This window comes from Schistocerca gregaria, unplaced genomic scaffold, assembly GCF_023897955.1.
Source record: "Schistocerca gregaria isolate iqSchGreg1 unplaced genomic scaffold, iqSchGreg1.2 ptg000131l, whole genome shotgun sequence".
Taxonomy (NCBI): Eukaryota; Metazoa; Arthropoda; class Insecta; order Orthoptera; family Acrididae; genus Schistocerca; species Schistocerca gregaria.
The window spans coordinates 1,195,404-1,339,582 of NW_026061717.1; the positions used below are offsets into that span (position 1 = coordinate 1,195,404).

The following is a 144,179-nucleotide window of genomic DNA, read 5'->3' on the forward strand; positions in this document are numbered from 1 at the left end:
CGATCGAGCGCGGGAACAGGAGACGGTAGTTGGGATGCCCTGGCTTGCTATAAACGTGCGCGGCATAGGCGGCCAGAAGGCGGTCACGCCGGAACCGCAATGGAGGGACACCAGCCTCGACAAGTATGCTGTCGACGGGGCTTGTCCGGAACGCTCCCGTGGCGAGGCGGATCCCGCAGTGGTGTATGGGATCCAGCAATCGCAATGCTGAAGGCGAGGCAGAACCGTACGCCACACACCCATAATCAAGGCGGGACTGGATCAGCGCTTGATATAGGTGGAGGAGGGTGGACCGGTCGGCACCCCACCTGGTGTGGCTTAAGCAACGGAGAGCGTTTAAGTGCCGCCAGCATGTTTGCTTCAGCTGCCTAATATGGGGCAGCCAAGTCAACCGGGTATCGAACACCAGTCCCAAGAACCGATGCGTCGCGACCACAGCAAGAGGTTCACCGTCAAGGTAAAGGCGCGGCTCAGGGTGAACCGTGCGACGCCGGCAGAAATGCATAACGCAGGTCTTCGCGGCCGAAAACTGGAAGCCGTGCGCTACAGCCCATGACTGCGCCTTGTGGATGGCACCTTGCAGCTGCCGTTCAGCAGCGGCGATGCCACTGGAGCTGTAATATAGGCAGAAGTCATCCGCATATGAAGAAGCCGCGACGGACGACCCCACCGCCTCAACGAGCCCATTGATGGCAATTAAAAACAGGGACACACTGAGGACAGACGCCTTTGGGACCCCGTTCTCCTGGACCCGGGAGGAACTATGCGACGCAGCTACTTGCACGCGGAAGGAACGATACGAAAGAAAATTCTGAATAAAAATCGGGAGCGGGCCCCTAAGGCCCCACCCATGAAGTGTGGCCAGAATGTGATGGCGCCAAGTCGTATCGTATGCCTTCCGCATGTCGAAGAAGACGGCAACCAGATGTTGGCGGCGCGCAAAGGCTGTACGGATGGCAGACTCCAGGGAGACCAGATTATCGACGGCAGAGCGGCCTTTACGGAACCCACCCTGAGACGGAGCCAGAAGGCCCCGAGACTCGAGGAGCCAACTCAACCTCCGGCTCACCATACGTTCCAGCAACTTGCAAGGAACGTTGGTGAGGCTTATGGGGCGATAGCTGTCCACCTCCAGCGGGTTCTTGCCAGTTTTCAATACGGGGAGGACTATGCTTTCCCGCCATTGAGACGGGAAACACCCTCGACCCAGACGCGATTGAAAAGATCTAGGAGGCGTCGCTGGCAAGGCACTGAGAGGTGTTTCAGCATCTGGCTGTGAATGCGGTCTGGTCCAGGAGCCGTATCAGGGCAAGCAGAAAGTGCGCTCTGGAATTCCCATTCGCTGAAAGGAGCATTGTACGACTCCGCGTGGCGCGTGTGAAAGGAAAGCCTCCGACTTTCCAACCGCTCTTTCCGGGAGCGGAAGGCCAACGGGTAGTTCGTTGACGCGGAACACTGAGCAAAATGCTCTGCTAACCGGTCCGCAATCGTGTCGGAGTCGGTGCACACTGCTCCATTCAGCGAAAGCCCAGGGACAGAGACAGGTGGCCGATAACCTTGGAGTCGCCGAATCTTGGCCCAAACCTGCGATGCAGAGGTACGGACGCCAATGGTGGAAACATAACGTTCCCAGCACTCCTGCTTCCGTTGGCGAATAAGGCGTCGGGCTCGGGCGCGGAACTGTTTAAAAGCAATGAGGGTCTCCAACGACGGGTGCCACTTATGGCGCTGAAGAGCCCGCCGGCGATCTCGAATCGCCTCTGCGATCTCGGGCGACCACCACGGCACAGTCCTCCGCCGAGGTGACCCGGATGTACAGGGAATCGCAGATGCCGCCGCAGAAACGATGCTGGTGGTGACCGACTGAACCACCGCATCAATCGGATCAGTGGAAGGAGGTGCGATCACTGCGACAGATGTAAATAAGTCCCAATCAGCCTTATTCAGAGCCCATCTGGAGGGGCGTTCAGAAGAGTGACGCTGTGGCAGTGACAGAAAGATGGGGAAATGGTCACTACCACATAAGTCGTCATGGACCCTCCAGTGGATGGATGGTGAAAGTCCGGGGCTGCAAATAGAAAGGTCAATGGCCGAAAACGAGCCATGGACCGCACTAAAGTGGGTCGCCTCTCCCGTGTTTAAAAGGCAGAGGTCAAGCTGTGACAGAAGAGTCTCGACATCTCTGCCCCGGCCAGTAATCGCGGCGCTACCCCACAAGGGGTTATGGGCGTTAAAGTCGCCCAGCAACACAAAGGGAGGCGGCAGTTGTCCTATCAATGCAGCCAACACATGACGAGAGACATCACCATCCGGCGGAAGGTACAAACTGCAGACAGTAATAGGCTGAGGCGTCCACATCCTTACAGCGACAGCCTCTAAGGGGTTATGAAGAGGCACACACTCGCTGTAGATAGAGTTAAGGACGTAGACGCAGACTCCACCAGACACCCTCTCATAAGCTGCCCGGTTCTTATAATAACCCCGATACTCTCGTAGGGCAGGGGTCCGCATTGCCGGAAACCACGTTTCCTGGAGGACAATGCAGAAGAAAGGGTGACTGCTGACGAGTTGGCGGAGCTCAGCAAGGTGGTGGAAAAAACCGCTGCAGTTCCACTGGAGAATCACCTTGTCCATGGGCGAAATAGGCGTGAAGGGACCATGGAGGCAGATCACGTCACTGGGTCACCTGCTGTCACCGATCGAGGACCAGTACAATCGGCGTCCTTGGCGTCTGAGGGTATGGCGAGATCCAGGTCCTCAGCGGACGCCAGGATCTCCACCTCATCCTCAGACGCAGAGCCTGTATGGAGCGGTGGGGTGGATGCCACCGCGCGTTCCTTGGCCTTAGAGGCCTTCTTCTTCTTCGTCTTCTCTCTCTGCTCCTTGGGCTTTAGTGGCTGGGAGGGCTCCACCTAGTCAGTCTCCGGGACGGAGGAGGAGCGGGAAGCCCTGCGACCAGCCGCTGGCCTGCTTTTCAGCCATTGGCTGACGTCACCCTTCCCAGAGGTGGAAACCTGGGAAGGGAGGTACCCGAGGGATCCCTTGCGAGAGAGAGTCGCCGAAGAAGTCGGACGCTTCTCCGGCTTAGAATTGGGGACTTGTGTCCCCGATGGTTGGGGGGTCGTTGCTCCTGAGGTAGGTGGTGCAGGAGCAACAGATGGGGAAGTGCCCCCCACCATCAAGGGGGCAGGTGTAGTATTCCGGCTCAGAGTGTTCAGTGGAATCGGTGCAGCAGATGACAAAACTACTGTTTTGGCAGCGGTGGCATAGGAGCTGGTCAGAGCCACAGGATGTAGCCTCTCGTATTTCCGCTTAGCCTCAGTATAGGTCATGCGGTCCAGGGCCTTATATTCCATGATCCTTCGTTCTTTCAGTAGAACCTTGCAGTCTGGCGAGCAAGGGGAATGGTGTTCGCCGCAGTTCACACAGATGGGAGGCGGCGCACATGCAGTATTAGGATGTGAAGGGCGTCCACAATCTCTGCATGTCATGCTGGAAGTACACCGAGATGACATGTGGCCGAACTTCCAGCATTTGAAACACCTCATCGGGGGAGGGATATAGGGCTTCACATCACATCGGTAGACCATCACCTTGACCTTTTCGGGTAGGACGTCACCCTCGAAGGCCAAGATGAAGGCACCGGTGGTTACCTGATTATCCCTCGGACCCCGATGGACGCGCCGGACGAAGTGAACACCCCGCCGTTCTAAATTGGCGCGTAGCTCGTCGTCTGACTGCAAGAGTAGGTCCCTATGGAATATAATGCCCTGGACCATGTTGAGACTCTTATGGGGTGTGATCGTGACGGAAACATCCCCCAACTTGTCACAAGCGAGTAACCGCCGCGACTGTGCAGAGGATGCCGTTTTGATCAATACAGCCCCAGAGCGCATTTTGGACAAGCCCTCCACCTCCCCAAACTTGTCCTCCAAGTGCTCGACAAAAAACTGAGGCTTGGTCGCCATAAACGATTCCCCATCGACTCGTGTACAGACTAAATAGCGAGGTGAATAAGGTTCGCTGCCAACCGTAGCCTTTCGTTCCTCCCATGGTGTGGCCAGGGAGGGGAACGATTGTGGATCATATGCCTGAGCGTTGTATTGAGGCCGAGAACGCTTAGAGACTGCTGGCGGCTGGCCGCCAGCAAGAGATGATGTACCACGCTTCATCGCGGGTCATCTGCCCTGATGCCACCTACTCCGACCAAGGGCCCTCCCCACAGGCGCCACCCAGCCTCAGCAACGACCACCTGGCGGGATGGCCATTGCCGGGAGTCCCGATGCCCCAAGGAGACAGGCATCTACTCCTTGGCATACGTGGGGAGTTAACGGCGCAGGCATCAGTAGAGCGATCCCTGTGTTGGCAGGGGGCTACAACCGACAGGGTACATGGCGGCCCCACCACAACGGACTGGCTACCGTGCTGGATTTCAGGTGAAATGTAGCCCATGATCGTCATTGGCGCATAAAGCGACACAGCAGAGCAGACTGCAAAAACCGCACCCAAGAACAAAGCCACGCCCTAGAGATGGTGAGTGGGCGGGACAGCTATGCGACGACGACCAACCAAGCTAGAGATGGTAATGAGCGATGGACACATTGCACCTTGTAAGGCGCCCTTCCCCAATCAGCTCGCTCTTCGGAAGAATTTAGAAGATGGAGGTCAAACCCGGTAGGGGACCATCACATAAGGCCGAAACGTTTGAGACTCCTTTTAGTCGCCTCTTACGACAGGCAGGAATACCGTGGGCCTATTCTTACCCCCGAACCCACAGGGGGGGAATCCCGATGTAATTTCTGTGTTTCAACAACACTTTGAAGGTCCACAGATTACAGAATGTCTCCAGATGTGCATAGGAAACTACTACTACTCTTCCAGGAAACGATCCAGGCGTAGACTCCTTTAGACATTACTCCCATTCAGGAAATTGCGCATGGTGGCTGTTGTATTCAATCCCGATGCAATTTCTGTGTTTCAACAACACTCAGAGAGTCTACAGATTACAGAATGCCTCCAGATGTGCATCGGAAACTACTACTGGTCTTCCGGAGAACGATCAAAGCGTAAACTGTTTGAGACATTACTCCCAAGGAGGAAAGTGCGCATGGTGACTGTTGTATTCAATCCCAAGGTAATTTCTGTGTTTCATCAACACTTTGAAGGTCCACAGATTACAGAATGCCTCCAGATGTGCATAGGAAACTACTACTGGTCTTCCAGGAAACGATCAAAGCGTAAACTGTTTGAGACATTAATCCCAAGGAGGAAAGTGCGCATGGTGACTCTTGTATTCAATCCCGAGGCAATTTCTGTGTTTCATCAACACTTTGAAGGTCTACAGATTACAGAATGCCTCCAGATGTGCATCGGAAACTACCACTGGCCTTCCAATGAAGGATCAAAGCGAAAACTGTTTGAGACATTACTCCCATGGAGGAAAATGCGCATGGTGACTGTTGTATTCAATCCCGATGCAATTTCTGTGTTTCATCAACAGTCTGATAGTCCACAGATTACAGAATGCCTCCAGATGTGCATTGGAAACTACTACTGGTCCTCCAGGAAACGATCAAAGCGTAGAATGTTTGAGACATTACTCCCATGGAGGAAAGTACGAATGGTGACTGTTGTATTCAATCCCGATGAAATTTCTGTGTTTCATCAACACTCTGATAGTCCACAGATTACAGAATGCCTCCAGATGTGCATCGGAAACTACTACTGGTCTTCCAGGGAAAGATCAAAGTGTAAACTGTTTGAGACATTACTCCCATGGAGGAAAATGCGCATGGTGACTGTTGTATTCAATCCCGATGCAATTTCTGTGTTTCATCAACACTTTGAAGGTCCACAGATTACAGAATGCCTCCAGATGTGCATCGGAAACTACTACTGGTCATCCAGGAAACGATCCAGGCGTAGACTGCTTGTGACATTACTCCCATGGAGGAAAGTGCGCATGGTGACTGTTGCATTCAATCCCGATGCAATTTCTGTGTTTCAACAACACTCTGATAGTCCACAGACTACTGAATGCCTCCAGATGTGCATCGGAAACTACTACTGGTCTTCCAGGGAACGATCAAATCGTAGACTGTTTGAGACATTACTCCCATGGAGGAAAATTGCGCATGGTGACTGTTGTATTCAATCCCGAAGCAATTTCTGTGTTTCATCAACACTTTGAAGGTCCACAGAATACAGAATGCCTCCAGATGTGCAACGGAAACTACTACAGGTCTTCCAGGGAACGATCAAATCGTAGACTGTTTGAGACATTACTACCATGCAGGAAAGTGCGCATGGTGACTGTGGTATTCAATCCCGATGAAATTTCTGTGTTTCATCTACACTCTGATAGTCCACAGATTACAGAATGCCTCCAGATGTGCATTGGAAACTACTACTGGTATTCCAGGAAACGATCAAAGTGAAAACAGTTTGAGACATTACTCCCATGGAGGAAAATGCGCATGGAAACTGTTGTATTCAATCCCGATGCAATTTTTGTGTTTCATCAACACTTTAAAGGTCCACAGATTACAGAAAGCCTCCAGATGTGCATCGGAAACTACTACTGCTCTTCCAGGAAGCGATCCAGGCGTAGACTGTTTGAGACATTACTCCCATGAAGGCAAATTGCGCATGGTGACTGATGTATTAAATCCCGATGCAATTTTTGTGTTTCAACAACACTCTGACAGTCCACACATTACAGAATGCCCCCAGATGTTCATTGGAAACTACTACTGGTCTTCCAGGGAACAATCAAAGTGTAAACTGTTTGAGACATTACTCCCATGGTGGAAAGTGCGAATGGTGACTGTTGAATTCAATCCCGATGCAATTTCTGTGTTTCATCAACACTTTGAAAATCCACAGATTACAGAATCCCTCCAGATCTGCATCGGAGACTATTACTGGTCTGCCAGGGAACGATCAAAACATAGACTGTTTGAGACATTACTCCCATGGAGGAAAATTGCGCATGGTGGCTGTTGTATTCAATCCCGATGCAATTTCTGTGTTTCATCAACACTTTGAAAGTCCACAGATTACAGAATGCATCCAGATGTGCATCGGAAACTACTACTGATCTTCCAGGGAACGATCAAATCGTAAACTGTTTGAGACATTACTCCCATGGAGGAAAATTGCGCATTGTGACTGTTGTATTCAATCCCGATGCAATTTCTGTGTTTTAACAACACTCTGATAGTCAACAGATTAAATAATGATACCAGATGTGCATCGGAACTACTATTGGTCTACCAGGGAAGGATAAAAGCGTAGACTGTTTGAGACATTACTCCCATTAGGGAAAGTGCGCATGGTGACTGTTGTATTCAATCCCGATGCAATTTCTGTGTTTTAACAACACTCTGATAGTCCACAGATTACAGAATGCCTCAAGATGTGCATCGGAAACTACTACTGGTCTTCCAGGGAACGATCAAAGCGTAAACTGTTTGAGACATTACTCCCAAGGAGGAAAGTGCGCATTTTGACTGTTGTATTCAATCCCGAGGCAATTTCTGTGTTTCATCAACGCTTTGAAAGTCCACAGATTACAGAATGCCTCCAGATGTGAATCGGAAACTACTACTGGTCTTCCAGGAAGCGATCCAGGCGTAGACTGCTTGAGACATTACTCCCATGGAGGGAAGTGCGCATGGTGACTGTTGTATTCAATTCCCATGCAATTTCTGTGTTTCAACAACACTCTGATAGTCCACAGGCCTCAGAATGACTCCAGATGTGCATCGGAAACTACTACTGGTCTTCCAGGGAACGATCAAATCGTAGACTGTTTGAGACATTACTCCCATGGAGGAAAATTGAACATGGTACTGTTGTATTCAATCCCGATGCAATTTCTGTGTTTCAACAACACTCTGATAGTCCACAGATTAAATAATGATACCAGATGTGCATCGGAAACTACTAGTGGTCTGCCAGGGAAGGATCAAAGCGTAGACTGTTTGAGACATTACTCCCATGGAGGAAAATTGCGCATGGTGACAGATTTATTAAATCCCGATGCAATTTCTGTGTTTCAACATCACTCTGATAGTCCGCACATTACAGAATGCCCCAGATGTTCATCGGAAACTACTACCGGTCTTCCAGGGAACAATCAATGCGTAAACTGTTTGATACATTACTCCCATGGAGGAAAGTGCCCATGGTGTGTGTTGTATTGCATCCCGATGCAATTTCTGTGTTTCATCAACACTTTGAAGCTCCACAGATTACAGAATGCCACCAGATGTGCATCGGAAACTACTACTGGTCTGCCAGGGAACGATCAAGGCGTAGACTGTTTGAGACATTACTCCCATGGAGCAAAATTGCGCATGGTGACTGTTGTATTCAATCCCGATGCAATTGCTGTGTTTCAACAACACTCTGATAATCCACACATTACAGAATGCCCCCAGATGTTTATCTGAAACTACTACTGGTCTTCCAGGGAACAATCAAAACGTAAATTGTTTGAGACATTACTCCCATGGAGGAAAGTGCGCATGGTGTCTGTTGTATTCAATCCCGATGAAATTTCTGTGTTTCAACAACACTCTGATAGTAAACAGATTACAGAATGATACCTGATGTGCATCGGAAACTACTACTGGTCTGCCAGGGAATGATCAGAGCGTAGACTGTTTGAGACATTACTCCCATGGAGCAAAATTGCGCATGGTGACTGTTGTATTCAATCCCGATGCAATTGCTGTGTTTCAACAACACCCTGATAGTCCACAGATTACAGAATGCCTCCAGATGTGCATCGGAAATAACTACTTGTCTTCAAGGAAACGATCAACGCGTAGACTGTTTGAGACATTACTCCCAAGGAGGAAAATTGCGCATGGTGACTGTTGTACTCAATCCCGATGCAATTTCTGTGTTTCAACAACACTCAGATGGTACACAGATTACAGAATGTTACCTGATGTGCATCGGAAACTACTACTGGTCTTCCAGGGAACGATCAAAGAGTAGACTGTTTGAGACATTACTCAAAAGGAGGAAAGTGCACATGGTGACTGTTGTATACAATCCCATTGCAATCTCTGTGTTTCATCAACACTTTGAAGGTCCACAGATTACAGATTGCCTCCAGATGTGCAACGTAAACTAATACTGATCTTCCAGGGAACGATCAAATCGTAGACTGTTTGAGACATTACTCCCATGGAGGGAAGTACGAATGGTGACTGTTGTATTCAATCCCGAATCAATTTCTGTGTTTCATCAACACTCTGATAGTCCACAGATTACAAAATGCCTCCAGATGTGCATCTGAAACTACTACTGGTCTTCCAATGAACGATCAAAGCGTAAACTGCTTGAGACATTACTCCCATGGAGCAGAAAGCGCATGGTGACTGTTGTATTCAATCATGATGCAATTTCTGTGTTTCAACAACACTCTGTTAGTCCACAGACTACAGAATGCCTCCAGATGTGCATCGGAAACTACTACTGGTCTTCCAGGAAACGATCAGAGCGTAGACTGTTTTAGACATTACTCCCATGGAGGAAAGTGCTCATGGTGACTGTTGTATCAATCCCGATGCAATTTCTGTGTTTCAACAACACTCTGATAGTCCACAGATTACAGAATGCCTCCAGATGTGCATCGGAAACTACTACTGGTCCTCCAGGAAACGATCAAAGCGTAGACTGTTTGAGACATTACTCCCATGGAGGAAAGTACGAATGGTGACTGTAGTATTCAATCCCGATGAAATTTCTGTGTTTCATCAACACTCATAGTCCACAGATTACAGAATGCCTCCAGATGTGCATCGGAAACTACTACCGGTCTTCCAGGGAAAGAGCAAAGCGTAAACTGTTCCAGACATTACTCCCATGGAGGAAAATGCGCATGGTGACTGTTGTATTCAATCCCGATGCAATTTCTGTGTTTCATCAACACTTTGAAGGTCCACAGATTACAGAATGCCTCCAGATGAGCATCGGAAACTACTACTGGTCTGCCACGGAACGATTAAAGCATAGACTGTTTGACATTACTCCCATGGAGGAAAGTGCGCATGGTGACTGTTGTATTCAATCCCGATGCAATTTCTGTGTTTCAACAACACTCTGAGAGTCCACAGATTACAGAGTGACACCCGATGTGCATTGGAAACTACTACTGGTCTGCAAGGGAACTATCAAAGGGTAAACTGTTTGAGACATTACTCCCATGGAGGAAAGTACGAATGGTGACTGTTGTATTCCATCCCAATGAAATGTCTGTGCTTCAACAACACACTGATAGTCAACACATAACAGTATGCCCCCAAGATGTTCATCGGAAACTATTACTGGTCTTCCAGGGAACGATCAAAGCGTAGACTGTTTGTGACTTTACTCCCATGGAGGAAAGTGCGCATGGTGACTGTTGTATTCAATCCCGATGCAATTTCTGTATTTCATCAACACTATGAAGGTCCACAGATTACAGAATGCCTCCAGATGTGCATCGGAAACTACTACTGGTCTGCCAGGGAACGATCAAAGCGTAGACTGTTTGAGACATTACTCCCATGGAGAAAAATTGCGCGTGGTGACAGTTGTATTCAACCCCGATGCAATTTCTGTGTTTCAACAACACTCTGATAGTCCACATAGTACAGAATGCACCCAGATGTTCATCGGAAACTACTACTGGTCTTCCATGGAACCATCAAAGCGTAAACTGTTTGAGACATTACTCTAACGGAGGAAAGTGCGCATGGTGACTTTTGTATTCAATCCCGATGCAATTTCTGTGTTTCATCAACACACTAATAGTCAACACATAACAGTATGCCCCCAGATGTTCATCGGAAACTACTACTGGTCTTCCAGGGAACGATCAAAGCATAGACTTTTTGTGACATTACTCCCATGGAGGAAAGTGCGCATGGTGACTTGTATTCAATCACGATGCAATTTCTGTGTTTCTACAACACTCTGATAGTCCACAGATAACAGAATGCATCCAGATGTGCATCGGAAACTACTACTGGTCTTCCAGGGAACGATCAAAGAGTAGACTGTTTGAGGCATTACTCCCATGGAGGAAAGTACACATGGTGACTGTTGTATTCAATCCCGATGCAATTTCTGTGTTTCAACAACACTTTGAAGGTCAACAGATTACAGAAAGCCTCCAGATGTGCATCGGAAACTACTACTGGTCTTCCAGCAAACGATCAGAGCGTAGACTGTTTTAGACATTACTCCCATGGAGGAAAGTGCTCATGGTGACTGTTGTATCAATCCCGATGCAATTTCTGTGTTTCATCAACACTCTGATTGTCCACAGATAACAGAATGCCTCCAGATTTGCTTCGGAAACTACTACTGGTCTGCAAGGGAACTATCAAAGGGTAAACTGTTTGAGACAATACTCCCATGGAGGAAAGTACGAATGGTGACTGTTGTATTCCATCCCAATGAACTGTCTGTGCTTCAACAACACACTGATAGTCAACACATAACAGTATTCCCCCAAGATGTTCATCGGAAACTACTACTGGTCTTCCAGGGAACGATCAAAGCGTAGACTGTTTGTGACTTTACTCCCATGGAGGAAAGTGCGCATGGTGACTGTTGTATTCAATCCCGATGCAATTTCTGTATTTCATCAACACTATGAAGGTCCACAGATTACAGAATGCCTCCAGATGTGCATCGGAAACTACTACTGGTCTGCCAGGGAACGATCAAAGCGTAGACTGTTTGAGACATTACTCCCATGGAGAAAAATTGCGCGTGGTGACAGTTGTATTCAACCCCGATGCAATTTCTGTGTTTCAACAACACTCTGATAGTCCACATAGTACAGAATGCACCCAGACGTTCATCGGAAACTACTACTGGTCTTCCATGGAACCATCAAAGCGTAAACTTTTTGAGACATTACTCTAACGGAGGAAAGTGCGCATGGTGACTTTTGTATTCTATCCCGATGCAATTTCTGTGTTTCATCAACACTCTGACAGTCCACACATTACAGAATGCCCCCAGATGTGCATAGGAAACTACTACTGGTCTTCCAGGGAAGGGATCAAAGCGTAGACTGTTTGAGACATTACTCCCATGGAGGCAAGTGCGCATGGTGACTGTTGTATACAATCCCGATGCAATTTCTGTGTTTCAACAACTCTCTGATAGCCCACAGATTACAGAATGCCTCCAGATGAGCATTGGAAACTACGACTGGTCTTCCAGGAAACGATCAAAGCGTAGACTATTTAAGACATTACTCCCATGGAGGAAAATTGCTCATGGTGACTGATGTATTCAATCTCAATGCAATTTCTGTGTTTCAACAACACTCTGACAGTCCACAGATTACAGAATGACACCAGATGTGCATCGGAAACTACTACTGGTCTGCCAGGGAACGATCAAAGCGTAGACTGTTTGTGACATTACTCCCATGGAGGAAAGTGCGCATGGTGACTGTTGTATTCAATCCCGATGCAATTTCTGTATTTCATCAACACTTTGAAGGTCCACAGATTACAGAATGCCTTCAGATGTGCATCGGAAACTACTACTGGTCTGCCAGGGAACGATCAAAGCGTATACTGTTTGAGACATTACTAACATGGAGAAAAAATGGCGCGTGGTGACTGTTGTTTTCAATCCCGATGCAATTTCTGTGTTTCAACAACACTCTGATAGTCCACATAGTACAGAATGCACCCAGATGTTCATCGGAAACTACTACTGGTCTTCCAGGGAACCATCAAAGCGTAAACTGTTTGAGACATTACTCTAACGGAGGAATGTGCGCATGGTGACTTTTGTATTCAATCCCGATGCAATTTCTGTGTTTCATCAACACTCTGATAGTAAACAGATTACAGAATGACACCAGATGTGCATCGGAAACCTCTACTGGTCTTCCAGGGAACCATCAAAGCGTTAACTGTTTGAGACATTACTCCCATTGAAGAAAGTGCGTATGGTGGCTGTTGTATTCATTCCCGATGCAATTTCTGTGTTTCATCAACACTCTGACAGTTCACACATTACAGAATGCCCCCAGATGTGCATCGGAAACTACTACTGGTCTTCCAGGGAAGGGATCTAAGCGTAGACTGTTTGACACGTTACTCCCGTGGAGGAAAGTGAGCATCTTGACTGTTGTATTCAATCCCGATGCAATTTCTGTGTTTCATCAACACTCTGACAGTCTACACATTACAGAATGCTCCCAGATGTGCATCGGAAACTACTACTGGTATTCCAGGGAACGATCAAAGCGTAGACTGTTTGAGACATTTCTCCCGTGGAGAAAGGGCGCATGGTGACTGTTGTATTCAATCCCGATGCAGTTTCTGTGTTTCATCAACACTTTGAAGGTCCAGAGATTACAGAATGCCTCCAGATGTGCATCGGAAACTACTACTAGTCCGCCACGGAGCGATCAAAGCATAGACTGTTTGACATTACTCCCATGGAGGAAAATTGCGCATGGTGACTGTTGTATTCAATCCCGATGCAATTTCTGTGTTTCATCAACACTCTGATAGTCCACACATTACAGAATGGCCCCAGATGTTTAAAGGAAACTACTACAGGTCTTCCAGGAAACAATCAAAGCGTAAACTGTTGAGACATTACTCCCATGGTGGCAAATTGCGCATGGTGACTGTTGTATTCAATCCCGATGCAATTTCTGTGTTTCAACAACACTCTGATAGTTCACAGATTACAGAATGACCCAGATGTGCATCGGTAACTACTACTGGTCTGCCAGGGAACGATCAAAGCGTAAACTGTTTGAGACATTACTCCCATGGAGGAAAGTACGAATGGTGACTGTTGTATTCAATACCGATGAAATTTCGGTGCTTCAACAACACACTGATAGTTCACACATTACAGAATGCCCCCAGATGTACATCGGAAACTTCTACTGGTCTTCAAGGGAACGATCAAAGCGTAGACTGTTTGAGACATTACTCCCATGGAGGAAAGTGCGCATGGTGACTGTTGTATACAATCCCGATGAAATTTCTGTGTGTCAACAACACTCTGATAGTCCACAGATTACGGAATGCCTCAAGATGTGCATTGGAAACTACGACTGGTCGTCCAGGAAACGATCAAAGCGTAGACTATTTAAGACATTACTCCCATGAAGGAAAATTGCTCATGGTGACTGTTGTATTCAATCTCGATGCAATTTCTGTGTTTCAACAACACTCTGACAGTCCACAGATTACAGAATGACACCAGATGTGCATCGGAAACTACTACTGGTCTGCCAGGGAACGATCAAAGCGTAAACTGTTTGAGACATTACTCCCATGGAGGAAAGTACGAATGGTTACTGTTGTATTCAATCCCGATGAAATTTCCGTGTTTCATCACAGAATGGCCCCAGATGTGCATCGGAAACTACTACTGGTCTTCCAGGGAACGATCAAAGCGTTAACTGTTTGACACATTACTCCCATTAAAGAAAGTGCGTATGGTGTCTGTTGTAGTCATTCCCGATGCAATTTCTGTGTTTCATCAACACTCTGACAGTCTACACATTACAGAATGCTCCCAGATGTGCATCGGAAACTACTACTGGTATTCCAGGGAACGATCAAAGCGTAGACTGTTTGAGACATTTCTCCCGTGGAGAAAGTGCGCATGGTGACTGTTGTATTCAATCTCGATGCAGTTTCTGTGTTTCATCAACACTTTGAAGGTCCAGAGATTACAGAATGCCTCCAGATGTGCATCGGAAACTACTACTAGTCTGCCACGGAACGATCAAAGCATAGACTGTTTGACATTACTCCAATGGAGGAAAATTGCGCATGGTGACAGTTGCATTCAATCCCGATGCAATTTCTGTGTTTCAACAACGCTCTGTTAGTCCACACATTACAGAATGCCCCCAGATGTTTATCGGAAACTACTACAGGTCTTCCAGGGAACAATCAAAGGATAAACTGTTGAGACATTACTGAAATGGAGGAAAGTGCGCATGGTGACTGTTGTATTCAATCCCGATGCAATTTGTTTCCTTAACACTTTGAAGGTCCACACATTACAGAATGCCTCCAGATGTGCATCGGAAACTACTACTAGTCTGCCACGGAACGATCAAAGCATAGACTGTTTGACATTACTCCCAAGGAGAAAAATTGCGCATGGTGCTGTTGTATTCAATCCCGATGCAATTTCTGTGTTTCAACAACACTCTGATAGTCCACATAGTACAGAATGCACCCAGATGTTCATCGGAAACTACTACTGGTCTTCCAGGGAACAATCAAAGCGTAAAATGTTTGAGACATTACTCTAACGGAGGAAAGTGCGCATGGTGACTTTTGTATTCAATCCCGATGCAATTTCTGTGTTTCATCAACACTTTGAAGGTCCACTGATTACAGAATGCCTCCAGATGTGCTTCGGAAACTACTACTGGTCTGCCAGGGAACGATCAAAGCGTAGACTGTTTGAGACATTTCTCCCATGGAGAAAAATTGCGCATGGTGACTGTTGTATTCAATCCCGATGCAATTTCTGTGTTTCAACAACACTCTGATAGTCCACATAGTACAGAATGCACCCAGATGTTCATCGGAAACTACTACTGGTCTTGCAGGGAACAATCAAAGCGTATACTGTTTGAGACATTACTCTAACGGAGGAAAGTGCGCATGGTAACTTTTGTATTCAATCCCGATGCAATTTCTGTGTTTCATCAACACTCTGATAGTAAACAGATTACAGAATGACACCAGATGTGCATCGGAAACTACTACTGGTCTGCCAGGGAACGATTAAAGCGTAGACTGTTTGAGACTTTACTCCCATGGAGGAAAGTGCGCATGATGACTGTTGTATTCAATCCCGAGGCAAATTCTGTGTTTCAACAACACTCTGAGAGTCCACAGATTACAGAATGACACCAGATGTGCATTGGAAACTACTACTGGTCTGCCAGGGAACGATCAAAACGTAAACTGTATGAGACATTACTCCCATGGAGGAAAGTACGAATGGTGACTGTTGTATTCCATCCCAAAGAAATGTCTGTGCTTCAACAACACACTGATAGTCAACACATAACAGTATGCCCCCAGATGTTCATCGGAAACTACTACTGGTCTTCCAGGGAACGATCAAAGCGTAGACTGTTTGTGCCATTACTCCCATGGAGGGAAGTGCGCATGGTGACTGTTGTATTCAATCCCGATGCAATTTCTGAGTTTCATCAACACTCTGACAGTCCACACATTACAGAATGCCCCCAGATGTGCATCGGAAACTACTACTGGTCTTCCAGGGAACGATCAAAGCGTAGAGTGTTTGAGACATTTCTCCCGTGGAGAAAGTGCGCCTGGAGACTGTTGTATTCAATCCCGATGCAATTTCTGTGTTTCATCAACACTATGATAGTCCACAGATTACAGAATGCCCCCAGATGTGCATCGGAAACTAAAACTGGTCTTCCGGGGAACGATCAAAGCGTAGACTGTTTGAGACATTACTCCCGTAGAGGAAAGTGGGCATCTTGACTGTTATATTCAATCCCGTTGCAATTTCTGTGTTTCATCAACACTTTGAAGGTCCAGAGATTACAGAATGCCTCCAGATGTGCATCGGAAACTACTACTAGTCTGCCACGGAACGATCAAAGCATAGACTGTTTGACATTACTCCCATGGAGGAAAATTGCGCATGGTGACTGTTGTATTCAATCCCGATGCAATTTCTGTGTTTCAACAACACTCTGATAGTCCACACATTACAAAATGCCCCCAGATGTTTATGGGAAACTACTACAGGTCTTCCAGGGTACAATCAAAGGATAAACTGTTGAGACATTACTCAAGTGGAGGAAAGTGCGCATGGTGACTGTTGTATTCAATCCCGATGCAATTTCTGTGTTTCCTTAACACTTTGAAGGTCCAAAGATTACAGAATGCCTCCAGATGTGCATCGGAAACTACTACTAGTCTGCCACGGAACGATCAAAGCATAGACTGTTTGACATTACTCCCATGGAGGGAAATTGCGCATGGTGACTGTTGTATTCAATCCCGATGCAATTTCTGTGTTTCAACAACACTCTGAGAGTCCACAGATTACAGAATGACACCAGATGTGCATTGGAAACTACTACTGGTCTGCCAGGGAATGATCAAAGCGTAAACTGTCTGAGACTTTACTCCCATGGAGGAAAGTGCGCATGGTGACTGTTGTATTCAATCCCGAGGCAAATTCTGTGTTTCAACAACACTCTGAGAGTCCACAGATTACAGAATGACACCAGATGTGCATTGGAAACTACTACTGGTCTGCCAGGGAACGATCAAAGCGTAAACTGTTTGAGACATTACTCCCATGGAGGAAAGTACGAATGGTGACTGTTGTATTCAATCCCGATGAAATTTCGGTGCTTCAACAACACACTGATAGTCCACACATTTCAGAATGCCCCCAGATGTACATCGGAAACTTCTACTGGTCTTCAAGGGACGATCAAAGCGTAGACTGTTAGAGACACTACTCCCATGAGGAAAATGGGCATGGTGACTGTTGTATTCAATCCCGATGCAATTTCTGTGTTTCATCAACACTTCGAAGGTCCACAGATTACAGAATAACTACAGATTTGCATCGGAAACTACTACTGGTCTGCCATTGAACGATCAAAGCGTAGACTGATTGAGACATTACTCCCATGGAGAAAATTTGCGCATGGTGACTGTTGTATTCAATCCCGATGCAATTTCTGTGTTTCAACAACACTCTGATAGTCCACACATTACAGAATGCCCCCAGATGTTCATTGGAAACCACTACTGGTCTTCCAGGGAACGATCAAAGCGTAGACTGTTTGAGACATTACTCATATGGAGGAAAGTGCGCATGGTGACTGTTGTTTTCAATCCCGATGCAATTTCTATGTTTCATCAACACTTTGAAGGTCCACAGATTACAGAATGCCTCCAAATGTGCATCGGAAACTACTACTGGTCTGTCAGGGAACGAACAAGGCGTAGACTGTTTGAGACATTACTCCCATTTAGGAAAGTGCGCATGGTGGCTTTTGTATTCATTCCCGATGCAATTTCTGTGTTTCATCAACACTCTGATAGCCCACACATTACAGAATGCAACCGGATGTGCATCGGAAACTACTACTGGTCTTCCAGGGATCGACCAAAGTGTACACTGTTTGAGACTTTACTCCCATGTAGGAAAGTGCGCATGGTGACTGTTGTATTCAATGCCGAGGCAAATTCTGAGTTTCATCAACACTTTGAAGGTCCACAGATTACAGAATGCCTCCAGATGTGCATCGGAGACTACCACTAGTCTGCCAGGGAACGATCAAAGCGTAGTCTGTTTGAGACATTACTCCTGTGGAGAAGAGTCCTAATGGTGACTGTTGTATTCCATCCCGATGCATTTTATGTGTTTCATCAACACTCTGAAGGTCCACAGATTACAGAATGTTTCCAGATGTGCGTCGGAAACTACTACTGGTCTTCCAGTGAACGATCAAAGCGTAGACACTTTGAGACATTACTCCCATGGAGGAATGTCAGCATGGTGCCTGTTGTATTCAACCTCGATGCAATTTCTGTGTTTCATCAACACTCTGAAGGTCCCCAGATTACAGAATGCTTCCAGATGTGCTTAGGAAACTACTACTGGTCATCCAGGGAACGATCAAAGCGTAGGCAGTTTGAGACATTACTCCCGTGGAAAAAAGTCCACATAGTGCCTGTTATTTTCAATCCAGTTGCAATTTGTGTGTTTCATCAACATTCTGAAACTCCACAGATTACAGAATCCCTCCTGATGTGCTTCAGAAACTACTACTGGTTTTCCCGGGAACGATCAAAGCGTAGATTGGTTGCGACATTACTCCCATGGAGGAAAGTCCTCTTGGTGCCTGTAGTATTCAATCCCGATGCATTTCCTGTGTTTCATTAACACTCTGAAGGTAAACAGACCACAGAAGGCCTCCAGATGTGCTTCGGAAACTACTACTGGCCTTCCAGGGGTGATCAAAGCGTAGACAGTTTGAGACATTACTCTCATTGAGAAAAGTCCACATGGTGCCTGTTGTTTTCAATCCCGATGCAATTTCTGTGTTTCATCAACATTCTGAAACTCCACAGATTACAGGATACCTCCATATGTGCTTCAGAAACTATTACTGGTTTATCCGGGAACGATCAAAGCGTAGATTGTTTGCGAGATTACTACCATGGAGAAAAGTCCGCATGGTGCCTGTTGTATTCAATCCCGATGCAATTTCTGTGTTTCATCGACACTCTTAGGCTCCACAGATTACAGAATGTTTCCAGATGTGCGTCGGAAACTACTACTGGTCTTCCAGTGAACGATCAAAGCGTAGACACTTTGAGTCATTACGCCCATGGAGGAAAGTCAGCATGGTGCCTGTTGTATTCAACCTCGATGCAATATCTGTGTTTCATCAACACTCTGAAGGTCCCCAGATTACAGAATGCTTCCAGATGTGCTTAGGAAACTACTACTGGTCTTACAGGGAACGATCAAACCGTAGAAATTTTGATATATTACTCACATGTAGAAAAGTCCGCATGGTGCCTGTTGTATTCAATCCCGATGCAGTTTCTTTGTTCCATCAACACTCTAAAGGTCCACATATTACAGAATGCCTCCAGATGTTCTTCGGAAACTACTACAGGTCTTCCAGGGAACGATCGAAGAGTAGACAGACAGTTTGAGACATTACTCCCATGGAGAAAAGTCCGCATGGTGCCTGTTGTATCCAATCGCGATGCAGTTTCTTTGTTCCATCAACACTCTAAAAGTCCACAGATAACAGAATGCCTCCAGATGTTTTTCGGAAAGTACTATCGGTTTTCCAGGGAACGATCGAAGCGTAGATTATTTGCGACCTTACTCCCATGGAGGAAAAGTCCGTATGGTGATTGTTGTATTCAATCCCGATGCAATATCTGTGTTCCATTAACACTCTGAATGTCCTCAGATTACAGAATGCCTCCAGATGTGCGTCGGAAACTACTACTGGTCTTCCAGTGAACGATCAATGCGTAGACACTTTGAGACATTATTCCCATGGAGGAAAGTCAGCATGGTGCCTGTTGTATTCAACATCGATGCAATTTCTGTGTTTCATCAACACTCTGAAGGTCCCCAGATTACAGAATGCTTCCAGATGTGCATCGGAAACTACTACTAGTGTTCCAGGGAATGATCAAAGCGTAGACAGTTTGAGACATTACTCCAATGGAGGAACGTCCGCATTGTGTATGTTGTATTCAATCACGATGAAATTTCTGTGTTTCATCAACACTCTGGAGGTCCACATATTACAGAATGCCTAAAGATGTGCTTCGTAACCTACTAATGGTTTTCCAGTTAACAATCAAAGCGTAGACAGTTTCAGACATAACTGCAGTGTAGAAAAGTCCGCATGCAGACTGTTGTATTGAATCCCGATGCAATTTATTTGTTTCATTACACTCTGAACGTCCTTAATATACAGAATGCCAGCAGATGTTCTTCGGAAACTACTACTGGTCTTCCAGGGGTGATCAAAGCGTAGACAGTTTGAGACATTACTCCCATTGAGAAAAGTCCACATGGTGACTGTTGTTTTCAATCCAGATGCAATTTCTGTGTTTCATCAACATTCTGAAACTAAACAGATTACAGAATACCTCCATATGTGCTCCAGAAACTATTACTGGTTTTTCCGGGAACGATCAAAGCGTAGATTGTTTGCGAGATTACTACCATGGAGAAAAGTCCGCATGGTGCCTGTTGTATTCAATCCCGATGCAATTTCTTCGATTCTTCAACACTCTGAACGTCCACAGATTACAGAATGCCTCCAGATGTGCTTCGGAAACTACTACTGGCCTTCCAGGAAACGATCAAAGCTTAGACCGTTTGAGACATTACTCCCATGGAGAAAAGTCCACATCGTGCCTGTTGTTTTCAATCCGGATGCAACTTGTGTGTTTCTTCAACACTATGAAGGTCCACAGATTACAGATTGCCTCGATATGTGCTTCAAAAACTACTACTGGTCTTTCAGGGAACGATCAAGTCGTAGACAGTTTGAGACATTACTCCTGTGGAGAAAAGTCCTAATGGTGCCTGTTGTATTCAATCCCGATGCAATTTCTGTGTTTCATCGACACTCTTAAGCTCCACAGATTGCAGAATGTTTCCAGATGTGCGTCGGAAACTACTACTGGTCTTCCAGGGGTGATCAAAGCGTAGACAGTTTGAGACATTACTCACATGGAGGAAAGTCAGCATGGTGCCTGTTGTATTCAGTCTCGATGCAATATCTGTGTTTCATCAACACTCTGATTGTCCAAACATTACAGAATGCCTCCAGATGTGCTTCGGAAACTACCACTGGTCTTCCATCTAACGATCAAAGCGTAGACAGTTTGAGACATTACTCATATGTAGAAAACTCCGCATGGTGCCTGTTGTATTCCATGCCGAGGCAATTTCTGTGAATCATCCACACTCTGAAGGTACACAGATTACAGAATGCCTCCAGATGTGCTTAGGAAACTACTACTGGTCTTCCTGGGAACGATCAAATCGTAGACAGTTTGAGACATTACCCCCATGGAAAAAAGTCCACATAGTGCTTGTTATTTTCAATCCAGATGCAATTTTTGTGTTTCATCAACATTCTGGAACTCCAGAGATTACAGAATCCCTCCAGATGTGCTTCAGAAACTACTACTGGTTTTCCCGGGAACGACCAAAGCATAGATTGGTTGAGACATTACTCGCATGGACGAAAGTCCTCTTGGTGCCTGTAGTATTCAATCCCGATGCATTTCCTGTGTTTCATTAACACTCTGAAGGTCCACAGACCCCAGAATGCCTCCAGATGTGCTTCGAAAACTACTGCAGGTCTTCCAGGGAACATTCCAAGGGTAGACAGTTTTCTACATTACTCCCATGCAGAAAAGTTACCATGGTGCCCGTTGTATTCAATCCCGATGCAATTTCTGGGTTTACCAACACTCTGAAGGTCCATAGATTACAGATTGCCTCCTGATGTGCTTCGGAAACTACTACTAGTCTTCCAGCGAATGATCAAAGCGTAGACAGTTTGAGACATTACTTCCATGGAGAAAAGTCGGCATGATGATTGTTGTATTCAATCCCGATGCAATTTCTGTGTTCCATCAACATTCTGAAAGTCATCAGATTACAGAATGCCTCCAGATGTGCTTCGGAAACTACTACTGGTCTTCCAGGGATCGATCAAAGCGAAGACAGTTTGAGACATTACTCCTATGGAGAAAAGTCCGCATGGTGTTTCTTGTATTCAATCCTGATGCAAATTCTGTGCTCCATCAACACTCAGAAGGTCCATAGATTACAGAATGAATGAAGATGAGACTGGGAGACTAATACTGGTCTTCCAGGCATCGATCAAAGCGTAGACAGTTTGAGACATTACTCCCACGGAGAACAGTCCGCATGGTGCCTGTTGTATTCAATCCAGATGCAATAACCGTGTTTCATCAACACTCTGAAGTTCCACAGATTACCGAATGCCTCAAGATGTGCTTCGGTAGCTACTAATGGTCTTCCAGGGAACGATCAAAGCGTAGACAGTTTGAAACATTACTCCCATGGAGGAAAGTGCGCATGGTGCCTGTCGTATTCAATCCCGGTGCAATTTCTTTGTTTCATCAACACTCTGAAGGTTCACAGACTACAGAATGCCTCCAGATGTGCTTTGGAAACTACTACTAGTCTTCCAGGGAATGATCAAAGCGTAGACAGTTTGAGACATTACTCCCATGGAGGAAAGTCCGCATGGTGCATGTTGCAATCTATCACGATGCAGTTTCTTTGATCCATCAACACTCTAAAGGTCCACAGATTACGGAATGCCTCCAGATGTGCTTCGGAAACTACTACTGGTGTTTCATGGCACGAACAAAGCGTAGACAGTTTGAGACATTACTCCCATGGAGAAAAGTCCGCATGGCTCCTGTTGTATTCAATCCCGATGCAGTTTCTTTGTTCCATCAACACTCTAACAGATATCAGAATGAATTCAGATGTGCTTCTTAAATTACTACTGGTCTTCCAGGGAACGATCAAAGCGTAGATTGTTTGTGGCATTACTCGCATGGAGAAAAGTCCGCATGGTGATTGTTGTATTCAATCCCGATGCAATTTCTGTGTTTCATCAACACACTGATAGTCCACAGATTTCAGAATGCCTCCAGATGTGCATCGGAAACTACTACTGGTCTTCCGAGGAACGATCAAAGCGTAAACAGTTTGAGAAATTACTCCCATGGGGGAAAGTCTGCATGGTGCCTGTTGTATTAAATCGCGATGAAAATTCTGTGTTTCATCAACACTCTGAAGGTTCACAGAGTACAGAATGCCTCCAGATATGTTTCGGAAACTACTACTGGTCGTCCAGGGAACGATCAAAGCGTAGACAGTTTGAGACATTACTCCCATGGAGAAAAGTCGGCAATGTGCCTCTTGTATTCTCTCCCAATGCAATTTCTTTGTTTCATTAACACCTTGAAGGTCCACAGATTGCAGAATGCTTCCAGATGTGCTTGGGAATCTACTACTGTTCTTCCAGGAAAGGAACAAACCGTAGACAGTTTGAGACATTATTTCCATGGAGAAAAGTCCGCATGATGCCTGTTGTATTAAATTCCGATGCAATTTCTGTGTTCCACCAAAACTCTGAAGTCCACATATTACATTGCCTTCAGATGTGCTTCGGCAACTACTACTGGTCTTCCAGGGATCAATCAAAGCATAGACTGTTTGAGACATTACTCCCATGGAGAAAACTCCGCATATTGCCTGTTGTATTCAATTCCGATGCAACATCTATGTTTCATCAACAATCTGAAGTCCCACAGATTACAGAATGTCTCCATATGTGACTCGGGAACTACTACTGGTCTTCCAAGTATAAAAAAAACCGTTGACAGTTTGAGATACAACTCCCATGGACAAAAGTATGCATGGTGCCTGTTGTATTCAATCCCAATGTTATTACTGTATTTCATCAGGACTCTCAAGGTCAACAGATTGCAGAATGAATCCAGATGTGACTCGGAAACTCCTACTGGTCTTCCAGGGAACGATCAAAACGTAGACAGTTTGAGACATTAATCCCATGGAGAAAAGTCCGCATGGTGCTTGTTGTATTCAATCCCGATGCTATTTCTGTGTTTCACCAAAACTCTGAAGGTCCACACATTACAGAATGCCTCCAGATGTGCTACGGAAACTACTGCTGGTCTTCCAGGGAACGATCAAAGCGTAGACAGTTTCAAACATTACTCCCATGGAGGACAGTGCACATGGTGGATGTTGTATTCAATCCCGATTCAATTTCTGTGTTTCATCAGCACTGTGAAGGTCCACACATCACATAATGGCTCCAGATGTGCTCCGAAAGCTACTACTGGTCTTCCAGGGGACGATCGAACCGTAGACAGTTAGAGACATTACTCCCATGGAGAAAAGTGCGCATGGTGCCTGTTATATTCAATCCTGATGCAATTCCTGTGTTTCATCAACACTCTGAAACTCCACAGGTTACAGAATGCCTCCAGATGTGCTTCGGAAACTACTACTGGTTTTCCGGGGAACGATCAAAGCGTTAATTGTTTGAGACATTACTCCCATGGAGAAAAGTCCGCATGGTGACTGTTGTATTCAATCTCGACGCGATTTCTGCATTCCATCAACACTCTGAAGGTCCTCAGACTACATAATGCTTCCAAATGTGTTTCGAAAAGTACTACTGGTCTTCCTGAGATCAATCAAAGCGTAGACAGATTGAGACATTACTCCATACAGAAAAGTCTGCATGGTGATTGTTATATTCAATTCCGATGAAGTTTCTGTGTTTCATCCAAACTCTGAAGGTTCACAGATTACTGAATGCTTCCAGATGTGCTTCGGAAACTAGTACTGGTCTTCCAGGGAACGATCAGAGCATAGACAGTTTGAGACGTTACTCCCATGGGGAAAAGTGCGCATGGTGCCTGTTGTACTCAATCCCGATGCAATTTCTGTGTTTCATTAACACTCGGAAGGTCCACACATTACAGAATGCCTACAGATGTGACACGGAAACTACTACTGGTTGGTTGGTTGGTTTGTGGGGGTTAAAGGGACCAGACTACTTAGGTCATCGGTCCCTTGTTCCATGACCAGAACAATACACGAAGTAAAGTCCAACAAGCAATAAACACATAACAGAGACGACAAGGGACGACACAGTACAAGAAAGACATAGACGAAGACCAGAGAAAAGAGATTAAAAGACACACAGAGTGCGACGGTCATTGGCCGACCATGAAAATAAAACTGGAAAGGCCAACAACCAAGGGACACATTAAAACACCACAAACTAAAACCCCAGGCCAAAAGCCACAGTCGACACTAAAAAAAATTAAAAGGGGACTCTCATATTGAATGATAAAAACCCCCTGCTCGAATAAAACGGAGAACTAAGTCAGCCATAGTAGAGTCATCGGTTAAAAGAGCAGGGAGTGTATCAGGGAGCGCGAACGTCTGCCTGAGGGCAGTTAAAAGTGGGCAGTCGAGTAAGACGTGTACCACGGTCAGGGCCAATCCGCAGCGACAGAGAGGCGGGTCGTCACGGCATAAGAGATACGCGTGCGTGAGCCGGGTATGTCCTATGCGGAGCCGGCAGAGGACGACAGCGTCCTTGCGAGACCCCCGCATGGAGGAGCGCCACACACTGGTTGTCTCCTTGACTGCCCGAAGTTTGTTGGGAGAGGGCAGGGTGCGCCACTCATCACGCCAAGCAGCAAGGACCTTCTGCCGCAATACGGATCGGACGTCACTCTCTAAAAGACCGATCTCCATGGCCGGGGAACTGACCGCCTGTTTCGCCAGTTCGTCAACCCGCTCGTTACCCGGGATGCCGACGTGACCCGGGGACCAAACAAAGGTGACAGAGCGGCCGCAACGGACGAGAGTATGGAGGGACTCCTGGATGGCCATCACCAGACGGGAACGAGGGAAACACTGGTCAAGAGCTCGTAAACCGCTCAGGGAGTCACTACAGATGACAAAGGACTCACCTGAGCGGGAGCGGAGAAACTCTAGGGCACGATAGATGGCAACCAACTCGGCAGTGTATACACTGGAGCCAGCTGCCAATGACCGTTGCTCACAATAATCCCGTAGAGTGAGAGCGTAACCAGTGTGACCAGAGACTACCGAACCGTCGGTGTAGGCCACCGCCGCGTTCGGAAACTCGGCCAGGATGGAAAGAAAGCGGCGGCGGAGGGCCTCCGGAGGCACGGAGACCTTCGGACCCTGTGCCAAGTCGAGCCGAAGGCACGGTCGGGGCACACTCCACGGGGGCAGACGGAGATTGGCCCGGAAAACAGGCGGCAGAGGAAAAAAGTCAAGGCCACGGAGAAGGTCCCGGAGGCGAACCGCAATGGGACACCCTGACTGGGGCCGCCTGTCTGGAACATGGACGATCGAGCGCGGGAACAGGAGACGGTAGTTTGGATGCCCTGGCATGCTATAAACGTGCGCGGCATAGGCGGCCAGAAGGCGGTCACGCCGGAACCGCAATGGAGGGACACCAGCCTCCACAAGTATGCTGTCGACGGGGCTTGTCCGGAACGCTCCCGTGGCGAGGCGGATCCCGCAGTGGTGTATGGGATCCAGCAATCGCAACGCCGAAGGCGAGGCAGAACCGTACACCACACACCCATAATCAAGGCGGGACTGGATCAGCGCTTGATATAGGTGGAGGAGGGTGGACCGGTCGGCACCCCACCTGGTGTGGCTTAAGCAACGGAGAGCGTTTAAGTGCCGCCAGCATGTTTGCTTCAGCTGCCTAATGTGGGGCAGCCAAGTCAACCGGGTATCGAACACCAGTCCCAAGAACCGATGCGTCGCGACCACAGCAAGAGGTTCACCGTCAAGGTAAAGGCGCGGCTCAGGGTGAACCGTGCGACGCCGGCAGAAATGCATAACGCAGGTCTTCGCGGCCGAAAACTGGAAGCCGTGCGCTACAGCCCATGACTGCGCCTTGCGGATGGCACCTTGCAGCTGCCGTTCAGCAGCGGCGATGCCACTGGAGCTGTAATATAGGCAGAAGTCGTCCGCATATAAAGAAGCCGCGACTGACGACCCCACCGCCTCAACAAGCCCATTGATGGCAATTAAAAACAGGGACACACTGAGGACAGACCCCTGTGGGACCCCGTTCTCCTGGACCCGGGAGGAACTATGCGACGCAGCTACTTGCACGCGGAAGGAACGATACGAAAGAAAATTCTGAATAAAAATCGGGAGCGGGCCCCTAAGGCCCCACTCATGAAGTGTGGCCAGGATGTGATGGCGCCAAGTCGTATCGTATGCCTTCCGCATGTCGAAGAAGACGGCAACCAGATGTTGGCGGCGCGCAAAGGCTGTACGGATGGCAGACTCCAGGGAGACCAGATTATCGACGGCAGAGCGGCCTTTACGGAACCCACCCTGAGACGGAGCCAGAAGGCCCCGAGACTCGAGGAGCCAACTCAACCTCCGGCTCACCATACGTTCCAGCAACTTGCAAGGAACGTTGGTGAGGCTTATGGGGCGATAGCTGTCCACCTCCAGCGGGTTCTTGCCAGGTTTCAATACGGGGAGGACTATGCTTTCCCGCCATTGAGACGGGAAAACACCCTCGACCCAGACGCGATTGAAAAGATCTAGGAGGCGTCGCTGGCAAGGCACTGAGAGGTGTTTCAGCATCTGGCTGTGAATGCGGTCTGGTCCAGGAGCCGTATCAGGGCAAGCAGAAAGTGCGCTCTGGAATTCCCATTCGCTGAAAGGAGCATTGTACGACTCCGCGTGGCGCGTGTGAAAGGAAAGCCTCCGACTTTCCAACCGCTCTTTCCGGGAGCGGAAGGCCAACGGGTAGTTCGTTGACGCGGAACACTGAGCAAAATGCTCTGCTAACCGGTCCGCAATCGTGTCGGAGTCGGTGCACACTGCTCCATTCAGCGAAAGCCCAGGGACAGAGACAGGTGGCCGATAGCCTTGGAGTCGCCGAATCTTGGCCCAAACCTGCGATGCGGAGGTACGGACGCCAATGGTGGAAACATAACGTTCCCAGCACTCCTGCTTCCGTTGGCGAATAAGGCGTCGGGCTCGGGCGCGGAACTGTTTAAAAGCAATGAGGGTCTCCAACGACGGGTGCCGCTTATGGCGCTGAAGAGCCCGCCGGCGATCTCGAATCGCCTCTGCGATCTCGGGCGACCACCACGGCACAGTCCTCCGCCGAGGTGCCCCGGATGGACAGGGAATCGCAGATGCCGCCGCAGAAACGATGCTGGTGGTGACCGACTGAACCACCGCATCAATCGGATCAGTGGAAGGAGGTGCGATCACTGCGACAGATGTAAATAAGTCCCAATCAGCCTTATTCAGAGCCCATCTGGAGGGGCGTTCAGAAGAGTGACGCTGTGGCAGTGACAGAAAGATGGGGAAATGGTCACTACCACATAAGTCGTCATGGACCCTCCAGTGGATGGATGGTGAAAGTCCGGGGCTGCAAATAGAAAGGTCAATGGCCGAAAACGAGCCATGGACCGCACTACAGTGGGTCGCCTCTCCCGTGTTTAAAAGGCAGAGGTCAAGCTGTGACAGAAGAGTCTCGACATCTCTGCCCCGGCCAGTAATCGCGGCGCTACCCCACAAGGGGTTATGGGCGTTAAAGTCGCCCAGCAACACAAAGGGAGGCGGCAGTTGTCCTATCAATGCAGCCAACACATGACGAGAGACATCACCATCCGGCGGAAGGTACAAACTGCAGACAGTAATAGGCTGAGGCGTCCACATCCTTACAGCGACAGCCTCTAAGGGTGTATGAAGAGGCACACACTCGCTGTAGATAGAGTTAAGGACGTAGACGCAGACTCCACCAGACACCCTCTCATAAGCTGCCCGGTTCTTATAATAACCCCGATACCCTCGTAGGGCAGGGGTCCGCATTGCCGGAAACCACGTTTCCTGGAGGGCAATGCAGAAGAAAGGGTGACTGCTGACGAGTTGGCGGAGCTCAGCAAGGTGGTGGAAAAAACCGCTGCAGTTCCACTGGAGAATCACATTGTCCATGGGCGAAATAGGCGTGAAGGGACCGAGGAGGCAGATCACGTCACTGGGTCACCTGCTGTCACCGATCGAGGACCAGTACAATCGGCGTCCTTGGCGTCTGAGGGTATGGCGAGATCCAGGTCCTCAGCGGACGCCATGATCTCCACCTCATCCTCAGACGCAGAGCCTGTATGGAGCGGTGGGGCGGATGCCACCGCGCGTTCCTTGGCCTTAGAGGCCTTCTTCTTCTTCGTCTTCTCTCTCTGCTCCTTGGGCTTTACTGGCTGGGAGGGCTCCACCGAGTCAGTCTCCGGGACGGAGGAGGAGCGGGAAGCCCTGCGACCAGCCGCTGGCCTGCTTTTCAGCCATTGGCTGACGTCACCCTTCCCAGAGGTGGAAACCTGGGAAGGGAGGGACCCGAGGGATCCCTTGCGAGAGAGAGTCGCCGAAGAAGTCGGACGCTTCTCCGGCTTAGAGTTGGGGACTTGTGTCCCCGATGGTTGGGGGGTCGTTGCTCCTGAGGTAGGTGGTGCAGGAGCAACAGATGGGGAAGTGCCCCCCACCATCAAGGGGGCAGGTGTAGTATTCTGGCTCAGAGTGTTCAGTGGAATCGGTGCAGCAGATGACAAAACTACTGTTTTGGCAGCGGTGGCATAGGAGCTGGTCAGAGCCACAGGATGTAGCCTCTCGTATTTCCGCTTAGCCTCAGTATAGGTCATGCGGTCCAGGGTCTTATATTCCATGATCCTTCGTTCTTTCAGTAGAACCTTGCAGTCTGGCGAGCAAGGGGAATGGTGTTCGCCGCAGTTCACACAGATGGGAGGCGGCGCACATGCAGTATTAGGATGTGAAGGGCGTCCACAATCTCTGCATGTCATGCTGGAAGTACACCGAGATGACATGTGGCCGAACTTCCAGCATTTGAAACACCTCATCGGGGGAGGGATATAGGGCTTCACATCACATCGGTAGACCATCACCTTGACCTTTTCGGGTAGGACGTCACCCTCGAAGGCCAAGATGAAGGCACCGGTGGCTACCTGATTATCCCTCGGACCCCGATGGACGCGCCGGACGAAGTGAACACCCCGCCGTTCTAAATTGGCGCGTAGCTCGTCGTCTGACTGCAAGAGTAGGTCCCTATGGAATATAATGCCCTGGACCATGTTGAGACTCTTATGGGGTGTGATCGTGACGGAAACATCCCCCAACTTGTCACAAGCGAGTAACCGCCGTGACTGTGCAGAGGATGCCGTTTTGATCAATACTGCCCCAGAGCGCATTTTGGACAAGCCCTCCACCTCCCCAAACTTGTCCTCCAAGTGCTCGACAAAAAACTGAGGCTTGGTCGCCATAAACGATTCCCCATCGACTCGTGTACAGACTAAATAGCGAGGTGAATAAGGTTCGCTGCCAACCGTAGCCTTTCGTTCCTCCCATGGTGTGGCCAGGGAGGGGAACGATTGTGGATCATATGCCTGAGCGTTATATTGAGGCCGAGAACGCTTAGAGACTGCTGGCGGCTGGCCGCCAGCAAGAGATGATGTACCACGCTTCATCGCGGGTCATCCGCCCTGATGCCACCTACTCCGACCAAGGGCCCTCCCCACGGGCGCCACCCAGCCTCAGCAACGACCACCTGGCGGGATGGCCATTGCCGGGAGTCCCGATGCCCCAAGGAGACAGGCATCTACTCCTTGGCATACGCGGGGAGTTAACGGCGCAGGCATCAGTAGAGCGATCCCTGTGTTGTCAGGGGGCTACAACCGACAGGGTACATGGCGGCCCCACCACAACGGACTGGCTACCGTGCTGGATTTCAGGTGAAATGTAGTCCATGATCGTCATTGGCGCATAAAGCGACACAGCAGAGCAGACTGCAAAAACCGCACCCAAGAACAAAGCCACACCCTAGAGATGGTGAGTGGGCGGGACAGCTTTGCGACGACGACCAACCAAGCTAGAGATGGTAATGAGCGATGGACACATTGCACCTTGTAAGGCGCCCTTCCCCAATCAGCTCGCTCTTCGGAAGAATTTAGAAGATGGAGGTCAAACCCGGTAGGGGACCATCACATAAGGCCGAAACGTTTGAGACTCCTTTTAGTCGCCTCTTACGACAGGCAGGAATACCGTGGGCCTATTCTTACCCCCGAACCCACAGGGGGGGCTACTACTGGTCTTCCAGGGAACGATCAAAGCGTAGACAGTTTGAGACATTACTCAAACCGGAGAAAAGTCCGAATGGTGCCTGTTGTATTCAATCCCGATGCAATATCTGTGTATCATCAACTCTCTTAAGCTCCACAGATTACAGAATGCCTCCACATGTGCTTCGGAGAGTACTACTGGTCATCCAGGGAACGATCGAAGCGTAAACAGTTTGAGATATTACTCCCATGGAGGAAAGTCTGCATGGTGCCTGTTGTATTCAATCCCCATGCATTTTCTGTGTTATATCAACACTCTAATGGTCCTTATATTACTGAATGGCTCCAGATGTTTTTCGGAAAATACAACTTTTCTTCCAGTTACCGATCAAAGCGTAGACAGTTTGAGACATTACTCCCATAGAGAAAAGCCCGCATTGATCCTCTTGTTTTCAATCCCGATGCTATTTCTTTGTTTCATTAACACTCTGAATGTCCAAAGATTACAGAATGCTTCCAGATTTAATTGGGAATCTACTACTGGTCTTCCAGGAATCGAACAAAACGTAGACAGTTTGAGACATTACTCCCATGGAGATAAGTGCGTATTGTACCTGTTGTATTCAATCCTGATGCAGTTTCTGTGTTTCATCAACACACTGAAGGTCCACAGGTAACCGAATGCCTCCAGATGTGCTTCGGAAATTACTACTGGTCTTCCAGGGGTGATCAAAGCGTAGACAGTTTGAGACATTACTCCCACACAGAAAAGTCCACATGGTGCCACTTGTTTTCAATCCAGATGCAATTTCTGTGTTTCATTAACATTCTGAAACACCTCCAGATGTGCTTCAGAAACTGTTACAGGTTATCCCGGGAACGATCAAAGCGTAGAATGCTTGCGAGATTACTACCATGGAGAAAAGTCCGCATGGTGCCTGTTGTGTTCAATCCCGATGCAATTTCTTCGATTCGTCAACACTCTGAATGTCCACAGATTACATAATGCCTCCAGATGTGCTTCGGTAACTACTACTGGTCTTCCATTGAACGATCAAAGCGTAGACAGTTTGATACATTACTCATATATAGAAAAGTCCGCATGTTGCCTGTTGTATTCAATGCCGAGGCAATTTCTGTGTATCATCAACACTCTGAAGGTCCACAGATTACAGAATGCCTCCAGATGTGCTTTGGAAGCTACTACTAGTCTTGCAAGGAATGATCAAAGCGTAGACAGTTTGTGACATTACGCCCATGGAGGAAAGTCCGCATGGTGCATGTTGTATTCAATCTCGATGCAATTTCTGTGTTTTATCAACACTCTGAAGGTCCACACATTACAGAATGCCTCCAGATGTGCTTAGGAAACTACTACTTTTCTTCCAGGGAACGATGAAAGAGGAGACAGTTTGAGACATTACTCCCATGGAGAAAGTGCGCATGGTGACTGTTGTATTCAATACTGATGCAATTCCTGTGTTTCATCAACACTCTGATGGTCCACAGATTACCGAATTTCTCCAGATGTGCTTCGGAAACTACTACTTGTCTTCCAGGGAACGATCTAAGCATAGACTGTTTGAGACATTACTCCCATGGAGAAAACTCCGCATGGTGCCTGTTGTATTCAATCCCGATACAATACCTATGTTTATCAACACTATGAAGGTTCACAGATTAGAGAATGCTTCCCTATGTGACTCGGGAACTACTGCTGGTCTTCCACGAATGGAGCAAACTGTAGACAATTTGAGACATTACTCCCATTGAGAAAAGTGCGCATGGTGCCTGTTGTATTCAATACTGATGCAATTCCTGTGTTTCATCAACACTCTGATGGTCCACAGATTACCGAATTTCTCCAGATGTGCTTCGGAAACTACTACTTGTCTTCCAGGGAACGATCAAATCGTAGACAGTTTGAGACATTACTCCCGTGCAGAAAAGTCCGAATGGTTCCTGGTATTCAATCCCGATGCAATATCTGTGTTTCATCAACACTCTGAAGGTCCACAGATAGCAGAATGTCTCCAGATGTGACTCGGGAACTACTACTGGTCTTTCAGGTATAGAAAAAACCGTTGACAGTTTCAGACATTACTCCCACGGAGAAAAGTCCGCATATTGAGAGTTCTATTCAATCCCGATGCAATATCTATGTTTCATCAACACTATGAAGGTCCACAGATTAGAGAATGCCTCCAGATGTGACTCGGGAACTACTACTGATGTTCCAATAATAGAACAAACCGTAGACAGTTTGAGACATTACTCCCTTGGAGGAAAGTCCGTATCGTGCTTGATGTATTCAATCCCGAAGCTATGTCTGTGTTTCATCAACACTATGAAGGTCCTCACATTACAGAATGCCTCCAGATGTGCTTCGGAAACTACTACTTGTCTTCCAGGGAACGATCAAAGCGTAGACAGTTTGAAACAATACTCCCATGGAGGACAGTGCACATTGTGCCTGTTGTATGCAATCCCGGAGCAATTTCTTTGTTTCCTCAACACTCTGAAGGTACACAGATTACTGAATGCCTCCAGATGTAACTCGGAATCTACTGCTGGTCTTCCATTGAACTATCAAAGCGTAGACACATTGAGAAATTACTCTCATTTAGAAAAGTCCGCATGGTGCCTGTTGTATTCAATCCCGATGCAATTTCTTTGTTTCATCAGCACTGTGAAGGTCCACACATCACACAATGCTACCAGATATGCTCCGAAAGCTACTACTGGTCTTTCAGGGGACGATCGAATCGTAGATAGTTTGAGACATTACTCCCATGGAGAAAAGTCCGCATGGTGCCTGTTGTATTCAATCCAGACGCAATTTCTGCGTTCCATCAACACTCTGATGGTCCTCAGATTACAAAATGCCTCTAAATCTGTTTCGAAAGGTACTACTAGTCTTCCAGGGATCGATCAAAGCTTAGACAGATTGAGCAATTACTCCCATACAGAAAAGTCTGCATGGTGATTGTTATATTCAATTCCGATGAAGTTTCTGTGTTTCATCAAAACACTAGAGGATCACAGATTACAGAATGCCTCCAAATGTGCTTCGGAAACTACTACTGGTCTTCCAGGGAACGATCAGGGCGTAGACAGTTTGAGACATTACTCCCATAGAGAAAAGTCCGAATTGTTCCTGTTGTATTCAATCCTGATGCAGTTTCTGTGTTTCATCAACACTCGTAAGCTCCACAGATTATAGAATGCCTCCAGATGTCCTTTGGAAACTACTATTGGCCTTCCATAGAATGATCAAATCGTAGACTGTTTGAGTCAATTCTCCCATGGAGAAAAGTCCGCATGGTGCCTGTTGTATTCAATCCCGATGCAATTTCAGTGTTCCATCGACACTCCGAAGGTCCACAGATTACAGAATGCCTCCAGATATGACTCGGAAACTACTACTGGTCTTCCAGGGTACGATCAAAGCGTTGACAGTTTGAGACATTACTCCCATGGAGAAAAGTGCGCATGGTGCCAGTTGTATTCAATCCTGATGCAATTCCTGTGTTTCATCAACACTCTGAAACTCCAGAGATTACAGAATACCTCCAGATGTGCTTCGGAATTTACTACTGGTCTTCCAGGGAACGATCAAAGCGTAGACAGTTTGAGACATTACTCCCACGGAGAAAATTCCGAATGGTGCCTGTTGTATTCTATCCCGATGCAATTTCTGTGTTCCATCAACTCTCTTAAGCTCCACAGATTACACAATGCCTCCAGATGTGCTTCGGAAACTACTACTGGTCTTCCAGGGAACGATCAAAGCGTAAACAGTTTGAGAAACTACTCCCATGGCGGAAAGCCTGCATGGTGCCTGTTGTATTCAATCCCCATGCAATTTCTGTGTTTTATCAACACTCCAAAGGTCCTTATATTACTGAATGACTCCAGATGTGTTTCGGGAAATACTACTGGTCTTCCAGTTACCGATCAAACCGTAGACAGTTTGAGACATTACTCCCATAGACAAAAGTCAGCATTGTGCCTGTTGTATTCAATCCCGATGAAATTTCTGTGTTTCATCAACACTCTGAAGGTTCACAGAGTACAGAATGCCTAGAGATATGGTTCGGTAACTACTACTAGTCGTCCAGGGAAAGATCAAAGCGTAGACAGTTTGAGACATTACTCCCATATCGAAAAGACGGCATTGTGCCTCTTGTATTCAATCCCAATGCTATTTGTTTGTTTCATTAACACTCTGAAGGTCCACAGATTACAGAATGCTTCCAGATGTCCTTGGGAATCTACTAGTGGTCTTCCAGGAATTGAACAAACCGCAGACAGTTTGAAACATTACTCCCATGGAGGAAAGTCCGCATGCTGCCTGATGTATTCAATGCCGAAGCAATTTCTGTGTTTCATCAGGACTCTGAAGGTCCACAGATTACAGAATGCCACCAGATGTGACTCGGAAACTACTACTGGTCTTCCAGGGAACGATCAAAGCGTAGACCGTTTGAGACATTACTCCCATGGAGAAAAGACCGCATGGTGCCACTTGTATTCAATGCCGTTGCAATTTCTTTGTTTCATCAACACTCTGAAGGTCCACAGATTACAGACTTTCTACAGAAGTGACTAGGAAACTACTAGTGGTCTTCCAGGGAACGATCAAAGCGTAGACAGTTTGAGACATTACTCCCATGGAGAAAAGTGAGCATGGTGCATGTTGTATTTAATGCCGATTCAATGTCTGTTTTTCATAAGCACTGTGAATTTCAACAGATCACAGAATGCCTCCAGATGTGCTCCAAAAACTACTACTGGTCTGCCAGGGAACGATCAAAGCGTAGACAGTTTTAGACATTACTCCCATGAAGGAAAGTCCGCATGATGCCTGTTTTATTCAATCCCGATGCAATTTCAGAGTCTCATCAACACTCTGAAGGTTCTCAGATTACAGAATGACTCCAGATGTGCTTCGGAAACTACTACTGGCCATCGAGGGAACGATCAAAGCGTAGACAGTTTGAGACATTACTCCCATGGGGAAAAGTCCTCATGCTGCCTGTTGCATTCAATCCAGATGCAGTTCCTGTGTTTCATCAACACTCTTAAGCTAAAAAGATTACGGAATGCCTCCAGATGTGCTTCGGAAACTACTTCTGGCCTTCCAGGGAGCGAACAAAACGTAGACAGTTTGAATCATTACTCCCAAGGAGGAGAGTCAGCATGGTGCCTGTTGTATTCAATTCCGATGCAATTTTTGTATTTCATCAACACTGTGAAGGTCCACAGATTACAGAATGCCCCAGATGTGCTTCGGAATCTACTACTGGTCTTCCAGGGAACGATCAAATAGTAGGCAGTTTGAGAGATTACTCCCATGGAGAAAAGTCCGCATTGTGCCTCTTGTATTCAATCCCGATGCAATTACTTTGTATCATTAACACTCTGAAGGTCCACAGATTACAGAATGTCTCCAGATGTGACTCGGGAACTACTACTGGTCTTCCAGGTATAGAAAAAACTGTTGACAGTTTGAGACATTACTCCCATGGAGAAAAGTCCGCATGGTGCCTGTTGTATTCAATCCCGAGGCAATTTCTGTGTTTCATCAACACTCTTAAACTCCGCAGATTACAGAATTTATCCAGATGTGCTTTGGAAGCTACTACTGGTCTTCCAGGGAACGATCAAAATGTAGACAGCTTGGGACATTACTCCCATGGAGAAAAGTGAGCATGGTGCCTGTTGTATTCAATGCCGATGCAATTTCTGTGTTTTATCAACACACTAAAGGTCTTTAGATTACAGAATGCCTCCAGATGTGTTTCGGAAAGTACTACTGGTCTTCCAATGATCGATCAAAGCGTAGACAGTTTGAGACATTACTCCCATGGAGAAAAGACGGCATGATGCCGCTTGTACTCAATGCCGATGCAATTTCTTTGTTTCTTTAAGACTCTGAAGGTCCACGGATTACAGAATGCTTCCAGATGGGCTTCGGAAACTACTAATGGTCTTCCAGGAATGGAACAAACCGTAGACTGTTTGAAGCATTACTGACATGGATGAAAGTCCGCATGGTGCCTGTTGTATTCAATTCCGATGAAATTTCTCTGTTTCATCAACACTCTGAAGGTCCACAGATCAGAGAATGGCTCCAGATGTGCGTCGGAAATTACTACTGGTCTGCCAGGGAACGATCAAAGCGTAGACAGTTTGAGACATTCTGTTATGGTGAAAAGTCCGCATTGTGCCTGCTGTATTCAATCCCGATGTAATTTCTGTGTTTCGTCAACACTCTGAATGTCCACAGGTTACAGAATGCCTCTAGATGTGCTTCGGAAACTACTACTGGCCTTCCAGGGAAGGATCCAAGCGTAAACCGTTTGAGACATTACTCCTTCGAAGAAGAGTCTACATGATGCCTGTTGAATTCAATCCCGATGCAATTTCTGTGTTTCATCAACACTCTGAAGCTCCACAGATTACCGAATACCTCAAGATGTGCTTCGGAAGCTACTACTGGTCTTCCAGGGAACGATCAAAGCGTATACAGTTTGAGACATAACTCGCATGGAGAATAGTCAGAATGGTGCCTGTTGAATTTAATCCCGATGAAATTTCTGTTTCATCATCACTCTTAAGCTCCACAGATTACAGAATGCCTTCAGATGCGCTTCGGAAACTACTACCGGTCTTCCACGGATGATCATAGCGTAGTCAGTTTGAGACATTACTCCCGTGGAGGAAAGTCCGCATTTTGCCTGTTGTATTCAATCCCGATGCAATTTCTGTGTTTCATCAACACTCTGATGGTCCACAGATTACAGAATGATTCCAGATGTTCTTCGGAAACTACTACTGGTTTTCCCGGGAACGATCAAATCGTGGGCAGTTTGAGAGATTACTCCCATGGAGAAAACTAGGCATGGTGCCTGTTGTATTCAATCCCGATCCAATTCCTGTGTTTCATCAGCACTGTGAACGTCCACAGATTACAGAATGAATAACGATGTGACTAGGAAACTACTACTGGTCTACCAGGGAACGATCAAAGCGTAGACAATTTGAGATATTACTCCCACAGACAGAAGTCCGCATGGTGCCTGTTGTATTCAATCCCCATGCAATTTCTGTGTTTTATCAACACTCTAAAAGTCCTTAGATTACAGAATGCCTCCAGATGTGTTTCGCAAAATACTACTGGTTTTTCAGGGATCGATCAAAGCGTACACAGTTTGAGATATTCCTCCCATGTAGAAAAGTCTGCTTGGTGCCTGTTGTATTCAATCCCGATTAACTATCTATGTTTCATCAACACACTGAAGGTTCACAGAGTACACAATGCCTCCAAATGTGTTTCGGAAGATACTACTGGGCTTCCAGGAATCGAACTTACCGTAGACAGTATGAGACATAACTCCCATGGAGGAATGTCCGCATGGTGCCTGTAGTAATCAATTCCGATGCAATTTCTGTATTTTATCAGGACTCTGAAGGTCCACAGATTACAGAATGCCTCCAGATGTGACTCGGAAACTACTACTGGTCATCCAGGGAACGATCAAAGCGTAGACAGTTTCAGACATTACTCCCATGGAGAAAAGTCCGCATGGTGCATGTTGTATTCAATCATGATGCAATTCCTGTGTTTCATCAACACTCTGAAGGTCCACACGTTACAGAATGCCTCCAGATGTGACTCGGAAACTACAACTGGTCTCCCAGGGAACGATCAAAGCGTAGACACTTTGAGACATTACTCCCATGGAGGAAAGTCCGCAGGGTGCCTGTTGTATTCAATCCCGATCCCATTTCTGTGATTCATCAACACTCTGAAACTCCACAGATTACAGAATGCCTCCAGATGTGCTTCGGAAACTACTTCTGGTCTTCCAGGGAACGATCAAAGCGTAGACAGTTGAGACAATACTCCCATGGAGGTAAGTCCGCATGGTGCCTGTTGTATTCAATCCCGATAAAATTTCGGTGTTTCATCAACACTCTTAAGGTTCACAGAGTACAGAATGCCTCAAGATGTGTTTCGGAAACTACTACTGGTCTTGCAGGGAACGATCAAAGCGTAGACAGTTTGAGACATTACTCCCATGGAGAAAAGCCCGCATTGAGCCTCTTGTATTCAACCCAGATGCTATTTCTTTGTTTTATTATCACTCTGAAGGTCCACAGAATTCAGAATGCTTCCATATGTGCTTGGGAATCTACTACTGGTCTTACAGGAATCGAACAAACCGTAGACAGTTTGAGACATTACTCCCATGCAGAAAAGTCCGGATGGTGCCTGTTGTATTCAATCCCGATGCAATTTCTGTGTTTCATCAACTCCCTGAAGGTCCACAGATTACAGAATGTCTCCAGATGAGCTTCGGCAACTTCTACTGGTCTTCCAGGGAACCATCAAAGCGTAGACAGTTTGAGACATTACTCCCATGGAGAGAAGTGCGCATGGTGCCTGTTGTATTCAATCCTGATGCAATTCCTGTGTTTCAGCAGCGCTCCGAAGGTCCATTGATTACCGAATTTCTCCAGATGTGCTTCGGAAACTACTACTTGTCTTCCAGGGAACGAACAGAGCGTAGACAGTTTGACACATTACTCCCGTGGAGAAAAATCCGAATGGTGCCTGTTGTATTCAATCCTCATGCAGTTTCTGTGTTTCATCAACACTCGTAAGCTCCACAGATTACAGAATGCCTCCAGATGTCCTTTGGAAACTACTATTGGCCTTCCTTAGAATGATCATACCGTAGACTGTTTGAGACAATTCTCCCATGGAGAAAAGTGCGCATGGTGCCAGTTGTATTCAATCCCGATGCAATTCCTGTGTTTCATCAACACTCTGAAACTCCACAGGCTACAGAATGCCTCCAGATGTCCTTCGGAAACTACTACTCGTCTTCCAGGGAAAGATCAAAGCGTAAACAGTTTGAGAAATTACTCCCATGGAGAAACGTCCGCATGGTGTTTGTTGTATTCAATCCCGATGGTATTTCTGTGATTCATCAACACTCTGGTGGTCCACACATTACAGAATGCCTCCAGATGTGCTTCGGAAACTACTAGTGGTTTTCCCGGGAACGATCAAAGCGTTGATTGTTTGAGATATTACTCCCATGGAGAAAAGTCCGCATGGTGCTTGTTGTATTCAATCCCGACGCACTTTCAGTGTGTCATCAACACTCTGAAGGTCCACAGATTACAGAATGAATAAAGATGTGACTCGGAAACTACTGCTGGTCTTCCAGGGAACGATCAAAGCGTAGACAGTTTAAGACATTACTCCCACGGAGAAAATTCTGAATGGTGCCTGTTGTATTCAATCCCTTTGCAATTTCTGTGTTCCATCAACTCTCTTATGCTCCACAGATTACAGAATACCTCCAGATGTGCTTCGGAAACTACTACTAGTCGTCCAGGGAACGATCAAAGCGTATACAGTTTGAGACATTAGTCCCATAGAGAAAAGTCGGCATGGTGCCTGTTGTATTCAATTTCGATGAAATTTCTGTTTTTCATCAACACTCTGAAGGTTCAAAGTATACAGAATGCCTCCAGATGTGCTTCGGAAACTAATACTGGTCATCGAGGGAACGATCAAAGCGTTGCCAGTTTGAGACATTACTCCCATGGGGAAACGTCCTCATGGTGCCTGTTGTATTCAATCCAGATGCAATTCCTGTGTTTCATCAACACTCTTAAGCTAAAAAGATTACGGAATGCCTCCAGATGAGATTCGGAAACTACTTCTGGCCTTCCAGGGAGCGAACAAAGAGTAGACAATTTGAATCATTACTCCCATGGAGGAGAGTCAGCATGGTGCCTGTTGTATTCAATGCCGCTGCAATGTCTGTGTTTCATCAACACTCTGAAGGTCCACAGATTACCGAACGCCTCCAGATGTTCTTCGGAAACTACTACTGGTTTACCCGGGAACGATCAAAGCATAGACAGTTTGAGACCCTACTCCCATTGAGAAAAGTCCACAAGGTGCCCGTTGTTTTCAATGCCGATGAAATTTCTGTGTTTCATCATCACTCTTAAGCTCCACAGATTACAGAATGCCACCATATGCGCTTCGGAAACCACTACCGCTCATCCGCGGAATGATCAAATCGTAGTCAGTTTGAGACATAACTCCCATGGAGGAAAGTCCGCATGGTGCCTGTTGTATTCAATCCGGATGCTATTTCTGTGTTTCATCAACAGTCTGAAGGTCCACAGATTACAGAATGCCTCCAGACGTTATCCGGAAACTACTACTGGTTTTCCCGGTAACGATCAAGGCGTAGACAGTAAGAGACCCTACTCCCATCGTGAAAATACGCATGGTGCCGGTTGTATTCAAGCCCGATGCAATTTCAGTGTTTGAACGACACTCTGATGTCCACAGATTACAGAATGCCCCAGATGTGCATCGGAATCTACTACTGGTCTTCCAGGAACGATCAAATAGTAGGCAGTTTGAAAGATTACTCCCATGGAGAAAAGTCCGCATTGTGCCTCTTGTATTCAATCCCGATGCAATTTCTGTGTTTCATCAACACTCTGAAACTCCGCAGATTACAGAATTTATCCAGATTTGCTTTGGAAGCTACTACTGGTCTTCCAGGGAACGATCAAAATGTAGACAGCTTGAGACATTACTCCCATGGAGAAAAGTGAGCATGGTGCCTGTTGTATTCAATGCCGATGCAATGTCTATGTTTCATCAGCACTGTGAAGGTCCACAGATCACAGAATGCCTCCAAATGTGTTCCGAAAACTACTACTGGTCTACCAGGGAACGATCAAAGCGTAGACAGTTTCAGACATTCCTCCAATGGAGAAAAGACGGCATGATGCCGCTTGTACTCAATCCCGATGCAATTTCATTATTTCTTTAAGACACTGAAGGTCCACGGATTACAGAATGCTTCCAGATGGGCTTCGGAAACTACTAATGGTCGTCCAGGAATCGAACCAACTGTAGACTGTTTGAAGCATTACTGACATGGATGAAAGTCCGCATAGTGCCTGTTGTATTCAATTCCGATGAAATTTCTCTGTTTCATCAACACTCTGAAGGTCCACAGATCAGAGAATGCCTCCAGATGTGTGTCGGAAATTACTAATGGTCTGCCAGGGAACGATCAAAGCGTAGACAGTTTGAGACTTTACTCCTATGGGTGAAAATTCCGCGTTTTGCCTGTTGTATTCATACCCGATGCAATTTCTGTGATTCATCGCATCACTCTGAAACTCCACAGAATACAGAATGCCTCCAGACGTGCTTCGGAGGCTACTACTGGTCTTCCAGGGAACGATCAAAGTGTAGTCAGTTTGAGACATTACTCCCATGGAGAAAAGTCCGAATGGTGCCTGTTGTATTCAATCCAGATGCAATTTCTGTGTTTCATCAACACTCTTTAGGTAAAAACATTACGGAATGCCTCCAGATGTGCTTCGGAAACTACTACTGATTTTCCAGGGAACGATCAAAACGTAGACATTTTGAGACATTACTCAAATTCGAGAAAAGTCCGCATGGTGCCTGTGGTATTCAATCCCGATGCAATTTCTGTGTTTCATCAACACTCTTACGCTCCACAGATTACAGAATGCCCCCAGATGCGCTTCGGAAACTACTACTTGTCTTCCAGGGAACGATCAAAGCGAAGGCAGTTTGAGACATTACTCCCGTGCAGAAAAGTCCGAATGAGGCAATCATTTATTCAATCCCGATGCAATTTCTGTGTTCATCAACACTTTGAAGGTCCGCAGATTACAGAATGTCTGAAGATGTGCTTCGGAAACTACTATCGGTTTTCCCGGGAACGATCAAAGCGTAGACAGTTTGAGACCTTTCTCCCACGGAGAAAAGTCTGCATGGTGCCTGTTGTATTCAATCCCGATGCAATTTCAGTGTTTCATCGACACTCTGAAGGTCCACAGCTTACAGAATGCCACCAGATGTGCTTCGGAAACTACTACTGGTCTTCCAGGGAACGATCAAATCGTTGGCAGTGTGAGACATTACTCCCATGGAGAAAAGTCAGCATGGAGCGTGTTGTATTCAATCCCGATGCAATTTCTGTGTTTCATCAACACTCTGAAACTCCACAGATTACAGAATGCCTCCAGATGTGCTTCGGAAACTATTACTGTTTTTCCCTTTAACGATCAAAGCGTAGACTCTTTGAGACATTACTCCCATGGAGAAAAGTCCGCATGGTACCTCTTGTATTGAATGCCTATGCAGTGTCTGTGTTTCATCAGCACTGTGAATGTCCACAGATCGCAGAATGCCTCCAGATGTTCTTCGGAAACTACTACTGTTCTTCCAGGGAACGATCAAAGCGTAGACAGTTTGAGACATTACTCCCATGAAGAAAAGTCCGCATGATGCTTGTTGTATTCAATCCCAATGCAATTTCTGAGTCTCATCAACACTCTGAATGTCCTCAGATTACAGAATGACTCCGGATGTGTTTCGGAAAATACTACTGGTGTAACAGGGATCGACCAAAGCGTAGACAGTTTGATGCACTACTCCCATAGAGAAAAGTCGGCATGGTGCCTGTTGTATTCAGTTTCGATGAAATATCTGTGTTTCATCAACACTCTGAAGGTTCAAAGATTACAGAATGCCTCCAGATGTGCTTCGGGAACTACTACTGGTCTTCCAGGGAACGATCAAAGCGTAGACAGTATGAGACATTACTCCCATGAAGAAAATTCCGCGTGGTGCCTGTTGTATTCAATCCCGATGCAATTTCTGTGATTCATCTCAACACTCTGAAACTCCACAGATTACAGAATGCCTCCAGACGTGCTTCGGAAGCTACTACTGGTCTTGAAGGGAACGATCAAAGTGTAGACACTTTGAGACGTTACTCCCATGGAGAAAAGTCCGCATGGTGTCTGTTGTATTCAATCCCGATGCCACTTCTGTCTTTCATCAACGCTCTGAAGCTCCACAGATTACCGAATGCCTCAAGATGTGCTTCGGAAACTACTACTGATTTTTACGGGAACGATTAAAGTGCAGATTGTTTGAGAATTTACTCCCATGGAGAAAAGTCCTCATGGTGCCCGTTGTATTCAATCCCGAAGCAATATCAGTGTTTCATCAACACTCTGAAGGTCCACAGATTACAAAATGAATAAAGATGTGGCTCGGAAACTACTACTGGTCTTCCAGGGAATGATCAAAGCGTAGACAGTTTGAGACATTACTCCCATGGAGAAAAGTCCGCATGGTGTCTGTTGTATTCAATCCCGATGCCTCTTCTGTCTTTCATCAACGCTCTGAAGCTCCACAGATTACCGAATGCCTCAAGATGTGCTTCGGAAACTACTACTGGTCTTCGAGGGAACAATCAAAGCGTAGACAGTTTCAGACTTACTCCCATGGAGAAAAGTGAGCATGGTGCTTGTTGTATTCAATGCCGATGCAATGTCTGTGTTTCATCAGCACTGTGAAGGTCCACAGATCACAGAATGCCTCCAGATTTGTTCCGAAAACTAATACTGGTCTTCCAGGGAAAGATCAAAGCGTAGACAGTTTGAGACATTCTTCCAATGGAGGAAAGTCCGAATGGTGTCTGTTGTATTCAATCCCAAAGCAATATCAGTGTTTCATCAACACTCAGAAGCTCCACACATTACTGAATGAGTCCAGATGTGACTCGGAAACTACTACTGGTCTTCCAGGGAACTATCAAAGCGTAGACACTTTTAGACATTACTGCCATGGAGTAAAATTCGCATGGTGCCTGTTGTATTCAATCCCGATGCAATTTCTGTAATTCGTCAACACTCTGAAACTCCACAGATTACAGAATGCTTCCAGATGTGCTTGGGAAACAACTTCTGGTCTTCCAGGGAACGATCAAAGCGTAGACAGTTTGAGACATTACTCCCATGGAGAAAAGTGGGAACGCTGCCTGTTGTATTCAATCCCGATGCAATTTCTTTGTTTCATTAACACTCCGAAGGTCCACAGATTTTAGAATGCTTCCAGATGTGCTTGGGAATCTACTACTGGTCTTCCAGGAATCGAACAATCCGTATATAGTTTCAGACATTACTCCCATGGAGAAACGTCCGGATGGTGCCTGTTGTAATCAATCACGATGAAATTTCTGTGTTTCAACAGCACTCTGAAGGTGCACAGATTACAGAATACCTCCAGATGTGCTTCGGCAACTTCTACTGGTCTTCCAGGGAACGATCATAGCGTAGACAGTTTGAGACATTACTCCCATGGAGAAAAGCCCGCATGGGGCCTGTTGTATTCAATACAGATGCAATATCTATGTTTCATCAACACTCTGAAGGTCCACAGATTACAGAGTGTCTCAGATGTGACTCGGGAACTACTACAGGTCTTCCAGATATAGAAAATACCGTTGACAGTTTGAGACATTACTCACATGGAAAAAAGTATGCATGCTGCCAGTTGTATTCAATCCGCATGCAATATCAATGTTTCATCAACACTATGAAAGTCCACAGATTAGAGAATGCCTCCAGATGTGACTCAGGAGCTACTACTGGTCTTCCACGAATCGAACAAACCGTAGACAATTTGAGACAATACTCCCATAGAGAAAAGTCCGCATTATGCCCGTTGTATTCAATCCCGATGAAATTTCTGTGTTTCATCATCACTCGTAAGCTCCACAGATTACAGAATGCCTCCAGATGCGCTTCGGAAACTACTACCGGTCTTCCACGGTATGATCAAAACGTAGTCAGTTGGAGACATAACTCCCATGGAGGTAAGTCCGCATTGTGCCTCTTGTATTCAGTCCCGATGCAATTTCTTTGTTTTATTGACACTCTGAAGGTCCACAGATTACAGAATGCTTCCAGATGTGCTTGGGAATCTTCTACTGGTCTTCCAGGAATCGAACAAACCGTAGACAGTTTGAGACATTACTCCCATGCAGAAAAGTCCGGATGGTACCTGTAGTATTCAATCGCGATGTAATGTCTGTGTCTCATCAGCACTGTGAAGGTCCACAGGTCACAGAATGCCTCCAGATGTGCTCCAAAAACTACTACTGGTCTTCCAGGGAACGATCGAAGCGTAGACAGATTTAGACACTACTTCCATGAGGGAAAGTCGGCTTGATGATTGTTGTATTCAATCCCGATGCAATATCTGTGTCTCATCAACACACTGAAGGTCCTCGGATTACAGAATGCCTCCAGATGTGTTTCGGAAACTACTACTGATCTCCCAGGTATCGATCAAAGCGTAGACAGTTTGGTACATTACTCCCATAGAGAAAAGTCCGCATGGTGAATGTTGTATTCAATCCCGATGAAATTTCTGTGTTTCATCAACACTCGGCAGGTTCACAAATTACAGAATGCCTCCAGATGTGCTCGGAAACTACTACTGGTCTCCCAAGGAACGATCAAAGCGTAGACAGTTTGAGCCATTACTCCCATGGAGGAAAGTGCACATGGTGCTTGTTGTATTCAATCCCGGTGCAATTTCTGTGTTTCATCAACACTCTGAAGTTCAGCAGATTACCGAATGCTCAAAATGTGCTTCGGAAGCTACTACTGGTCTTCCAGGGAACGATCAAAGCGTAAACAGTTTGTGACATTACTCCCATGGAGAAAAAGTCCTCATGGTGCCTCTTGTATACAATCATGATGCAATATCTTTGTTTCATTAACACTCTGAAGGACCACAGATTACAGAATTCTTCCAGATGGGCTTGGGAAACTACTACTGGTCTTCCAGGAATCGAACAAACCGTAGAGAGTTTGAGACATTACTCCCATGGAGGAAAGTGCGGATGGTGCCTGTTGTATTCAATCCTGGTGCAATTTCTGTGGTTCATCAACACTCTGAAGGTCTTCAGATTTCAGAATGCCTCCAGATGTGAGTCGGAAACTACTACTGACCTTCCAGGGAACGATCAAAGCGTAGACAGTTTGAGACATTACTCCAAGGAGAAAAGTCCGCATGGCGCCTGTGGTATTTAATCACGTTGCAATTTCTGTGTTTCATCAACACTCTGAAAATCCACAGATTATGGAATGCGTCCAGATTTGGTTCTGAAACTACTACAGGTCTTCCAGGGAACGATCAAAGCGTAGACAGTTTGAGACAATACTCCCATGGAGAAAAGTCCGAATGGTGCCTGTTGTATCGACTCCCGATGCAAATACTGTGTTTCATCAACACTCTTAAGCTCCCCAGTTTTTACCGAATGCCTCCACATGTGCTTCTGAAACTGCTACTGGTTTTTCAGGGAACGTCAAGTCGTAGACAGTTTGAGACATTACTCCCATGGAGGAAATTCCGCATGGTGCCTGTTGTATTCAATCCTGATGAAATTTCAGTGTTTCATCAACACTCTGAAGGACCACAGATTACAGAATTCTTCCAGATGGGCTTGGGAATCTACTACTGGTCTTCAAGGAATCGAACAAACCGCAGACAGTTTGAGACATTATTCCCATGGAGATAAGTCCCCATGGTGCTTGTTGTATTCAATCCCGATGCAATTTCAATGTTTCATCAACACTCTAAAGGTCCACAGATCACAGAATGCCTCCAGATGTGCTCCGATAGCTACTACTGGTCCTACAGGGAACGATCAAAGCGTAAACAGTTTGAGACATTACTCCCAAGGAGGAAAGTGCGAATGGTGCCGGTTGTATTCAATCGCGATGAAATTTCTGTGTTTCATCAACACTCTGAACGTTCACAGATTACAGAATGCCTCCAGATGTGCTCCGAAAACTACTACAGGTCTTCCAGGGAACGATCAAAGCGCAGACTGTTTGAGACTTTACTCACATGATGAAAAGTCCGCATGGTGCCTCTTGTATTCAATCCCGATGAAATTTCTGTGTTTCATCAACACTCTCAAAGTTCACAGATTACAGAATACCTCCAGATGTGCTTCGGAAACTACTACTGGTCTTCCAGGGAGCGATCAAAGCGTAGACAGTTTGAAACATTACTACCATGGAGAAAAGTCCGATGGTGCCTGCTGTATTCAATCATGATGCAATTTCAGTATTTCATCAACTCTCTGAAGGTTCACTGAATACAGAATGCCTCCAGATGTGCTTCGAAAACTACTACTGGTCTTCCAGGGAACGATCAAAGCGTAGAACGTTTAAGACACTACTCACATGGAGAAAAGTCCGAATGGTGCCTGTTGTATTCAATCAGGATGCAATTTCTGTGTTTCATCATCACTCTTAAGCCCCACAGATTACAAAATGCCTCCAGATGTGCATCGGAAAATACTGCTGGTCTTCCAGGGAACGATCAAAGCGCAGACAGTTAGAGACATTACTCAAATGGAAAAAATTGAGCATGGTGAATGTTGTATTAATTGCCGATGCAATGTCTGTGTTTCATCAGCACAGCGAAGGTCCACGGATCACAGAATGCCTATAGATGTGCTACGAAAACTGCTACTGGTCTTTCAGGGAGCGATCAAAGCGTAGACAGTTTGAGACATTACTCAAATGGAGCAAAGTGAGCATGGAACATGTTATATTCAATCCCCATGCAATTTCTGTGTTTTATCAACACTCTGAAGGTTCTTAGATTACTGAATGCCTCTAGATGTGTTTCGGAAAATACTACTGGTCTTCCAGGTATCGATCAAAGCGTTGACAGTTTGAGACATTACTCCCATGTAGAAAAGACCGCATGGTGCCTGTAGTATTCAATCCCGATAAAAATTTCTGTGTTTCATCAACACTCTGAAGGTTCCCAGACTACAGAATGCCTCCAGATGTGATTCGCAAACTACTACTGGTCTTCCAGGGAACGATCAAAACGTAGACAGTTTGAGATATTACTCCCATGGAGATAAGTGAGCATGGTGTCTGTTGTATTCAATGCCGCTGCATGTCTGTGTTTCATCAGCAATGTGAAGGTCGACAGGTCACAGAATGCCTCCAGATGTGCTCCGAAAACTACTACTGGTTTTCAGGGAACGATCAAAGCGTAGACAGTTTGAGACATTACTCTCATGGAGGAAAGTCCGCATGATGCCTGTTGTATTCAATTCCGATGCAATTTCTGTGTTTCATCAACACTCTGAAGGTCCTCAGATTACAGAATGAATAAAGATGTTACTCGGAAACTACTACTGGTCTTCCAGGGAACGATCAAGGCGTAGACAGTTTGAGACATTACTCCTATGGAGAAAAGTTCGTATGGTGCCTGTTGTATTCAATACCTATGCAATTTCTGTGTTTCATCAACACTCTGAAGGTCCACAGATTACAGAATTCCTCCAGATGTGCTTCGGAAACTACTGCTGGTTTTCCAGGGAACGATCAAAGCGTAGACAATTTTACACATTACTCCCATGGGGGAAACTGCGCATGCTGTTTGTTGTATTTAATCGCGGTGCAATTTCTGTGTTTCATCAACACTCTTAAGATCCACAGATTACTGAATGCCTCCACATGTGCTCCAAAAACTACTACTGGTCTTCCAGGGAACGATCAAAATGTAGACGGTTTGAGACATTACTCCCATGAGGAAAAGTCCGCATGGTGCCTGTTGTATTCAATCCCGATGCAATTTCTGTGTTTCATGAACACTCTGAAGATCCACAGATTGCGGAATGCCTCCCGATGTGTTTCAGAAACTACTACTGGTCTTCCAGGGAACTATCAAATCGTAGATAGTTTAGATATTACTCCCATGGAGAAAAATGAGGATGGTGTCTGTTGTATTCAATGCCGCTGCAATTTCTGTGTTTCATCAGCACTGTGAAGGTCCTCAGATTACAGAATGCCTCCAGATGAGTTTCGGAAACTACTACTGGTTTTCCAGGAATCGATCAAGGGGTAGACAGTTTGAGATAATACTCCCATGGAGAAATGTTCGTATGGTGCCTGTTGTATTCAATCCCGATGCAATTTCTGTGTTCCATCAACACTCTGAAGCTCCACAGATTACCGTATGCTGAAGATGTGCTTCGGAAGGTACTATTGGTCTTCCAGGGAACGACCAAAGCGTAGACAATTTTACACATTACTCCCATGGGGGAAACTGCGCATGCTGTTTGTTGTATTTAATCGCGGTGCAATTTCTGTGTTTCATCAACACTCTGAAGGTCCTCAGATTACAGAATGCATCCAGATGTGTTTCGGAAACAACTACTGGTCTCCCAGGATTCGTTCAAAGCGTAGACAGTTTGAGTCGTTACTCCCATGGAGGAAAGACAGCATGGTGCGTGTTGTATTCATTCCCGATGCAATTTCAGTGTTTCATCAAAACTCTCAAAGTTCACAGATTACAGAATGCCTCCAGATGTGCTTCGGAAACTATTATTGGTCTTCCAGGGAACGATCAAAGCGTAGACAGTTTGAGACATTACTCCCATGGAGAAAAGTCCTCATGGTGAGTCTTCTATTCAATCCCGATGCAATTTCTGTGTTTTATTAACACTCTGAAGTTCCTCAGATTACAGAATGGCTCCAGACGTTTTTCGGAAACAACTACTGGTCTGCCAGGGATCGATCAAAGCGTAGACAGTTTGAGACGATTCTCCCATGGAGGAAAGTCGGCATGGTGCCTGTTGTATTCAATCGTGATGCAGTTTCAGTGTTTCATCAACACTCTGAAGGACCACTGATTACAGAATGAATAAAGATGTTACTCGGAAAGTACTACTGGTCTTCCAGGAAACGATCAAAGCGTAGACAGTTTGAGACATTACTCCCATGAAGAAAAGTCCGCATGGTGCCTGCTGTGTTCAATCCCGATGCAATATCAGTATTTCATCAACACTCTGAAGGTCCACAGATTAAAGAATGCCTCCAGTTGTGCTTCGGAAACTACTAAGTGGTCTTCCAGGGAACGATCAAATCGCAGACAGTTTGAGATATTACTCCCATGGAGAAAAGTGAGCATTTTGTCTGTTGTATTCAATGCCGCTGCAATGTCTGTGTTTCATCAGCACTGTGAAGGTCCTCAGATTACAGAATGACTCCAGATGTGTTTCGGAAACTACTATTGGTTTTCCAGGAATCATGCAAGGCGTAGACAGTTTGAGACATTACTCCCATGGAGAAAAGTTCGTATGGTGCCTGTTGTTTTCAATCCCGATGCAATTTCTGTGTTTCAACGACACTCATAAGCTCCACAGATAACTGTATGCTCAAGATGTGCTTCGGAAGCTACTACTGGTCCTCCAGGGAACGATGAAAGCGTAGACCGTTTGAGACATTACTCAAATGGAGAAAAATCCGCATGGTACCTGCTGTATTCAATCCCGATGCAATATCTATGTTTCATCAACACTCTGAAGTTCCACAGATCACAGAAGGCCTCCAGACGTGCTTTGGAAACTACTACTGGTCTTACAGGGAATTATCAAAGCGTAGACAGGTTGGGACATTATTCCCACGGTGAAAAGTCCGCATGGTGCCTGTTGTATTAAATTCCGTTGCAATTTCTGTTTTTCATCAACACTCAGAATGCCAACAGGTCACAGAATGCCTCCAGATGTGCTTCGGAAACTACTACTGGTCTTCCAGGAATCGATCAAAGCATAGACAATTTGAGACATTACTCCCATGGAGGAAACTGCGCATGGTGTTTGTTGTATTTAATCGCGGTGCAATTTCTGTGTTTCATCAACACTCTGAACCTCCACAGATTACAGAATGCCTCCAGATGTGCTTCGGAACTACTACTGGTCTTCCAGGGAACGATCAAAGCGTAGACATTTTGAGACATTACTCCCATGGAGAAATGTCCGAATGGTGCCTGTTGTTTCAATCAGGATGCAATTTCTGTGTTTCATCATCACTCTTAAGCTCCACAGATTACAGAATGCCTCCAGATGTGACCCGGGAACTACTACTGGTCTTCCAGGTATCGAACAAACCGTAGACAGTTTGAGACATTACTCACATGGAGAAAAGTCCGCAATGGTGCCTTTTGTATTCAATACCGATGCAATATCTATGTTTCGTCAACACTCTGAAGGTCCACAGATTACAGAATGCCTCCAGATGTGCTTCGGCAACTGCTACTGGTCTTCCAGGGAACGATCAAAGCGTAGACACTTTGAGACATTACTCCCATAGAGAAAAGTCCGCATGGTGCCTGTTGTATTCAATCCCGATGCAATTTCAGTGTTTCATCAACCCTCTGAAGGTCCACAGATTACAGAATGTATAAAGATGTTACTCGGAAACTACTACTGGTCTTCCTGGGAACGATCAAGGCGTAGACAGTTTGAGACATTACTCCCATGGTGGTATCTGCGCATGGTGTTTGTTGTATATAATCGCGGTGCAATTTCTGTGTTTCATCATCACTAAGAAGGTCCACATATTACAGAATGCCTCCAGATGTGCTTTGGCAGTTACTACTGGTCTTCCAGGGAACGATCAAAATGCAGACAGTTTGAGACATTACTCCCATAGAGAAAAGTCTTCATTGTGATTGTTGTATTCAATCCCGATGAGATATCTGTGTTTCATCAACACTATGAAGGTTCACAGACTACAGAATCCCACCAGATGTGTTTCGGAAACTACTACAGGTCTTCCAGCGAACGTGCAAAGAGTAGACAGATTGTGACATTACTCCCATGGAGAAAAGTCCGCATGATGCTTCTTGTATACAATCCCGATGCAATTTCTTTGTTTCATTAACACTCTGAATGTCCGCAGATTACAGAATGCTTCGAGATGTGCTTGGGAAACTACTACTGGTCTACCAGGAATCGAACAAACCGTAGAGAGTTTGAGACATTACAACCATGGAGATAAGTCCTCATGGTGAATGTTGTATTCAATCCCGATGCTATATCTGTGTTTCATCAATACTCTGAATGTCCACAGATTACAGAATGCCTCCAGATGTGTTTCGGAAGCTACTACTGGTCTTCCAGGGAACGATCAATGGGTAGACAGTGTGAGACATTACACCCATGGAGGAAAGTTTACAATGTGTTTGTTGTATTCAATCCCGGTGCACTTTCAGTGTTTCATCGACACTCTGAAACTCTACAGATTACAGAATGCCTCCAGATGTGCTTTCGGTAACTACTACTGGTTTTCCCGGGAACGATCAAAGCAGAAAATGGTCAACAGCAACATTCAGACGGTTTCTCACTGCTCAATTGCTACACTAAAACGATATGTTTCATTTTTAGAACTGGAAAAACAGGACCGTTAGAAGATTCGACCCTCCAATCTTCGGATCCGAAGTCCGACCCCTTATCCATTAGGACACACGGTCAAGGACAAACAAGTGTAACTTAAATATGATTCATCTCAATACGCTCACACCACTGAGGAGTTGTGTTTTCGTTCTACACAGCCGCTGCCCCTTGCTCTTTCCCACGCACTTGATACATTCAACCTGTTACGAGACCAACCAAATATATACTGGGAAACAAGACCACACACTTTGTGCATTCGGAATCGAGGGCAGGGCGTCCCTCGCCGCATTTGCTACGATGGCCATTTGCTACTTCTGCAAAAGCCAGATACTGTTTGCTATAAGGCCACGACGCTCAACTGATATCCAAAATTCGTGTGCCTTCTGTGAGGATCGAACTCACGACCCCTGGTATACTAGACCAGTGCTCTGCCACTGAGCTAAAGAGGCGCAATCTAGCGATACTTTTGCGTACTTCGTCCTTACGGTCGTCTGGATCATCAGACTTCAGCTGACAACACTTCATATTACCGTCTAATATTTTCAGCTATGGCGACCCATTTCTGCTTGGCTACACATCTGACACGTAAACGAAGTGCTCTCAAAATAACACCACTGGCATTTCCGAACATGTCTTTCACACATGTCTACAAAATCACCTTCACCTTCAGATACAGTTTCCTTGCGACTAACGGAGACGTAGGCAAAGTTTAAAGTTGCTATTTCCATTACATCACATTAATCAGAAAAACGGTAATTTACATCTGCAGAGGAACAAAATTCCGTTCCGCCAAGCGTGGGGCTCGAACCCACGACCGAGAGATTAAGAGCCTCATGCTCTACCGGCTGAGGTAGCCGCGCTGCCTCGGTGAATACGTGCCGGTTAGCACGTCACACATTACTCGTATGGGTTGATTGGTCCCATACAGAAATTCTCCATGCTGATTAATGTTTTCCTAACATCACACTCGTCACGTAGTTCACTTTTATTTCATAATCATTTCTGAGAGATAAAAGAATTGCATGACAACTTGCACAGCTAGTTTCGTCAAAATTGGCACACATACTTGATGTGACTCATAAGCCGAACGAGTTACTTTCCGACGTTGTTTTAGATGAGCAAGAGCCAGTCAAAAACTCGCGGCGACGGCTCTCTGCCAACCAATTCGCTATTTAACACCGCTCTTGTTGTGCGTGTTTCAGGCTGAAGAGCATCTCCAAGCAGAAAATGGTCAACAGCAACATTCACACGGTTTCGTACTGCTCTAGTGCTACACAAAATCGGTATGTTTCTGTTTCAGAACTGGAAAAACACGAGCGTGACAGGATTCGAACCTGTAATCTTCAGATCCGAAGACCGACGCCTTATCCATTAGTCCACACGGTCACTGACAATCAATTGTAACATATATACGACTCACCTCAAAACGCTCACACCACTGAGGAGTTGTGTTTTCGTTCTACACAGCCGCTGCCCCTTGCTCTTTCCCACCCACTTGATACATTCAACCTGTTACGAGACCTACCAAATATAGACTGGGAAACAAGACCACACACTTTGTGCATTTGGAATCGAAGGCAGGGCGTCCCTCGCCGCATTTGCTACGATGGCCATTTGCTACTTCTGCAGAAGTGGCGGCGGCGGCGGCGGCGGCGGCGGCGACGACGACGACGACGACGACGACGACGACGACGACGACGACCGCGGAATGCTCTGAGATATGTGAGAAATACATCTATAAAATATATTTCAGACTGCCCCGTCCCACCTTATGCTGTACCGGTTTGGCAAATGCTGTATCTGCGCCATTCGCCTTAATCACATCTGAGGATAATTCTTAATAAAACGCCTCTCGCTAATTGTTCGTTATCCCAGATACTGTTTGCTATAAGGCCACGAGTCGCAACTGATATCCAAAATTCGTCTGCCTACTGTGAGGATGGAACTCACGACCCCTGGTTTACTAGACCAGTGCTCAGCCACTTTTTTTTTTTTTTTTTTTTTTTTTTAGACGGTTTCGTACTTCTCAATTGCTACATTAAAACGGTATGTTTCTTTTTCAGAACTGGAAGAAAACCGAGAGTGACAGCATTCGAACCTGTAATCTTCAGATCCGATGTCCGACGCCTTATCCATTTTTTTTTTTTTTTTTTGTTCGCCCTAAAGGTCAACGTAAACTTCAGTCCAGGTGTAGAGAATATTTTTACATAAAGGCGGCAAAACCAGCTACAGTATAAAAGAAATCGGCTCACACAGGCGACCTTAGCCAACACCCTCCCTTTCAAATGTCAGGCTAAGCATATTTGTAAAATCTTTACGGAGTCCTGGCAAGTTCAATCGGTTCCAGTAAGCAGTAAGGATGTACTGCCGAAACATTAGGTGTTCATCCTCTTCATGACAACTATTGACAAAATGTACGAAGTGTCCAAGCAAGCACATAACGGTATTGAGCTTCGTTCGCGGATAAAGGGAAGAATCGGGCCGTACGATGATGTCAATGGTATAAGCGGTTTTGGCAGTCCTAGTGGCAAAAGCCAGTTGTTTCCTGAGCCAAAGCCAATTAGCAAGGTGCCAACTGCAGGTGAATCGATGCTCAAGTGTGTCCAGGAGACCACACCGAGTGCAGTTGTCCGTGTCAGAAAGACCAATACGTTACAGTCGTACGTTGGTGGGGACCAAACCATTAACTACCCTACACCATGTGGACGCCACAGCCATTGAGTGGATCGGCAGACTAACATTCTTCCAGATGTTCCTCCAGGACACTGATGGAGACGCCAGTTCGATTGGATTGGGACCAGCCAGCCCCTCACAATGGGCAATCAAGCTCTTGGTTGTTGGCACCAGTCATCGCAAGAAGACGTCACCGAGGTAACTAACCGCAATATAAAATTCCCGGACGTGTTTCAACTTAAAATTGAGGCGACCGACGTCGACAGGTGGAGCAAGGCTCTTTGGACGCAGAACAGTAAAAAGTCTGGATGTAATTGAAGTCACTTCTTGCGTAACAATGAGAGTCGTACGGCGGACGTACAATCAGATGCCTTGCGAGTAATGTCAGTGAGGCCCAAGCCTCCGGAGATACGCGGTTTCGTCATAACCTCGTAACGCAACTTGAATAGATGACCCTTCCATATAAACCTGCTAGACAATTGGCGCAACCTTTTCGCCACCATAATGGGAAGTGGGAACAGCTGAGCAACATAATAGGCTTTACATAACACGTACGTGTCTAAAATTCTGACTTTTTGCAAAATGGTAGCAGACCGCTGCTCATGGACCATCAGAGCCCCCTGTATCTTCTCGGTGACAGATTTCCAATTAAGAGCCGCCATTTTTATGGGACACCGATCAATGCTAATCCCCAATGACGTATGGCGATCGACAAAAGTGGCCCAAGGGACATCAGCATCGCGAAACCCTCGAATATCAAGGAACTTACATTTACCGTGATTGAGACGCGCTCCAGAGACACAACAGTATGCATCAACTACCCCTTTCAACAATGTGATATCATCACGTTGACGGAGGAGAACAACGACATCGTCCGCGTACGCCTTAACAGTGAACTTCCCACCAGAGAGGGTCATACCCTGGAGCTTGAAAGCAAGAGTCCGAAGCAGCGGTTCCAGGGACAATATGAATAGAGACATAGAGAGCGGACTACCCTGAGGTACCCCTCGGCGGATAGCAATGGGCGGCGTTAGCTGCCCATTGACTGACACCCGAGCAGTTATTCCCCTATACAAATTACCAAGAACACCACGTGATGAAGCGTTAAAACCTGTTGTATCTAAAACACGGTTTAAAAACACATGACTGACGTGATCAAAAGCCTTGTAAAAATCGAGGAAAGCAAAGGCACAATGAACGTTTGTAACCGCCGCAACCGAGACAACATCCCGATATTCGGCTACTGGGGTCAGAATAGATCTACCAGGAAAACAACATTGATGTGCACCAATCACACCCCGAAGCAGAGAAGACAATCGACTATTGAGCGCTCTAGCAGCTGTCTTGTAATCAAAGTTCAGCAATGTGAGCGGACGAAGATTGGCAGTAGATAAACGAGCAGTGGACTTCGGAATTAAAACAATTTTCCCTACTTTAAAATCGGCTGGCACATCCATCCCCCTGACAATCTCATTTAAAATCTGCGTAAAAGTGCCACCCAAAAGAGGCCAAAAACGGAGATAAAATTCTTTAGGCAGGCCGTCTGGACCCGGCGATTTGCCGGACGGAGTGCGAGCAATAAAATCGAAAACATCATCTGCCTGGAACTCCCGGAGAAAGTCGCCGTTCGCGTCAGGCGTGATCGTCGCAGGAAGATCCTCAAGGACATCATCAGAAAGTGATGCACCAGAATCATCGGCAGAATAGAGACTAGCGTAATACTGATGAAGAGCACGAGTCATTTCCTCCTGTGCAATAAGCTGTCGTCCATCATCCACCATAAGAGAAGAGATGAAGGTGCGACGACGTCGAGTCTGATGCCGCAGCAGGTGGTACAAAGAAGTCAGTTCACCTTCAACAGGAGAGTGAGGTTTCGACTTTACTCGCAGACCATCCAACTGTCGTCGTTTGAGGGTCAAGAGCTTGGCTTTAATACGACGAACATCATGGATCCGCAGAGGAGAAGGACCCGCCGCGTCATACAGTTCACGCAGGACAGAGTAGTAAAATTCATACGTGTTCTTAAAATCACGCGCCCTTGCGGCACAGTAAAAAATCAAAGACTGACGAATCTTGGGCTTGGCAAACGCAGTCCACCAAACGAGCAAGGAGGGGTAACGTGGGACAGAGCGAAGACATCGCTCCCACACGGCACTTACAACTTCATCAATGGCACTGTCGGCAAGGTGGGAAACATTTAACATCCGTTGGGAACGATAAAGTTTTGCAGGTTGGTGACTAAGATTTACAGTTGCACTAAAAGAACAATGGTCAGAAAAACTAGTAGGAATAACATCGACAGAAGGAATTGTATCCCATAAAAAATCAAAAAAGTAGAATCTGTCGAGTCTACTGCATGGGGACGCGGTAAAATACGTAAATTTCACCAGGGTTGGATATTTGTGTTCCCAAACATAACGCAAGTGCATCGTACGAACCAAGTCTTGAAAATCTCGGCAATAATTAAAATTGGGGGACTGGTCTTCAGGGCGTAAAACACAATTAAAATCGCCTCCGAGCAGAAGACTCCGAGGACTTTTGCGCAAAAGACAAATAAGCTCTTCCTTATAAAAGCGCGATCGAGCCACAGTGCGATCCGAACCAGAGGGGGCATACAAAACAACTAGGCAGAGATCAAAAAGACGACAACCAATCCCACGGCCAGAGTCAAGGAATTCCATGTCAGTAACAGGAATACCTTCTCGAAAGAAAAGAGCTGTTCCTGTTGAGTTTTCCGGTGCGACATTAAAAACAGTTTGAAATCCAGGTAGAGAGAGATCAGAAAACAATATTTCCTGCAAAAATACTACGTCCGCACAGGAGTCGTAGAGAAACTGCCGCAAAGAGGCAATGCGAACGTCGGACTCAATACGGTTAACATTTAAGGTAATAAAGGTGTATGCTTGAACCATGGAAAGAGAAGCGAGAGAAGAAACCACCTACACCGACGCATCAACATCACAGTCCATAGTAGGGGAGACGGAGGCATCCGAGGGAAGGGGACTGCTACCCCCTTCCGCGGATACATTACGTTTCAGTTTTTTACGAACAGCATTGACGTTCGCCTGAACGCGCAACTTGCGTCGGATGACGGGCAAGGAAGCGGCAGCCACCGGTGACGTAGGAGGGTCAAGTTCTGTATCCGACACCACCCGCGCCGGTCCACAGTCAGGGTCCGGGGTCGCGGGGGAAACATCCGACCAAACGGACTGGTCTACATCAATACTAGCTTCCGGCAAACATGGACTACAAGGAGGCGAAACTTGAGCAGGAGGCTCCGAAGCTGCTAATTGTTCGTCATCCCAGATACTGTTTGCTATAAGGCCACGACGCGCAACTGATGTCCAAAATTCGTTTGCCTCCTGTGAGGATCGAACTCACGACCCCTGGTTTACTAGACTAGTGTTCTGCCACTGAGCTAAATAGGCGCGGCCTAGCGGTACTTTTGCGTACTTCGTCCATACGGTCGTCTGGATCATCAGACCTCAGCTGACAACACTTCATATTACCGTCTAATATTTGCAGCTATGGCGACCCATTACTGCTTGGCTACACATCTGACACGTAAACGATGTGCTCTCCAAATAACACCACTTGCATTTCAGAACATGTCTTTCACACAAGTCTACAAAATCACCTTCACCTTCAAATACAGTTCCTTGCGACTGACGGAGACGTAGGCAAAGTTTAATGTTGCTATTTCCATTACATCACGTTAATCAGAAAAACGGTAATTTACATCTGCAGAGGAACAAAATTCCGTTCCGCCCCGCGTGGGGCTCGAACCAACGACCCAGGGATTAAGAGCCGACTGAGCTAGCCGCGCTGCCTCGGTGAATACATGCCGGTTAGCACGTCACACAGTACTCGTTTGGGTTGATTGGTCCCATACAGAACCTCTCCATGTGACCTAATGTTTTCCTAACGTCATACTCGTCACGTAGTTCACTTTTATTTCATAATCATTTCTGAGAGGTAACAGAATTGCATGACAACCTGCAGAGCTAGTTTCGTCAAAATTAACACACATAATTCATGTGACTCATAAGCCGAACGAGTTACTTTCCGACGTTATTTTAGATGTGCAAGTGCCAGTCAAAAACACTCGGCGGCGGCAATATGCAAACCAATTCGCTAGTTAACACCGGTCTTGTTGTGCGTGTTTCAAGCTCAAGAGCATCTCCAAGCAGAAAATGGTCAACAGCAACATTCACACGGTTTCGTACTGCTCATGTGCTACACTAAAACGAAATGTTTCTTTTTCAGAACTGGAAAAACACGACCGTGAGAGGAACAAAACACACAATCTTCGGATACGAAGTCCGACGCCTTATCTATTAGGCCACACGGTCACTGACAAACAAGTGGAACTTATATACAACTCATCTCAAAACGCTCACACCACTGAGGAGTTGTGTTTTCGTTCTACACAGCCGCTGCCCCTTGCTCTTTCCACCCATTTGATACATTCAACTTGTTACGAGACCTACCAAATATAGAGTGGGAAACTAGGCCACACACTTTGTGCATTCGGAATTGAAGGCAGGGCGTCCCTCGGCGCATTTGCTACGATGGCCATTTGCTACTTCTGCAGAAGAGGCGACGACGACGACGACGACGACGACGTCGACCGCGGAAGGCTCTGAGATATGTGAGAAATACACCTATAAAATATATTTCAGACTGCCCCGTCACACCTTATGCTGTACCGCTTTGGCAAATGCTTTATCTGCGCCATTCGCCTTAATCACATCTGAGAGTAATTCTTAATAAAACGCCTCTCGCTAATTGTTCGTCATCCCAGATACTGTTTGCTATAAGGCCACGACGCGCAACTGATGTCCAACATTCGTTTGCCTCCTGTGAGGTTCGAACTCACGACCCCTGGTTTACTAGACTAGTGCTCTGCCACTGAGCTAAATAGGCGCGGCCTAGCGGTACTTTTGCGTACTTCGTCCTTACGGTCGTCTGGATCATCAGACCTCAGCTGACAACAATTCATATTACCGTCTAATATTTGCAGCTTTGGCGACCCATTACTGCTTGGCTACACATCTGACACGTAAACGATGTGCTCTCCAAATAACACCACTTGCATTTCAGAACATGTCTTTCACACATGTCTACAAAATCACCTTCACCTTCAAATACAGTTTCCTAGGGACTGACGGAGACGTAGGCAAAGTTTAAAGTTGCTATTTCCATTACATCACGTTAATCAGAAAAACGGGAATTTACATCTGCAGAGGAACAAAATTCCGTTCCGCCCCGTGAGGGGATCGAACCCACGACCCTGTGATTAAGAGCCTTATGCTCTACCGACTGAGCTAGCCGCACTGCCTCGGTGAATACATGCCGGTTAGGACGTCACACGGTACTCGTTTGGGTTGATTGGTCCCATACAGAACCTCTCCATGTTTCCTAATGTTTTACTAACGTCACACTCGACACGTAGTTCACTTTTATTTCATAATCATTTCTGAGAGGTAACCGAATTGCATGACAACCTGCAGAGCTAGTTTCGTCAAAATTAACACACATACTTGATGTGACTCATAAGCCGAACGAGTAACTTTCCGACGTTATTTTAGATGTGCAAGTGCCAGTCAAAAACACGCGGCGACGGCAATATGCAAACCTATTCGCTAGTTAACACCGATCTTGTTGTGCGTGTTTCAAGCTCAAGAGCATCTCCAAGCAGAAAATGGTGAACAGCAACATTCACACGGTTTCGTACTGCTCAAGTGCTACACTGAAACTGTATGTTTCTTTTTCAGATCTGGAAAAACACGACCGTGAGAGGAATAAAACACGCAATCTTCGGATACGAAGTCAGACGCCTTATCCATTAGGCCACACGGTCACTGACAAACAAGTGGAACTTATATACGACTCATCTCAAAACGCTCACACCACTGAGGAGTTGTGTTTTCGTTCTACACAGCCGCTGCCCCTTGCTCTTTCCACCCATTTGATACATTCAACTTGTTACGAGACCTACCAAATATAGAGTGGGAAACTAGGCCACACACTTTGTGCATTCGGAATTGAAGGCAGGGCGTCCCTCGGCGCATTTGCTACGATGGCCATTTGCTACTTCTGCAGAAGAGGGGACGACGACGACGACGACGACGACGACCGCGGAAGGCTCTGAGATATGTGAGAAATACACCTATAAAATATATTTCAGACTGCCCCGTCACACCTTATGCTGTACCGCTTTGGCAAATGCTTTATCTGCGCCATTCGCCTTAATCACATCTGAGAGTAATTCTTAATAAAACGCCTCTCGCTAATTGTTCGTCATCCCAGATACTGTTTGCTATAAGGCCACGACGCGCAACTGATGTCCAACATTCGTTTGCCTCCTGTGAGGATCGAACTCACGACCCCTGGTTTACTAGACTAGTGCTCTGCCACTGAGCTAAATAGGCGCGGCCTAGCGGTACTTTTGCGTACTTCGTCCTTACGGTCGTCTGGATCATCAGACCTCAGCTGACAACAATTCATATTACCGTCTAATATTTGCAGCTATGGCGACCCATTACTGCTTGGCTACACATCTGACACGTAAACGACGTGCTCTCCAAATAACACCACTTGCATTTCAGAACATGTCTTTCACACATGTCTACAAAATCACCTTCACCTTCAAATACAGTTTCCTAGGGACTGACGGAGACGTAGGCAAAGTTTAAAGTTGCTATTTCCATTACATCACGTTAATCAGAAAAACGGGAATTTACATCTGCAGAGGAACAAAATTCCGTTCCGCCCCGTGTGGGGCTCGAACCCACGACCCTGTGATTTAGAGCCTTATGCTCTACCGACTGAGCTAGCTGCACTGCCTCGGTGAATACATGCCGGTTAGGACGTCACACGGTACTCGTTTGGGTTGATTGGTCCCATACAGAACCTCTCCATGTTTCCTAATGTTTTCCTAACGTCCCACTCGACACGTAGTTCACTTTTATTTCATAATCATTTCTGAGAGGTAACAGAATTGCATGACAACCTGCAGAGCTAGTTTCGTCAAAATTAACACACATACTTGATGTGACTCATAAGCCGAACGAGTAACTTTCCGACGTTATTTTAGATGTGCAAGTGCCAGTCAAAAACACGCGGCGACGGCAATATGCAAACCAATTCGCTAGTTAACACCGATCTTGTTGTGCGTGTTTCAAGCTCAAGAGCATCTCCAAGCAGAAAATGGTCAACAGCAACATTCACACGGTTTCGTACTGCTCAAGTGCTACACTGAAACTGTACGTTTCTTTTTCAGATCTGGAAAAACACGACCGTGAGAGGAATAAAACACGCAATCTTCGGATACGAAGTCAGACGCCTTATCCATTAGGCCACACGGTCACTGACAAACAAGTGGAACTTATATACGACTCATCTCAAAACGCTCACACCACTGAGGAGTTGTGTTTTCGTTCTACACAGCCGCTGCCCCTTGCTCTTTCCACCCATTTGATACATTCAACCTGCTACGAGACCTACCAAATATAGACTGGGAAACTAGACCACACACTTTGTGCATTCGGAAATGTAAGACAGGGCGTCCCTCGCCGCATTTGCTACGATGGCCATATGCTACTTCTGCAGAAGAGGCGTCGGCGTCGGCGGCGGCGACGACGACGACGACGACGACGACGACGACGACGACGACGTCGACGACGACGACGACGACCGTGGAAGGCTCTGAGCTATGTGAGAAATACATCTATAAAATATATTTCAGACTGCCCCGTCCCACCTTATGCTGTACCGCTTTGGCAAATGCTTTATCTGCGCCATTCGCCTTAGTCACATCTGAGAGTAATTCTTAATAAAACGCCTCTCGCTAATTGTTCGTCATCCCAGATACTGTTTGCTATAAGTCCACGACGCGCAACTGATATCCAAAATTTGTCTGCCTCCTGTGAGGATCGAACTCACGACCCCTAGTTTACTAGACCAGTGCTCTGCCACTGAGCTAAATAGGCGCAACCCTTGCGGTACTTTTGCGTACTTCATCCTTACGGTCGTCTGGATCATCAGACTTCAGCTGACAACACTTCATATTACCGTCTAATATTTGCAGCTATGGCGACCCATTACTGCTTGGCTACACTTCTGACACGTAAACGAAGTGCTCTCCAAATAACACCACTTGCATTTCAGAACATGTCTTTCACACATGTCTACAAAATCACCTTCACCTTCAAATACAGTTTCCTTGCGACTGACGGAGACGTAGGCAAATTTTAAAGTTGCTATTTCCATTAATCACGTTAATCAGAAAAACGGTAATTTACATCTGCAGAGGAACAAAATTCCGTTCCGCCCCGCGTGGGGCTCGAACTCACGACCATGTGATTAAGAGCCTTATGCTCTACCGACCTTTTTTTTTTTTTTTTTTTTTTTTTGTGGGCCTCCCATCACCCCTTTTAGCCCATCCTTGCGCTCTCCATAATTCGCCTTCATCGGCGGCCGCTTCTCACGCCATGTACATAACCATAAACTGATGAGACAAAGTTAATCCCTTTATCGTGGAGAAACTTATGTACCCCTTCTTTGGGCTTATTGATAATGTGAAAAAAGAATGAAGTCTTCAGTAGGTAGAAACAGAAGTTATGTTCAGTTTGTTTCCTTCTTCATCGCTGTTTTTTGTTGTCACACTTAAAGCAAATAGGCTTCCTTGACAAAGAAACGTCAGAGGGCATTCCGAAACTGCCTCTTCTCTCTGAAAATGCTTAAAAAACAAACCATATTCGGTGAGAAGCAACTATTTATAATGGCTTCTTCAAAAATAAATTAATAAACGTTGAACTCAAAGAACGGCAATTCCGGTAAAGACTAAAATAATTTTTTTTTCCACGATTGTAAAGTAAGTTAGTAGTGGTGAACACTCTCTTACGTTTGTCTTCTGTGTCCGCAGATATTTCTTGTTAATTCTTTTACATCAAGGTCTTGATTAAAAAATTTGCGTATGTTTCTTTATATTTACTAGTCTTCAGTAACATGTGATGCTCAGTTAGCAGATAGATCCAAAAATCCTCTTGGCTTTTCTCTTCCTTCGTGAAGAGGTAATGGACCGTTGCCGCTTTCAGCCAATTGACTGCGTTGCGTTTCGTGTTAGGAAAGGGTACATCATCCGGTGTCAAAAAGTCCGCAGGCGTTATAGCGTTAGGTGACGTTCGAAGGATGAGTGCCAGCTTTCGTCGGACATTCAGCCAGATATCTTTAACCTTGTCACACACGAAACGATGTTCTTCGTTATCAATTAAACTACACGTTGCACACAAAGGCGAATCCTCTAAGTGGATCGTATGAAGTTTCGAGTTTGTTGCAACTTTCCTATTTACAACAAAGTACCATGTTGCTTTCAGATGAGTAGCTAAGTTACGGTTATGAATATTTGCCCATATCACTTTCCAGTTAGAACATGGATAGTTTTGTTCTATTTTGTTGTTCTTCTTTTCTCCCATCACTTTTTACGTTTGCCATGTCTTTTTCCGGAATTCTTGAATGTAGGTAGCTATATTTTATTAAAAACCATCGTAAATGGTAAAGTCCGCTCGGTATGTGCTGCACATTAATGGATGGAGAGAGGTCATCTGGAGCTATTTCAGATTTCAAGTGCGCGGCGATACAGCTGCCGGATTGTCTCCATTGTTGAAACGTATTGGAGATGTACAGAGCCTGCGACTTTTTAGTAACATTCGTTAAGTTTAAGCCGCCATTATTAGTGGCGAGCGTCAGAGTGTCATACTGGATTTTAAATATGTGGCCACGGCTCACAAAATAGCCTATTGCTGACATAATTTGTTTGGCGATGCCGGCGGGTATTGGCAGTATCTGGGCGACATAATTGACTTTGGAAGTAATAGAGACGTTCGCTAAAGACACTCTCTGAATTTCATTTAATTGACGAATACTATGTGTCCGTACACTAGCTCGTATGGTAGTTAGTACTTGTCTATAGTTGGCCGCAATAGTTTGACGTATATTTTTTCGGAAATCAATGCCGAGACACTTCAAGGCTGTTAGCTCACGTAACTGACCGTGTGTGCGCATGCCAATGCCACGTCCGATATTGAATATGCCGGACTTGGTTTTGTTTAACCTCGCGGCTGACGCTCGTTCGTATTTTTCTATTGTGTGCATTGCCGTCTCGACTTCCGCTACATTCATAACGAGAAACCCAACATCGTCCGCATAAGCTTTACATATTATTTTGTTTCCTCGTATTTGCAATCCTTGTAACCGCTGAGTCAAGGTAGCGAGCAAAGGTTCGATGGCCATGGAAAAAAGTGCCATGGACAACGGACAACCTTGCCTGACGGAACATGCGATCTCGACTGGCCGGCTAGGCTGTCCATTTATGATGATTCTGGAGGAGTTATTCGTTACCAAACATCGTATGAGGTCGACGAATCTCGGCGGAAAACCCATTGCGCCTATCGTTTTCAGGAGGTAGGAGTGGCTGATCCTGTCGAAGGCTTTATCGAAATCTAACGACACGATGGCTCATTTTAGTCGACATACTTCTGCTATTGAAATTATGTCGCGGTAGTCGGACAGCGTCTGCTGAATTTTCCTACCTTTGCCCACGCTAGACTGATATGGGCCGGTTACGCTGGCCATTACATTTTTAAGTCTGTGGGCTAAGAGCCGCGAAAAAATTTTATAGTCACTGTTCAGCAGAGTGATTGGTCTCAAATTTCCAATTTTCTTGCCAGCCGATATTTTTGCGATTAACACTATCATACCTTCGCGAAAATCTTTCGGTATCTCCTTATTGAGGTTCAGAAGTTCATTACAGATGCATGTAATTCTATGTTCCCAGAATACTTGATAAAATTCTGCTGGTATGCCGTCAGCTCCAGGGGATTTATTTTTTGCACTTTGATAGACAGCATAGTGTACATCGTCTTCGGTCGCCTCCGCTATTAGAGCTTCCGCGTACGCGTTACCAACGCGTCCTTGCAGGTGGGTCAGTAAATCGACCTGTGCTTTTTCGTCTACCTCTTTATGTGAAAACAAGTTGTCGAAATGGGTTAGTATTTCTGCTTTTATGTCGTTGTGCATTGTCAAGGTGGTTCCATTATCAGTTTTAAGCTCCGTCAGTATTTTGCGGAATCCTCGTTTAGTTTCACGAATCACATGATATACCGAAGTGGCTTCTTTTTGCGCCACAGTCTCTGCTCTTGACCTTATTTGGTATCCTTCAAGCTGTTGTCGCCTTAATGTCAGTATTTTTGCCTGGATTTTTTTAATTCTCCCATGGTTCCCAATAGCTGTAGCACCTTGCAGGTAGAGTTCTCGGAGACAATGAAAGTAAAATTCTATCGTTCCTTTCCGCCAAAAGCTCTTCTTCCGGGAGTAGTTGATGAAACATCTCCGGATCTGAGGTTTGGCGCATTTGAGCCACCAATCCAAAGTCGAGTGGTAAGAGATGAGTTTGGTCTCGCAGGCTCTCCAAGTGGTGAGAAAGGCTTCTCGACAGGCAGAATCTTTTAAGTGTGAAACATTAAGTTTCCATGGCCCTTTATATCGACAGGTTCCTTGTCGTTCCAAATTTAATGCGCATATATATGCAGCGTGGTCTGAAAAAACGGTTGGCCAAATTTCAGACTGCAGGATGCGGTGTTTCAGATTGGGCGAGACATATATTCGATCCAACCGGCTCGCTGAATGATTAGTGAGGTGGGTAAAGCCGGGTGCCGCGCCGTTCTTTTGCTCCCACGAATCAGTTAAACGGAGGTCGGTGACGATACGTTCCAGGTCCGGCGATTTGTTGTAGTTCGGAGTTTGGTCTTTGGCATGTATGACACTGTTAAAGTCGCCTCCAAGGATGGTATGGGTGCAGTGTACACCAAACAAAGGAACAATTCCCTCCTTAAAAAACTGTGCTCGTTGGCACCGATTGTTAGAACCAGATGGGGCATAGACATTAATAATCCTGGTGTTATAAAGCGTGCCGGCAATGCCTCTGCCGTTAGGCAGTTTTGTTACGTCTGTAATGACGACGCCCTCTTTGAAAAGAAATGCGGTACCCAAATCACATCCAATTCCAGGATTGACTATAGCATTATACCCCTGTATGAAGTCAAGTTTGATGTTTGTTACTTCTTGTAAAAACAAAATGTCCACATCAGCTGCATACAGGAAATCTTTTAAATTTTGTAAATTAAATGGGCTACAAATTTTATTGATGTTCAGCGTAGCGATCTTATAGGCCTGCAACGGAACTACGTTAGCCAAGACGGGAGTGTAATTAGGAAAAACTCTGGCAACATATCATTTCGAAAAAACATTAAGAAATCTGACCCGAGAGACATGTGGACACAAGTCAGTAAAACCGTTCAGACTAGAAATATTCATGACTTGGGAAGGGATCAGTCGGCTTCTCCGTGTCTGGGACAGTATCCGTCGCGGCGATGACATTCAAGACGACGTCATCTCGTGGTGTGGCCATCGTGGTGACTGTAACGGTTCCTGTGGTGTCCATAATTGCGTCCTCCTTTGTAGTGTCGTCGACATCGTCTGCCCACGGATTCGACAGCCCTGTCATCGGTTCGTCATTAAGTGGTGCACTATATTCAGGTGTTTGCTGGTGATTTTTATCTTCGGTTCGGGTAATTGCTACGTCATCGGAGGGCAAACTGGCAGAACCTGAGGTACTATCCAAGGACACAGGGTCTTCGTTAGATGACTGCTGATTGCACTGCAAGTTGTCAGATGCAGATTGACGTATTTTGCCCCCTATTTGCTTCGCCTGTTCACGCAGTTGCGGTGCAGTCTGCTCTGCACCTTGACGCGCGATCCTCCGTTTTTTAGATTTCTTGGGAGATGCGTCTCGTGGTGGACTTTGGACGGTACCTGGAGAAGCCTCAGGTTGCAAAGTAGCACTACCCGAAGTGACTGACGCCAGGTCTGATTTCATTGCACTTGACGGGCTGTGGTCAGTGCCTAAGGCAGCTGCAGGATTCGGAGGAGCACCACTAGAAACGGCTGGTTGCGAGTCCGTTTTCTGTGCACCTGATACGCTTTTGATACCTCCTAAAGAAGCTCCAGGATGCAGAGGAGCACTACCCGAAGCGACTGAGGTCGCGTCCGTATCCATTGCCTCATTGGGCGATTCCACGGCGACAAGGGCACGAGCAGATATGTCTTCGCAGGAGGGTTGAGTGTCTACAGATGCTACACCTGAGTCGGTCGGTTGGTCGGTCGCTTGTGGGTCGGTATTCGTAGTAACTTCGGGGGGCGCAGTGGCACTTGCAAAACCGCGCGCTACGGCGACATATGTCACGGTAAGCTTTGACATAGCAGGGGGCCTGACGGCATCGCCGGCAGGCAGTTGCGCCACTCGCCTTTGAACACATTCTGCACGAACGTGGCCTGGTAAATTGCAGACAGCACACGTTTTCGGTTGGTCATCATACATCACAACAGCTCTATATCCGCAGACGTTTATAAACGACGGAATGTGCTTCTGCAATTCGACTTTTAATTGGCGCACACCATTCAAAACAGGGAATTTGTGTGCAGCAGACCACCGTTCGGCAATATTACTGAAAACTTTCCCGTATGGAGCAATAACAGCATTTATTTGGTCACTTGTAATTTCAAAGGGAAGTTCAAAGACTCGCACGGTCCGAATACCTAGACCAGCATTTGCAACGGTAACCTCCCCAACATTTCCGTCAGCATGTTTAAATTTCAGAATGCCACCACAAGATCGAACTATCCTTTCACACAATTCTGGACTGGAAAGTTTCAGAAAACCACACTGTTCATAATCGAGAAATGTATGCCGATAATATCATCAAGTCCTATTTTAATATCATCCTCTAACCACTGTTCAACATCAAATGACCTCGGTCGGACAAAGTTGCGATCAAACGTGAAATTCAAAGTATCTTTTCGTTGCGGCTGCGACATCTCTTAATTCTTTTTCATGTCTACACAAATACTATAGACAGCGACGCGTTGCAGTAAGAGCTGAGACTTACCACGCGGAGCTAACGGAGCACAGCACACAGCACGGCACGTCCGACCTCCAGCGCAGCCGCTGGCTGACGTCCCCGCGTGGGGCTCGAACCCACGATCCTTGGATTAAGAGCCTTATGCTCTACCGACTGAGTTAGCAGCGCTGCCTCGGTGAATACATGCCGGTTAGCACGTCACACAGTACTCGTTTGGGTTGATTGGTCCCATACAGAACCTCTCCATGTTGCCTAATGTTTTCCTAACGTCACACTCGTCACGTAGTTCACTTTTATTTCATAATCATTTCTGAGAGGTAACAGAATTGCATGAAAACCTGCAGAGCTAGTTTCGTCAAAATTAACACACATACTTGATGTGACTCATAAGCCGAACGAGTTAATTTCCGACGTTATTTTAGATGTGCAAGTGCCAGTCAAAAACATGCGGCGACGGCAATATGCAAACCAATTCGCTAGTTAACACCGATCTTGTTGTGCGTGTTTCAAGCTCAAGAGCATCTCCAAGCAGAAAATGGTCAACAGCAACATTCACACGGTTTCGTACTGCTCAAGTGCTACACTAAAACTGTATGTTTCTTTTTCAGATCTGGAAAAACACGACCGCGAGAGGAATCAAAAACGCAATCTTCGGATACGAAGTCCGACGCCTTATCCATTAGGCCACACGGTCACTGACAAACAAGTGGAACTTATATACGACTCATCTCAAAACGCTCACACCACTGAAGAGTTGTGTTTTCGTTCTACACAGACGCTGCCCCTTGCTCTTTCCCACCCATTTGATACATTCAACCTGCTACGAGACCTACCAAATATAGACTGGGAAACTAGACCACACACTTTGTGCATTCGGAAATGTAAGGCAGGGCGTCCCTCGCCGCATTTGCTACAATGGCCATTTGCTACTTCTGCAGAAGTGGCCGCGGCGGCGACGACGACTACGACGACGACGACGACGACGACGACGACGACGACCGCGCAAGGCTCTGAGATATGTGAGAAATACATCTATAAAATATATTTCAGACTGCCCCGTCCCACCTTATGCTGTACCGCTTTGGCAAATGCTTTATCTGCGCCATTCGCCTTAATCACATCTGAGAGAAATTCTTAATAAAACGCCTCTCGCTAATTGTTCGTCATCCCAGACACTGTTTGCTATAAGGCCACGACGCGCAACTGATATCCAAAATTCGTCTGCCTCCTGTGAGGATCGAACTCACGACCCCTGGTTTACGAGACCAGTGCTCTGCCACTGAGCTAAAGAGGCGCGGCCTAGCGGTACTTTTGCGTACTTCATCCTTACGGTCGTCTGGATCATCAGACTTTAGCTGACAACACTTCATATTACCGTCTAATATTTGCAGCTATGGCGATCCATTAATGCTTTACTACACACCTGACACGTAAACGAAGTGCTCTCCAAATAACACCACTTGCATTTCAGAACATGTCTTTCACACATGTCTACAAAATCACCTTCACCTTCAAATACAGTTTCCTTGCGACTGACGGAGACGTAGGCAAAGTTTAAAGTTGCTATTTCCATTACATCACGTTAATCAGAAAAACGGTAAGTTACATCTGCAGAGGAACAAAATTCCGTTCCTCCCTGCGTGGGGCTCGAACCCACGAACCTTGAATTAAGTGCCTTATGCTCTACCGACTGAGCTAGCCGCGCTGCCTCGGTGAATACATCCCGGTTAGCACGTCACACAGTACTCGTTTGGGTTGATTGGTCCCATACAGAACCTCTCCATGTTGCCTAATGTTTTCCTAACGTCCCACTCGTCACGTAGTTCACTTTTATTTCATAATCATTTCTGAGAGGTAACAGAATTGCATGACAACCTGCAGAGCTAGTTTCGTCAAAATTAACACACATACTTGATGTGACTCATAAGCCGAACGAGTTACTTTCCGACGTTATTTTAGATGTGCAAGTGCCAGTCAAAAACACGTTCGACGGCAATATGCAACCCAATTCGCTAGTTAACACCGGTCTTGTTGTGCGTGTTTCAAGCTCAAGAGCATCTCCAAGCAGAAAATGGACAACAGCAACATTCACACGGTTTCGTACTGCTCAAGTGCTACACTAAAACGGTATGTTTCTTTTTCAGATCTGGAAAAACACGACCGTGAGAGGAATCAAACACGCAATCTTCGGATACGAAGTCCGACGCCTTATCCATTTTTTTATTTTTTTTCTTTTTTTTCTTTTTGTTTCTTTTTTTTAAACGCTTACTTCCGGTACCGGGAATCGAACCCGGGCCTCCTGGGTGAGAGCCAGGTATCGTAGCCACTTTTTCTTATTTTTTTTTTTTCTGATCCATTTTTTTTCTTCTGTTTTGTAAAATGCGGTAAGCAATCAGGGAGAAGCAAGGTGGGCAGGGGTCGTGCAATCCAAGGCCTGGCCACAATGTCTCCCACCGTAACTGTCACCATGTCACCCTACCCCTTCTGCGAATGAAAGAAAAAACTGTGGCTTGACTCCGCCGCCCGTAACACAAAAACAGAAAATAATCCGAAGACGAAATGGTGCTTCCAAACGCAGTGTCAATTAATTATGTCCATTTCATATTTATGCAGGACAATAGGGAAATCCGTGCATTTTGCACCGCATGATTGCGTCTCGCTCCTCAATCAATGTTCATAATTGACGAACAAAATAAATTAAAATTCTTCTACCGTTGTTCTCTCTATCGTATCTTCTGTTATAATAAAAAAAAAACTAGGAAATACAGTTTCGTGGAAGGCATCCGCCAATGAGACGTAACGCGCTACATCAAACGAGCTGTTATTTTCTGAATCCGACGAATTATCAAGATGACACACTCGTAAAGTCGTCCCCGCACTAACGTCTTTTGTCTTCACTCTGGGTGGCCGATAGGAGAGTGGAATCCACCATGTCGAAAAGGGGCTGTAAGCACTCCATCCTATATTGGCTGTGAAATGATTGTGTGGCTTAAAAAGTTTGCAAAATTAGCTTTATAGCTGTTAGTCTTCTGCAGTCGGTGGTGCTGTATCATTAGATACAGAAGAAAGTCTTCTTTACTCGTTTCGTTCACATTGAAAAGATAGTAAACTGTGTGGCCTTTAAGCCAGTTTACTGAATCTCGTTTGGTCTGCGGGTAAGGCACCACCTGCGGAGTGAGGAAGTCGGCTGGCGTTATGGTGGCAGGGCATGTTCTAGTGATGCTTGCCAACAACTGTCTTATGACCGTCCAAACATCTCGCACTGTTTCGCAGACAAATCTGTGTTCCTCGCTATCTTGTACCCGGCATATGTTGCATAAGGGTGAATCGGCCAGATGAATGGAATGGAGCCTGGCATTGGTTGCTGTTTTACGGTTCACCGTTAGATACCAAGACGCTCGCACGTGAGACGGTAAATGTCGTGAATGAATATTATCCCAAATGACCCGCCAATTGTGAGCTGGATATTTATCTTCGATGTTATTCCGGGATGTGGACTCGATCAAAGTCTTATACAATTGCTTCACCACCGTTATTTCCTTCTCCGGAATTCTTTGTCGAAGGAAGGAAGTATTTTAAATGGTAAAGGTCGTGTGGAATATGATGTACATCAATCGGGGGGTTGAGGTCCGCCGGTGATATTTCGTTGAGCAGGTGAGCAGTGAGACAATGTGGAGATTTTGTCCACACCTTATACATACTGCTTAGATAGAGCGCCTGTGCCTTCTTATAAACATTAGTGAGGTTTAATCCGCCCTTCCGAGTAGGGAGCGTCAACGTAACAAATTTAACTTTGAAGATATTGCCTCTGGTCACGAAATGGCCAAGAGCGGACAGCATTCTATTCGCAATGCCACTGGGAAGAGGCAACACTTTGGCTACATAGTTGATCTTCGAGACGATATAGGTGTTGACCAGTTCAACTTTTTGGAGAGCATTCAGTTGCCTCATACTATGCTGTTGTACACATGCCCTGACCTTGTGAAGTAAATCTCTATAATTTACGGCAATGGTATTCTGTATCTTCCGGCGAAACTCAAGTCCTAAGCACTGTATACTGGTAAGTTCCCGTAATCGGGCATGGTTGGGGAAATGTATTCCCCGTCCGACATTCATGATTCCAGATTTTTGCCAGTTCACCTTCGCCCCTGATGCCGCCGCATATCGTTGAAGTATTTCAAGTGAGGACCTCACTTCTTGCGCGTTCACGACAAGAAAGCCGACATCATCTGCGTACGCACGGCACACAATCTTCTGTCTATTGATTTCCAATCCCTGCAAACGTTCAGTTAGCGTAGCAAGCAGAGGTTCTATGGCGATGGCAAAGAGAGCCATCGACATCGGACAGCCTTGCCTCACCGAACACGCGATATCAATCGCACCACTGAGGCGACCATTAATTTGGATTCGCGAAGTACTATTACGGATCATATTGTCGATTACTTGCGTGAACTGGTGCGGAAATCCCAATTCTGGCATGACGTGGAAAAGGAATCGGTGGCTCACTCTGTCGAATGCTTTTTCAAAGTCTATCATTAAGAGGGCGCATTTTAATTTGCAGGCCTCCGCTACGGCTATCACATCTCTGTAATCCGTGAGCGTGTGGTAAATAGATCTATTTCTACCAACACTCGTTTGATACTGTCCTGTGATTGTGGACATGACATTTTTGAGCCGTTGGCTGAGGACACGGGCGAATAGTTTATAATCACTATTTAACAACGTGAGAGGTCTTAAGTTTGTTGGGTTGTCACTCCACGGGGTCTTGGGCAGTAAAACAACAATTCCCTGTCGAAATTCCTGCGGAATAACGTTACATGGGTTCATGAGTTCGTTACATAGTGCAAGTAGTTTCGATTTCATCTGCGGCCAGAAGGTTTGATATACTTCTGCTGGTAGGCCGTCCGAACCTGGAGATTTATTTTTCGGACTCCGTAGGATAATGTCTGTTAATTCATCTTCTGTCACCTCTGTAATAAGCTGATTTGCCTCTGTGGGGCCGAGTCTCCGTGATAAATTTGTCGTAAAATCCGCAAACACGGTATCATCTGTTATTTTATTGGACATCAGGTCTCGATAGTACTCTTCAATCGCACTCAAGATTGCACTTTGTTTAGTAACTATGGCACCGGTGCTGGTTCGGATCTGTGTAAGGATTTTCCGACGGACTCGTCGACTTTCACGTAACATGTGATACATGGCAGCCTCTTCTTCTTGCACCGTCGTAGGAACTTGCGCCCGAACTTGAAAACCTTCCAACTGTTTCCGTTGCAGCGTTAAAATTTTTGCCTGAATTCGTTTTATCTGTGCAAAACTGCCGATAACGGTCGAGTCAAATTTATATAACTCCTGAAGACACTTAAAGTAAAATTCCATCGTCCGTTTGTGCCACTGATTTTTCTGACGGGAGTAAATCATTAAAGTTTTCCTAATTTGAGGTTTGGCGCATTGGAGCCACCACTCGATCGCGGAGTTGTAGGAATTGAATTTACGTTCACAGACCGTCCAGGTGGACAGGAAGGCTTCTCGACATGCAGTATCTTGCAAATGTGCAATGTTGAACTTCCATAACCCTCGACTCCGGTAGGTTTCCTGTTGTTTCATGTTGACGGTACAGATATAGGCAGCATGGTCGGAAAATACAGTAGGCCATATTTCGGTCTGTAGCAGGTGTTGCTTTAAATTACACGATATGTAAATTCTATCTAACCTACTTGCCGAATGACTGGTAAAATGTGTAAAACCCACTGCCATTCCGTGCGTGGACGTCCAGGTGTCAGTTAAGCGGAGTTCTTGAATGATCTGTTCTAATTCAACACACCGATTAAAGTGCGGAGTTTGATCTATTTGACTAAGCACACAGTTGAAATCTCCCCCAAAAATGACATCAGTGTAGTTGGTCCCGAAGAGGGGAAGGATCTCGTGGCGGAAAAATTCTGCACGGCGTTGCCTATTACTGGACCCAGAAGGTGCGTAAATATTAATCAGTCTGATGTTATTGACAGTTACTGCTATCCCTCTGCCAGTCACAAGTTTTGCCTCACAATTGGCAATGATCCCTTCTTTTAAGAGTAATGCTGTTCCAAGTTCGAAACCGTTGCCAGGGTTTATGAACGCGTTATACCCGGCTATGTGGTCTAACTCGGTATCACTCACTTCCTGAAGCATTGCTATATCTATGTCAGCTGCGTATAACAAGTCTTGTAAGTTTTTCAGATTCAAATCGCTACGTATCTTATTGATATTGAGAGTCATGATCTTGTAGGCCTGCAAGGTGGTCATTGATGTTCCGTACGAAAGGAGTAGACGTTAGGATACGTCAGCTAGCTGTCAATTGGAGGCGCTGACAGTTTCGGTCGTTTGAGTAGCCATGGCAACGTGGACTTTGCTTCCATCAACTACTGACAGAGGGGGCAAGGAGCCAGTCGCGGGTGTTGACTCCTCCTGCATCTCTACATCATCTTTATTCGTTTCACACTCGTCTGCCCAATTAGGAGAGGAAAGGGCGCCTACTGGTTCAGGAAACGTTGGATTCGTATCCGGTGGCTCAGTGTTCTGAATCGGCATCTCATCTTGTCTGCTGTCGGACGTCGCGGGCGGCTCCGACACGGTGTTGTCAGATCGTGGTGCGTTACGTGAGCGCGAAGTCGAGGCGACAGCGTCAGCTGGTCCTTCTTTTAAATTCTGGCCGATTAATTTTGCCTTTCCCCGCAAGCTCGGTGCTGTATCTTCCGCACCTTGATGAGCCATCCTCCGTTTTTTATTTTTCTTCGGAGATCTATTACCGCGTATTACTGCGTCAGAGTTCGGCATCGTTTCAGTCACTTGTTCGGACATGGTAGCAGGAGCCAGGGACACCTCCGTTAACTCAGCACCCTGTATGGGTTGTTCTACCACCATATCACTTGTCCTGTTAGTGTCATGGGTTTCAGAAACAGCCATCCCGGACGTGACTGGAGTGTCCGGTGATGCTACATTAACTGCGAGACTGGGTCCGGCAGGTGGATCACGAATCGGTTGTATTGCCGGCTCACCGCGAGCAACCGACACGTACGATGCTGGTAATGTTGACATTGCGGGAGGGCGAACACTCTCTCCGGTTGGAAGTTGAACTACACGACGCTGTAAACATTCCGCACGCACATGTCCCGTCGAGTTACATCTAGCAGATGTCCTAGGTTGGCCATCATACATTACGACTGCACGGTACCCACAAACAGTGACGTACGACGGAATATGTCGTTGCAAGTCTACTTTAAGCTGCCTGACGCCATTTAACACCTGATATTTATGAGCCGGAGACCAACGTTCAGCAAAGTTACTCAAAACTTTGCCATATGGCGATATCGCAACATTTATCTGATCGGCTGGTACCTCAAAGGGTAGTTCACAAATGCGAATTGTTCGAAGTCCAAGTCCTGCGTGGGAAACAGTAACTACACCCACATTGCCATCACTATGCTTAAACTTCAAACCGGAACTGAAGGAGTCAACTATTTTGTCACAAAAATCGACATCTCTCATCTTGATATAAACTATGCTAGACAAAATCGACAAATGTATACCAATAATCTGATCGACTCCAATTTTCATCATGTCTTCGATGAAATCCTCGATTTCGAAAGAGATTGGTCGAGCAAATGAATAATCGAAAGTTAACTTCAAAGTATCTATCCTCATAGCTTGTGTCATCACTGATTCATCAACATCATTCCTCACACGCAAGAATAACCGCTGCTAGCGAGCGACTTACCCCGCAGAAGTAAACAAGCCAGCTACAGCGCTGAGCACAGACAACCGCACGCCACGACCGCTGCAGGCAGACTGGGGGTCCATTAGGCCACACGGTCACAGACAAACAAGTGGAACTTATACACGACTCATCTCAAAACGCTCACACCACTGAAGAGTTGTGTTTTCGTTCTACATAGACGCTGCCCCTTGCTCTTTCCCACCCATTTGATACATTCAACCTGCTACGAGACCTAAATAATATAGACTGGGAAACTAGACCACACACTTTGTGCATTCGGAAATGTAAGGCAGGGCGTCCCTCGCCGCATTTGCTACGATGGCCATTTGCTACTTCTGCAGAAGTGGCGGCGGCGACGACGACGACGACGACGATGACGACGACGACGACGACGACGACGACGACCGCGGAAGGCTCTGACATATGTGAGAAATACATCTATAAAATATATTTCAGACTGCCCCGTCCCAACCTTATGATGTACCGCTTTGGCAAATGCTTTATCTGCGCCATTCGCCTTAATCACATCTGAGAGTAATTCTTAATAAAACGCATCTCGCTAATTGTTCGTCATCCCAGATACTGTTTGCTATAAGGCCACGACGCGCAACTGATATCCAAAATTCGTCTGCCTCCTGTGAGGATCGAAATCACGACCCCTGGTTTACTAGACCAGTGCTCTGCCACTGAGCTAAAGAATCGCGTCCTAGCAGTACTTTTGCGTACTTCATCCTTACGGTCGTCTGGATCATCAGACTTCAGCTGACAACACTTCATTATACCGTCTAATATTTGCAGCTATGGCGACCCATTACTGCTTGGCTACACATCTGACACGTAAACGAAGTGCTCTCCAAATAACACCACTTGCATTTCAGAACATGTCTTTCACACATGTCTACAAAATCACCTTCACCTTCAAATACAGTTTCCTTGCGACTGACGGAGACGTAGGCAAAGTTTAAAGTTGCTATTTCCATTACATCACGTTAATCAGAAAAACGGTAATTTACATCTGCAGAGGAACAAAATTCCGTTCCTCCCCGCGTGGGGCTCGAACCCACGAGCCTTGGATTAAGAGCCTTATGCTCTACCGACAGAGCTAGCCGCGCTGCCTCGGTGAATATATGCCGGTTAGCACGTCACACAGTACTCGTTTGGGTTGATTGGTCCCATACAGAACCTCTCCATGTTGCCTAATGTTTTCCTAACGTCACACTCGTCACGTAGTTCACTTTTATTTCATAATCATTTCTGAGAGGTAACAGAATTGCATGACAACCTGCAGAGCTAGTTTCGTCAAAATTAACACACATACTTGATGTGACTCATAAGCCGAACGAGTTACTTTTCGACGTTATTTTAGATGTGCAATTGCCAGTCAAAAACACGCGGCGACGGCAATATGCAAACCAATTCGCTAGTTAACACCGGTCTTGTTGTGCGTGTTTCAAGCTGAAGAGCATCTCCAAGCAGAAAATGGTCAACAGCAACATTCACACTGTTTCGTACTGCTCAAGTGCTACACTAAAACGGTATGTTTCTTTTTCAGATCTGGAAAAACACGACCGTGAGAGGAATCAAACACGCAATCTTCGGATACGAAGTCCGACGCCTTATCCATTAGGCCACACGGTCACTGACAAACAAGTGGAACTTATATACGCCTCATCTCAAAACGCTCACACCACTGAGGAGTTGTGTTTTCGTTCTACATAGACGCTGCTCCTTGCTCTTTCCCACCCACTTGATACATTCAACCTGCTACGAGACCTACCTAATATAGACTGGGAAACTAGACCACACACTTTGTGCATTCGGAAATGTAAGGCAGGGCGTCCCTCGCCGCATTTGCTACAATGGCCATTTGCTACTTCTGCAGAAGTGGCGACGACGACGACGACGACGACGACGACGACGACGACGACGACGACGACCGCGGAAGGCTCTGAGATATGTTTGAAATACATCTATAAAATATATTTCAGACTGCCCCGTCCCACCTTATGCTGTACCGCTTTGGCAAATGCTTTATCTGCGCCATTCGCCTTAATCACATCTGAGAGTAATTCTTAATAAAACGCCTCTAGCTAATTGTTCGTCATCTCAGATACTGTTTGCTATAAGGCCACGACGCGCAACTGATATCCAAAATTGGTCTGCTTCCTGTGACGATCGAACTCACGACCCCTGGTTTACTAGACTAGTGCTCTGGCACTAAGCTAAAGAGGCGCGGCCTAGCGGTACTTTTGCGTACTTCATCCTTACGGTCGTCTGGATCATCAGACTTCAGCTTACAACACTTCATATTACCGTCTAATATTTGCAGCTATGGCGACCCATTACTGCTTGGCTACACATCTGACACGTAAACGAAGTGCTCTCCAAAAAACACCAATTGCATTTCAGAACATGTCTTTCACACATGTCTACAAAATCACCTTCACCTTCAACTACAGTTTCCTTGCGACTGACGGAGACGTAGGCAAAGTTTAAAGTTGCTCTTTCCATTACATCACGTTAATCAGAAAATCGGTAATTTACATCTGCAGAGGAACAAAATTCCGCTCGAACCCACGACCCTGGGATTAAGGGCCTTATGCTCTACCGACTGAGCTAGCCGCGCTTCCTCGGTGAATACATGCCGGTTAGACGTCACACAGAACTCGTTTCGGTTGATTGGTCCCATACAGAACCTCTCCATGTTGCCTAATGTTTTCCTAACGTCACACTCGTCACGTAGTTCACTTTTATTTCATAATCATTTCTGAGAGGTAATAGAATTGCATGACAACCTGCAGAGCTAGTTTCGTCAAAATTAACACACTTACTTGATGTGACTCATAAGCCGAACGAGTTACTTTCCGACGTTATTTTAGATGTGCAATTGCCAGTCAAAAACACGCGGCGACGGCAATATGCAAACCAATTCGCTAGTTAACACCGGTCTTGTTGTGCGTGTTTCAAGCTCAAGAGCATGTCCAAGCAGAAAATGGTCAACAGCAACATTCACACGGTTTCGTACTGCTCAAGTGCTACACTAAAACGGTATGTTTCTTTTTCAGATCTGGAAAAACACGACCGTGAGAGTAATCAAACACGCAGTCTTCGGATACGAAGTCCGACGCCTTATCCATTAGGCCACACGGTCACTGACAAACAAGTGGAACTTATATACGCCTCATCTCAAAACGCTCACACCACTGAGGAGTTGTGTTTTCGTTCTACATAGACGCTGCCCCTTGCTCTTTCCCACCCACTTGATACATTCAACCTGCTACGAGACCTACCAAATATAGACTGGGTAACTAGACCACACACTTTGTGCATTCGGAAATGTAAGGCAGGGCGTCCCTCGCCGCATTTGCTACGATGGCCATTTGCTACTTCTGCAGAAGTGGCGGCGGCGACGACGACGACGACGACGACGACGACGACGACCGCGGAAGGCTCTGAGAAATGTGAGAATTACATCTATAAAATATATTTCAGACTGCCCCGTCCCACCTTATGCTGTACCGCTTTAGCAAATGCTTTATCTGCGCCATTCGCCTTAATCACATCTGAGAGTAATTCCTAATAAAACGCCTCTCGCTAATTGTTCGTCATCTCACATACTGTTTGCTATAAGGCCACGACGCGCAACTGATATCCAAAATTGGTCTGCTTCCTGTGACGATCGAACTCACGACCCCTGGTTTACTAGACCAGTGCTCTGGCACTAAGCTAAAGAGGCGCGGCCTAGCGGTACTTTTGCGTACTTCATCCTTACGGTCGTCTGGATCATCAGACTTCAGCTGACAACACTTCATATTACCGTCTAATATTTGCAGCTATGGCGACCCATTACTGCTTGGCTACACATCTGACACGTAAACGAAGTGCTCTCCAAAAAACACCACCTGCATTTCAGAACATTTCTTTCACACATGTCTACAAAATCACCTTCACCTTCAAATACAGTTTCCTTGCGACTGACGGAGACGTAGGCAAAGTTTAAAGTTGCTATTTCCATTACATCACGTTAATCAGAAAAACGGTAAGTTACATCTGCAGGGGAACAAAGTTCCGTTCCTCCCCGCGTGGGGCTCGAACCCACGACCCTGGGATTAAGAGCCTTATGCTCTACCGACTGAGCTTTTTTTTTTTTTTTATTCACCAGGAACAGGGTAAATGAACAAAAGATCTTTATTGGTACAAACTTAAATCCAAGAAAAATGCCATCCTTCCGGCGAAAATAACACAAGACATGATATTCGTATAAGGTGAGCAAGTTTTTTTAGTATGAACAAGGTGTAGGAAAAAAAAAACTAGTAATACTGATGGAAGCTAAGAGGTGTAAAGCAATTTACAGTGGAGTGAGGGAAAAGCCAGTGTTTATCTGGTGTAGTGCATAAAAGAAAGGAGGCGTGTGTCCATGCGCCTACTCCACTATGGGTTACAATGTAGAAAGCAGCGCGAGGGGTCTCAGATGTCAGCAGGGGGGGCGGGGGTGCTGTCGGCGTGTGGTACCATCCAACTGAGCGGGGGTGACGTAAAGATCGCGTGTAGGTAATTAGCGAAGAAGGCGCGGTAGCGCGGTCGCTGTTCGACTTCGCTGTGGGCAGTTTGTAAGTACTGCCAGAAATCAAGGCGTGATTTGTCGCCATCATTATACATGTAGGTGATGGTCCATCCCTTGACCCATACAATCGCATGATTTTTGGTGGCGGGGAAATAAGTATTCTCAGGATGGATAAAAGTCCATGGGTCAATCGAGTCCGGCGGAACACGGAGGTAACAGGCAACGAACTGTTGGGCAAGTTTCCAGACGTCACTGGTGGCAGCACAAGTCAGTTGATGGACATCGTCATCCATGAGGTGGCACATGGAGCAGAGTGGAGAGTCCTTTAGTCCTATGGCGTGAAGACGATGATTTGTGGCGAATTTTTCATTTACGACCTGGTACCATGTTGTCCGGACTTTGGAGGGAAGAAAAGGCTGGTGGATGTGACGCCAAACCTTGGGCCACCGCGTGGACGGATGTCGCAGTTCGATATTGTTGCTGGATATGGAACGAAGGAGTGGGGTGTAAAAATCTTTAGGTCGAGGAGAACGCGTGGTCGGTAAGTGTGTGTGAGCATAACTGAAGTCGACGATGAAATCAGAAATGTGCGTCAGATGGTGCTTGATGTGTCCGACTGGTACTGGTGGTGTTATGGTCGCGGGCACAAGAATTTCCAGCAAGCTGCGCGTAAGGGAAGTGCCCCCGTACCACTGCTTGTGCATGGTGGACATGTACAAGGACGCCGCGCGGAGTCGCACATTGACAAGACCGAGGCCACCCGCTCGCGGGGGAAGGGTGAGCGTGTCGTAGCGGACCTTAAAGAGCGTACCAGCCGTAAGGAAGTATCCGAAGGCAGCCTGGAGGCTACGTCCAATAGTTGATGGCAGCGGGAGGACCTGTGCAATGTGGACCATTCTGGACGCCACATGTTGATTGAGGTATTGGACACGTTGTAAAGAATCGAGTCGTCGGAGAAGATTTTGTCGCACCGTCGTGCGGATGGTTTGAAGAGCACGCCGAAAATTGATGGCAGCGGAGCGGCGCACGGTGGAGGTGAAAATGATACCGAGGTATCGTAGTTTCTGTACACACGGGAGAGGTGCTAAGTCGTCGTGTGAGAGGCCGCGTCCAAAGGGCATCGCCGCGGATTTAGTCACATTCATGTTACTGCCCGCTGCAGTGCCGTGCGTTGATATCAAATCAAGTACCGTGTGTGTTTCACTCCGTGAGCGGATCAAGAGGAGGAGGTCGTCCGCATACGCACGACATCGAAAACTGTGCTGTCGCAAAGTGAGACCAGAAAGGTGGCTCGTCAGACTCCCGATGAGCGGCTCCAGGCCTATGGCATAGAGTAGGGTCGAAAGTGGGCAGCCTTGCCGTACGGAACGTCGGATCGTCACTGGTCCCGCCACACGGCCATTAACCTGAATCAGCGATTCGGCGGTGCCGTACAGGCGCCGGATTACGTCGATAAAGGCTGGTGGAAAACCCATGCGGCTCATCACGGAGAACAGAAAAGGATGCCGCACTTTGTCGAATGCGCTGTCAAAATCAATGGCAACCACGGCGGCGCGGAGTCTGCACGTCGCTGCCAGTGCAATTAAATCACGACATTCTCCTGTGGCCGTTTGTATATTAACTGAGCCGCCCGGAGTTGTCTGTTCCGGGGATAGAATGGTAGGCAGGACCTTGCAGCATCGCGTTGCCAGGAGGCGTGTAAAAATTTTACAGTCTGCGTTAAGCAGAGTCAGGGGACGGTAATGTGCTGTCGTCACACCTGGTGCCGGTTTGTGGATGGGTATAATAATTCCCGTGACGAAGGACGGCGGTACGCCGTTCCTCATCGTCAGCAGTTCATGAAACATCGTTGTCCACCGTGACGCCATTAGTGTGAAGAAAGCGCGATAAAATTCTATCGGCAATCCGTCGACGCCAGGTGACTTATTCAGAGCACCTTTTTTGATTGCATCGTGGATTTCGTCACGCGTAGTGGGCTCCATCAGCTCATCCGCTTCGTCGCTGGTGAGGGTGCGAGTTACGTGTGGTAACACAGACTCCTCAGCGTGGTTGTTGGTAGTCTCCTCCTGGTACATTGTGCGGTAGTGGTCAACAAAGGCACTGACGATTTCGGCCTGGCAAGTGACGTGCTGGCCGCGACAGGTTGTGATCTCGGTGATGAGTTGTTGTCGCCGATGTTTCCTATCGGAGGCGATATGATGCATGGTCGGATGTTCCTGTTCCGCCGAATCTTGATATCGGGTTCGCACCATAGCCCCCTGCAGTCGACGGCGTGTCAAAGTTACAATTTGGGCCTTAATCCTGCTGCGTTCCCTCTGGGTGTCGGGTGTGGGCGGTTGGGCGTCCAGGTCGCGGAGAACGGCGTAGAAATAGTCGGTAGTGTGCCGGCGACACATAGCAACTTCCTTTCCATACTGAATCAAAGTACGTCGAATGGCAGGTTTGGCATATTCCAGCCACCAGGTCAAGGTCGTGCAGTATTTAGGTAAGCGACGTTCACAGGTGGCCCATGTCTCGGTGACACGTTGAAGACATTCGGGATCATGAAGATGGGAGGTGTTTAGCTTCCACGGTGCACGACTACGCCAGACCACTTGCTTGGGGAAGAGAATGTTGCAGATGTAGGCACAGTGGTCCGAAAAGGCCAGGGGCCAAAGTTCTGCACCTTGGACTGCAGGTGTGAGTTCCCGAGAGACGTAAATTCTGTCCAGGCGGCTCGCGGAGTGACTCGTCTGGTAAGTATGTCCAGGGACGTCGCCGTGCTGAACTTCCCAAGTGTCGCGGAGCAACAGATCTCGGAAGACAAGACGCAGTTCTTGACAGGTGTTGTAGTGGGGCACTTGATCTTTAGGGTGCAAGACACAATTAAAATCACCCCCAAACAAGTAATGGTCGCAGCGTCCAAGAAACAGAGGAGCGATTTCTTCTGAATAGAAGAGTGCCCTGTCGCGTCTGCGGGTGGAGCCCGATGGAGCGTAAATGTTGACGATACGCGTCCCCATGACGGTGACGGCCATGTCTCTGGCAGATGGAAGGTATGTGATATCGGCCACTGGAATGCCTTCTCTGGCGTATATGGCTACGCCGCGTCCCAGGTGGTCACCAGGAGAAGGATAAGTGTTATATCCCGCGACGTCTGGAAGTGTGGCCAAGTGTACTTCCTGTAGTAGTGCTATATCGACGTCTGACGCCCATATCATCTCTCGCAGCAGTTGAAGTTTCACGGGTGAGCTGATGGTGTTAGTGTTGATCGTCGCTATTCGGTAGGTTTGGAGCCGTCCCCCGCCGTGAAGGGGAACTCCACCGGCGGAGGATGAAGAGGGGCGAGGCAACGGCGAGTCGTGCCGTGCGCCACCTGACGGCGTTATCAGCGGCGTAGCGATGCTTCCGTCTGGGGTAACTCTGTCCCAGCGTGTGGTCCGGGTCCTCATCGACGTCCTCACTCCACACCATTGAGGGCGCTGTCGTTGTGATGGTCGTACGTTCCACTTCGGTCGTAGAGGCGGAGGACGTCTCGGCGGCAGTAGCATCGGTGGAGTCCATTGGTTCAGGAGCACCTGAGCGAGCCAGTAGAGTTGGCATCGAAACATCCACAGTCGGCGTCATGTTGTCGTCATTCGTATCGTCGTGTAGGTTCTCTGAGGCCTCGTCGTGTCGGACGGCCTCTGGAGCATCAGGGGGAGGTGATCCGTCTCGTTCCGAGACCGTACGACGCCTCCTCTTGCGCCTCTTAGGTGAACGTTGTTTGCGGGTTCGTCCCTCTGTGTCGGAAGACGGAAGGGAGTCGCGTCGCTCTGAGAGGAAGGCCGTCGCGGGAACGTCAAATGAAGGGGTGTCCATATGTTCAGGCTGGTGGGTGTCGGAAGTCGTCGCTGTTGGTAATGGCGCCGTAGTAGCGTCTGGCTTTGAGCGCGACGTGTCGGCCCCGGCGGTATCCATAGCAGCTGGAAGGGTCACCGGTACGTGGACCGATGAGCGGCGGCCGGTGGGAGGAGAAGAGAGCGCCGATGCGTAGGTGATCGGTGAAATCGTCGTCGGAGCCGTAGGTGCCACGGTAGCGCCTGGCAATTGGGTGATCCGTCGCTGAAGACACTCAGATCTGAGGTGGCCTTCTTTTCCGCACCCGGAACAGGTCTTGGGTTGGCCGTCGTATATGACAACCGAGCGGCACCAGCTAATTTGCAGGTAAGATGGCACGTGGCGATGCAGGTCGATGGTGATCTGCCGTACACCGTTAAGAACGGGGTACGTTTGGAATTGCGCCCAGCGTTCGGCAGTGTGGCCATGTACAGTACCATAGGGGCGGAAAGCCGCGATAACGTCCTCCGCCGGTAGCTCGAACGGGAGTTCGAAAACTCGTATGGTGCGCATTCCTAAGCCGGCATGGTCGACAGTGACCGCTCCGACATTGCCGTCGGCGTGGCAAAAGCGTAATCCATGGTTAGTGTCACAAAGTATTCTTTCACACACCGCGTCGTTGACAACTTTCACGTACACAGTACTGCTTAATATGGACAAATGGATGCCCAAGATGTCGGAAGCTGGGATCTTACCAACGTCGCGTAGGAAGCGTTCCACTTCCAAGGCCTTTGGTCGTGCGTATTCGTTGCAGAAGTTGAATCGTAAAGTTGATTTGCGAAAACGATTGGCCATGGCTCTAGTGCACCTAAGCGACACGTAAGTGACGGCCACTGAAATGTAAACAACAGCGAGCACGCGCGCTCCGCAGGCGGAAACAAAAACACGTCCGCACTGCACGGCGGCGAAAGCCGGACTGCAGCTAGCCGCGCTGCCTCGGTGAATATATGCCGGTTAGCACGTCACACAGTACTCGTTTGGGTTGATTGGTCCCATACAGAACCTCTCCATGTTGCCTAATGTTTTCCTAACGTCACACTCGTCACGTAGTTCACTTTTATATCATAATCATTTCTGAGAGGTAACAGAATTGCATGGCAACCTGCAGAGCTACTTTCGTCAAAATTAACACACATACTTGATGTGACTCATAAGCCGAACGAGTTACTTTCCGACGTTATTTTAGATGTGCAAGTGCCAGACAAAAACACGCGGCGACGGCAATATACAAACCAATTCGCTAGTTAACACCGGTCTTGTTGTGCGTGTTTCAAGCTCAAGAGCATCTCCAAGCAGAAAATGGTGAACAGCAACATTCACACGGTTTCGTACTGCTCAAGTGCTACACTAAAACGGTATGTTTCTTTTTCAGATCTGGAAAAACACGACCGTGAAAGGAATCAAACACGCAATCTTCGGATACGAAGTCCGACGCCTTATACATTAGGCCACACGGTCACTGACAAAGAAGTGGAACTTATATACGACTCATCTCAAAACGCTCACACCACTTAGGAGTTGTGCTTTCGTTCTACACAGACGCTGCCCCTTGCTCTTTCCCACCCATTTGATACATTCAACCTGCTACGAGACCTACCAAATATAGACTGGGAAACTAAACCACACACTTTGTGCATTCGGAAATGTAAGGCAGGGCGTCCCTCGCCGCATTTGCTACGATGGCCATTTGCTACTTCTGCAGAAGTGGCAGCGGCGGCGACGACGACGACGACGACGACGACGACGACGAAAGGCTCTGAGATATGTGAGAAATACATCTATAAAATATATTTCAGTCTGCCCCGTCCCACCTTATGCTGTACCGCTTTGGCAAATGCTTTATCTGCGCCATTCGCCTTAATCACATCTGAGAGTATTTCTTAATAAAACGCCTCTCGCTTATTGTTCGGCATCCCAGATACTGTTTGCTATAAAGCCACGACGCCCAATTGATATTCAAATTTGGTCTGCCTCCTGTGAGGGTCGAACTCACGACCCCTGGTTTACTAGACCTGTGCTCTGCCACTGAGCTAAAGAGACGCGGCGTACTTCATCCTTACGGTCGTCTGGATCATCAGACTTCAGCTGACAACACTTCTTATTAACGTCTAATATTTGCAGCTATGGTGACCCATTACTGCTTGGCTACACATCTGACACGTAAACGAAGTGCTCTCCAAATAACACCACTTGCATTTCAGAACATGTCTTTCACACATGTCTACAAAATCACCTTCACCTTCAAATACAGTTTCCTTGCGACTGACGGAGACGTAGGCAAAGTTTAAAGTTGCTATTTCCATTACATCACGTTAATCAGAAAAACGGTAAGTTACATCTGCAGAGGAACAGAATTCCGCTCCTCCCCGCGTGGGGCTCGAACCGACGACCCTGCGATTAAGAGCCTTATGCTCTACCGACTGAGCTAGCCTCGCTGCCTCGGTGAATATAAGCCGGTTAGCACGTCACACAGTACTCGTTTGGGTTGATTGGTCCCATACAGAACCTCTCCATGTTGCCTAATGTTTTCCTAACGTCACACTCGTCACGTAGTTCACTTTTATTTCATAATCATTTCTGAGAGGTAACAGAATTGCATGACAACCTGCAGAGCTAGTTTCGTCAAAATTAACACACATACTTGATGTGACTCATAAGCCGAACGAGTTTCTTTCCGACGTTATTTTAGATGTGCAAGTGCCAGTCAAAAACACGCGGCTACGGCAATATGCAAACCAATTCGCTAGTTAACACCGGTCTTGTTGTGCGTGTTTCAAGCTCAAGAACATCTCCAAGCAGAAAATGGTCAACAGAAACATTCACACGGTTTCGTACTGCTCAAGTGCTACACTAAAACGGTATGTTTATTTTTCAGATCTGGAAAAACACGACCGTGAGAGGAATCAAACACGCAATTTTCGGATACGAAGTCCGACGCCTTATCCATTAGGCCACACGGTCACTGACAAACAAGTGGAACTTATATACGACTCATCTCAAAACGCTCACACCACTGTGAAGTTGTGTTTTCGTTCTAAACAGACGCTGCCCCTCGCTCTTTCCCACCCATTTGATACATTCAACCTGCTACGAGACCTACCAAATATAGACTGGGAAACTAGACCACACACTTTGTGCATTCGGAAATGTAAGGCAGGGCATCCCTCGCCGCATTTGCTACGATGGACATTTGCTACTTCTGCAGAAGTGGCGGCGGCGGCGACGACGACGACGACGACGACGACCACGGAAGGCTCTGAGGTATGTGAGAAATACATCTATAAAATATATTTCAGACTGCCCCGTCCCACCTTATGCTGTACCGCTTTGGCAAATGCTTCATCTGCGCCATTCGCCTTAATCACATCTGAGAGTAATTCTTAATAAAACGCCTCTCGCTAATTGTTCGTTATCCCAGATACTGTTTGCTATAAGGCCACGACGCGCAACTGATATCCAAAATTCGTTTGCCTCCTGTGAGGATCGAACTCACGACCCCTGGTTTACTAGACCAATGCTCTGCCACTGAGCTAAAGAGGCGCGGCCTAGCGGTACTTTTGCGTACTTCATCCTTACGGTCGTCTGGATCATCAGACTTCAGCTGACAACACTTCATATTCCCGTCTAATATTTGCAGCTATGGCGACCCATTACTGCTTGGCTACACATCTGACACGTAAACGAAGTGCTCTCCAAATAACAAAAATTGCATTTCAGAACATGTCTTTTACACATGTCTACAAAATCACCTTCACCTTCAAATACAGTTTCCTTGCGACTGTCGGAGACGTAGGCAAAGTTTAAAGTTGCTATTTCCATTACATCACGTTAATCAGAAAAACGGTAAGTTACATCCGCAGAGGAACAAAATTCCGTTCCTCCCGGCGTGGGGCTCGAACCCACGACACTGGGATTAAGAGCCTTAAGCTCTACCGACTGAGCTAGCCGCGCTGCCTCGGTGAATATATGCCGGTTAGCACGTCACACAGTACTCGTTTGGGTTGATTGGTCCCATACAGAACCTCTCCATGTTGCCTAATGTTTTCCTAACGTCACACTCGTCACGTAGTTCACTTTTATTTCATAATCATTTCTGAGAGGTAACAGAATTGCATGACAACCTGCAGAGCTAGTTTCGTCAAAATTAACACACATACTTGATGTGACTCATAAGCCGAACGAGTTACTTTCCGACGTTATTTTAGATGTGCAAGTGCCAGTCAAAAACACGCGGCGACGGCAATATGCAAACCAATTCGCTAGTTATCACCGGTCTTGTTGTGCGTGTTTCAAGCTCAAGAGCATCTCCAAACAGAAAATGGTCAACAGCAACATTCACACGGTTTCGTACTGCTCAAGTGCTACACTAAAACGGTATGTTTATTTTTCAGATCTGGAAAAACACGACCGTGAGGGGATTCAAACACGCAGTCTTCGGATACGAAGTCCGACACCTTATCCATTAGGCCAAATGGTCACTGACAAACAAGAGGAACTTATATACGACTCATCTCAAAACGCTCACACCACTGAGGAGTTGTGTTTTCGTTCTACACAGACGCTGCCCCTTGCTCTTTCCCACCCATTTGATACATTCAACCTGCTACGAGACCTACCAAATATAGACTGGGAAACTAAACCACACACTTTGTGCATTCGGAAATGTAAGGCAGGGCGTCCCTCGCCGCATTTGCTACGATGGCCATTTGCTACTTCTGCAGAAGTGGCGGCGTCGGCGGCGACGACGACGACGACGACGACCACGACGACGACGACGACGAAAGGCTCTCAGATATGTGAGAAATACATCTATAAAATATATTTCAGACTGCCCCGTCCCACCTTATGCTGTACCGCTTTGGCAAATGCTTTATCTGCGCCATTCGCCTTAATCATATCTGAGAGTAATTCTTCATAAAACGCCTCTCGCTAATTGTTCGTCATCCCAGATACTGTTTGCTATAAGGCCACGACGCGCAACTGATATCCAAAATTCGTCTGCCTCCTGTGAGGATCGAACTCACGCCCCCTGGTTTACTAGACCAGTGCTCTGCCACTGAGCTAAAGAGGCGCGCCCTAGCGGTACTTTTGCGTACTTCATCCTTAAGGTCGTCTGGATCATCAGACTTCAGCTGACAACACTTCATATTACCGTCGAATATTAGCAGCTATGGCGACCCATTACTGCTTGGCTACACATCTGACACGTAAACGAAGTGCTCTCCAAATAACACCACTTGCATTTCAGACCATGTCTTTCACACATATCTACAAAATCACCTTCACCTTCAAATACAGTTTCCTTGCGACTGACGGAGACGTAGGCAAAGTTTAAAGTTTCTATTTCCATTACATCACGTTAATCAGAAAAACGGTAAGTTACATCAGCAGAGGAACAAAATTCCGTTCCTCCCCGCGTGGGGCTCGAACCCACGAGCCTTGGATTAAGAGCCTTATGCTCTACCGACTGAGCTAGCCGCGCTGCCTCGGTGAATATATGCCGGTTAGCAAGTCACACAGTACTCGTTTGGGTTGATTGGTCCCATACAGAACCTCTCCATGTTGCCTAATGTTTTCCTAACGTCACACTCGTCACGTAGTTCACTTTTATTTCATAATCATTTCTGAGAGGTAACAGAATTGCATGACAACCTGCAGAGCTAGTTTCGTCAAAATTAACACACATACTTGATGTGACTCATAAGCCGAACGAGTTACTTTCCGACGTTATTTTAGATGTGCAAGTGCCAGTCAAAAACACGCGGCGACGGCAATATGCAAACCAATTCGCTAGTTATCACCGGTCTTGTTGTGCGTGTTTCAAGCTCAAGAGCATCTCCAAACAGAAAATGGTCAACAGCAACATTCACACGGTTTCGTACTGCTCAAGTGCTACACTAAAACGGTATGTTTATTTTTCAGATCTGGAAAAACACGACCGTGAGGGGATTCAAACACGCAGTCTTCGGATACGAAGTCCGACACCTTATTCATTAGGCCACACGGTCACTGACAAACAAGTGGAACTTATATACGACTCATCTCAAAACGTTCACACCACTGAGGAGTTGTGTTTTCGTTCTACACAGACGCTGCCCCTTGCTCTTTCCCACCCATTTGATACATTCACCCTGCTACGAGACCTACCAAATATAGACTGGGAAACTAAACCACACACTTTGTGCATTCGGAAATGTAAGGCAGGGCGTGCCTCGCCGCATTTGCTACGATGGCCATTTGCTACTTCTGCAGAAGTGGCGGCGTCGGCGGCGACGACGACGACGACGACGACGACGATGACGATGACGATGACGATGACAGGCTCTGCGATATGTGAGAAATACATCTATAAAATATATTTCAAACTGCCCCGTCCCACCTTATGCTGTACCGCTTTGGCAAATGCTTTATCTGCGCCATTCGCCTTATTCATATCTGAGAGTAATTCTTCATAAAACGCCTCTCGCTAATTGTTCGTCATCCCAGATACAGTTTGCTATAAGGCCACGACGCGCAACTGATATCCAAAATTCGTCTGCCTCCTGTGAGGATCGAACTCACGCCCCCTGGTTTACTAGACCAGTGCTCTGCCACTGAGCTAAAGAGGCGCGCCCTAGCGGTACTTCTGCGTACTTCATCCTTAAGGTCGTCTGGATCATCAGACTTCAGCTGACAACACTTCATATTACCGTCGAATATTAGCAGCTGTGGCGACCCATTACTGCTTGGCTACACATCTGACACGTAAACGAAGTGCTCTCCAAATAACACCACTTGCATTTCAGACCATGTCTTTCACACATGTCTACAAAATCACCTTCACCTTCAAATACAGTTTCCTTGCGACTGACGGAGACGTAGGCAAAGTTTAAAGTTGCTATTTCCACTACATCACGTTAATCAGAAAAACGGTAAGTTACATCTGCAGAGGAACAAAATTCCGTTCCTCCCCGCGTGGGGCTCGAACCCACGAGCCTTGGATTAAGAGCCTTATGCTCTACCGACTGAGCTAGCCGCGCTGCCTCGGTGAATATAAGCCGGTTAGCACGTCACACAGTACTCGTTTGGGTTGATTGGTCCCATACAGAACCTCTCCATGTTGCCTAATGTTTTCCTAACGTCACACTCGTCACGTAGTTCACTTTTATTTCATAATCATTTCTGAGAGGTAACAGAATTGCATGACAACCTGCAGAGCTAGTTTCGTCAAAATTAACACACATACTTGATGTGACTCATAAGCCGAACGAGTTTCTTTCCGACGTTATTTTAGATGTGCAAGTGCCAGTCAAAAACACGCGGCGACGGCAATATGCAAACCAATTCGCTAGTTATCACCGGTCTTGTTGTGCGTGTTTCAAGCTCAAGAGCATCTCCAAACAGAAAATGGTCAACAGCAACATTCACACGGTTTCGTACTGCTCAAGTGCTACACTAAAACGGTATGTTTATTTTTCAGATCTGGAAAAACACGACCGTGAGAGGAATCAAACACGCAATCTTCGGATACGAAGTCCGACGCCTTATCCATTAGGCCACACGATCACTGACAAACAAGTGGAACTTATATACGACTCATCTCAAAACGCTCACACCACTGAGGAGTTGTGTTTTCGTTCTACACAGACGCTGCCCCTTGCTCTTTCCCACCCACTTGATACATTCAACCTGCTACGACACCTACCAAATATAGACTGGGAAACTAAACCACACACTTTGTGCATTCGGAAATGTAAGGCAGGGCGTCCCTCGCCGCATTTGCTACGATGGCCATTTGCTACTTCTGCAGAAGTGGCGGCGTAAGCGTCGACGACGACGACGACGACGACGACGACGACAGGCTCTGAGATATGTGAGAAATACATCTATAAAATATATTTCAGACTGCCCCGTTCCACCTTATGCTGTACCGCTTTGGCAAATGCATTATCTGCGCCATTCGCCTTAATCACATCTGAGAGTAATTCTTAATAAAACGCCTCTCGCTAATTGTTCGTCATCCCAGATACTGTTTGCTATAAGGCCACGACGCGCAACTGATATCCAAAACTCGTCTGCCTCCTGTGAGGATCGAACTCCCGACCCCTGGTTTACTAGACCAGTGCTCTGACACTGAGCTAAGGAGGCGCGGCCTAAGGGTAATTTTGCGTACTTCGTCCTTACGGTCGTCTGGATCATCAGACTTCAGCTGACAACACTTCATATTACCGTCTAATATTTGCAGCTATGGCGACCCATTACTGCTTGGCTACACATCTGACACGTAAACGAAGTGCTCTCCAAATAACACCACTTGCATTTCAGAACATGTCTTTCACACATGTCTTTCACACATGTCTACAAAATCACCTTCACCTTCAAATACAGTTTGCTTGCGACTGACGGAGACGTAGGCAAAGTTTAAAGTTGCTATTTCCATTACATCACGTTAATCAGAAAAACGGTAAGTTACATCTGCAGAGGAACAAAATTCCATTCCTCCCCGCGTGGGGCTCGAACCCACAACCCTGGGATTTAGAGCCTTATACTCTACCGACTGAGCTAGCCGCGCTGCCTCGGTGAATATATGCCGGTTAGCACGTCACACAGTACTCGTTTGGGTTGATTGGTCCCATACAGAACCTCTCCATGTTGCCTAATGTTTTCCTAACGTCACACTCGTCACGTAGTTCACTTTTATTTCATAATCATTTCTGAGAGGTAACAGAATTGCATGACAACCTGCAGAGCTAGTTTCGTCAAAATTAACACACATACTTGATGTGACTCATAAGCCGAACGAGTTACTTTCCGACGTTATTTTAGATGTGCAAGTGCCAGTCAAAAACACGCGGCGACGGCAATATGCAAACCAATTCGCTAGTTAACACCGGTCTTGTTGTGCGTGTTTCAAGCTCAAGAGCATCTCCAAGCAGAAAATGGTCAACAGCAACACTCACACGGTTTCGTACTGCTCAAGTGCTACACTAAAACGGTATGTTTCTTTTTCAGATCTGGAAAAACACGACCGTGAGAGGAATCAAACACGCAATCTTCAGATACGAAGTCCGACGCCTTATCCATTAGGCACACGGTCACTGACAAGGAAGTGGAACTTATATACCATTCTTCTCAAAACGCTCACACCACTGAGGATTTGTGTTTTCGTTCTACACAGACGCTGCCCCTTGCTCTCACGACCCCTGGTTTACTAGACCAGTGCTCTGCCACTTTTTTTTTACTTTTTTTTTCGTTTTTTTTTTTAGGGCCTCCTTCCTCCCCTTCAGCCCCGCCTTGCGCTCGCCATAAATCGCCTTCGTCGGCGTCGGCTTCATCTGCCATGTTTCTGAATTACTTATTCTTCTGAACTATTCCAATGTCCAAACCAAAGATATTTTTAAACCTAATGCATAGTCCCGCAATGGTGACAAAGTAGAATTTTTTTTTTTTGTGCGTGTGTTGTATTCCATTTTCAGAGATTTGTCCTAGGCCTTCACGGCTACTGTAGCGGCGAGAGGGCCCACGAAGTCCCCACCGTACTTCACCCCAGGCAGCAATCCCCTACTTCTGGTCTGCAACACTCTTTCTGTTGTTTGCTGTTCTTTTTAGTGCTTTCGTTGGGTTGTTGGTTTTTTAATCAACTTTTATAATTGTTTATTTTTTTATTATAATTTATTTATTTATTTATTTTTGTTTTTTTTAATAGAAAATGAAACAAGGAACTCTGGTCCTCTAGAAAAACAGAAGAAAATAAAATAGTCCTTGTCGTAACACTGTTCAGTATGCGTCACTGTGACATTTGAAGAAGAAAAGAAAAAAAAAACAAAGCAATGTAGAATGAAGGAAAGAAAAAAAATACTTCTTTCATCGAAGAACGACTTCTAAAAAATTCGCATATCGTTTCCTGTAATGTCTCGTCTGTGAAAGTATGTGAAACTGTAATGCCAGGTAAAGACAGAACGCCGCCTCACTCTTGGGTTCTTGCGTCTGTAAATAATGAACATAATGACCCTTCAACCAATTGACAGAGTTCCGTTTGGTGTTCGGGTACGGCACTGAATACGGATACAGGAAATCTTCAGGTTTAATACAAAGCTGGGAAGTCCTCATAATCGTAGCCAGTTTTGGGCGAGTGCATGGCCAAACTGCTTGGACAGTGGTGCACAGAAAACGATGTTCATCAGTATCAGGCAAGTTGCACGTAAGGCACAAGGGTGAATCAGCCAAATGTAGAGCATAAAGTCGTGAATTGGTACTTATTTTACGGTTCACGACCCTGTACCAAGAGGCTTTCACTGACGTTGGTAAATCACGGCTATGTATGTTTTTCCATATCACTGGCCAGCGATGATTGGGGTATTTGTGTTCGATGTTGTTCCTGTTCTTGGTTGCCAGTAGTTTATTATAAACTAACTTCACCACGGAAAGCTCATTTTCTGGGAGAGTTGACCGTACGTGACTTAACTCAATGAAAAAGCTCTTAAAGTGAGTCAGCGCAGGCGGAATATGTTGAACAGAGTCGGGAGGCTGCAGGCAGGCCGGCGCTATTTCAGTTAACAAGTGAGCCATTAGACTGTTCGGTAACGACCTCCACCGTTTGTAGGTGGTGCATACGTACAAAGCTCGTGACTTGGAACGAACATCTGTTAAATTTAAGCCTCCATCGGTCGTGGAGAGAGTGAGCGTATCGTACTTGACTTTAAAAATGTGTCCACGTGTGACAAAATGGCCTAGAGCGGACATCATACGCTTCGCTGTCTCCTGTGGCATGGGCAGTACTTGTGCAACGTAGTTAATCTTTGAGGTGAGGTAGACATTAGCGAAGGTGACTTTCTGCAGTTCATTAAGGCTCCTTAGGTAGTGGGTCTGCATGCAAGCACGCATACTTGCCAGGAGATTCCTATAGTTCACCGCAATTGTGTGCTGTATGTGGCTCCTGTACTCAATACCAAGGCATTTCATTTTAGAAAGTAGTTGCAACTGACCGTGATGGTGCAGCGAGATGCCGCGTCCTATGTTCATAATGCCAGATTTCCTGGCATTCAACTTCGCACCCGCAACAAGTTCGTAGTTTTTGACGATCTGAAGGGCTTCCTCGACTTCACCTTCGTCCATGACCAAAAATCCGACGTCATCCGCATATGCAGTACAAACAATCTTAATGCCGTGGATGGTTAATCCTTGTAGACGCTGTGTCAAGGTGACAAGCAAAGGCTCAATGGCAATGGCAAACAAGGCCATTGACATAGGGCATCCCTGTCGCACTGAATTAGTAATATTAATCGATGCGCTCAGCTGGCCATTCACCATGAGTCGAGTTACTCCTTTACGAAGGAGCTCATGTATAAGACTGATAAAACGTAGTGGAAATCCCATGGCATGCATCGTCCGGATGAGAAACTGATGGTTGACTCTGTCGAATGCCTTTGAAAAGTCAAGGGAAACTAGCGCACACCGTATCTTGCACGCATCGGCAATGGCTATGATGTCCCTGTATTGAGACAAATTTTGGAAGATCGTCCTACCGACACCTACACTGGTCTGGTACTGACCAATGACAGTATTCATCAACATTTTCAATCTATTAGAAATAATACGTACTAAAATTTTGTAGTCACTGTTCAGTAAAGTAAGCGGCCGAAAATCGTCAACAGAACTGCACATTGGGCGTTTAGGGATTAAAACCACGATGCCTTCCACGAGAGCCTGAGGAACATTAAAATCAGGCCGTAAAATTTCATTAAACATACTCAACAACTTGGGCTTCAATTTGTCGCAGAAAGTAAGATAAAATTCGGCAGTGAGACCGTCGGGTCCCGGCGATTTATTTTTCGGACTTCGTGATAGCGCAGAATCCAATTCGTCTTCATCAATTTCTCGCATGAGAGTTTCGACTTCAGCAGCACCCAAAGTCCTTTGCAAGTTATTGAGTAATTCATCGTGAGTTCCATCGTCGGTATGTGTCGTTGCCAGCAGATCTGCCAGGTGATTGTGAAGTGCGTTCCGTATGTCTTGCCGCGTGAGCGCAACGCCTTCACTCAACTGAAGACGAGTTATTAATCTCCGCCGCCCCCTCTTATTTTCACGAATGACGTGAAACATGGATGTCATTTCGTCGTCTATCACATTCTGGGGCCTGGACCTTATTTGAAAGCCTTCTGCCTGCTGCCGCTGAAGTTTTAATAATTTTGCCTTAATTTTTTTAATCTGCATAAAATTTTCAGGTACAGTCACATCGGACTGGTAGAGCTCCCTGAGACAAGTAAAATAAAACTCAGACGTTTGCCGTTGCCACCAGGATTTGTCCCTAGCGTAACGTTTAAACATTTTTGATAAAGTTGGTTTGGCATGTGTTATCCACCATTCAGTAACGGAGGCATACTGTGCAACCCGTCGTTCACATGCCTCCCATGTTTCGTTAAAGACATGGTGACAGTCAACATCGTTAAGGAGAGCATTGTTAAGTTTCCAGAAACCTCTGCCGCGAAATGTGCCTTGCTTGAACATGTTAACAGTACAAATATATGCGGCATGATCGGAAAAAATTGTGGGCCAAACTTCGGAATGGAGGACTTGAGTCTTCATACACGCCGATACATAGATTCTGTCTAGCCGGCTTGCAGAGTGGTTCGTGACATGAGTGAAGCCAGGTGCCGCTCCGTGCGTATGCTCCCATGTGTCAATGAGGTTCATTTCTTGGACGATACGTTCTAGTTCTCCAGATTTGTTAAAAGTAGGCGTCTGGTCTTTTGGACTTAAGACACAATTGAAGTCACCCGCAAAAATTATACGATCGTAGGTTCCCCTAAAAAGTGGGACTATGGCGCTTGTGAAGAACTCAGCCCTAGCACGCCTATTGCTACTGCCGGACGGGGCGTAAACATTGATTATGCGTGTCCGATGGAAAGTGACAGCGATCCCTCTATGATCAGGCAGTTTTTCTGCGTCGGTCGCTACAATCCCGTCTTTTAACAGAATCGCTGTCCCTAAATTCGAACCGCTCCCGGAATTGGAGAGAGTAGTATAACCAGTTATTCGGTCAAGTTCAATCGCAGCGACTTCTTGAAGTAACATTATATCGATATCCGCTGCGTATACAAAATCTTGTAAATTACGGATCCGCCAGTACGACTGTATCTTATCGATGTTTAACGTGGCAATTTTATAGGCTTGGGGCTCGTTCATGGGAGAAGGCACATACTATTAATTAAACAGTCTTAGAAGGATGGCTAACGAAATTGAGGCCAAGCGCGTCAGTCGGAGTTCCTGTAGTTCCCGGTACGGTTGGTATATGCTGCTCTGTGGGGGGTGCCGAAGATTCCGTCTCAATGGTCCGCATGACAGCCGCATCATTGCTCGCATCCAATACTTCCATTTCCTGTGCCCAATTCCCAGTGAGAGTGGCCTCTGACAAAAGCGATCCTGCGTTTCCTTGAGCGTGGGTATACGGCAAAACGACTCTACTCGAGGTATCACTATCTTCCACCCGTCGTGGATTCACAGGGGGAGACACTACAGGATCAATGTCCATTCGACCAGACGCAGGGAGACCAACTGCAGAGGGTTCAGAAGTGTTCTGACTCATTTGGCTGCTTATTCGTTTCGCTTTTTCGCGGAGCTGTGGGGCGAGCTGATTGGCTCCTTGATGTGCAAGTCTCCGCTTCTTTTTGGAAGGCTTCCTGTTAGGGTTCGCGGTATCATCAACATCCGAAGTGGACTGTTGACTCTGGGGTTGATCCGCCGGGAACACAGCGTCTGCTTCATCCTCAGTACCAGTGGCATCAACCACTGGGGAGTCATCCGTCGTTACCTCCATCTCTGAGTGTGGTAGCGGCGGTGCCGCGTCAGCACTCGGTTCTTCGACGTTATCGGCCAAAACATCATTCAAACGAGGGGCATCTACTGGCGGGATCGCGGGTGGAAGACCAGAAGCCGCGGCAGCGTACGTCAGTGACAGTGCCGTCGTCACAGGGGGGCTAGCGGCTTCACCGACAGGTATCTGCGACACGCGTCTTTGTATACATTCAGAGCGCACGTGGCCGGGCGCACCACAGCCGGCACACGTTTTTGGCTGCCCATCATATATGACAATTCCGCGATGTCCACCTATGTAAATATATGAAGGTATGTGCTTCTGTAGATCGATCTTAACTTGCCTGACGCCGTTAAGCACCGGAAATTTGTGGGCTTTGGACCAACGCTCCGCAAAATTGTTAATGACCCTCCCGTAAGGTGTTAATGCAGAATTTATTTGCGCGGCTGATATTTCAAACGGGAGTTCGAAAATACGTGCCGTTCGGAAGCCCAGTCCAGCATGCGTAATGCTGACGTCACTGACGGTACCATCTCTATGTTTAAACTTAAGTACACCTCCACTGGACTCGACAATTCTATCACACATTTCAGAAGACGTTAATTTCACATAAACAACACTAGTCACGATAGAGAAATTTATCCCTACAATGTCATCAAAAGTAATCTTAGCTGTTTCCTCTAACCATGCTTCAACTTCAAACGAATTTGGTTTCGAAAAGTTCCTATCAAAGGTAAACTTCAAGGTATCTTTCCTGTTAGTCGGATTCATAATTCCATATCAGATCCTACAGAACGGAACGAATACTAATAAGCAGAAGCTGTAAGCACGCGACTCACCGCCTGACGTAAACACTTCCTGCCACAGCGCGCTGGCCCTGGAGGTCCGCTCACCACCGCTGTCGCAGGCAGACTGCCGACTGAGCTAGCCGCGCTGCCTCGGTGAATACATGCCGGTTAGCACGTCACACAGTACTCGTTTGGGTTGATTGGTGCCATACAGAACCTCTCCATGTTGCCTAATGTTTTCCTAACGTCACACTCGTCACGTAGTTCACTTTTATTTCATAATCATTTCTGAGAAGTAACAGAATTGCATGACAACCTGCAGAGCTAGTTTCGTCAATATTAACACACATACTTGATGTGACTCATAAGCCGAACGAGTTACTTTCCGACGTTATTTTAGATGTGCAAGTGCCAGTCAAAAACACGCGGCGACGGCAATATGCAATCCAATTCGCTAGTTAACACCGGTCTTGTTGTGCGTGTTTCAAGCTCAAGAGCATCTCCAAGCAGAAAATGGTCAACAGCAACATTCACATGGTTTCGTACTGCTCAAGTGCTACACTAAAACGGTATGTTTCTTTTTCAGATCTGGAAAAACACGACCGTGAGAGGAATCAAACACGCAATCTTCGGATACGAACTCCGACGCCTTATCCATTAGGCCACACGGTCACTGACAAACAAGTGGAACTTATATACGACTCATCTCAAAACGCTCACACCACTGAGGAGTTGTGTTTTCGTTCTACACAGACGCTGCCCCTTGCTCTTTCCCACCCATTTGATACATTCAACCTGCTACGAGACCTACCAAATATAGACTGGGAAATTAAACCACACACTTTGTGCATTCGGAAATGTAAGGCATGGCGTCCCTCGCCGCATTTGCTACGATGGCCATTTGCTACTTCTGCAGAAGTGACGACGACGACGACGACGACGACGACGACGACCGCGGAAGGCTCTGAGATATGTGAGAAATACATCTATAAAATATATTTCAGACTGCCCCGTCCCACCTTATGCTGTACCGCTTTGGCAAATGCTTTATCTGCGCCATTCGCCTTAATCACATCTGAGAGTAATTCTTAATAAAACGCCTCTCGCTAATTGTTCGTCATCCCAGATACTGTTTGCTATAAGGCCACGACGCGCAACTGATATCCAAAATTCGTGTGCCTCCTGTGAGGATCGAACTCACGACCCCTGGTTTACTAGACCAATGCTCTGCCACTGAGCTAAAGAGGCGCGGCCAAGCGGTACTTTTGCGTACTTCATCCTTACGGTCGTCTGGATCATCAGACTTCAGCTGACAACTCTTCATATTACCGTCTAATATTTGCAGCTATGGCGACCCATTACTGCTTGGCTACACATCTGACACGTAAACGAAGTGCTCTCCAAGTAACACCACTTGCATTTCAGAACATGTCTTTCACACATGTCTACAAAATCACCTTCACCTTCAAATACAGTTTCCTTGCGACTGCCGGAGACGTAGGCAAAGTTTAAAGTTGCTATTTCCATTACATCACGTTAATCAGAAAAACGGTAAGTTACATCTGCAGAGGAACAAAATTCCGTTCCTCCCCACGTGGGGCTCGAACCCACGACCCTAGGATTAAGAGCCTTATGCTCTACCGACTCAGCTAGCCGCGCTGCCTCGGTGAATATATGCCGATTAGCACGTCACACAGTACTCGTTTGGGTTGATTGGTCCCATACAGAACCTCTCCATGTTGCCTAATGTTTTCCTAACGTCACACTCGTCACGTAGTTCACTTTTATTTCATAATCATTTCTGAGAGGTAACAGAATTGCATGACAACCTGCAAAATTAACACACATACTTGATGTGACTCATAAGCCGAACGAGTTACTTTCCGACGTTATTTTAGATGTGCAAGTGCCAGTCAAAAACACGCGGCGACGGCAATATGCAATCCAATTCGCTAGTTATCACCGGGCTTGTTGTGCGTGTTTCAAGCTCAAGAGCATCTCCAAGCAGAAAATGGTTAACAGCAACATTCACACGGTTTCGTACTGCTCAAGTGCTACACTAAAACGGTATGTTTCTTTTTCAGATCTGGAAAAACACGACCGTGAGAGGAATCAAACACGCAATCTTCTGATACGAAGTCCGACGCCTTATCCATTAGGCCACACGGTCACTGACAAACAAGTGGAACTTATATACGACTCATCTCAAAACGATCACACCACTGAGGAGTTGTGTTTTCGTTCTACACATACGCTGCCCCTGGCTCTTTCCCACCCATTTGATACATTCAACCTGCTACGAGACCTACCAAATATAGACTGCGAAACTAAACCACACACTTTGTGCATTCGGAAATGTAAGGCAGGGCGTCCCTCGCCGCATTTGCTACGATGGCCATTTGCTACTTCTGCTGAAGTGGCGGCGGCGACGACGACGACGACGACGACGACGACGACCGCGGAAGGCTCTGAGATATGTGAGAAATACATCTATAAAATATTTTTCAGACTGCCCCGTCCCACCTTATGCTGTACCGCTTTTTTTTCCTTTATTGTCATTTTATACCTACAAAGGTAGGCCGGCAGCGGCCTAATATGCCGCTCTTCGGCCACAAGAAACATACAAGAGATAAAAACAGGAAGACATAATCTCAAAACACAGACATGGAGGATAAAAATCAGAAGACAACAGAGAATAAAAAGAATTGAAGTCGTTCACCGACGCAGCACTGTCTCAGTTTTAAAAAAAACGGGCAGCACAGCACGGAACAGAGAACACTAGCACAGGTGAACGGTGGAGCAGAAAACGAAGAAACACTCGAGGCACAGACGAGGACGAAAGACACGGACACTGCGGAGATGGGCTTCGGCGCTTGCAGGGCACTGTCCACACCGAAAAGCTGGGGGCCTGCCAAGGGAAAAAACAGGGGGAGGGAAGGAGGGAGGGGGAGATAGGATGCCAGGGAGGAGGAGGGGAGAAAACGAAAAGAGGGGGGTGGAAGCCCAGGGAGAGGGGGAGGGGAGGTAAGGATGGAAGGAGGGAGAGAGGGAGGGAGAGAAGGGAGAGAGGGTGCCCACAGGAAAATGAGAGGAGAGGGGAAGGCAAGGCTCAAAGTTGGTAGGAGGGGTAGATAGAGGGGAGGAGGGCATCATCCGGGAGGGGGAGTCGGCGGAAGCCACCTTGGGAGAGGGTGTGGAGAGTGTGAAGATGGAGAGCAGGTGGGATACAGGAGTACAGGCGCGGCAGTGGGTTGGGGTGGGAGAGGATGGAAGAGACAAGCGGGTGGGGAGGATCAAGCTTGCGGGAGGTGTAGAGGATCCGTATCCGTTGGAGGAAGAGGAGGAGGTGTGGGAAGGGGATGAGGTCATAGAGGAGCCGCGTGGGGGAAGGGAGGCGGATGCGATAGGCGAGGCGGAGTGCATGCCGTTCAAGGATTTGAAGGGATTTGTAAAAGGTAGGCGGGGCAGAGATCCAGGCGGGATGGGCATAACAGAGGATAGGGCGGATGAGAGATTTATAGGTGTGGAGGACGGTGGAGGGGTCCAGACCCCATGTGCGGCCAGAAAGGAGCTTCAGGAGGTGGAGTCGGGAGCGTGCCTTGGCTTGGATTGTCCGGAGATGAGGGGTCCAGGAGAGGCGACGGTCAAGGGTGACGCCAAGGTACTTGAGGGTGGGTGTGAGGTTAATAGGACGGCCATAAATGGTAAGATAGAAATCAAGGAGACGGAAGAAAGGGGTGGTTTTGCCTACGATGATTGCCTGGGTCTTGGAAGGATTGACCTTGAGCAACCACTGGTTACACCAAGAGGTGAACCGGTCAAGATGGGATTGGAGAAGGTGTTGGGAGCGTTGCAGGGTGGGGGCAAGGGCAAGGAAGGCGGTGTCATCGGCGTACTGGAGAAGGTGAAGGGGGGGTGCAGGTGGAGGCATGTCCGCCGTATAAAGAAGGTAAAGAAGAGGGGAGAGGACGGAACCTTGGGGCACACCGGCAGAGGGGTAGAAGGTGTAGGAATCAGTGTTGTGGATAGTGACATAGGAAGGGCGGTGGGAAATGAAGGAGGCGATCAGACGGACGTAGTTAATAGGAAGAGCAAAGGTTTGGAGCTTGAAGAGGAGACCAGAATGCCACACTCGGTCATAGGCGCGTTCAAGATCAAGGGAGAGGAATATGGCGGAGCGACTGGAGTTTAGTTGTTCGGAGAGGAGGTGAGTGAGGTGAAGGAGAAGGTCATCGGCAGAGAAGGATGGTCGAAAGCCACATTGGGTGGAGGGAAGGAAGCGGTGCCTGTGGAGATGCTGGTGGAGGCGGCGGGTTAGAATGGATTCCAGGACCTTGCTGAAGACCGAGGTAAGGCTTATAGGACGGTAGGAGGAGACAGCGGAAGGTGGTTTATCGGGTTTGAGGAACATCAGGATCCGGGAGGTTTTCCACAGGTCGGGGTAGAAGCCGGTGGACAAGACCACATTGTACAGCCTGGCCAGGGTGGAGAGGAATGGGGCGGGAGCTTCACGGAGGTGACGGTAAGTAACACGGTCGTGACCAGGAGCAGTGTTGCGTTTGGTGCGGAGTATATCGATGATGTCTTGAGTAGTTATAGGGTTATGGAGTTCAGTGTGTGTAATGTTGTCCAAGTACTGGAAGCCAGGAGCTACTGGAGGGATAGAGGTGTCAGTTCGATCACGGACATCGGGGAAGAGGGAATAATCGAACTGGGGATCGTCAGGGATGGTAAAGACATCGGTGAGGTAGGAGGCAAAATGGTTGGCCTTACTAAGGTTGTCAGGAAAGGGATTGTCATTATGAAGGAGAGGATAGTAAGGGGGGGGTTTTGATCCAGTAAGGCGGCGGAAGGCTGACCAGTATTTGGACGAGTTAATAGGTAGGGTAGCATTAAGACGGGTGCATGTCTGTCGCCAGTCCCGGCGTTTCTTAGCCGCGAGCAAGTTCCGGATGTGTCTCTGGAGTTGCCGGTGGCGTTGTAGTGTGTCCCGGTCACGCGTGTGGAGGAAGGCACGGTAGAGACGACGGGATTCTCGAAGGAGGAGGACGGCCTGCGGGGGTAAAGTGGGACGGTGCGGGTGGATGGCGACGGTAGGGATGTGGGCCTCCACGGCCTCAGACAAGGTCTGCTGGAGAAAGGATGCGGCATGGGTTATGTCATGTGGGCGGTGGTAGGTGAGGGGGTGGCTATCGACTCGGGTAGTAAGGGTATCCCGGTATGCATTCCAGTCGGCACGGGAGTAATCATGGACATACTTGGGGGGAGGGTCAAGGCGAGGATCGGGACGGGGGCGACGACCGTCTGATATGGTAAGAAGGACAGGGAGATGGTCACTGCCAATAGGGTCGAGGACGTCCACCGCTATGCGGCCAAGGAGGTTGGGGGAGGCTAGGACGACATCGGGTGTGGTATTGGATTCAGGGCGGGTGTGTTGGGGAAGAGGAAGGACATCTCCTTGGATGGTGGCGAGGAACCGATGCCACCGCCGTAACTGGGTGGCGGAGCGACTATGGATATTGAGATCTGCGGCAATCACGTAGGAGGAGAAGGTACGGTCGATGTGGGAAAGGAAGTCAAAAGGAATGGGGGCAGAGGGGCGGACATAGATGGTGGCGCAGGTAACGGTGAGGCCAGGGAAGAATAGACTAAGGATCAGGTGTTCCGTGGGGTTGGGAAGGAGGGGTTGGAGCCGAACAGGGATCTGGCGATGGTGGCCAATGGCAACTCCGCCACGCGCTATCGGGAGGGGGTTGTCAGAGCGGTGAAGGAGGTAGGGCGAGGTATGGACAGTATGGTGGGGCTGGAGAAATGTTTCGTTTAGGAGGAAGGCATCCACGCGGTGGGTGGTGAGGGTATGCATAAGGAGATTCTTGTTGACAGGAAGGGAACGGATGTTGTTAAACAGGATACGTTGCTGTCGCGCCATAGTGGGAATTTAGACGAGGGTGTCGAGACGGGAGAAGGTAAAATGGGCCTGGTTATGGGAGTAGGTGGCGTAAGTGTTGAGCTGGAAGACGGAACGGGCGGCAAGGGATATCTGCTGGAGGGTGTGGGGGCGCTGAAAGGGGTGGATGTTCTGAAGGACAACGGTTACAAAGCGGATGATGTCCTCAGCTGTGGGGTGGGGACGGAGGGAATTGCCGGGAGGGGTGGGGGCATCCAAGGGGCGGACAGGGACAGTGAGTTCAGGAGCGGAGGGAGGGGGTTGGGCCTTGCACTTTTGGGAGTAGGTTGGGTGTTGGAGGTTACAGGTGTTACAGGAGGGGGGGACTGAAGGTTGGGGCACTGCCGGAGGAAGTGTGCTTCTTTGCAGTGCGGGCAGACGGGGGCCTCGCGGCACTCAGATGTAGGATGTGCATTATAGCGCAAGCACCTCTGGCAGCGGATGGACTGTGGAGGGGAGCGGGAGGGGTCGACCTTATAACGGCGGTTGAAAAGGAGGGCACCCTCCTTGAGGAGGAGGTCTATGGAGGGAGCATGCTCGGAGAACACCCGCATGAGGCGGGTGGGGCCAGCTGGATTGTGAATCCGGCGGACAGCTCGAACCTCTAGATAGGGATGGGCCTTCAGCTCCGCCAACACCTCCTCCTCCGTGATCATCGGGCTAAGCCGAGTGATCACGGCAGTGAGGGTCGGTGGGCGACGGGGCGGCCGGGGTTGTCGGGATGAGGAGGGGGAGGGAACAGGGGCAAGGGTGGCATGGGGACCAAACCGGGTGAGGGGAATGCGGGAGAGGATGTCGGAGTGGAGGGTGGGGCTGGGGGATGTGATCAGGACGGAGTCCCGACGGGGGGTGAGAAGGGAGATCGGGGCTCCGGGGAAGTGCTGGCGGAGGAGAAGGGTAAGATTGCGGGCCTCCAGGAGAGAGGGATCAGGGTGAGAAAGGAGGTACCTGTAGGAGGGGGAGGTAGAGGAGGGAGTAAATAGGGAAGGTGGGGTGGTATCCATGGCATCCTGGGGGGTTGGAGGGGGGAGAGTCTGCGACTTCTTGGGAGCAGAAGAGGCTGGGGTGCCGCTGGGACGTTTCACAGCGGGAGAGGGATGGGAAGAGGTGTGGGGGATGGGGACGACCGGGAGATGGCGGGAGATGGCAGGTCCAACCGGCGGTGCAGGCACTGGTGGTGGTGCTGGTGCTGGCGCTGGAGCTGGAGCTGGCGCCACAGAAGATGCAGTGGCAGTGGTTGGCACTGGCGATGGCGAGGGCGATGGTGATGGTGATGGTGATGACGATGATGATGGTGTGGCGTGGGTGGTGGCCCGACGGGCAACAACCCTGGCGGGGGTGGCATGAGTTACATGTGGGAGGGGGGGGAATGGGTCACGTGAGGCATGGGGGGTAGGAACAGGGGAGGGAGCAACAAAAGGAGCGGGGGTGGGAAGAGTGAGGAGGGGGGGAATATATGGGGGAGGTGGTGATTGAGCACACCACGTGATGGTGGTGGCAGCAAGTGAGGGGGACGTGTACACGATTGCAGTGGTAGTGGCGGTAGTTGTGGGGGTTGTCATGGTGAGAAGATAAGTGGGAGAGGGGAAAAGAGGAAAAATAACAGGGGACAGTCAAGGGACAAGGACAAGAGACTGACGAAGAGGGAGGGTAAGACGTAAGCAGAGACGACAGAACGAAAGACGGGCAGGGAGCGGCGGCGGCGGCGGCGGCGGCGGCGGCGGCGGTCGGCAACAGCAGCAGCGGCAGGAACCGGATACGGTGGCGGCAACCGGCGGCGGCGTCGGCGGGAGACCGGCGGCGGCGGCGGCGGGAACCGGCGGCGGCGGCGGAAACCGGCGGCGGCGGCGGGAACCGGCGGCGGCGGCGGCGGCGAGCAGCGGCAGCGGCGGCAGGAACCAGATGCGGCGCCGGCGGCGGCGCCGGCGGCGGCGGCGGCGGCGGCGGCGGCGGCGGCGGCGGCGGCGGCGGCGTCGGCGGCGGTCGGCAACAGCAGCAGCGGCAGGAACCGGATACGATGGCGGCAACCGGCGTCGGCGGGAGACCGGCGGCAGCGGCGGCGGCGGCGGTGGGAACCGGCGGCGGCGGCAGCGGCGGCTGGGACCAACGGCGGCAAAGGCTCGGGACAACGGCAGCTGCAGCGATCACTGAAACTCCTAGCACTTCGATATTAACGACAATAATATCGAAGGGCGCAACCCTCTCGAGTTACGCCGAAGATGCTGCTGTACCGCTTTGGCAAATGCCTTACCTGCGCCATTCGCCTTAATCACATCTGAGAGTAATTCTTAGTAAAACGCATCTCGCTAATTGTTCGTCATCCCAGATACTGTTTGCTATAAGGCCACGACGCGCAACTGATATCCAAAATTCGTCTGCCTCCTGTGAGGATCGAACTCACGACCCCTGGTTTACTAGACCAGTGCTCTGCCACTGAGCTAAAGAGGCGCGGCCAAGCGGTACTTTTGCGTACTTCATCCTTACGGTCGTCTGGATCATCAGACTTCAGCTGACAACACTTCATATTACCGTCTAATATTTGCAGCTATGGCGACCCATTACTGCTTGGCTACACATCTGACACGTAGACGGAGTGATCTCCAAATAACACCACTTGCATTTCAGAACATGTCTTTCACACATGTCTACAAAATCACCTTCACCTTCAAATACAGTTTCCTTGCGACTGACGGAGACGTAGGCAAAGTTTAAAGTTGCTATTTCCATTACATCACGTTAATCAGAAAAACGGTAAGTTACATCTGCAGAGGAACAAAATTCCGTTCCTCCCCGCGTGGGGCTCGAACCGACGACACTGGGATTTAGAGCCTTATGCTCTACCGACTGAGCTAGCCGCGCTGCCTCGGTGAATATATGCCGGTTAGCACGTCACACAGTACTCGTTTGGGTTGATTAGTCCCATACAGAACCTCTCCATGTTGCCTAATGTTTTCCTAACGTCACACTCGTCACGTACTTCACTTTTATTTCATAATCATTTCTGAGAGGTAACAGAATTGCATGACAACCTGCAGAGCTAGTTTCGTCAAAATTAACACACATACTTGATGTGACTCATAAGCCGAACGAGTTACTTTCCGACGTTATTTTAGATGTGCAAGTGCCAGTCAAAAACACGCGGCGACGGCAATATGTAAACCAATTCACTAGTTAACACCGGTCTTGTTGTGCGTGTTTCAAGCTCAAGAGCATCTCCAAGCAGAAAATGGTCAACAGCAACATTCACACGGTTTCGTACTGCTCAAGTGCTACACTGAAACGGTATGTTTGTTTTTCATATCTGGAAAAACACGACCGTGAGAGGAATCAAACACGCAATCTTCCGATACGAAGTCCGACGCCTTATCCATTAGGCCACACGGTCACTGACAAACAAGTGGAACTTATATATGACTCATCTCAAAACGCTCACACCACTGAGGAGTTGTGTTTTCGTTCTACACAGACGCTGCCCCTTGCTATTCGTTACATTCAACCTCTGACGAGACCGACCAAATATAGACTGAGAAACAAGACCACACACTTTGTGCAATCGGAATCGAAGGCAGGGCGTCCCTCGCCGCATTTGCTACGATGGCCATTTGCTACTTGTGCAGAAGCGGTGGCGGTGGCGGCGACGACGACGACGACGACGACGACGACTGCGAGAGGCTCTGAGATATGTGAGAAATACATCTATAAAATGTAATTCAGACTGCCTCGTCCCACCTTATGCTGTACCGCTTTGGCAAATGCTTTATCTGCGCCATTCGCCTTAATCACATCTGAGAGTAATTCTTAAAAAAACGCCTGTCGCTAATTGTTCGTCATCACAGGTACTGTTTGCTATACGGCCACGACGCGCAACTGATTTCCAAAGTTCATCTTTCTCCTGTGAGGATGGAACTTACGACCCCATGTTTATTAGACCAGTGCTCTACCACTGAGCTGAAGAGGTGCGGCCTAGCGGTACTCTTGGGCACTTCGTCCTTACGGTCGTCTGCATCATCAGACTTTAGCTGACAACACTTCATATTACCGGCTAATATTTGCAGCTATGGCGACAAATTACTGCTTGGCTACACATCTGACACGTAACCGATGTGCTCTCCAAACTACAACACTTGCATTTCAGAACATGTCTTTCACACATGTCTACAAAATCACCTTCACCTTCAAATACACTTTCCTTGCGACTGACAGAGACGTAGGCAAAGTTTAATGTTGCTATTTCCATTAAATCTCGTTAATCAGAAAAACGGTAATTTACATCTGCAGCGGAACAAAATTCCGTTCCGCCCAGCATCTGGCTCGAACCCACGACCCTGGGATGAAGAGTCTGTCGCTCTACCGACTGAGCTAGCCGGCTGCCTCGATGAATACCTGCCGGGTAGCACGTCACACAGTACTCGTTTGGGTTGGGTGGTCCCATACAGAATCTCTCCATGCTGCCTAATGTTTTCCTAACGTCACACTCGTCACGTACTTCACTTTTATTTCATAATCATTTCTGAGAGGTAAGGAATTGCATGACAACATGCTGAGCTAGTGGCGTCAAAATTAACACACATACTTGATGTGACTCAAAAGCCGAACGAGTTGCTTTCCGACGTTGTTTTAGATGTGCAAGTGCCAGTCAAAACTCGCGGTGTCGGCACTCTGCCGACCATTTCGCTAGGTAACACCGGTCTTGCTGTGTGTGTTTCAAGCTCAAGAGCATCTCCAAGCAAAAAATGGTCAACAGCAACATTCAGACGGTTTCGTACTGCTCAATTGCTACATTAAAACGGTATGTTTCTTGTTCAGAACTGGAAACACACAAGCGTGACAGCATTTGAACCTGTAATCTTCAGATCCGAAGTCCGACGCCTTATCCATTAGGCCACACGGTCACTGACGACCAACATTTACATGTATACGACTCATCTCGAAACGCTCACACCCCTGAGGATTTGTGTTTTCGTTCTACACAGCCGCTGCCCCTTGCTCTTTCCCACCCATTCGTTACATTCAACCTCTGACGACACCGAACAAATATAGACTGAGAAACAAGACCACACACTTTGTGCATTCGGAATCGAAGGCAGGGCGTCCGTCGCCGCATTTGCTACGATGGCCATTTGCTGCTTCTGCAGAAGCGGCGGCGGCGGCGACGGCGACGACGACGACGACGACGACGACGACGACGATCGCGAGAGGCTCTGAGATAAGTGAGAAATACATCTATAAAATGTAATTCAGACTGCCTCGTCCCACCTTATGCTGTACCGCTTTGGCAAATGCTTTATCTGCGCCATTCGCCTTAATCACATCTGAGAGTAATTCTTAATAAGACGCCTGTCGCTAATTGTTCGTCATCACAGATACTGTTTGCTATACGGCCACGACGTGAAACTGATTTCCAAAATTCGTCTTCCTCCTGTGAGGATGGAACTTACGACCCCTGGTTTACTACACCAGTGCTCTACCACTGAGCTAAAGAGGCGCGGCCTAGCGGTAGTCTTGCCTACTTCGGCCTTACGGTCGCCTGCATCATCAGACATCAGCTCACAACACTTCATATTAGCTTCTAATATTTGCAGCTATGGCGACCCATTACTGCTTGGCTACACATCTGACATGTAACCGATGTGCTCTCCAAACAACAACACTTGCATTTCAGAACATGTCTTTCACACATGTCTACAAAATCACCTTCACCTTCAAATACAGTTTCCTCGCGACTGATAGAGACGTAGGCAAAGTTTAAAGTTGCTATTTACATTACATCACGTTAATCAGAAAAACGGTAATTTACATCTGCAGCGGAACAAAATTCCGTTCGCCCAGCGTGGGGCTCGAACCCACAACCCTTGGATTAATAGTCTCACGCTCTACCGACTTAGCTAGCCGGCTGCCTCAGTTAGTGCCTGCCAGGTAGCACGTCACACAGTACTCGTTTGGGTTGGGTGGTCCCATACAGAATCTCTCCATGCTGCCTAATGTTTTCCTAACGTCACACTCGTCACGTACTTCACTTTTATTTCATAATCATTTCTGAGAGGTATAGGAATTGCATGACAACATGCTGAGCTAGTGGCGTCAAAATTAACACACATACTTGATGTGACTCAAAAGCCGAACGAGTTGCTTTCCGACGTTGTTTTAGATGTGCAAGTGCCAGTCAAAACTCGCGGTGTCGGCACTCTGCCGACCATTTCGCTAGTTAACACCGGTCTTGCTGTGTGTGTTTCAAGCTCAAGAGCATCTCCAAGCAAAAAATGGTCAACAGCAACGTTCAGACGGTTTCGTACTGCTCAATTGCTACATTAAAACGGTATGTTTCTTTTTCAGAACTGGAAAAACACGAACGTGACAGGATTCGAACCTGTAATCTCCAGATCCGAAGTCCGACACCTGATCCATTAGGCCACACGGTCACTGGCGACCAACTATAACTTGTATACGACTCATCTCGAAACGCTCACCCCCCTGAGAGATTGTGTTTTCGTTCTGCACAGCCGCTGCCCCTTGCTCTTTCCCACCCATTCGTTACATTCAACCTCTTACGAGCCCGATCAAATATAAAATGGGAAACAAGACCACACACTTTGTGCATTCGGAATCGAAGGCTGGGCGTCCCTCGCCGCATTTGCTACGATGGCCATTTGCTACTTCTGCAGAAGAGGCGGCGGCGACGGCGGCGACGACGACCGCGAGAGGCTCTGAGACATGTGAGAAATACTTCTATAAAATGTAATTCAGACTGCCTCGTCCCACCTTATGCTTGTAAAGGAACTGAAAATATTGTGATTTAATCGCAGAGGTGCTGAAAATTTGTTCCAGTGACACACCAGAGAAATATCTGGTAAACTTTTTATCTTTGAGAGGTATGAACGACTACTTTTTGTTCTGATGGGCTGGTGGGATGTCGTACTGTGTAATTACTAGTGTGTGAGTGTGTGAGTGTGTGGTAAATGAAAGAGTTAAGAGACGCAAGATGTGTTTTATATTTTTTCATCGCACAACAAGCCTTATTCCCATGCCTATGGAGTATTTATGTTAAGCAGAGAAGGCGAATTTTAGATGAAACCGAAGATCTTCAAAACGGCGCTGCTCAACAATAGAGGTGCGTGATTGTGCTCTCTAGTTTCCTTTCGTGGCCGCTCAAATTACTTCCGATTCGTTTTGCCGAGACATTCAGAACCTGCAATATTCTTTTTCTTATAAAAATACTAGTCCGATGCAAAAGAAATACTCTTAGATTTAAATAATTGCCATTCTTTTACCGAGGCCACTGGGAATGATAGAACGTACTTGCCTCTACTCTGAATGTACGTTCGCAATCTCCGAGTGTGTTACGACGAAATTATTTCACAATGAAAATTTCTCATCAGACCGCAGCCACTCGCACGCGAATGTACGTACCCTCTGAAGGTATCTAGTCAGTCACGCGCGTTGTTCAAAAGCTTTACTTTTAATATTCAGTGGATTACATTTCCGAAATTAATTTTTGTTTATGCTGCAAATCGTACTTCACGCGAAGTATTTATTACGTAAGTTTCAGGCTCAATTTAATAAAAAAAAAGATCCCGAATAATAGAAATAAAGAATAACAATCAAACAAATCAAACCTAAATAAACAGAAAGAGGGAACGTTACAATGGCGACCGAGTGCCATGACCATAATTTCAGTAAAAATCAGTAGAATTGTTAGTTGAAATATTTAAGTTTTTTTTCTTGCCATCCATTATTGCCACTACAACATATTGTTTCTGTTGCATGTCATGCGAGCTACGTACCAGAAACGAAAAACCACATGGAAATTACTAATTTTCGAAAAAAAGTTTTGGACCATTTAATGTTAATTCTTCTCACTACAAAACCGTCAGAAAACACACGTAAGGTAAGAACAACAGCACTAATCCGCTTTAGTTGAAAGTAAATGTGGGACAGTTTTTTTTCATTTTTTCGACACCCACTGCGTAGAACGCATCAATTCCTTTTTCCAAATTCTTTTGCATTTCCTTTTAGTTTACGTAAAAATTGCATTAGTTTATTTTCTATTATATGTAAATGCATCACAAGATGGCGGACAATTTTATTGATTGAGCGCGAAAAAAGTAAGAGTCATTTATCAGTCTTCTGTTTTGCCAGAGACATATTTTACTACGTGAATTTTCACGGACGAGTGCAAAGCCATCTGTGATTTATTTACGTGTAGTACGAGCTGTAGTGATAGTGAAGTTCGGCTGCACGCTGTTTTGTGTTGTGAATCGGCATGGTGAAACTCAGATCTCAGACAAAATCATGGATAGTTCGTCAGATGAGGAATCAATAGTCCAACCCTTACAAAACTTTGAGGCCGAAAGTACTGAGAATACCGGAAACACAGTCGCAGCGACCGGCAGTGCTAAGTCGCAGGCGACGGGCGACAATATGTCGACTACAGAAACAAATACGAATACTGACAATACACAAGTCCCAGTGGAAACAGACCTTATACGCATGTTTAGAGATATGCAGACAAATTTAATGTCGCAGTTTGCAGCTCAAGTTGTAGAAAATGTTGCGTCACAAATGCAAACTCACACAGAAAATGTTGCAGCTCAGATAGGTACTGTTAACACACGAGTAAAAAATGTTGCAGCACAAATGCAAGCTCACACAGAAAATGTTGCAGCTCAGATAGGTACTGTTAACACACGAATAGAAAATGTTGCAGCACAAATGCAAGCTCACACAGACAATGTCACAGCGCAGATAAACGCTGTCACTACCCAGATAGCCGGTGTAACGACACAAATGGACAAAATAGACAATGACGTGAAGAACCTGACCGACATCCAAAATAATCTGACGACTCGACTGACCCAGGTAAAAAGAGAGGTAGCAGATCAAGTGATAGAGGTAGTACGCGAAGATTTAAATTACATGAGCCAGGACATTGATAACTTAAAGTCCACAGTTAAGGATATGCCAGAACAGATCCGTACCTTAACCGAAAATTTTGAAGCTATGAGTTTTCAACAGACCGAGCTTAGTGTCAAAATGCAGGAGGCTGTAGACCAAGTTGATGACATGACGAAACAACAAAAACAGCAGTTTGGCGAATTTTTAGAGGAAAAAGACAAACATATCAACCATACATTAGAAACAGAACTGAAAAAAGCAATAACTAACACTGTAGAACAGGTGTACACTACCCAAAACACGTCTGTAACTAAACTTCCAACTGACCTAGCTCAGTTACAAAAGACTCTGATACAGGACTTACCTGACTGGAAAAAACATGTAGACGAGCAACTAAAGAGTAAATACCATACACAGAACGAAAGAGAACAACATTCAGAAGAGGAATTTGATGACAGACGCACAGGTAAGAGTGACGACGCAGCAAACAGTTATCTTTATCCCTATGTACCCATGTTTTCACCAAACCAAGGTCGTTACGGTAATCAACATTACCGCGACGAACGAGAGAGACACCAGACAACCGAACCAACTTTGTCGGCTGTTCTGTTAGAGGAAAAAAAATCCGTCCACCCGTTAATTTTTATAAAGTCATTTAAGAATGTGTTGCCTAAGACCTGGTCTGAAAAGCAAAAAATACAGTATGTAACTGGATATATTCAAGGGGATGGTGCCCTATGGGCAATGGAAATGTCGGAAAATTGTCAGACATTAGAACAATTTGAAGCTGCATTTTTATCTAAGTATTGGTCCCATGGTGTACAAGAGAGATTGAGAAAATCTCTGTTTAACCTGGAGCCATACAATCCAAAATTTGGATCACTCCGGAAGTATTTTGAAAAATACTTAAACAAAACGCGATTCTGGGACGAGCTCGTCACACACACAGACGTACTGCGCATCCTGAAGGCAAAATTACCTTTCAGTATCAGAGAAAAATTAGTACAAGTACCAGAGAGCAATCTCGAATATTTCCTATCTGTATTAGATTCTATCGATTTAATTAATGAGGATGCTAGGCAAAATCAAGCCTACCAAAACAATTTTCGTGGCAGCGGTAGCAACCAGTTTATACAGCGCCAGCCGCATTACGGCGTCAACAATGTAGCGTGCGCGGCTGAATCGCGACCGGCTTTTGTCGATCGCGCCCCTACAGCACAGATGCCAGGCCCGAGTTCGGGAGGAAATTACTACTGCTACAATCAGACCTGCCATCCCCAATACAATAGAAAAGGAAAAAACGGGGATAGGAATTTTTCTGGTTATTCCGGTGACCGAAAACGTAACTGGTACAGAAATGGCAATAGGAACCAGTGGGGAAATAGTTATAATAATTTCCAGCCTGAATTTAGCCGCAACCACACGGGAGATCATCAAAGTAGGCAGTGGCAATATCCTGCTAACAGCCAAGCCTATCAATCAGAAACGCTAGGTGACACTATTTCGCTAAACTCAGGGCAAAACCACGACAGAAATACTCAACTAAGGAGCAACACGTCAGGGGTAAACATAATTGAAGTCGCAAACGAAACACAAACAGATATGAACCGTGGAGCGTTAAACTAAACATGGCCTCATTATGCTCCCCAATGTTGGCCATACATTGTCGTGGGGGCGATCCATGCTGTCATGAAAGTAAATTGCTCAGGTACCAAGATGAAACGGATATGCGAGATTTATTGACCAAGGAGGAAGAACCACAGTCATGTGAAGGTGATGGTATAGTACAAGCTAATTTACAGGCCGTAGTAGGAAAAGTACCTACGCATATCCTTGTAGATACTGGTGCGAAAATTAGTGTGATGTCCAAGGCACTATTTAAAGACTTTACCGAACTATCCAGTACAAAATTGTCGGATATTAGAAGCCATAGGCGGTAAATCCAAGTTAATTAAAATGCAAACCATGGTCGAAGTGCAGATTGAAGACATTGTATTTCAGTCAATTTTTCTAGTTGTAGAAGGGTTAACAGAACGGTGCATTTTCGGCATGGACTTCTTAAGGGAAAAGTATACTAAAATTGACTTGGAATCTGGAAAGTGTCATTTATATATTAACGGAAAGAACTGTAGTGTGGATTTAATAAAAGTCAAGAGTAGGAACGACAAAGCTTGTCGAAATATACACATCCAAATCCTATAGGTCAATACTTCACGAAATAGCGACTCGAGTGAACTGTGGTATCAGCAGGTAGAGCAGCATGAAATTGAACAGAAAATATCTGAATGCTCGGAAATCTCACAACAACAGAAGGGTGATCTTAGAAGTGTATTATTACGCTATGCTCGTGTGTTTGATAAAAGACCCGGGGTCATTAGGACGTATCTGTATAGCATTGATGTCCGGCCCCACGACACTTTCTGTAAGAATATCTATTCTATACCTTGGTCACAAAGAGAGGCAGTGGCTCAAGAAATAAAGAAAATGCTCTCGTGGAATTTCATAGAGACTTCATTATCGCCTTATTGCAGTCCACTATTAGCGGTCAAGAAAGCCGACAATTCGGTGAGACTCGTTCTCGACGCAAGGGACATTAATAAGATTATAGTTCCAGTAACCACCCGAGCTGAAAACCTGGAAGAACAGCTGCAGCGTTTTCATGGGGTGCAATATTTAACTAGTGTAGACCTCCGTAGTTCATATTGGCAAATCCCACTATCACCTGATAGTAGGAAGTATACAGCATTCATATTTGCAGGTAGGTCCTACCAGTATTGTGTTCTACCGTTCGGATTGAACGTTAGTGCCGGCGTTTTCATAACTGCGCTCGACACTGTTTTAGGACCTGACCTTCTTGACAAACTCACAGTTTATATAGATGACATATTAACAGCAACACCTACATGGGAAGAACATATAGAGCTTTTGGAAAGAATGTTACGGAGGCTTTCAGCGGCAGGTGTCACAGCAAACCTTAGCAAATCAAAATTTGTGAGAAAAGACATAAAATTTCTCGGTCACATAATTTTGCCGGCAGGGATAAGACCCGACCCAGAAAAACTGTTAGCCATAAAAAACTTTCCCGCGCCGTGCACAAAACGACAGCTAAAGGTATTTGTGGGATTGTGTTCTTTCTTTCGCAGGTTCGTGCCGAACCAATTGCTCAATAGCCCTGAATTATTGGGCCTCTTAAAGAAGGACAAACAGTGGATCTGGACGCCTCAATGCCAGATCGAGTTTGAAAAAATAGAACATGCTTTGGTTAATTCTAAAATACTAGAACATCCTGACACGAGCAAAGATTTCTGTACAGCGGCGGATGCTTCATTTTCGGGACTAGGAGCCTGTCTATTTCAGCTGGACATAGGCGCTAGCTCCGACAATGTTAAGATAATTAGTTTTGCTAGCCGTACTCTGTCAGAATGCGAGCGCAGGTATTCCACAACACAATTGGAAGCCCTTTCTATTTTGTGGGCTATTAAAAAATTCCACTATTATCTATTTGGCAAACATATACGAATCTACAGCGACCATCAGGCACTAAGCTTTTTACTCACTTGTAGGTTGCTACACAATCGCCTTGCGCGGTGGACGTTATTTTTGCAGTCTTATGATTTTGAAATTATATATGTGAATGGCAAGGATAACGTAATCGCCGACGCACTGTCAAGATTACCACAAGGACTACCTGAGTTCGAAGAATTGGTAGGAGAGAACACAGAATTTAAAGTTATGCTCATCAAGGACACTAAATTCAGGAAATATTTTTTGGATATGTGCAATAATATGGCCAAATTACAGGAAGAAGATGACCGGTGGAGAAAAGTTAGATTCCAGTTAAACAATAACCCCCCTTTACCCATAAGACAACAATACAAATTTCACAAGGATGTATTATTTTACAGGAGGAACATGTACAGCGATACATGGTGCGTTTGTGTGCCCGAAGCATATGAGAAAAGTTTAATTTGGCATACTCACTACGCTTGGGGACACTACGGTGCCCGCAAGTGCTATAAGAAATTAAATATGTACTGTTACTTTCCCAATATGCTTCGACGCACACAACAAATTTTGAAAACTTGTATTATTTGTCAGAAGGTTAAGCCTGTCAATCTGAACTGCGAGACAGAGTTGCATCCTATTTTACCAAAAAAACCACTGGAGCTAGTATGCATAGATGCTATGGGTCCTTTACCCTCTGCCAGTGGAGGTGTAAAATATATTATTTGAGTATATGATGTATTTTCAAAGTATGTGAAATTATATGCCACGAAAACAACTGCAGCTAAGCCTATTATCAGACGTATGCTAAACGACTACTTCCCGTCTGTTGGGAAACCACAGGCGATCTTAACAGATAACGCAACCAATTTTACGTGCCATGCTTCGAAAAAATTTCTGAAAGAACAACAGGTTAAACAAATACTGATATCCCGGTATAGCCCGCAATCAAACCCTATTGAAAGAATATTCCGTGAATTGAATAGGTTTATGACGACATACGTAGCCAACAAGCAGTCTAAATGGATTGAATACTTAAAAGTTTTTGAACAGGTGGTAAACAATCTCCCAATATACGACACTGCAGTTACGCCGTCAGAACTAATATGCAATAAAAAAGAAAATAATGAATGGGTTAACCCTATCCCGTCTTTTCCTAGACAACCCGTCGACCTAAATGAAAAAATAAGACAAGTATTAATCTCTATCACACAACAGGCCCAATGCCGAAAGAAGCATTATGATAAACGGCTACATGGTGTTACCAGATTTATAATCAGAGAAAAGGTGTTACTCAAAACTCACGTGAAATCTTCCTTGCTAGCTAAGAAAAACGCTAAGTGGCAAATGAAATATACTCGTCTGTACGTAATCGCACATATTCCGCACGACGGTTGTTATTTACTTGCATACCCTCACAGTGCTAAGATCAAAGGGCTCTATGCACACAGAGACTTAAGAAAATTCTACTATAATTATCATACGTCATATCTAAAAATGCACAAGTATAAAATAAGTTACTGTAAAAAAAAAAAAGGAACGAGCACGATTAGGATAAAGAAAATACATCTTATGCAGCTAAGTGAATCAGAGCATTTCACTATTTCTGTTTACATTTGTCAGTGAACGTGGACGCAAGACACAGGTAAGCTAGGACATACACGTCAGTTGGTGACTAGCAATGTTTAACACGAAGTGTACTTGTAAGTTTTGACAGAATGTTTTTTTGTTTGGTCACAGTGGTATTTTAGTTTTAAGTTTATGTACGGAGGTATCTGGAGCGAACAATTGGCACAGACCTCACAGCAAAATAGATGTAAGTTATTTATTCTTTTTTTTTTGCCACTTGTGTATCAAGGCAGTAAGGTACAGGGTAAGTTACAAAGAAAAATATTGGACTCCCTAAGGTACAAAGGTTAATTTTGTGACGCAAGTACACGATAGGTTGCTGAGAAAGTATTTTGTGTCTTTGACGTATCCACACCACGAGTTTTTATCTATAAATATATCGCACAAACCACGACCTTAATTTTTTTTGTATGCTGCAATTATAAAAAAGGATTCCTAACTGCTAATGAAAGTGTAGGGTACGCACTGTAACTTGATCTAAGAAAAGTGCACCTAAAGATAGGATACATGAATAACAACTTGTGTGATCTTACTGTCATACAGATAATTATTTTTAACTTTATATACATGTTTCAATGCAAGTACGATGTTGAGATACAATCTGTGAATGTTAACTGAAGCAAACATAACACCGTCCCTTATAAAAAAAAATAAAGGAGTATGTATAAGGTAAGTTACAGGTAGCCAACTAGCCGAAAAAATGAGGTAACGCCGAAACAAACAATTATTTACAGGTGGCGCTCGGCGAGATACTGCGAGACTTCAATCGGCGGGGAAAAGTCATGAAGTTACATTAATGTCACTATGACTGACGATTGACGTAATAAAACATTACCAAGATCACTGAGAAACACACTACGTGATACCAAGTAACGCCAAAGAATTTTAATAATCTATTTTTTTTAGTATGAAAATACGAAGGATGTACGCTGACTTTAGAGGGATGCAGTACATTGATTATATTTTTATATGTGTTTATAATATTTTGACCAATCTGAGCGGAAGATATTTGATGGAAGGAGAAGAAGTAACACAAATATGAACACAAAAAAAAACACCATATTCGCGAGCACAGACTTTAGAGGCAGTAGCGCACAGCAGCCAAGCTTCATTATTAATCTGTTGTTTGTACTACCTAGCAATTTATGTATAGTGATTTATTTATGTCTGTTTACTCATTTCCTATTATTATTTTATTCCTTTATGTTTATGATGTGTGTGTACCATGCGTTGTTACAAACTTGGGTGACGAAAGGATGAAAGAATCCCCCCCCCCCTCCCACATAGTAACTCGCGGGTAGAGAATGAACAAACTTTGCCTCATTTGGAGACAACTTCTAAAAGCACTTATAGTGCGTTCATGTCCTAGTATTGTTATTTCAATACATAAGTGCATCAGTAGCACGACATAGAGTAAAAAAATGCTGTTGTTCTCAAACGTGTTCTCCTATGCTCTATGAGATATCAGACAGTGTCACGATCGCGAAACATAGTATTAGAGGCACGTACTTTCTGAGAACACAATCACCTACCAATTTATGTAATAAAAATGTTATGAGCAAAAAGGTACGCCGACAAGGTTCAGTAAAAAATCGCTGGAACAAATAACGAACGTGGGCATTTATCATAAAAGACAAGCTAGTGATATCATGAGCTACAGTTTTGTTTCTGAATGGACAGGACAGTGTGACAATGTTATTCAGTGTCAATGACCTGTGAGCTATATGCAAATAGACAAGTGAAAATACGTTTCATATCACGAACCTTTTCCTTCGAGGTAAAAGAGACATAGTGAATCGACGAAGACTGCGGCGGTACAAGTGTTTGTGCACTACATAGGACAGTGTGCCGTTGCTAGCCAAATAGTGAAGTGCAGTATTACCTTTGTGCAGTGGACTTCGGAGGCACCGAGTCGTCCCTTCCCACAGTCAAGGTGTACAGCAAGTGGAAACAAGTGCGGTTGGTTTTTTTGCAAACTCTGCGAACACTGCACGAGACACTGAAAAGTTTGGACCGAGACGCGCGGCATCGCTTTACGGCGGTGGGCCCGCGCAACTGCCGAGTTCCACACGGCGCGCAGCGCGCCACCAAACTGATTGTTGCGAGTGCAGTTATGTGCATATGACACATTATTGGCTAGCGGCCTAACATACAAGGACAATTTAAATCAAAGCAAAATCTACGTTTAATTGGACACCCAACGAAGTGCCAAGACATGTAGAAACACAGATTCCAGAAACCCGAAATAAAGTCTGACTACCCCAGCTCATGATTCACGCCCCCACGTTACCTTAGAACAACGCTTATGTTTATATGTATATATATGTATTAGTATTAAGTTAGACTAAGTATTAATCCATGTTAATTTTTGTTTGTTGTTTATATTACCCATGACGAGACAATAGTAAAATACGGAAAGGATGTCACTAAGCAGATCTTGGCGTAGAAGAGAAAAGCAATGGAAAGCAGAACCAACTCTAAGCAAGAGCTAACGCCTCTTGCTGCCCCAGACACGACTATTAACCCACAATCTAGATCCGAACACTCTAATAAATACGTGACTTTCCTGAAAAATTTTTTTAATAAAAAAAAAACTTAGGAATTATGAATTTTATGAGCAGCAGGTGTAAAAGAAGACTGTTTATATAGCGATAGACTATGTATAAAACAATGTAATACCTTTGTATAATGCGATGTACCAAGAAATAATAAAATAATTTTGTGTATAGAATACAAAAAAAGAGAGAAGAAAGAAGGTAATAGGAGGATGTAACAATTATCCAAATGTGATGATTTTGTGTCAAGGACGATGTAATAATTTTGTGTGTATAGTATGTAAGTTTATGTGTGTTTTACATGTGTTCGGTGTATCCTTATATAAATGATTTGTCCTCATTGTCATGTGTCAAAACTGGCATCAAAACCATGTTTGTAGAATGAAGTGATCGGGAGAGAGACACTGACAGTGCAATCCCATTACGTGTGAATAACAGACAAGGACTACCAGTGTGCAAAGTGTTTGGGCTCATTGTCAGCAAAATTGACATTTCTTCAGACAATTCGCCCAAGGGGGCGATGTAAAGGAACTGAAAATATTGTGATTTAATCGCAGAGGTGCTGAAAAATTGTTCCAGTGACACACCAGAGAAATATCTGGTAAACTTTTTATCTTTGAGAAACATAGGAACAATTTCGCCCTTCGTTTTTTATTTCTGGTATGAACGACTACTTTTTGTTCTGATGGGCTGGTGGGATGTCGTACTGTCTAATTAATAGTGTGTGTGTGTGTGTGTGTGTGGTAAGTGAAAGAGTTAAAAGACGCAAGATGTGTTTTATATTATTTTCATCGCACAACAAGCCTTATTCCCATGCCTATGGAGTATTTATGTTAAGCAGAAAAGGCGAGTTTTAGATGGAACCGAAGATCTTCAAAACGGCGCTGCTCAACAATAGAGGTGCGTGATTGTGCTCTCTAGTTTCCTTTCGTGGCCGCTCAAATTACTTCCGATTCGTTTTGCCGAGACATTAAGAACCTGCAATCTTGTTTTTCTTATAAAAATACTAGTCCGATGCAAAAGAAATACTCTTAGATTTAAATAATTGCCATTCTTTTACCCAGGCCACGGGGAATGATAGAACGTACGTGCCTCTACTCTGAATGTACGTTCGCAATCTCCGGGTGTGTTACGACGAAATTATTTCACAATGAAAATTTCTCATCAGACCGCAACCACTCGCACGCGAATGTACGTACGCTCTGAATGTATCTAGTCAGTGACGCGCGTTGTTCAAAAGCTTTACTTTTAATATTCAGTGGATAACATTTCCGAAATTAATTTTTGTTTATGCTGCAAATCGTACTTCCCGCAAAGTATTTATTACGTAAGTTTAAGGCTCAATTTAATCAAAATAAAGATTCCGAATAATAGAAATAAAGAATAACAATCAAACATATCAAACCTAAATAAACAGAAAGAGGGAACGTTACATGCTGTACCGCTTTGGCAAATGCTTTATCTGCGCCATTCGCCTTAATCACATCTGAGAGTAATTCTTAATAAAACGTTTGTCGCTAATTGTTCGTCATCACAGATACAGTTCGCTATACGGCCACGACGGGCAACTGATTTCCAAATTTCGTCTTCCTCTTCAGAGGATGGAACTTACGACCCCTGGTTTACTAGACCAGTTCTCTACCACTGAGAAAAGAGGCGCGGCCTAGCGGTACTCTTGCGTACTTCGGCCTCACGGTCGTCTGCATCATCAGAATTCAGCTGACAACACTTCATATTACCGTCTAATATTTGCAGCTATGGCGACCCATTACTGCTTGGCTACACATCTGACACGTAACCGATGTGCTCTCCAAACAACAACACTTGCATTTCAGAACATGTCTTTCATACATGTCTACAAAATCACCTTCACCTTCAAATACAGTTTCCTTGCGACTGACAGAGACATAGGCAAAGTTTAAAGTTCCTATTTCCATTACATCATGTTAATCAGAAAAATGGTAATTTACATCTGCAGCGGAACAAAGTTCCGTTCCGCCCAGAGAGTGGCTAGAACCCACGTCCCTGGGATCAAGGGTCTCACGCTCTACCGACTGAGCTAGCCGGCTGCCTCGGTGATTACCTGCCGGGTAGCACGTCACACAGTATTCGTTTGGGTCTCGTGGTCCCATACAGAATCTCTCCATGCTGCCTAATGTTTTCCTAACGTCACACTCGTCACGTACTTCACTTTTATTTCATAATCGTTTCTGAGAGGTAAAGGAATTGCATGACAAAATGCAGAGCTAGTGGCGTCAAAATTAACACACATACTTGATGTGACTCAAAAGCCGAACGAGTTGATTTCCGACGATGTTTTATATGTGCAAGTGCCAGTCAAAACTAGCCGTGACGGCACTCTGCCGACCATTTCGCTAGTTAACACCGGTCTTGTTGTGTGTGTTTCAAGCTCAAGAGCAACTCCAAGCCAAAAATTGTCAACAGTAACATTCAGACGGTTTCGTACTGCTCAATTGCTACATCAAACGGTATGTTTCCTTTTCAGAACTGGAAGAACACGACCGTTACAGCATTCGAACCTGTAATCTTCAGATCCGAAGTCCGACGCCTGATCCATTAGGCCATACGGTCACTGACGACCAACTATAACTTGTATACGACTCATCTCGAAACGCTCACACCCACTCAGGAATTTTGTTTTCGTTCTACACAGCCGCTGCCCCATGCTACTTCCACCCATTCGTTACATTCAACCTTTTACGAGACCGACCAAATATAGACTGGGAAACAAGGCCACACACATTGTGCATTCGGAACTGAAGGCAGGGCGTCCCTCGCCGCATTTGCTACGATGGCCATTTGCTACTTCTGCATAAGCGGCGGCGGCGGCGACGACGACGACGACGACGACGATGACGACGACCGCGAGAAGCTCTGAGACATGTGAGAAATACATCTATAAAATGTAATTCAGACTGCCTCGTCCCACCTTATGCTGTACCGCTTTGGCAAATGCTTTATCTGCGCCATTCGCCTTAATCACATCTGTGAGTAATTCTTAATAAAACGCCTGTCGCTAACTGTTCGTCATCACAGATACTGTTTGCTATAAGGCCACGACGCGAAACTGATTTCCCAAATTCGTCTTCCTCCTGTGAGGATGTAACTTACGACCTCTGGTTTAGTAGACCAGTTCTCTACCACTTTTTTTTTTACGCCATAACCACTTTTTTTCACATTTCTTTTTTTGCTTGCCTTAGACCGCTGTTTTTTTTCGTTTATGTTTATTATGTCCTTTTTAGGTTTTTCTTTATTCATATTTTTTTAACACTGTCTTTTCGTTTTTCCTTTGTAATGACCCAGGGCAGGAAGGTGGAGGCGCGTTGGGCAGGGGTCGTATCCCGAGGCCTGGCCATGACGTCTCCTCCTCCCTGCACCGAAGCACAGTGTCACCAATACGTTGTAATTGTCTTTGGTTCGGAGTCTTATGATACTTATATGTGAACACGGGACTTATGAAGCGTTGTCTATCCAAACAGTTATTTAGCCTTCCTGCCAAGATTGTACCTAAGAACTAGCGAGAATGTCTTCCCTGTCATGAAGTTAGCTCAGTATGCCCCTATACCGGTGCCATTAATGATTCAGGCGCAGGAGCGATCAATAGAAATTGAAACTTAACCAACTCACTGCTTTTCGAAAACAATAGTAAGCATATTCGCAAAGTCCCTCTTAAGGTGTGGGAAAGACTTTTGCGTCCAGTACTCATGAAGAATGTAACCAGTAAACGAAATAAAATCGGTAATACCATGATCATCAACCACTGCAAAAATGTAACGGCCAAGAAGCCACATAACGGTGTTGTTCTTGGTCCGCTAATAAAAAACCGTGTCCGGCCAGCAGAGAATATCAGTCTTAAATGCCGATTCGGAGCTCCTTGTGAATAAAGCCAATTGTCGGCGCAGCCAGTGCCACATGCTATGACGGTCAGCGCATGTAAATCGGCGTAGGAGTGTATCAACACAACCACACGTTTGACAAAGCGGAGAGACACATAAACCTACACGATGAAGGCGTTCGTTCGTAGGAATCAGCTAATTAACTACCTTATACCATAGGGAGGCAACAGTTGCTGAATGAACGGGTAAGCTAATATTCGTCCATATGTTACGCCAATTAAAACTGGGATAATGCAAAACAATCGGGTTGGAAGAAGAAGACCGGTGCCATTTGTCAAGCAGGGTTAGCGTAGTAATAACAGGACGACGTTGTTAGTGGAGATCTAGGTAACTAATCTCAATGTAGAAGTCCCGAACATGCCGTAGCTTCGCATTTAGAGGCCCAACGTTAATGGGCGGTGACAAGCTCGCAGGACGAACGACATGGAATAATCTCGAAGTAACAGTCGGGGACTCAGATAATGAAAGATGGAGGGTTCGCTTAACATAAAGGGCAGCAGCCTTGACACGGACATCGGTGAACGACAAGCTGCCCTCAAGACGCGGCTTCGTAAGAACATCACAAAGTAATTTAAAAATATGCCCCCGCCAAATATATCTGTTAATAAGCTGGACCATTTTTGCACCCTGCATTCGGGGAAGCGGAAACAGCTGAGCAACGTAATATACTTTACATAAAACATAAGTGTCTAATACACGCTTTTTTTGCAGTAGCGGTATCGAACGCCATGAGTGTTCTAATAAAACACCTTGCAGCTTGAAAATGGCCACTTGCCAATTTTTTGCAGCCATCCGAATAGGACAACGTTCAAGATAGATACCTAAATGTGTATGGTGTTCAACAGCTGTAACCCACGGAACAATCACACGTTCAAAGCCCCGCAAATTCAGGAGCTTGCTTTTACGGGGATTGATACGAGAACCTGAGGCCGCAGAAAATTTATCGAGTTCCATTTTCAACTGCGGCACTTCTGCGGTGGAACGAAGCAAAACAACCAAATCATCAGCATAAGCTGTTACCGTCTGGGTAACCCCAGAGATCGTAAGACCACGAAGTGTCGAGTTGAGACCTGTGAGGAGTGGTTGAAGGGAGAGAGCATAAAGGGTCATGGATAAAGGACTACCTTGCGGGAAGCCACGTTGAATATCAATAACCTTTGTTAGCTGCCCATTAATGTCAATCTTAGCAGAAATGCCAGTCGTCATATTCTTATGTACCAGCAGCGCCTGTTCATTAAAACCGAGCTGGTGCAGCAGAAGCTCTAAAAACGAATGGGACACACGATCAAAGGCCTTACTAAAATCAACAAATAAAAGCGCACAGGAAATATTGGTGACAGCGACAATCGACACGACATCACGATACCACGCCAGAGACGTCAATATGGAGCGCCCTGGAAAGCAGCTTTGACAAGGAGGTATCACAGGTGTAAGCAAGAGGGATAGACGTCCATTAACAGCCCTAGCAGCCGTCTTATAGTCAAAATTTAAAAGGGTTAAAGGACGAAAGTCACTAGCTGTCTTCAAACCAGCAGATTTAGGTATCAGGACAACCGAACCTCTCTTGAAATCGGCTGGAATTGTGCCACCATTCAAGATTTCATTCACAATATCCGTAAAAACAGGCCCTATAATAGGCCAAAAGCGAACAAAAAACTCCTTAGGTAGGCCATCAGGACCAGGAGATTTGTGAGATGCTGAACAAGCAATGAAAGCTGAAATTTCGTCTGCAGTAAAAGGAGCTAAAAATTTCGCATTATGGTCCTCTGTTAAAACTGATGGGATAGCAGTTAAAATATCGTCAACATCAATCGGATCAGAATCAGCCGCAGTATATAACGTCTCATAGTAGCAGGTAAGTTCATGGGTTATTTGATTCTGTAAGGTAAGCCGGCGACCATCAGCTGCCATAAGGCCGTCAATCAATACACGTCGACGGTTCTTGTGGTGACGAAACAGATGGTACATAGAAATCATTTCATGTGCTAACGTGGACGGTGGTTTAGATTTAATCTTCAATCCTTCCATCTGAAACCGCTTAATACTAAGATGCTTGGCCTTAATTTTCCGAATCTCAGAAAGGTGGGCACATGTCATTGTAGAATTATCATAAAGTTCGCGAAGCACCGAATAGTAATATTCAAAACTCAGTTTCAGATCTCGTGCTCTATTATAACAGTAGGACATTAAAGTGCGACGTAGTTTTGGCTTCACACAGTGGATCCACCAATGAAGCTTAGACGGATAGTATCGCAGAGAACGTAAACAAATGTCCCACGCCGTCTGTATTAGAGGTTCGATGTCAGGGTCATCGAGCAAGGAGACATTTAATTTCCACAGCGGCCTATAAAGTTTAAGAGGTTGACGCTCCAAATTAATTATAACAGCAAGGGCACAATGATCCGTAAAACTGGCTGGAATAACATCTACATCTAAAACAGAAACACTAAGGGGATCAGAAATATACAATCGGTCAAGTCGACTACTTGAGGTGGCAGTAAAAAATGAAAATTTAACTAAAGTGGGGTGTTTAACCTCCCACGCATCGCGTAGTCGTAATTGACGTACAAGAGAATGTAGCTCGAAACAATAATTAAAATGAGGGGCTTGGTCTTTAGCTTGTAACACACAATTAAAATCGCCCCCCAATATCAAGGTCGTAAGATTTTTTCGTAAAAGGTAAATCAGATACTCTTTATAAAAACGAGACCTTTCCTGCCGCTTGCTAGAACCAGAGGGGGCGTAAATGTTAACCAAGGTCGTGTCAAATAACCGACAACCAATGCCCCATCCCGAGTCTAAAAGCTCAATTTCGGTAACGGGGATACCGTCACGAATTAGGAAAGCAGTACCTGCAGAAAACTCAGGTGCAAAATTTATAATAGTGCGAAAACCAGGAACAAACAGGTGTGCAACGGAGACTTCCTGCAGGAAAACAATATCAGCTGCAGAGTCATAAATAAACTGCTGCAGAGACGCTGACTTCAGAGCAGATTGAATGCCATTTATATTTAAGGATATAAACGTGCACGCCTGCAACATCAACCAAAAAATGGGAAGAAAACTCAAATTACACCACACTAGAAGCAACTACATCCATATCATCAACATCAGACATGGCAGAGGGTGATTGTCCAGAATCAACGGAATCAGAGTCGTCCTTCGCATGCTTATGTTTCTTCCGCACCGCGTGGAGATTGGGGGGCACTTTCACCCGACGACGTATCTGATGCACACCAGATTCAAGAGCAGGCGGAGTGGGGGGTTCGAGATCAGGCACGTCAACCAAAGCGTCCGAAGGATTAGCAGGGCGAGAGAAGTCAGAAGGAGGAGCCATCATGGGGAAAACTGCATCAGGAACATCGGCACCGGTTTCAGAATGTGTAGGTATTGGAAGTGTAGAAGGTGGTAAGATAGGTTTGGAGTCTGCTGATGCGGAGCGCGCAGTTCTAGGAGCGGTTTTCCGACAAACAGCCGTCTCCACCGAAGTGTCGTCAACATGTTGTGATGCCTGTGGCGGTGGGGATGTCAACAACACCTAGACCGAATGTTGTGGCTCTTGCGCCGACGGCCTGGCAGCAAGTTTGACGTCATCAGGCAAAGCAGAAGACACAGCGGGAACAGAATCCGAAACAGGCATGGGAGATTCTGGAATTCTCTCATCAGATTCGCAAACCGGCTGCGTAACAGCAGCTTCGTCATCAGTGCTACCGGTATCACTAGCACGACGGCGTTTGTTGTTGGAAACAGACGGAATCGGTATAGGAGACGCCGATACGTCTGGGCGAGTGGGTAGCGGAGGAAAACCTGCATCAGGGGAGGGTGACACCTGTTGTGACGAAGCTACTGCAGGAGGCAGATAGGAAACAGTGGAGGAAGCTGCTGGCACAAGATCGGCAACCGTTAATTTGCGGCGCTGTGCTAGGCCATTTTTAAGCACAAATACCCGCTTAGGGCAATTAGCTCGAACATGACCATGTTCATAAAATAGGAAACATGTACCAAGCTGCCCCTCATAAGTAAGATGTACACGATAACCACATACAACCAGATGGGACGGTATATTAGACTTAATATGCATTTCAACTGATCTGACACCATTATAACATTGCAGCTTATGTTGTGCAGACCAACGTTCATTTCGAATTGACCGAACAGTACCATAACCAAGCAAAGCTTCCTTAAGATAGCTGTTGTCAACTTCAGGGGGTAAATTATACACCCGAACTGTGGTATACGTAATTTCAGCATTTGAGACAGTAACACTCCTAACAGAACCATCCCTATGACGGAACGACACTTGCAAACCATGTTTAAGTAATATCTTATCCAGCAAAACCGGGTTCAACAATTTCACAAAAAAGCAGTATAATTCTGTATCAAAATACGCCGTATGTACCTGGTCTGATGTAACGCCAATCGTGTCCACAATCCATTCGTGAATTTCCAACGATGTCGGTTGGACATTCCTGGTAGCCTTGTTAAACTGAAAACCAAGAGTACACTTCCGCGGAAACAACCGGGAAGCCATAACACTTAATTAATGCGGTAAAAGCCGCAATACAACGCAAGACACAAAAAAAACACTGAGGCAAAGAAACAACGAAAAACAGAAGACAAAGAAACGTCACACACAGAAGGTAAATATTCACAACCCGAGGGTAACGGCGAATCGAATACACAGCACGTCCGATCGCTGTCGCGTCTCAAGCGGAACTGCCACTGAGCTAAAGAGGTGCGGCCTAGCGGTACCTTAGCGTACTTCGGCCTCACTGTCGTCTGCATCATCAGACTTCAGCTGACAACACTTCATATTACCGTCTAATATTTGCAGCTATGGCGACCCATTACTGCTTGGCTACACATCTGACACGTAACCGATGTGCTCTCCAAATAACAACACTTGCATTTCAGAACATGTCTGGCATACATGTCTTCAAAATCACCTTCACCTTGAAATAGTTTCCTTGCGACTGACAGAGATATAGGCAAAGTTTTATGTTGCTATTTCCATTACATCACGTGAACCAGAAAAACGGTAATTTACATCTGCAGCGGAACAAAATTCCGTTCAGCCCAACCCTTTTTTTTTTTTTTTTTTTTTTTTTTTTTTTTTTTTTTTTTTTAGGGCCTCTCAACTCCCCTTATAGCCCGTCCTTGCGCTCTCCAATTACGCCTTCTTCGGCGAGCTTCTTTAGCTATAAATAAAAATACTCTGCTTCTTCCAAACTTTGAAGACGAATTTGTTAACTCTTCATGTAGTCTGAAAAGAGGAAACTTCTCGGTACATGTTCCGTGGCCGATGACGTCCTGTGTAAGACGTGCACGTTCCAGTTGAAGTGATGAAAGCGGAGACACTGAATTCCTAAGTGGAAAATTTCTTGTGTTCATTGACCGCAATCGAAGCATCGAAGAAAAATAAAGTTCTCTTGAAGTCGAAGCTCATGCTTATGACGACAGCGAATCAGTCGCTTTGCGCCTACACTTCATAAATTAAAAATTAGAAAATAAAAGTATGACAGCGTATCAGGCGCATTGCACCGAAAATCGATAAAATAAAGAATTTAGGTTGAAAAAAGGGAATAAAAAGCAAATAATGCCTGAGTAGTCCTCTCAGCCATAGGGGCGGTACATCCTTCACGCGTTCCATGATATTATGTTCCAAAGCTTCGTGGCGGCCAGTAAATATAATGGTAAAGTATCGACGCACATTATCAAAGGAATAAGTACACTCCCGACCTTTACAAACTGTCTGTCGTCTAAGGAAAAGGAAAACACAATTCTCCCCGACGTGTTAAAAATAAATTAAAATTAAGTAAAAGTCCTCCTTTATTGAAACCCAAATAACTCCATGGCAGCGTCGTGCGCAACGCATTCGTGATGGGACGCCGATGACGCAGGAATCAGACGTTGGAAAAAAAAGAGAAAGAGAAAACATAAAAAAACACTAAACGACAGCGAACACAAAACACACACGAACACAGGATAATACATTGGGAACATTCGTCGTAATTTCCACATGGCAGTTCTTGTACAATAGGCACTCTTCCTGTAGCATTCAATTTGCAAGGACCACGATTTCGTACTCAAAAACAGTTTAGAGCACTGAGGGAAATAAAGATTGCAGCAGTGAAGTCCGTATTATAGCAGTCTGTCGTGGGCAAATGCGAGTGCAATTTGCAGGAAATTGGCAAAGAGTTTAAGATAATCGTTCCTGGTTTTAGTAAGGTCATGTTGCGTAGCCAAATAAACCAAAAAGGCATAGTCACCCGTAAGTCTTAAACGCAGGATGGCGAACACAGTGTGAGCCACGATCCATGCGGTAGCGGCACGCTTCGTAGGCGGATACGGATTAAAGTCTGGGATCAAATCCGTGTCCGCAGAAAAACTGGCAGCGCTGGTCCGGTTAATAAGTGCGAGCATCCTGGCGGCAAGGTTCCAGATCGACAATGACCGCAGGCACACGAAACGATGTTCTAACGTGTCGTCTTGTCGACAGTCTTCACACAAGCTCGACGGAGATAAATGGATGCGGCGCAGCTTTTCGTTGGTGGGGATAATTCTGTTAACCACTTGGTACCAAAAGCTGCTGACTTCCGCTGACAGGTAAGGAGCGTGAACGTGAGCCCACGCCGTCCTCCACGCAGACCGCGGGTAGCGCGCCTCCATCTTATTGCCGACTGGCCGTCCTCTTAGTCCCTGGTAGACACCTTTCACAGTCCGCGTTCGATGGTCAAGTACGTCGGCGGCGAGATAACTTTTCTGAATGTATTCTCGAACATACCGCAGCTGAAACGGTATTGTAGTCGGGTCGACAGGGACCACGTCATACAGAGGACGTTGAATATCGAACAAGACAGCCGTTGTGCCGGACGGATCCTGTTCAATGGTGACGCTCGTCCGATGAACGAGCAACGCCGCGGCTTTCGTTGCGAAATGAATAAGGCCGAGTCCTCCCTGTTCGCGCGGCAAAGTACATGTGTCGTAAGCCACCTTGAAAATATGTCCCCGCCACAACAGCCACTAGACTGCCTGTGTTATGGCTCTGCCCAAATTCTTGGGTACCTGAAATAACTGTGCGAGGTACCAAGCTTTGCTGAGCAAGAAAATATTTATTAAAAGCACCCGCTGTGTTAATGCGATGGTGCGAGTCGCGCACAGGCTAGCCATAGCTCGTATGCCATTTAAGACAATGTGCCAGTTGTAAGACGCAGTCTGTAGCAGATTGGGTTGAAAACGAACAACCAAAATTTTGTGTTCCCGTTTCACTGTAAACCACGGGCGTTTGAAGCCCGCGTCGCCGCATAAACGGGCAGAAAAACCGTCTTTCGGGTATTGATGCTCGCACCGGATGCACGATCATACTGGGTGAGAACTGCGCGTATTGTGTCGAAGTCTGTGGCCGAGGATCCAAGAGGCCAAGGTCATCGGCGTAAGCGCGACAAACGTGCTTCTCATCCCCAATCCGTATTCCCCTGCAAGAACTGTGCAAATTACGCAACAAAGGATCTATGGAAATTGCGTAAAGTGCCATTGACAGAGGGCACCCTTGTTTAACAGAACAGCGGAGTGGCACAGGTTCCGACAAAAATCCATTGATGCTAATCCGTGAGGTGGAATTATTGAAAAGGTTAAAAATCATAGTGATAAACTTTACACCGAAACCAAATTTCTGTAGCACTCGCCGGAGATATAGGTGGCTAACTCTGTCAAATGCCATTGCGAAATCGATGGATAAAATGCCAGAAGGAATTCTATTCGTCGAAGCATAGGCAATGGCATCTCGGTACGTCGAGACAGCACCATAGATAGTGCGTTTCGGCACTGCACAGTATTGAAAGGGACTAATCAGTTTTTTCATGACTAGTTTCAAGCGAAAGGAGACACATTTGGTAAAGAGTTTATAAGCGCCATTAAGAAGGGTGATCGGTCGAAGATTGCACAGTTTCCTTGTGACTGTAACCTTTGGAGCCAATACCACAATACCCTCCACGAAGGACGCAGGGACGTCCACGCCATTTAAAATTTCATTAAAAACATCAGTCAGGGCCGAGCCAAACAAGTGCCAAAAGTGTAGATAAAATTCCGGTGGCAAGCCATCTGCACCCGGGGATTTATTAGGGGAACATAGTTTTAAGACATCACGCACTTCCTCTACGGTAAATTCTTCAGTGAGGTGACGGCGGTCCCTTACTGATAAGACGTATGGAACTTCATGGAGAAGCTCGGAAATGGCAGCAGCATCCGTGCGTTTCTCACTGAAAATTTCCACAAAGTGACGGCGGGTCTCGGCAAGAATTGCCGCCTGGCTGTAAAGACGCGCAGCGTCAGCTGATTTCAGCTCCGTGACGTAACGTCGCGTAGCGCGCCGGCGTTCGCGCAGCTGGTGAAAGACGGAGGGTGCTTCATCGACAAGCTTCCCGGGGGCCCGACTCCGTACGACAGATCCGCGCAATGAGTACCTTTTCAAGTTAAGAAGACGGTGTTTTATTTGCCGAATTGTCGCCATCCGAAGAGCGGGATTATCTGTGTGCAAGTGGATGGCATCATTTAAACAGCTCTCATAAAATTGCAATGTACATCGCTCCCAATGAGCAACATTCTGACTAAACTCCAGGATGGTCTTGCGTAAAGCCGGCTTAACAGATTCTACCCACCAAGACAAAGTGGAGGCATATAGGCCGCGATATTTCAGCACCCTCTGCCACACACGCACGATAACCGGCGCAAATTGTGGGTGTGAAATATGTTTCACATTAAACTTCCATAACCGATTTGGGCGGGGTTTAATCGCCAACAGAGAATGAAATCTGCAGACATACGCGCAATGATCGGAAAAAATCACGGGGTGAACACAGGACTCCGTGAGACAGTGCTGTTTCTCCCGAGAAACATAAATTCTGTCAAGCCGACTCCTACCCGTGGGGTGAAAGAAAGTAAATCCCACGTCCCGTGGGTGTAAACAACACCAAGAGTCAATTAAATTCATCTCCGTAACGAGCGTCTGCAATTCAAGGCACTTATACGGCCGCGGCTCCTGATCTCTATCGTCCAGCACACAACTAAAATCGCCGCTCATGACTACAGGCAGGTGGGGGCCCTGTAAAAGGTGACAAACATCACTACTACAAAAAACGCGGCGAAGCGGCTGTCCGTCGGCTCCAGAAGGGGCGTACACGTTAATATATCGTACGTTGTTAATCGTGCAAGCTATACCACGACCATTCGGAATTGTAGCAACATTACTAAAATCATGACCAACCCGAATTAAAATGGCAGTACCACAATTACACTCGACATCAAAGTTCAAGAGGACTTGATATCCCGGAATCGAGTGAATTAGGTCTGTCACAACCTCCTGCAAAAACACTACGTCAGCAGCAATGTTATTTAAAAAACCCACAAAACTTGCAAACTTTACATATGACTCCAATTTATTAAGATTTATAGTAGCAACGACAGATGGTGAGCCTGCTACCATAGACTACAGGGGAAAGAAACTACACAAATTTAAACAAATTAGACTGGGGGAGTGGACCCACCCTCCTCCTCCATATCGTCTGCCCAGTCAGAACGTACAGACGGTGCAGCCGAAGTAGGCGGTTCTTGTGTGGGAGGTGCAGACGCCGAATCCTGCGAAGAGGGGCGCGTGCGCCGCTGGGGGGTGTCTTCCGCCTTACGCTTAACCGAAAGTTGTGCCGGGTTCGTTGCCTGAGACGTCGTAGTGTCCATCGCTAACGTTGCATCAGAGTGGTGCAACATTTCTTTTAACTGCCGGACAACCTCTTCCCGCCTGTCTTCCGACACACTTGTCGTAGGCGCTGGCTGACTGCTCGCCACAGGACGCTGTGGACGACGTCCTGCCGCGACCGACGGCCGAGATTTGACTACGGGGCGGGGCAAGGGCTTGTGCGCCGACCTTTGCACAGATTTTGGCTTTTGTTTCGACTTTGGACGCGGAACCTGCTTCCATTCCGGAGACGGGCTACGTTCTCCGCGAGAAAGGGATCGCTTTTCTAAAATCCGTGAACTACTGGCACTGCGGAAGCGTTCGGTATTACCACGCCTCTCTGAAACACTTTCTCGCCGTGGCTTTGGTTCCTGTGTGGCAGTAGCCCCGTCCGGAACACCTTGAAGTACGGCATTTGATGGGGACGAATCCACAACCACAACAGGGGGAGTAACCACCTGAACGGGTTCTGATCCGGTCCGTTCCGGAACTTCAGGCACAGCCAGAGGCTGAAGTACTACACTAGCTACGGGAACTGCCTGCGAAGGGACGGACATGGCTTGAACAGAATCGATACCGGTTGCAATGGGATCAGTATCCATCGCGACCGCAGCAATTAAAGGCGTTTCCATTTCCACGGAACGTGCCGGTGAACGGGGAACACCTAACAACACGGCCGCGTATGACGCGTCGTCATCTTGGCCACGGGGCGGCAGCTCCACAGGGCGCCGACGCCAAGGACAATTTTGCCTAAAATGGTCTGTGGCATTACAATACGAGCAGGTTTGCGGCTGACCACTATACGAAATAAAAGCCCGGTGGCCGGCCATAACCAAAAACGAAGGGACGTGCTTCCTCACAATCATTTTAACACTACTGATACCGTTTTCCACTTGATATATATAAGCGGATGACCACTTTTCTTTCGTAACAGACAAAACTGTACCATAAGGCGTAAGGCTAGGAGCTATTGTCTCATTTCTAGTTTCGAACGGAAGATTAAATACTCTCACATTTCTGATACCAAAACCCGCATTCGACAAAGTAATATTGCTAATTGACCCATCAGAGTGTTTAAATTTTCGTACACCACCGTTTTCACTGACGAGGGCATCACACAGTTCCGGACTTTTCAGTTTGACGAACAAAGAGTTCAGGAACGCGTCTAATTGCAAGCCTAGCGCATCACTTTCAGAAATTTTTAAGTCAGTTTTCAGCCACGAATGAATTTCGAAAGCAGACGGTCGGGTTACGTTTCTGTCAAATTCACATTGGATATTATTTTCGCGTTCTTCAGAATCCATCGTAACTTACAGTTCAGCTGACTACAGCAGCGAAGAAACAGGCACCGCGCCGAACCGCCGCCAACCGCGAAGCACACGTAAACACCGCACGATATGTCGGAGCGAGCGCGCGATGTGTTCGGGCCCACGGCTCCCAAAAAAGCCTGTCGCTAATTGTTCGTCATCACAGATACTGTTTGCTATACGGCCACGACGCGAAACTGATTTCCAAAATTTGTCTTCCTCCTCTGAGGATGGAACTTATGACCCCTGGTTTACTAGACCAGTGCTCTACCACTGAGCTAAAGAGGCGCGGCCTAGCGGTACTCTTGCGTACTTCGGTCTCACGGTCGTCTGCATCATCAGACATCAGCTGACAACACTTCATATTACCGGCTAATATTTGCAGCTATGGCGACCCATTACTGCTTGGCTACACATGTGACACGTAACCGATGTGCTCTCCGAACAACAACACTTGCATTTCGGAACATGTCTTTCACACATGTCTACAAAATCACCTTCACCTTCAAATACAATATCCTTGCGACTGACAGAGACGTAGGCAAAGTTTAATGTTGCTATTTCCATTACATCACGTTAACCAGAAAAACGGTAATTTACATCTGCAGCGAAACAAAATTCCGTTCCGCCCAGCGTGGGGCTCGAACCTACAACCCTGCGATTAAGAGTCTCATGCTATACCGACTGAGATAGCCGGCTGCCTCGGTGAATAGCTAACGGGTAGCATATCACACAGTACTCGTTTGGGTTGGATCTTCAGATCCGAAGTCCGACGCCTGATCCATTAGGCCACACGGTCACTGACGACCAACTATAACTTGTATACGACTCATCTCGAAACGCTCACACCCCTGAGGAATTGTGTTTTCGTTCAACACTGCCGCTGCCCCTTGCTCTTTCCCCCCCATTCGTTACATTCAACCTCTTACGAGACCGACCAAATATAGACTGGGAAACAAGACCACACTCTTTGTGCATTCGGAATCGAAGGCAGGGCGTCCCTCGCCGCATTTGCTACGATGGCCATTTGCTACTTCTGCGGAAGCGGCGGCGGCGACGGCGACGGCGACGGCGACGGCGACGACGACGACGACTACGACGTTCGTGAGAGGCTTTGAGATATGTGAGAAATACATCTATAAAATTTAATTCAGAGTGCCTCGTCCCACCTTATGCTGTACTTTTTTTTTCTTTATTGTTATTTCATACCTATACATAAGTAGGCCAGCAGCGGCGTAACTAAGCCGCTATTCGGCCACAGACAAGAACATAGTACAAGCAGTAAGAGATACAAAGGGACATGGAGGTTAAAAAACAGTAGACAAACAGAGTAAAATAACAGAAGCCGTTCACTGTGGAGCAGTCAAGTTAAAAGCAAGTCACACAGCAGATAACGGAGAGATACAAAGTAGCACACGTGAACGATGGAGCACGGAACAAGAGACACGGATGCACTAACAGGACGACAAAACGCATAATCACTGCGGCGACAATCTCCGGCGGTTGGTGATGCAGTTGTCACACGAGTAAGGCCGGGGACCTGCCAGAGGGAAGGGGCGAGGGTAGGAAGGAATGGGGGAGGGTTTGATGCCAATGGGGAGAGGATGGGAGAGGGAGGGGTGGTGTGTGGAAGCCAAGGGAGAGGGGGAGGGGAGGGAAGGAGGGAGGGAGAGAAGGGAGAGAGGGTGCCCACAGGATAAGGAGAGGAGAGGGAAGGCAAGGCTCAAAGTTGGTAGGAGGGGTAGATGGAGGGGAGGAGGGCATCATCTGGGAGGGGGAGTTGGGGTAAGCCACCTTGGGAGAGGGTGTGGAGAGTGTAAAGATGGAGAGCAGGTGGGATACAGGAGTACAGGCGCGGCAGCGGGTTGGGGTGGGAAAGGATGGGAGAGACAAGCGGGTGGGGAGGATCAAGGTTGCGGGAGGTGTAGAGGATTCGTATCCGTTCGAGGAAAAGGAGGAGGTGTGGGAAGAGGATGAGGTCATAGAGGATCCGCATGGGGGAAGGGAGGCGGATGCGATAGGCGAAGCGGAGTGCATGGCGTTCAAGGATTTGAAGGGATTGGTAAAAGGTAGGAGGGGCGGAGATCCAGGCGGGATGGGCATAACAAAGGATAGGACGGATGAAGGATTTATAGGTGTGGAGGACGGTGGACGGGTCCAGACCCCATGTGCGGCCAGAGAGGAGCTTGAGGAGGTGGAGTCGGGAGCGTGCCTTGGCTTGGATTGTCAGGAGATGAGGGGTCCAGGAGAGGCGACGATCAAGGGTGACGCCAAGGTACTTGAGGGTGGGGATGAGGTTAATAGGATGGCCATAAATGGTAAGATAGAAATCAAGGAGACGGAAGGAATGGGTAGTTTTGCCTACGATGATTGCCTGGTTCTTGGAAGGATTGACCTTGAGCAACCACTGGTTACACCAAGAGGTGAACCAGTCAAGATGGGATTGGAGAAGGTGCTGGGAGCGTTGCAGGGTGGGGGCGAGGGCTAGGAAGGCGGTGTCATCGGCGTACTGGAGAAGGTGCATGGGGGGTGCAGGCGGAGGCATGTCTGCCGTATAAAGAAGGTAAAGAAGAGGGGAAAGGACGGAGCCTTGGGGCACAACGGCGGAGGGTTAGAAGGTGTAGGAATCCATGTTATGGATGGTGACATAGGAAGGTCGGTGGGAGATGAAGGAGGCGACCAGACGGACGTAGTTTATGGGAAGGGCAAAGGTTTGGAGCTTGAAGAGGAGACCAGAATGATAAACACGGTCATATGCGCGTTCAAGGTCGAGGGAGAGGAAGATGGCAGAGCGACGGGAGTTGAGTCGTTCTGATAGGATGTGAGTGAGGTGAAAGAGAAGGTCATCGGCAGAGAAGGATGGCCGAAAGCCACAATGGGTTGAGAGAAGGAAGCGGTGCTGGTGGAGGTGCTGGTGGATGCGGCGGGTAAGAATGGATTCCAGGACCTTGCTGAAGACCGAGGTAAGGCTTATAGGACGGTAGGAGGAGACAGCGGAAGGTGGTTTATCAGGTTTGAGGAACATCAGGATCCGGGAGGTTTTCCACAGGTCGGGGTAGAAGCCGGTGGACAAGACCACATTGTACAGTCTGGCCAGGGTGGAGAGGAAGGATGCGGGAGCTTCACGGAGGTGACGGTAAGTAACACGGTCGTGACCAGGAGCGGTGTTGCGTTTGGTGCGGAGTATAGCTAGGATGTCTTGAGTAGTGATAGGGGTATTGAGTTCGGTGTGTGTAATGTTGTCCAAGTATTGGAAGCCAGGAGCGAGTGGAGGGACAGAGGTGTCAGTTCGATCGTGGACATCGGGGAAGAGGGAATAATCGAACTGGGGATCGTCAGGGATGGTAAAGATATCCGTGAGGTAGGAGGCAAAATGGTTGGCCTTACTAAGGTTGTCAGGAAAGGGACGGTCATTATGGAGGAGAGGATAGTCAGGGGGGCGGTTTAGATCCGGTAAAGGCGGCGGAAGGCAGACCAGTACTTGGACGAGTTAAGAGGTAGGGTAGCATTAAGACAGGTGCATGTCTGTCGCCAGTCCCGGCGTTTCTTAGCCGCGAGCAAGTTCCGGATGTGTCTCTGGAGTTGCCGGTGGCGTCGTAGTGTGTCCCGGTCACACGTGTGAAGGAAGGCACGGTAAAGACGATGGGATTCTCGAAGGAGGAGGATGGCCTGTGGGGGTAAAGTGGGACGGTGCGGGTGGATAGCGATGGTAGGGATGTGGGCCTCCACGGCCTCAGACAAGGTCTGTTGGAGAAGGGACGCAGCATGGGCGATGTCATCAGGTTGGTGGTAGGTGAGGGGGTGGCTATCGACTCGGGCAGTAAGGGCATCCCAGTAGGCATTCCACTCGGCATGGGAGTAATCATGGACATACTTGGGGGGTGGGTCAAGGCGAGGGTCGGGACGGGGACGACGACCGTCAGATATGGTAAGGGAGATGGTCACTGCCAATAGGATCAAGGACGTCCACCGCGATGCGGCCAAGGAGGTTAGGGGAGGCCAGGACAACATCGGGAGTGGTATTGGATTCAGGGCGGGTGTGTTGGGGAAGAGGAAGGACATCTCCTTGGAGGGTGGCGAGAACCGACGCCACCGCTGTAGCTGGGAATCGGAGCGACTATGGATATTAAGGTCGGCGGCAATCACGTAGGAGGAGAAGGTACGGTCGATGTGGGAAAGGAAGTCGAAAGGAGTAGGGGCAGTGGAGAGGACATAAATGGTGGCACAGGTAATGGTGAGGCCGGGGAAGAAGAGGCTGAGGATCAGATGTTCTGTGGGGTCAGGAAGGAGGGGTTGGAGCCGAACAGGGATCTGGCGGTGGTGGCCAATGGCGACTCCACCACACGCTATTGGGAGGGGATTGTCGGAGCGATGAAGGAGGTAGGTGGAGGTGTGGACGGTGATGTGGGGCTGGAGAAAGGTTTCGTTCAGGAGGAAGGCATCCACACGGTGGGTCGTGAGTGTATGCAGAAGGAAGTTCTTGTTGACAGGAAGGGAGCGGATGTTATTGAACAAGATACGGTGCTGTCGCGGCATGATGGGAATTTAGACGAGGGTGTCAAAATGGGAGAAGGTGAAGTGAGCCTGGTTATGGGAGTAGGTGGCATAGGTATTGAGATGGAACACGGAGCGTGTGGCGAGGGATATCTGCTGGAGGGTGTGGGGGCGCTGAAAAGGATGGACGTTTTGGAGGACAATGGTGACAAAGCGGATGATGTCCTCGGCGGTGGGGGGGGGACGAAGAGAGTTACCAGGGGGGGTAGGGTCATCCAGAGGGCGGACAGGGATGGCGAGTTCAGGAGTGGAAGGGGCTGGCCGAGCCTTGCATTTCTGGGAGTCTGTGGGGTGAGGGAGGTTACAGGTGTTGCAGGATAGAGGGGACTGAAGGTTGCGGCACTGCCGGAGGAAGTGCGCTTGTTTGCAGTGCGGGCAGACAGGGGCCTTGCGGCACTCAGATGTTGGGTGTGCATTATAGTGCAGGCACCTCTGGCATCGGATGGACTGGGGAGGGGAGCGGGAAGGGTCGACCTTGTAGTGGCGGTTGAAGAGGAGGGCACCCTCCTTAAGGAGAAGGTCGATCAAAGGAGCGTGCTCAGAAAAAACCCGCATAAGGTGGGTGGGGCCGGCAGGGTTGTGGATCCGGCGAACGGAACGAACATCGAGGTAGGGATGCGCCTTAAGCTCTGCCAACACCTCCTCCTCCGTGATCGTCGGACTAAGCCGAGTGATCACGGCGGTGAGGGTTGGCGGGCGACGCGGGGGTTGGGGTTGACGGGAGGAGGAAGGGGAAGGAGCAGGGGCGAGAGAGGCATTGGGGCCGAAGCGGGTAATGGGGATGCGGGATAGGATGTCGGTGTGGAGGGTGGGGCTAGAGGAGGCGATAAGGACGGAGTCCCTACGGGGGGTGAGAAGGGAGATAGGGGCGCCAGGAAAGAGTTGGCGGAGGAGCAAGGTGAGGTTGCGGGCCTCCAGGAGAGAGGGATCTGGATGGGAAAGGAGGTATCTGTAGGAGGGGGTGGTAGAGGAAGCGGTAGAAAGGGCGGGTGGGGAGACATCCATGGCATCTTTGGGGGGAGGAGGGGGAAGGGGCTGTGATTTCTTGGGAGTGGAGTAGGCAGGGGTGCCACTTAGACGTTTTACAGGAAGGGAAGAGGGGCGGGGTACAGGAGCAACCGGGAGATGGTGGGAGGAGGCATGTCCCGGCAGTGGTGCTGGGGCCGGTGCTGCAGATGATGCAGGTGCGGGCGCAGGTGCTGGTGCCGGTGCTGGTGCTGGTGAAGGTGCGGCATGGGTGGTGGCTCTCCGA

At 46.8% G+C, this 144,179-nt stretch overlaps 12 non-coding genes across 12 annotated transcripts; all 12 read right to left on the reverse strand.

Moving 5' to 3' along the window:
• Window positions 1-53,859: 53,859 nt before the first annotated feature.
• Window positions 53,860-53,931, reverse strand: Trnat-agu (transfer RNA threonine (anticodon AGU)). Its single transcript has one exon. It is a non-coding gene; the product is annotated as a tRNA-Thr (tRNA).
• A 7,078-nt stretch (window positions 53,932-61,009) lies between these two features.
• On the reverse strand, window positions 61,010-61,081 carry Trnat-agu (transfer RNA threonine (anticodon AGU)). Its single transcript has one exon. It is a non-coding gene; the product is annotated as a tRNA-Thr (tRNA).
• Window positions 61,082-62,517: 1,436 nt separating this feature from the next.
• Trnat-agu (transfer RNA threonine (anticodon AGU)) lies at window positions 62,518-62,589 on the reverse strand. The gene has a single exon. It is a non-coding gene; the product is annotated as a tRNA-Thr (tRNA).
• A 1,488-nt stretch (window positions 62,590-64,077) lies between these two features.
• Trnat-agu (transfer RNA threonine (anticodon AGU)) lies at window positions 64,078-64,149 on the reverse strand. Its single transcript has one exon. It is a non-coding gene; the product is annotated as a tRNA-Thr (tRNA).
• A 7,210-nt stretch (window positions 64,150-71,359) lies between these two features.
• Window positions 71,360-71,431, reverse strand: Trnat-cgu (transfer RNA threonine (anticodon CGU)). The gene has a single exon. It is a non-coding gene; the product is annotated as a tRNA-Thr (tRNA).
• Window positions 71,432-88,280: 16,849 nt separating this feature from the next.
• On the reverse strand, window positions 88,281-88,352 carry Trnat-agu (transfer RNA threonine (anticodon AGU)). The gene has a single exon. It is a non-coding gene; the product is annotated as a tRNA-Thr (tRNA).
• Window positions 88,353-89,780: 1,428 nt separating this feature from the next.
• Window positions 89,781-89,852, reverse strand: Trnat-agu (transfer RNA threonine (anticodon AGU)). Its single transcript has one exon. It is a non-coding gene; the product is annotated as a tRNA-Thr (tRNA).
• Window positions 89,853-91,311: 1,459 nt separating this feature from the next.
• On the reverse strand, window positions 91,312-91,383 carry Trnat-agu (transfer RNA threonine (anticodon AGU)). The gene has a single exon. It is a non-coding gene; the product is annotated as a tRNA-Thr (tRNA).
• A 1,465-nt stretch (window positions 91,384-92,848) lies between these two features.
• Trnat-agu (transfer RNA threonine (anticodon AGU)) lies at window positions 92,849-92,920 on the reverse strand. Its single transcript has one exon. It is a non-coding gene; the product is annotated as a tRNA-Thr (tRNA).
• Window positions 92,921-94,367: 1,447 nt separating this feature from the next.
• Window positions 94,368-94,439, reverse strand: Trnat-agu (transfer RNA threonine (anticodon AGU)). Its single transcript has one exon. It is a non-coding gene; the product is annotated as a tRNA-Thr (tRNA).
• A 7,629-nt stretch (window positions 94,440-102,068) lies between these two features.
• Window positions 102,069-102,140, reverse strand: Trnat-agu (transfer RNA threonine (anticodon AGU)). Its single transcript has one exon. It is a non-coding gene; the product is annotated as a tRNA-Thr (tRNA).
• Window positions 102,141-109,215: 7,075 nt separating this feature from the next.
• Window positions 109,216-109,287, reverse strand: Trnat-agu (transfer RNA threonine (anticodon AGU)). Its single transcript has one exon. It is a non-coding gene; the product is annotated as a tRNA-Thr (tRNA).
• Window positions 109,288-144,179: the final 34,892 nt, after the last annotated feature.